The sequence below is a fragment of the Ptychodera flava genome, chromosome 4 (genome assembly GCF_041260155.1).
Source record: "Ptychodera flava strain L36383 chromosome 4, AS_Pfla_20210202, whole genome shotgun sequence".
Lineage (NCBI taxonomy): Eukaryota > Metazoa > Hemichordata > Enteropneusta > Ptychoderidae > Ptychodera > Ptychodera flava.
In genome coordinates, this window is record NC_091931.1 from 27,280,916 (window position 1) to 27,397,765 (window position 116,850).

A 116,850-nucleotide genomic window follows, 5' to 3' on the forward strand; every position below is an offset into this window, starting at 1 on the left:
TTGATATATCCTGAGGCTGTATTACATCCCCAGCATCTACAGGTGGAACATGGTTTTGCAAAACATCTTTGCCATTGGACAAATCTGCAGAAACTTTGAGAAAGAGCACTCTGCAACGCTTTTGGGTATTGGTTATAGTAAGAACGGCAAAACTTTCTGGCACATATACAGAAATTAGTCCTGGAACCTTTGACCATTGCTTCCGCTCATCACTAGTAGTATGTGGTATTTATACTTAGTACTTACTCTACATCATGTACACTATACAAATACAGTTTAATGTGCAAAGTGTTATTCACAAGAACACATGCATGATGCAGCTGATGACGGTCATTAAAAAGTCTCGTGACACTTTCCTTTCACAGAAGACTTTACTCTCTGAAGATAACTGTCCTCCAAACAATACTTGGTAGGTGCTTTGATGAATTATTTGCCTTGGCTACCTTCTTTGTGACCAAAGTCCTTGTAAAAATTGTATGGTTTATTCAAAATAATCTTCTGCAGACTGTTCCTTTTGTAAAAGCATCCATCCGGTGACACTGACAGGTAACTTCTACCTTCACGATTGAAGACACCCTAAAGGACCAACATTATACTTTGGACGACATCACCAGATGGGTGTCTCTCAGTCTCAAACTCTTGTCTCAAACCCCTGTTCTCCACAAATTCAACTTCAAAGTTCAAGCTCAAAACGACCCTGCTGTAGCATGCTTGAAGTCATTCACTGGAAAAACGTGTCCATGAAAGGCCATGATCGCATCACCATTATGACAGAAGTTCGTATTATGATATTTGCTCTGTCGTTTATTTTCAGGAAGGTCTTTCCTGCGTCGTAGCTGTGTGTGAACTCGTGAATAGCAATGTTCATTGTGAGTCAACTCTTTGGCTGTGCTTTTCTCAATTTGTCTGAGAAAATCTATTAATCAAGCGTAAAAAACACCATCGTTCACTTATTGGGCCATCCCTTTAGACTGCATACTTTCTAGTCGGTTAACAATAAAATTAGTCGTATCGATGAATCTTTCTACACAGTTCGACAGGCAACTCTCTGTCTTTGAGTCCAGTTTACTCCCGAGTCGGGAGTCGGCGACACACTTGTCCCAACATTGAGCGGTGAGTTGGTGAACCAGAGACTGGAACCGCTGTTTCTGCGACTCTACGTTCAAAAAGTGTGCGATTTCTGGATCTACGTCTTGATTGGGAAGTCCTGCCATCTTGATCAAATCCTGTCGAATGTAATGTTGTAAAGTTCAGGGTAAAAATCTCCAGACTTGATCGAACTTGATTCAGTGTACGCGGTGTAGTCCTCGTGGTGCAGAGCGTTCGCCGACTGACCTTAGACCGTGAACAGTGTAATGACCCTTTCACCTATCCCAGAATGCAATATCACACCGGAATTTGTGCATTACTTTTCATGGGGTATGCATTGTAGCTTCTTTATTTTTATACCATTCTAAAGTTAAAATGGCAATGATAAAAGCCTACACTTACTTTTTTGTTAAGTGTATCTATTTCTGACGTGGGTTTCCTGACAAATACAATTTTACAAATCTTTTATTTTAGTTCTCGACAAAGCTCATCACCGAAACACCCCTATTAAATAATATCACTTCAACCGGATCCGGACGTGAGCTCGGCCCGCGAAACCTTCCGAAACACAAATCTGAAAATGGCTGATGACGATGTAGATTTCTCCCATTCGTCCACACTGTTTACAGCCGACGATGGCCAACCGGTAACATTTTACATGCGACCTTGTGACGCAAGAGCAAGGATCCGCCCGATTGTCGAGGTAAGCTCGAATATTAGTGGTATGCTGCCACGCCATATGCAATGGTACATGTTATTGTTACGTCTAAAAAAAATGAAGTTGCGGTTTCTGCAGTTCCGTAGCCCATGGATGTAAAAAATATTTTTTACATCCATGCGTAGCCACCACAGCTCTCCTCACAAAATCGCCGTTGGAAGCTGTGGACTATGGAACTGCAGCAACAGGCGCCAACACTGTAATTTGTTGAGGGATCGTGATTCACTCTGTAAATAATGAAGGTAGAACCACATGGAACAGAGTAATTTTGATGTGCAATGGTGTTGTTTATGTTGTTGTTGGGTAATAAAAATTGAAGAACACAAAGTGTGGCCAGGGGGATATATATCCGATATAATATCGTCACTTCGCAAAGCCCCTTTGAGGCGCGCGTTGATACAACAATCAAGGGGGCTTCGCGAAACCACAATCGAAGCGCCAATGCTTTGACGTGCCAAGATGTATCCAGGGGTCTCGGCCAGTAGGGGAGGTCGGAAGGAATATGATTGCATTAGCTTTCCCATGAAATGTAAAATCTTAGCACCATTTTACATGTGGTATAGCTGAAAAATAATGAAAAAGTGAAAAATAACCAAACTGATGACATATGTACACCGTACCATAATTACTAGGAATCTGTGTTTTGTGTACGGCGATTTGACTCAATCAGTTTGTGGGTATACCACTTGTAAAATGGTGCCAAAATATTTCATCAACATCAACATATGAACGAAAGGCAATAGGCATGGCGGCGGTTACAGTGGTTACTCCGAGAGCTCTCCTGTTTGTTGTGATTTTCTACAATAGTTTTTGTCAACTTCCAACAAGTTGGACATGTCACCATAAGGTAACTCCTTATGAAACTCACTGCGACAGTTTCAACCATGTTCAATCATTACGGGACCGTTTATTCGAAATCTCGAGTGTATGCAAGCCATTCGGTTTTGCAACGTTGTCAGTATTACGTAACACAAAGCCCAGGACCTATGCAGTATCGTTTCGCACCAGTCGAAGTGTCCTCTGTCTTCTGTTACTGGTATCTGGTGATGTTCAATGCAACCCAGGGCCACGCACCAAATTTCCATGTGGTGCGTGTTCAAATGCAGTGAAAAATAACCAAATGGGCCTACTCTGTTCTGTTTGCAACACTTGGTTCCACATAAAATGCGAGCGAATTTCATTGAAACAATATGAGAGGCTTTATGTAAATTACAACGAAGACTGGTGCTGTACCAGGTGTGCCATGCCATCTATTGATAGCATCGATCTGTCAAATGACATACCGATCATCGACCAGGAGCTTCATGAAAGGAACATGGAGTCTGCTACTACTACTAATGGCGATGCGAGAGAACAAGACAGAAAATTTACGTCGATTGACAGTCGAACCTTAGGAGCGGATACTCAAGCTAAAGTGCATTTTCCCTCACAGGCTCATAACAGCCTTTTTAATGTTTCCAAATGAAGGGTTTACATATTTTACATCTCAACGCCCGGAGTTTATTACCTAAATTAACCGAGGTAAGACTTCTCGCTGAACGAACTCAAGCAACAGTTATAGGTATCACGGAAACATGGCTTGACGAAACCGTCCCTGATAGTGAGATCCAAATTTCAAATTATGTTTGTCAGAGAAATGATAGAAACCGACAGGGAGGAGGAGTGTGTATATATACACGTACTAACATCGCTTTCAAACCTCGACCTGATCTACAGGATGAAAATCTTGAATCAGTCTGGGTGGATATACTATTGCCGAAAGTGAAGCCAATTTTGTTGGGTACGTGCTATCGCCCTCCTAATTCTAGGAATTTTTTCAATTCTTTAGAGGAGATATGTTTAAGATCTGATCGGATACCTGGTAATGAAATAATCATTATCGGCGATTTCAATTGTAATATTTCTTGTTCTTCAAACGCAAACAGTCTGTTGAACAATCTGCATTCATTTTGTGATGCGATCGACCTCTCTCAACTAATTAAAGATCCCACTAGAGTCACTGATACCAGTAGTTCTATAATTGATCTCATCTTTGTGTCTGATGAGGATAAGATATATCAATCTGGAGTATTGCCAGTGGGAATCAGTGACCACTTAATAACATATTGTACCAGGAAAGTTGGTCGTAGAAAAATAGGTCAGCATAGAACTGTAAAAATTCGGTCAATGAAAAATTATGATATTAATACATTTCAAAATGCCCTTAGAAATATCAACTGGTTTGATGTTATTATTTGCGATAACGTCGACAGGGCTTGGGAATATTTAAAACGTCATTTATGACAGTAGTTGATAAATTTGCTCCTATAAAGGAGGTTAGAATAAAGCAAAGGTCGGAAGAATGGATTGATTCAGAAATTTTAGAGGCTATGAAGCTTAGAGACAAAACACTTTCACAATTTCGCAAAACGGGTGGGGAAACTTTGTATAAAGAATTTAAACGGCAAAGAAACCGTGTGTGTGAAATGATAACTAGAGCTAAATCTGACTTTTATAAATCTAGGATAAAAAAATACATTAAACTCCCCTAAACAACTCTGGAAAACTCTACGAAGCTTAGGTACTCCATCAAAAAAGACAGGTACATCAAGTTCCGATATTGGTTTGGCCTTTGGGGATGACATCAGTTTTGATAGCTCAAAGGTGGCACAAAAGTTTAATGACTTCTTTACATCAGTTGCATCTTCATTACTTACTTCATAAATTACCTGTAAGCAAAGGCCGTTTTGGTCGCAAACATGTTCAAGATTTTTACTCTAAACAAATGCTTCTCAGAATTCTTTTGGGTTATCTGTAGTCGATGAGACTGTTATAACTGATATTATCGGTAAAATTGGTAAGAACAAAGCAGCTGGTTTAGACGGCCTTCCCGCTAGATTTGTAATCGATGGAGCTCAACAAATCAGTGCTCCACTTACACACATTATAAACCTGTCTATTCATCATGGAGAAGTGCCATCTGAACTTAAACGTGCTAGAGTGATACCTCTTTACAAAAAAGGAGATAAGACCTTTGAAGGAAATTATCGTCCAGTCTCAATTTTGAGTGTGGTCTCCAAAGTTTTAGAAAGAGTAGTTTACAATCAATTTGAACAATATCTTCAGAAGTTTGACATTTTGTATGAATTTCAATCTGGTTTTCGACCTGGTTTTCTCTACGGACACCTGTCTGATCCACCTTACTGACTATATTAGGTCAAATATGGATAAAGGGGAGCTAACAGGCATGGTTTTGATAGATCTTCAGAAAGCCTTTGATACGGTTGACCATGCAATACTGTTGGAAAAGCTTGATGCATGTGGCATGAATAAAGAGTCAGTACGGTGGTTCAAGTCATATCTGTCTGGTAGAACTCAGGCCGTGAACGTGAACGGTACTCTTTCTAATAATAACTCAGTTGATTGTGGAGTACCGCAAGGCTCTATACTGGGGCCTTTACTTTTTTCAATGTATGTAAATGATATGCAATCAGCAGTGTCATGCAAACTGCTCTTATATGCTGATGATTCAGCTCTTCTTGTGTCTGGCAGAGATGTTGAACATATTCAAACAAAACTTAGTAAGGAATTGGGATATCTCAATGAATGGCTAATTGATAATAAATTGTCTCTTCTTATGTCGGTAAAACAGAATCTATCCTGTTTGGTTCTAGTCGAAAATTAAAACAGTGTTCGGAAATGCAGGTTCTGTGTCGGGATGTCAACATCGCTGCAAAACAGTGTGTGCAATATCTTGGTACTGACTTGGATCAATCCTTGTCTGGTGAAACAGTAGCATCTAAGGTTATTAAAAAGACATGTTCTCGTCTCAAGTTTTTATATCGTAATAAGAAGTTTTTAGATTTTCATACGAGAAAACTGCTGGCTAACTGTTTGATACAATGCCATTTGATATATGCAAGCTCTTACTGGTATAGTGCCTTGACTTCTAAAAAGCAAACAAAAACTTCAAACTTCCCAAAATAAAGTTATACGTTTGCCCTTGGTATGTCAGCAAGAGCACACCTTGAATCGGTTCACTTCAAACAAATGGGATGGCTACCTGTTAGCCACAGAGTCGCATATATAAAACTCAATCATGTTCATAGAGTTACATTAGGATTAGCACCGAAATATTTGTCTGATAATTTTGTTTTTAACAGTCATGTCATAGAACGAGATCCGGACCCTATTCTATTTTTATTCAAGGTGGGGCTCGGTTTTATCAGAATAGTTTTGTATATACAGCTAGTGTTGAATGGAACAAAGTTCCAAGAAATATACAGAGTATTACTTCAAATTCTCTGTTTAAAAGAAAGTTAAAGAAGTATTTTTATGAAGCAATGATTCAACGTGAGCAAAATGATTTTGTTTTTTAGCTACTATAGACTATAGTCTATAGAAGCTATTGGGATGGGTATCCGTCCGGCGTCCGTCGTCAGTCTGTATGTATGTATGTATGTATGTATGTATGTATGTATGTATGTATGTATGTATGTCCGTTTGTGAGGCGTCTGTCCACTCAAATATCTTGAGAACCGCAGTACTTACTGATTTGATATTTGTTGTGTAGATGAAAAATACGATTTTGAGAAAACTATTTTTTTTTAATTTTTGATATTGTTGAAAAATAGGCAAATTAATGCCAAAAAAGGTGTTTTTGGTAAAAAAATCTTCTTCTTCATAACCGCTGGTCAGACAGCTTTGTTATTTGGTATACAGGTCCCTAGGGGTAACCCAACTTAGATTTGTTCAAATTGTGATGAAATATGCAAATCTGTATTTTTAAGGAATTTTTTTGTCATTTTTGGTCAAAATTTGACTTACATTGTATGTTATTCTTGTACTGTATAAACCCTATCAATTCACCCAGAAAAAAATAATTAATATGATTTTAAATAATTGAATTAATTAGGAAATCATCAAAGCCAAAATAATTTTAGTGTAGAATTATCAGAAAGTTCAACTTTTTTTGACAGTTCATAGTGAAATGCTTACCATCTTGGAGGATTAAACATGTAAAGGCAACTTTCCTGAATCCCAACTTTGACATATTCTGAACCGTCATTTATTGTGCCCTGTATGTTATCTAAAAGAAATTGCTCAAAATAGTCAATAGAGATAGAGATAGAGATAGAGATAGAGAAAGTTCTAATTTCCATTTATGGTTGACTTGGTAAGGATAAAATAAAATTACTTTTTGAGGAAAAAAATAGAGTGGTCAATTAAAAGAGTGGTCAAAGTGATAGGGTTTTTATGGTAAAGCTGGGCTGTATAAAGATTCCTCATGTGCTATTTATAGCAATTATGCAATCTGTGTAAACAGTGCAATGAAAGTGTAACATGATTCCTTATAATGCTTTTGATGACCTTGAACTTCTTAAGTTTCAAACCTTTGTCTCTTCAGTGTGCTTTCTCTGAGTATGTACAGTCTCAACTTATTAAACAGAACTCACAATGTTAATCAAAGATATCCACCTTCTTCATCAATACATGTGTCACAAAAGGTTATTCTCTACATAACTCAACAGAGCTCTGTCAACTGTTGAGTTGCTTGTTTTTTCAAAACCGCTGGTCAGACAGCTTTAATATTTGGTTTACAAGTCCCTAGGATGACATTAGTGAGATAATTTCATACAGTCAGGAAATACTTAATTTTATTTCCATGTCTATTGTAGCTTCAGGGATTTTGGCCCTATGTTTATTAATTGTTGTCGTGCCGATTTGCTTGTGATTTTATTTTTCGTGGGACAACAGTGGAACTAAGTTTTTAACTTTTCTGTGTTATCCCAAAACTTCTTTCTTTGTCCTTTTCCTTGTTTGTACTGTATGGTTTTTTTTAAGTGCTAAATAAATCAATCAATCAATCAATCAATATGCTTTCTACACGTACTAGTTAGAATTTGGTTGGTATTTGGTGGTCAAATAACATTTCGGGAACAGCGCAGGCGTGATGTTTACTGGGTAGTTTCTATAAGTGTAGTTTATGCTACGTTCCGACGTTCTCTTCTGTAGCCTAATCAAGAAACAGAATTATCCGGCCTGCAAAGAAAACTGCCCGTTCCGGTCGAAAAATAAACACGAATCCTACAGTCAGTTACCTCGTTCGACGCGGAAGGCTCTCGACTGTCCAAAAAGCACTCTCATGTCACAGTCAAATGAAAACTTTCGGAAAATCTGCCGTGTTTCACCAAATAGGCATTTCTTGCGTCCACCGTTGTAATAACGCAACTCATTATCATTGTTGAGGGATCGTGATTCACTCTAACATTATATCATCATATCACAGTCGAGAGCCTTCCGCGTCGAACGAGGTAACTGACTGTAGGATTCGTGTTTATTTTTCGACCGAACAGGCAGTTTTCTTTGCAGGCCGGATAATTCTGTTTCTTACCCTGTTGATTAGGCTACAGAAGAGAGCGTCGGAAAGTAGCATAAACTACACTTATACAAACTATCCAGTAAACATCACGCCTGTGCCTGAACGCATCTAGATCAGCCGTTGTCAATGTCATCATGAAGTTACGTTTACGTGTATGTGTTTAAACTTTGAGGAAGGTGACAAACATTAAATGACAATGCATGACATTGAAATTGCTTCAGCATGAAACCTTTGTGGGAACCAAATTGAAACACACCCAGCGACAGTATACCACGAGATTTTGACCAGTTCACGACATATATGCACGAGCGATAGCGAATGCCCATATGAAGTGAACTGGTCAAAACCGAGTGGTATACCATTGCTGGGTGTGATTTGTTGCTATTATATCATAACAGTATATCGAAATTCTGAGTGGAACATCAAAAAAGGATGTTTTATCTAGTCGCAAATTGGTTTCTCTCTCTGCAGTGTTTGTATTATAATGCAAAACTTTAGCCCTTCACCTGCCAGATAGTATGACTTCGCCATTTGCCACGTCAGTAAAAAGTGGTATATGAGTCAAAACTGTATGTATTTTCACCCACTTGGCTTAGTATGTTATAGCAGCTTTAGTCCATAAAAAACATGTTTAAAGTATCACTATCTTCAGGGACCTTCAAATCTTCATGTCTTTATTAAAATGCACCATATGGGACATGTTTTGCTTCACCACTGGTGTCCAATTTTAACCAACTTGACCTGATGGTGAAATATGAACTTGCCAGGAAAAGGGTTAATTTAGTTTGGAGGTATACCAAAACATGTGGAGAGGTTCTGGACAAAAGTTTAGTATATGTTGACTTTGTATGTACAATTTTTACTTCCTACAGTGTCTACTCAGTAACAGTCGCATGTCAATTGATACAAATTACTGGTACAAATGTCATAACTCTTGCCTCGAGCATTCAGTCTGCATGCATAGAGAGAGTAACACCAGAAATTCCATTCTTTCCTAGCATGGCGGTGGGACTATTAGCAGCAAGTATGACAGAAAGTGCATAAAGTGAGTATTGTCTTCCCTATGTAAAAATCTTTTTCTATTTCATCATCATAGAATGTACCTTTACAAATTTATCTGTAACTATTTCCAATTCATTGTGTCATACTGATGGCAGTTAGTACTCACATTTGATCGATTACTTGACGATGTAATGTGGTCAGGGGAAACATATTCTTCAGTAGCTGTAGCAAATACTACATTGTACTCTCAGGCAGGCATCAATATTTCACACTTTTGAACTTTTGTTAAGGGGGGGGGGGAAGGAATTTCAGTGTAAACAAAGAATTTCGATTCATGAACTTATTCGACAATCTGAGACTGAAATAAAATCGGCTTCAACACAACAGTGACAATATTGAAATACCGGTATAATACTGTTGATTTATGTTATTGTCATTATGCATAAAAAATAAGATGGAAATTGACTTTTCATGTGCCCTTCTGAATGGGAAAGATTAAACTTATAAAAATTCAATAAATACATGTTCAAAACAATTTCAGAGTAAACAAACTGATATATACATACATGTATTACATTTCCATAAAGGAATGTTTATCATATACATGTAATCGGAAAGTGCACACCTAATCTAGGTTTAGCATGAGTTCAGGTGAAAGATTACAAAATATTTAAACTTTCACCAGTTGATAAACTGGCAAAGAATCTCAGTCAACCTGTGATATGTGCAACCTATTTATGTTAGATGTGATAGCTTCAACTCAAGAAATTACTTCATGTTAGACTCTCTCACAGCCCCTCATCCACTACAAAGCTCTATCCTCAACCATATGGTGATGCGCCCTCATCGGTCTTCCTAGCAAGCGAGGCTCACTGAACCAGCGCGGTTTCACCGGCTTCGCCGACTTGCTGAGCGGAGCTTTGCTTAGCTCAACTGCTGAGGGCGGTATTGTGGTCTGAGGTGAAGCCGGTGAGGGGCAGTGAGAGAGTCTACTTCCATGTATGTTTTGCATTGACTTTAGCGCCACGAAATACTGTGTGGCAGCTTTGCCACAACCTCTGTGACACTACTTCAACAAATTCATTTAATTAGATTATCCGTTGAAGATGAGATAAGGCATTCAGATGACTATATCTCAATTAAGTACATCGAAGATTGTGCCAAGGAAAACAGACTGCTGCCGCTGGACTCATACAGGTACAATTTTCATTCATCGTGTAGCAAAAATCTGTAAGTAAAGTAAACACAAGATAGCCTGGCACACTGTGTCATTCTCTTCAATGATGAAAATCCCGTGTACATATCAGCACAGAGTTTGCACCATCTTCTGTCAAAACAGTAAACAGTGAATGAATTTTTGATGTAATTACTGGTACCATCAGAATAGTACTGATGAAGTTTTTTCCTTTCTCACCAAGGCCAGGACCATCTTGAGTAATAATGGCAGTATTGACTGTACTTGACAGTGCATCGGTATTGAGATTTGCCTGCTGAAAAGTAGAACAATCCCTAGATAAATTTAAGCATTTTATGAAATACAGGAGTTACACCACGCATCAGCCTTTTCAAATGAAAAATTCTAACTATATTTGTATTCTTTCAATACACAAATTCTGAGTAATCAGCATTGTAGAGTCATTTGTATTTTTTCAGTTTTTTTAAATTAACCCTTTGAGCGCCAAAGTCAATTTTTGTCCACTTCAGAAAATAAACAGCAGTCAATTTTTCTCAGAGTTTTGCCAAAATTTTGTTAACAAACTGTAGCAAATGAAATGTGATGTCCATTTGGTCCAAAATTATCAAAAAACTACAGAAAAATTCAAAAAAAACTGGTAAAATTTTGCACTAAATTTTGGGGAGAGAAAATTGCAGCGCTCAAAGGGTTAATACCCCTGCATGTATCTACCCTTGCAACATAATATATACTGCAGCTTCATTCCAATGATTCATAATCTCCAAATCTGATTTCAAATTCCAGACTGAAAAAGCAAGTACGGTCACCATCACCGGTACCATCACTGTCCAGTTCCGTAATCAGCTTATCAGGGTAGGTCAGCCTGAAAATGATATTATTTTCATAAGCAAAATTATTAGCTGTAGAACGTACATATACCAACAAAGAATGAGATGTAAATTGAGGTGTATGAAGAACGGCATGGTGTAAATTATCGTAAATTATATCATACCAGTATATTGATGGCGCAAATACAGTGATCTGATTGGTTGAGACGCGAAAAGAACCGTGGTATATTGGCAATATACCACGGCTGGCATACGCATGAGCTCTCAGTTTGAGTAAAGATCTGTTTTTTTCGTTTCTCGCCAGAATTTCAATATACTATTATGATATATATAGCAATAAATCACACCCAGCAACGATATACCTCTCAATTTTGACCAGTTCACTCCGTATATGTACTCGCTATCGCTCCTGCATATATGTCCTGAACTGGTCAAAATCTCGTGGTATATCGTCGCTGTGTGTGCTTTATTGCTTAATTTCATTACACCGGCAGCGAGATGAGATCATCAGCAAAATGTTTGATTGTGCCTATTGTACCTTTAAGTTTGTGATGATTTCGGGATGAAATAATATAATAAATAAAATAATACAATAATATAACAGGGTTCGCACTATCAATCGCCACAGTCGCAAACCCTAACCCTAACCGCCCATTTGTTTATTTGTACAGATTTGACTTTAATTTGTCAATATATTATAGCAGAGATGTTGATCTTTACCAAACAGGGTGCACGTATAAAATAGAACCACCTTAAGTACGTAATTAATGGTCGCAAACTTACCTAAAAATCCGGCAGGTAAACATGGCATAAAAACGAAAGAATCACTTTTACATTGCTTTGCTTGTGCCACTCCTTTTCGCCTATTTGTACAGCGTTGACTTTGGTTCTTTAATATGTTATAGCAGAGATGTTGTTCTTTCTAAAAACAGCTTGCACTTTTAAGAATGTAGCACAGCAACTATATTTAAGTCTGCACGTAATCATGTGATAAAAACCAACACTTTACCATGTAAGTCTATGGGTAACGTAGAGAACAAGTTGAGGTAGCATAGAGGACCTCCAGTGGTCCTGGACATTACCTCAAGACGTCCTCTACGTTAGTTACCTCAGGAGGTCCTCTATGTTACCTTAGACTTTGCCTGCTAAAAACCTTAAGCAAAACAATGCCTTGATCATGCCTCTCTTGTTTGTCTTATTTATACAGTTTTTGACTTGATTCTCCAATTCTCCAATATGTTATAATAGAGATGTTGCTTTATTTAAAACAGGAATCACTTTTAAAATTACACAATGTTAAGTGTGTCAAATAGTCAAGACTTTCTTTGTCAATTCGTATACACTCAGCATAGTTTGTGTTGTTTATGGCAGTGTTGTTTGTTTATTTGTAGAGTTTTGTTATTGATGTTTTAGTATGTTATGAACTTGATACTTGTCTTTCTAAAATTGGTTACAATTTTTAAATCAATGCACTGGAAGTGGGTGCATTTAGCTCCTAAATATAGCATACCCAAACCCAACTTTTTTATTCACTGCGTCTAAGTCACAATTGGTTTAATTACATATTTTGTGACACCACTGTTTCCTTTGTTGCACAGTTTTAAATTATATTTTCTGCAGGTTATAGCACGACTATTGGCCTATTCAAACCAGGAAGAACTTTTGAAATCGGACCATTGTAAATACGTACAAGAACGTTGCAAAAAAATGCAAGATTTTTGCAAGAAAAGTCGAAATACCACGTTTTCTGGGCTAAGTTTGTGACACCGCTGTTTGTTTATTTGTGTATTTCTGAGTTTGAATCTTCTGTATGTTATTGTATTGTAAACAATCTTTAGAAAACAGTGAAAATTTTAAAGATTAAGTCATGTTAAGTCTTTCAAACAGTGTGACAAACTTTACATGAAAAACATCATATTATGGAATGTGATGACACTTATACCATGTTGACTGTACTTTGTTTGGGCCACACCAATTTGTTCTGCTGCTATGTGACATGTGCGAGGCAAGAGACCTGGCTAAATCAGACCTGGCTAAATCAGACCTGTTGGTCAGCACCTGAGTAACTGTTGACCTGTGCATGATAGTGGTTGTCAACTTCTTGGGACTCACACCAGCACAATGCCAGGCAGCCGCCAACACTTTTGCAAATGAGCTTGAGTTATGTTGCGTACCATAGTATAAACGAAAGAGAGGGGTGTTTTGGTCATTACCCCCTGGCGTCCGGGGCAGCACCTTCTCAACAAAGATCTTCATCTGTTTATGAAGAGTCACAGTAAACACAACTCTGGCAGGGCCAGATGTACTTGCAGTTTTATGTTTGGAGATGGTTACGACAAAATTCTCTTCGATTCTGCAGGCCCTACAAAGTCCTGGACGTGCATGTTAACATATACTCCGGACCTCTGAGCATTGTCCAGCACCATTTGAACCATAAAATGGCCCGACATGATGCCAAATGGTACTCTTGGTATGATTGCATCGCCTTCTTTGGTACTGTACTGTACCAAGAGCTTGTTTGCATGAATTGCCACCTTACATGTTTCATAGCGTAGAAACTCGTCAGGAGTCAGCAGCATGTATTGTCATTTCTCCTGGAATATGGCTATTCTTTGCCCGATGGCCTTTTCTCAGGCTTTTGGCCCATGTCTTGCACTGGTCCATCATCAATGAGCAGTTCTTGAGAAGGTTCTTGTGCTCAGTTTCGAGAAACTGATAAAACATCCTTAACGAATAAAGATAAGACCGTAGGGTTCATGCTTCTGGTGGAGGTGGTCCAGATCGCGTTGAACGGCCAGCTAAGAAATGGACCTGAGCCAGTCATCACCCTGCTCTGGGTGAAAGTTCACAAGCATGTTCTACACCAAGTGCTGCAGCTTCTCACCCCAGCAGCACTTGGGAGAGCAGTGACTCAGTTTCCACTCAGCCTGGCCGTAACAGACGCTATGTAGAGGGTGATGACCTCTTACTAGGTGAGAGGTCACACCCAGGGCAAACAACAACTGCAGCCCTTTCTGGCTCTGGAGCCACTTCTGGTGGAGGTGGTCCAGATCGCGTTGAACGGCAAGCTAAGAAATGGACCTCAGCCAGTCAATACCCTGCTCTGGGTGAAAGTTCACAAGCATGCTCTACACCAAGTGCTACAGCTTCTCACCCCAGCAGCACTTGGGAGAGCAAGTGACTCAGTTTCCACTCAGCCGGCCGTAACAGACGCTATGTAGAGGGTGATGACCGCTCCACTAAGGTGAGAGGTCACACCCAGGGCAAACAACAACTGCAGCCCTTTCTGGCTCTGGAGCCACTTCTGGTGGAGGTGGTCCAGATCGCGTTGAACGGCAAGCTAAGAAATGGACCTCAGCCAGTCAATACCCTGCTCTGGGTGAAAGTTCACAAGCATGCTCTACACCAAGTGCTACAGCTTCTCACCCCAGCAGCACTTGGGAGAGCAAGTGACTCAGTTTCCACTCAGCCTGGCTGTAATAGATGCCATGTAGTGGGTGATGACCAATCCCCAGGGCAAACAATAACGGCCTCCCTTTCTGGCTCTGGTGCCACTTCCGGTGGAAATGGTCCAGAGTGTGATGAACGGCCAGCTGAGAGACAGAAAGTTAAAGCAACCAAATACTATAAAAAGAAGACTGTCGCCCATGATAGGTCTCTTGACCTGGCATCTCGTTCTTGCGGCTTGTACAAGGAGTGTCCCGTGGACTTTTGCATGGCCAAAGTCAAGCAGCTAGACCACCACATGAAAAATGTCCATGGGCTCAACTCATCAAGCCCAAGATACAGTTTAATTCTTGCTAAGGCTCACCGCAAGGCCAGATGGCAGTCCGTGCTCATACGCCAGGCCAGAGAGAGGGGTGATAATTTAGAGATGGACAGGGGAGAGGAAGTGAGTGGTGGAGGAGAAAGAGAGAATAGAGAGAGACATGAAGAGCAGACGTATAGGGAAGAGGAAGTCAGTGGTGGACAGAGAGATAGATGAAGGGAATAGAGGGGTGACAGACGGAGTAGGGGGCAGTCAGCCGTCTGAGTTATCTGCAAGAGAGAGAAAAACAAGAGGCTCCTTCCTAAAGTGGCTGATGGGCATGGACGGGGGCAGAAAATCGCAAAAGAATGCAAGACAACACATGCGGCAAGCTGCTGCTATTGTTAAACATGTACGAGGAATAAAGAATTTAGATGACAGGACAAAAATAAGGCAGTATTGCGAAGAGGGTGCAAAAGACCTTGAGGCAAGTGGCTCCAGAGCCAGAAAGGGCTGCAGTTGTTGTTTGCCCTGGGTGTGACCTCTCACCTAGTGAGAGGTCATCACCCTCTTCATAGCGTCTATTACGGCCAGGCTGAGTGGAAACTGAGTCACTGCTCTCCCAAGTGCTGCCGAGGCAAGAAGCGGCGGCACTTGGTGTAGAGCATGCTTGTGAACTTTCACCCAGTTGAATGTTTTTATCCTTTTTATAAAAGAAACTGAATCCAGGCTCCCACTCACTGTCTGAATAATCAGAGGAACTCTCTATCTCTGAAGGTAGGAAGTCCGAATTGTCCACAGAATCATTACAGTTGTCACTAAAAGACTCACTTTCCTGCGTTTGAAACAGGTCAACCCAGCTCTCTTCACTAGAAGACATTGTAACTGTATTTTTTTTTAAACAGAAGTGAAGAGATTTTAATGTCAGAAAATACAAAATATGCAGTCAATCAAAAACAATGTCAAGCAAACTGTCATAGATTTCAATGAATGACCACCATTTTGCTAGCAAGATAATGGTGTTACGAATAGCCTATATAATATTATATAGGGCTCAGCCTTGGTGTCGCGCCAGGGGTTAAGATTGGCAATGTTATTTGTATTGATTCATGATAAACTGTAATTGTTACTTCATAAACGTTTATATGAAAACTATGCCCAGTTTCCCTCTGATGAAAGCAGTTCACGTACTTACACGACATCAAACCCTGCAGCAGGGCAGGTAAGCTTATAGATTTTCTGTAGCGTGTAAAAATTTTGGACAAAAATTGGCAATTTTTACAATGATAACAGCCTATGGCGTTAAACAAGGGACGTATTATGCAATAATTATCATTGCAATGGTAACCGCACTGCCCACCTTCCACTTGCAAGCTGAAAACTATAGCGTTCCGTCTAAAAACTTGCAATTTTTGAATCTAATTATTGACACAGGGGGCGCTCTTCTATAATTCATCCCAGCATTCTTTGCGTATGCCCCCCGTTCATATGCACGACAGTTTTCCTCCGTTTATCTATATAACGATACTTTGTATCAGCGACAAGGTGTATAATAACATTTACTGGCTAATAAAAGAGGTATATTTTATAAAAGGCATGTTATATCATAGTAATTTGTTTCGTATTTGTTTATTTACGAGTACTCAAAAAAAAAAACATGGCGGCGCCCATCATGAGAAAGAAGGGTACACTTCCGGTTAGTCGCATAGTATATTATGAATAAGCGCATGCGTAGTCAGTAAGCCGCTGGCGCGACTATAAAAGGGCATATTAGAACTCTTCCTACAGTTTTGTCTCTTACCCAGGATGCATTTTGATTTGAATGAGCCGGTTTTGATATTATATGATATGATATATGATATTTTGCAGGTCACTGTAAAAATCAAGAATGATAACTATTTCATTTACATCTTTGCAAACTCTCTAGAAGGTTCTAACTCTAAAATTGCACTTAGAATTCAGAATTACTTTATCTATGGCTTTAGGCGTTTTTGCATATCATCTAGAAAAAAGAGCATCAAAACATACTAAGGACTGTTTGACCGAATTACGTCAGGGTGCAAGAGTAATTGAGTTCACGTCAGCACAACGTATTCCAAACAGCGTGCACCATCGTTAATAATGCTGGTTAAGATGGTTACACTGGTTAAATGTATTTTGGCTTATTTGGCTTGTAGTCTGTTGTATTACGGGTATTGTTATAGACAATGGATACCCATCATACAAAGTAAGGGGTATTCTCGTGTATGCCCTCTTTCGACTTAACAAAGCAAGAATAAGTAGAAATCGCAATGTTATAAGCCAAATAAGCCAAAATACATTTAACAAGTGTAACCATCTTACTATGGCAACACTTCCTCAACGCTTTTATAGGATCCACCAAGATTCTGAAATCACACAAATTAACCAATAGGAACACAGACATTTGAGCCAATCACAGTGCTCCAGCTCTAACAACCAATAAGGCGAAATTAACCAATCAACAACAACTTACAACAAAAGAGAGATTACACAATCCGACACAACCATGCCATAAAAAGACAAACCACTCTAAACAACACATCAATCGACGTACACCATGAGTGACTTTGAACTAATCAGTGAGACTTCCTCAGATGAAGACAACATAACACCAGGGCAACCCGATCCAGTCCAGACATTTACAGAGTTCGACCTGACCTTCTCCACGTCAGCCACAACAGAGCCACAACAAGACACAACATCGTCCGACAACAACATCTTCAACAAAATAAGAAAGTCCAGAAGCCACATCCAGTCACTGTACAACACGGAACAAGCTATCCGACGTCAACCAAGAAACGATCAACGATTTAAACACGCGGCAAAGGTCCCTAGAAGCCTTGAGTTATCGTGTAAACAAACAGACAGACAGACACAGACAGACAGACATCGCTATGACATTAGCCCACGTGTGTGAACATGTGAGCTAATAATATAATATTGTGCCTTTAAGTTTGTGATGATTTCGGGATGAAATAACAGAGTACTTGAAGATGGATGATAGTTTAGCTTATCTATCCCATGATCACACTTAATCTGATTTATATTCAGTTCATTTTCAAATCTTTCAAAATACAGACATCATTGATAGCATACTTAGTTAACACTGGGTATGAATAGAAAACCCTGAGAAATATCACATGATTTCGCAAACTTCACTGTCAGCTCGTACAATCACAACGAGGAGACTTTCGAATCTCACATTGGCTTTGTTTATAAATGGAACGTTTGCTGATAGCAACGTGTGTAGTAACCAGAATGAAGTTGGTTCTGAAATGCAGTGCTTGCCTATATTTGGACAAAGTGTGCTTGGGCATGATACTTAGATATTATTCCCTAATATTTTTCTTCATTCAGTGAAAGAAAATATGAGTGACATAATGACTGTGTCACCATGAGTCGAAGATGTGTGGTGACACCGGTCATTACGTAACGAGTATTTTCCAAGCTGAATGAAGAAAAATAATAGGGGATAATATACTTATCACATGCACAAGCCAAGAATTTGTTATTTGTTATTAAAACACAAGGACTAGTGGATGTATTTTGTCAAACTCTAATAATCATGATTAATTGTTACAATATTTTCACGTCAGACACATTGTGATCGCTAATGTTTGTTTATATTGACAAGCATACCAAAGATCGACGCAAAAAAAGGTCCAACGTACCAAAATTGATGACATAGACGCGGGTTGTCGTGACGTAGAACGACCAGAGAATAAATCTAGTATTTTGTGTTCGGAGATGACAAACTTGGCTTTTGAATGTGATAAAGTAAATTATTAAACAAAAGTGAGTGTGTTTTTCCCATAGCTTTACACAGGAACGTGGCTTGAGGTATATGATAATGTGTGTAGTGCTGTTGTACACTGACCCTTTTCTGATTCCAGCAGGCGAACTGCTTACACAGAGTCAGAGGACCATGCCATTCTTTCATACTTAGCCAAACATCATTATGAACAGTTGGGTGGAAACAAAATTTGGAAAAAGATGGAGCTGTTGAAAGCAAGTATATTTCTCTCTTGTTTCCTTGCACTTTTTTGTGGCTTTCTTGCAATACATTGAATGTGCAAAAGTTACTGTAACCTAATTCATACGTCAGATAGACATGAGCATTACAGCACGGGCATTTAAAGCTCCACAAGCTGCAGCTTTTGATGACTTTCGCATAACTAGTATTTCAGCTTTATTCATGAAATACCTTTTTCTTGATCTACTCCCAAAATTAGTTGACTTTCAACTGGTCAATATGACCCATATTAGTACATGGTTCCAGAATAGGCGATCCCCCCTGCTATTTATACAATGCAGGATTCGGGCAGATGAATATTCCACATTGATAAAGAATCATTAGCATAAAATTTCAATACCGAAACAATGCTCATTAATATAATTTGCATAAATGAATACTAATATGCCCCGTATCTTGCGCTAATAGCTGCTATTAGGAAAATGACACTGCAGATTTGCAGATATACGTTGTACCATATGCCCATCATATATCAACAGGTGGCTATTGGCAAAGTTTATGCAAATTGTAATGTATTTGATCTCATTAATGCAAGAAAGTTAATTGAACATTAGAAATGGTAAACACTAAAAGATAAAACTCCACCAATCGCCTATGAAATCATTTTGTTTAAAAATATTATCCATCATGCCATCTGCAAACTAGATTATTTATTAGTTATAAATCAGATCAGTAGTTGTAAACAGACCCCATGTACTGTTTATACAAATAAGGAGAGAAACACCATTACCATTACCCAACACCATTAGATGGCACTGCACAGGTGTAAAAAATTCTGGTTCTAAAAAGTGAAATCTTTTCATCAAAAGTGAGTGACATGCAATAAAACTTTGGCTGTGGTAATACTTGCACCTTGCATTCATTTTCCAGTAAACTTATTTCTCTTGTAGCTGCCATGAACTTCACTAGGTATGAGTCTCAGAACTTTCGACAACAGAGGAATCTAATTTTAACAGGAACACGATCCAGTGACTTTTATGGCAAGTTCTTACCCGTTTGGTTAGGATATAAGAGAAGTGAGAAGCCAGTGTCAAATAAATACAGGGTTCTGCACAGATTTTCAGGGGTTAGCCATTCCTGTTTTTTTTGGAACAGTCAATTCACAACGTCAATATCCACACAAAACGATACATGTCTATTTACAACATATGAATATGCAAATTATGCAGTGTTATGCTGAAAATACCAACCTCTTTGATTTTCTAAGCTGTAGGGAACACTCCGGTTAACTAATGTTGCATTATTTGCCTTTGATTTTGCTTTTCTGCAGATGACGGATCATTCATGGCAGTCAATGCGGGATCGTTTTCGAAAAAAACTCAAACCACAGCTTGATGTTTACATTAAACGGCAGCAAAAGGACAAGAAAGAAGTTCCAAAATCACCAGACGAGAAACCCAAACGGAATGATAAAGATGGTAAGAACAGAGTCAGTTTCTCTATGTTGGTTCTCTAAATTTTATTGGTGCAAGTCAAGTGATTGTTTGTGTGTGTACATCTGAACAAATATAAAATTTTTTTGTGATTTTGTGAGATTTTTTCATCAGTAGACCAATACAAAAATGAACAAATTAGTACTATTTAAGCAACCTTGTTTCAGTGGCCTTCTTCAAAATACTGCAGCATTAAATACAAATGATGAAACATCAAAAATGTTGTGAATAGAGGAGTTGTCCTTATTGCAGTGGTAAAGCTTTACTAGCTATTTGTTGATCCAGTGCACAAAGGTTGCATACTTTAGCAAACTTCTGTGTTTAAGGTAGCATGGGCTTCGAAATTGAAAGACGGTTTTCTCTTTTCTGCTCAAACTTTCCTGAAGGAAACTTTCAGCCATTCTCTTTTAAAAGGAAGAAAAAATATCAGGGTCACCCAGTGAATTTTGGGACTATGGAAACAAATGTCCTAAATTTACCGATATTTGAAATTCGAAGTGGCCACCATCCTTGTGTTAAGGGTCAGCCTCGAAAAGTGAAAGACCTAAACTTTTCTTCAAACTTTCCAATCTTCTTACAAATCAACAATAAAAATACGAAACAAATTACCAACGTTTTGCGATATTTGAAATTCAAACTTGCCGCCATTCCTGTCTTAACTCTATGAAGGAAAATCAAATTTGGACTTTCGAAAACTAAGCTGTCGAAAGTTTTTCTTTTTCAAGAGCTTTAAAATGAGCCCCCACAAGTGTTAGATTAACAAAAAAGATTGGAAAAGTTTGAGAGTCCGACTATCTGTCCTGAGGCGCGTTCTACCTAACTCTATGATAAAAACTTAAAGTTTCTAGGTTGGCACTAATAAGATGGTCAAACTTTACTTACTCCAAGAGCTTCAAAATGACCCTCACATGCAGTAGATCAGAAAAGCATTGTTAAAATTTGAGAGTTTGACTATCTGTCTATAAGGTGCATTCTGCCTTAAGGTAGAACGCACCTCGGAGACAGATATTCGACCTTTCAAATTCTATCAATTCTGTTCTGATTCACCACTTGTGGGTGCTCATTTTAATGTTCTTAATGTAAGAAAACTTTTCACCATCTTAGTTTTTCGAAAATTGAAAATTTATTTTTCCCAGGGATGGTGGCCATTTTGAATTTCAAATATCTCTCTAGTAACAAATTTTGTATGGAGACCCCTGATTTTTATTTTTGATTTGGTAAGAGAATGGTCGAAAGCTTCATTGAGGAAAGTTTGAGCAAAAGTTTAAGTGTTTCACTTTCAAGGCACATACTACCTTAACAGATGTGCCAGGAAAAAAATTAATTTTGTTGAAGTTGCAGTCAAAATATAAATGTCACATGATTATGTTTCCTACAGACAACAACATCTTGGACACCTCTGTTGAGATTGAAGAATTTGACAGCTCCTGTGAAAACAGCAATGACACCGAGGAGGATGTCATGAGCAATTCATCCTCCTTTGACGAGCAGCTATACAAAGCAGCTGAATCCAGTGAGGCACAGCAAACGGAGGACGATGGGAAAGCCAAGATGAGCGATAAAGATGTGTTCAAGAGTCCCATGGATGTGATGCCACAACGCCTGAAGGCCAGGAAAGGCCAGGCCACCAAAAAGCCTCTGAAGACAAGTACTCCAGTAAAAGCACAAAAGGGATCCACCAGAGAAAGTGAAGAATGTGATTCTTCTGAAGAGGACAATCAGGGGGTTACTCTCCGACCGTCAGACTCACCTCACAAGGTTACTGAGGACAGTCATTCTGCAGGTGAGAAGATCGGAATTTCTTTGCAAGACAAGTCTGGCAAAGAATTCTGCAGAGTTACCAGACAAACGGCCGGTAAAAGTTCATGCGGTGAACTTCCCAGCAAAAGTGACAAGGAGAGGTGGACTGACAGTTCAGATGGGTCAATAGGAGGGAGCAAAAGTTCAAAGATCAGAAAAATCCGCGAGAGTACCCAGGACAAACGAAAAGGGCAAGTTAGAACAAGAAACGAGATGAACACTGAAGGCGATGAGGTGAAGAGTAAGAGGAAAAAGCTGATGCTTCGCCTGCGACCTTTGACTCCAAGGAAATCAAATGCAGTTGATCGGGAATCATGGGAAATAGTAGGAAGGGAGAGTGCTGATGAGGTGGATGGAAGCAAGCAAAGTGAAGGCAGTCAGACCGGACAAAATAACGAGGATGCTGCTGAAAGTGAGGGAGTTACAGTTGCCAGTAGACAATCAAGGAGTCAAAAGAATGAGCAGAATGTGAGAGGCACAGTTTCTAGGAAACAGACAAGTGAAAGAGATGAAGATGCTGGAATGGTTGCTAGGAGACAAACGAGAAGTCAGAAATGCCAAGATGATGAGACAGAAGTAGTTTCTAGGAGACAGACAAGAAGTCAGAAAGATGGAGGCGATGTAAGAGAAACAGTTTCTAGGAGACAGACAGGGAAAAAAGACAAGGATGATGAAAAAGTCGCTAGGATACAGACAAGAAGTCAAAGAGGGGAGCCACAAGAGGAGAATAATACGATTCCTCCAGGAGAGGAACAATTGAATGAAAGACGGTCTAAGAGAAGGAAAATAACTTATCAAGATGAAGAACAAAGTATTGATAAAGACAGTGAAGATGACCAAGAACCAGATGCAAAGAAATTAAAAGGTATGACATAATTTTAAAGTGCGACTGTCATTGTGCTGCGCATGCGTGACTTTTTTGTTGACAAACATAAATTTTTACAACCATAAGTCTTCTCAACTTCAATCCAAGTGAGATGGAAGCAGTCCCTCACTTTGTAAATGCCTCTGTAAGACTCAAGATCATGAAACTGTAAAATATTAAGAATCGGAAACGAGCTTCAGTGGCGTGTTTCTTTTTATAAACTTCGTGTAAGGCTACGAACATTGAGACAATACATTCAGCACGTTATGTCTCTTAGTGTACTGCATGCAGTCACAGTGAACAAATGAGTTTTGATCACACGCGGTCATGTGTTGTACACAATGCCATGTACAATACAGTAATAAAACATCACTAAAATGATCAACATTGTATATATATTTAGACCAGCAACAAGCACAATGCCTCACACAAAAATTACACACAAGACCATGATTGGCAAGCCAGAGAAGGACACAGGAGATGCTGTTGCATCAATAAAGGAAAACGGTCACTGCGTTGATGTACACAGATGTGAGAGGCCCCAGGACGCAGTCGGCCCCCATGTTGATCACAATTGCCTTTTAGTGCGTGTCTATGACCTTTTATTGCAGTCTAGTAATACGTAGCAAAAAAATGAGTTCAAATGACGGAAAATTGACAAAAGAGCAGGTTTTTGCAGCATTGATGCGAAAATCACACGGCTGTGCATAGGGCTGTGTTGATAGATCCTTTGACTACAACAGTCATGCCAGTGATCGAAAGGCCTAGTGTAGGTTTACCGGTGCTACGCAAACTTTGTTGTTGTACCTCCTGATCGCCGGGCAGGTCTGAATTCTGGTTCAAATGAGATAACCCCACAAAAAAATCTATGAAGGAAAGGTCTTTCGCTTGACTTGAGTATTGTGCAATAAAATGTGCACATACAGTGTCACATGTATTACAATAAAAATACAAATACATGTGCAAGTCAAGGTATGTACATATATGTATCAACAAAATGTTTTCAGTGGGACTGTACTAATAAATGTAGGCTTACAATTCACAGGGGACGAAGACACGGCAATTAAAACCACAAACGGTTCTGCTTCACTGAAATCCAGCCATAGACTCCGAGATTTTGTCATGGAAGATGTCGATAAAGAATTTATGGGTGAGAAAGTAATTTCCGTTCATCTTAATAAAAGTGTCATGAAAGTTTGTCTTTTTTTGAACGTATCTGACTGAGACAATGCACGAATTGATTATCCAGTGTAGCTGCTATACATCGTGCAGTGAAGTTCTCTGTGTTTGCAAGACATGTTGACAAGGCAATAGGGTTTTGGTGAGAATCAAGTATATAGTGCATGAGCCACGGTACATGAATATGCTCCATTGATGATAAGTCATTGTCATCAGAGTCACATACTTCAACAATGCTCATCAATGTACATGACTGAATAGCAGTATGCTGCGCTTCAAGAATAAATTGAATGAAGTAGGAAGATAAAGAGAAAACCTAGATACTCTTGTTGTGACTCAACAAAAAGAAATAGTCCCATTGAGAGTACTGAAGACTGAAGTAACATATGAGTTAGTTCTATCACTTTTTACTTAGCATATAGAAGCCTTTGTCTAGTAGAATTTTGCATGACAAGCTAACAACATGTGTCATCTTGGTTTGTCACGCCAGGGTTTAACCTTTTGAACTCTGACCCCCCTGGTAACCTATGACATTCAGAGATTTACATTGTCTCAGGGTTCAAAGCTTATTAAGGAGTATGGGCAGAACACGATATAAGTGTGTTCCCCTTGCTTGTTACATTGACATGTAAAAGTTAGCAACAGCAACTGTGGTAAAAGAGTTGTGTCGGCTGTGTTTACCTTAGAGGAAAGGCACGTGAAGATTTATTCTCACATCACGTTGACATGCATTCAATGTCTGCTTGTGTTGCAGAAAGCCAGCCACAGTCTAGTCATAATGGTGATCTGCTTGCGTCAATTGACAAAGATGACAAATTGAACTCTGACTTGCATGAGAAGTGTGACGCCATACAGGTAGAGTTTTCAAATTTTATTCAAGAATGAGAGTAATTTTAGTGTCATAATTACGGTTAAGACTTGCACCATTTTGATGTTGTTTCTCATTTTGTGCCATTCTCAGAGTGCAGATGACAGAAAGACCTAATTGTTGGACTCTCTGTTTTCTATAATTTCAGGAATACAGTGGTGCACAAATTATGTGATGAGAATTCACATTTTTATTAAAAATGCAATACCAGGCCTTTTCCTCTAGTCATAATAGCCATATTGCTACCCAAAGTATTCTTGTGTTCCCTATAATACGGTGATAAAAGCGATCTGCTTTCCATTCTAACCGTCATTAATCTATTCCAGTCTTCAATATTTTAATCTTTTAGCTGTCACTTGTAACTTGTCACAAGTCACCCTCAAGTTCAAATGAAGACATTGGGATGACAAGGCATATGACTAACTCATTGTACATATTTGGGTATTCCATACATTTATGCTGGTTACATACCATTACTCAACATAATTGTGCCCAGTTTAAATAAAGATGTCGGCTGTGTGTGGACAGTGCCTGCAGGTACATGAGCAGCATTGTGAAATATGACATTTTAAAATATTGGCAGCACTGTGGTTGATCTTCTAGCCAAAGTCCATTTTAGTTGCATATTGGGATAGCAAGTAGGGGTATACAATCATTGTATACATGAAAAAGACATTTCTTATATCTCCAACGAGAGATCAGATAAATTAGAGAGCAGACTGACATGTTGTGTAAAACATACAGAATCCAATAGCCACCCCTCCATGAATTCCACTACCTTACTTAGTTGATTTCTCTATTTCTCATTTCTGCAACCCAGGCGATAATGACAGACTTTGGTCTGTCCCTGAAAGCCGCGGTTATGGCCATTTTCATGTGCAGTGGTAGTGTGCGTGCCGCCAGGTACTACTTGGTTCATGGAAAAATGCCATCAGGTGAGTTTTGCAGTGTTGTGTTGACAAGAGATTTGTCCAATATTTGCTGAAATTACTTTGTCCAAATCATTTAATTCATGGCAAATGAAAAGTTGCAATTATTTCGACAACAACATTGGTGAACAGAGCAGGAGCATTGCTAGTCTAGGACCGTTCCTCGGTTAATGTATACGCTACGCTACGCTTCCACTGAAATCTTGGTGAGAGAGTAGCGTATGCCGTGACCAAGGAGAGGTCATAGGCTAGAGCATTGCTGAATTTAATGAGAGAGATTCAGATAAAATTACTCCTGCCACAAGTGTCTCAACCTATGAAGTCTTCTTAAATTTCTTAAAATTTCACTATATGAAGTTGTCTTTTAAAGGCAACAGGTAGTTGTACGAACTGAGACATGAGATCTGCACGATTTGCAAATTCTTGTGACCAGCTGATCTACCCCTGTCATGGACATAATATGTGACAGTATGTGGCACTCGCACAGAGGCAAGGCCATAATTAGGCATCAGATGTTGCACTTTGAGTTCTGTGAAACACTAAACTCATCAATGCAGAACTATTTTTGAATTTTTCTGAACACAAAAATCCTGTGACACTTTTCGTTCCATTGGCCACCATCAACAATATTTAAAAGATTCAGATATTTCATCCAACTTCAATATCCTTCTATTTCGCCGCATTTGAAGGATGTCCAGCGTGGTGCGCAAAAGATGAACGAAAACTGCAGAGCTCCGATCCGGCTGACATCAGGGAACTGCAGTTGAAATACGGAGTCACGGAAGTGTTACGGCACATGACCTTCCTTGATGACGTCACTTCAGAAGAGGAACACTCTGAGAGTGATAATTAACGCTGTATAAAGAAGAGCTTCTTGTGAACTGATTCCAGAATCAAGAAGATAAACAAAATTTTGTAAATTTAGGCTACATGTTCTGTATCTTGTTCATAATCCACTTGTTGTTTATTTCACATTGCTGTCACATGAAGTGATTAGAGGCTGCGAAAAATTAAAACAGACTTGACGAACATAACTCTTTGCACTTAGTGGCTAGGGGGTTGGCCGTTCTGACACTAAGTTACTAACTCTATTTCATTACTATGGGCAAATGTGCACTAGCTATATGCCACATCTGTGCCATACATGTATGTGAGACTTAATCAACATTGAAATCTGTTTGTTCAATGTTTTTTGTTCAAAACCCAGTCAACACTTTGAACTTCCAAAATTTAAGTTCAACAATCATATTGTTGTTGTTGGATTTTCGCACTTCAAAAAATTTTTGTTTGGGGCTTCCATGTCAAATTCAATGAGTGTTGTTTGCCCAGCATTGATTTCAAATTTTCAGCGGTCCTCTATGTTTTACTGTATACAGCAGTTTACGTGCCATGTTACTTGTACATGTTGGAGGTGTGTGTAAAATACTTTACTGTGGTAGATTTTTGTTTATAGAAGTTCAAAGTTCATTGACTTTTCCAATGAGATAGGATATCAGGATATACAATTGGCCGTTGAGTCCGGTATGCCGTCATTTAAACGGATAAGGTTGCTCATTTTGTGGAAAAACAATTAACTGAAAATGAACCCTGAAAGCAGTTATTTGTAAATATTACCATTGATTATGAATATTGTCCCTGTGAGACGTCGGTTTCTCTAACTTGCTGGATGTTTTCATAAGTGATATAGGAAGAGAATTTTGACTTATTGTCTCAGACTGTAATTGCTAGCACTCAAAAATTACAAATCATGCAAGAGCGCGGCCAGTTTCAGTGTTTCATGATATGATACCTTATGAATAAGCTTGTTGATATTTTTGTAAAGTATCAAGTGATATATTTTTACATGAATTTGTCACTGCCATTGAGTCATTAGTTTGAACTACAGTGTGAAATGTTGGAATCGGTCAGGCTGGTTTAAAGTCCTGAAAGGGACCAAATGTACGTTCAATTTTTTTTAGGGAAAAGGTACCAAATCATCGTTGATATTGTTGGCCAGGGGACTGGTTATGTCAATGGTGTATCATCCTTCATGGGTAAGAACATTTGTGAGGATAAAATGCGTAATAGCAGGTCTGCTAAAACTTCCACACAAGGTGAACCTTTCGTTGACTTGGAAGCACCATCAAACCTATCCATTAGGGACACTGCAGGTTAAAAAGTATAGAATTTCCAGTACTCTAGACTTTTACTGCCGTGGTTTGGCCCAACCCACTCATAATTTATGGTGACCACAAACCTCTTTATTAGGGAATGGGGATGAACTGGGTATAGGAATTTAGTAATCCCATGATTGCTTTTCACCGGAGATGGCTGAATACAAAGAAAGCACCATCAATGCTATTTACTGCCAGCACAGGTATGCTGCTTGCAAAGCTATCTCAGTAGAGAATAGTCTGTACAGAGTTGTTTCACTGTATTTATTACTGTAGTCTGAAATATTGCAATGCATTACTACTTGATGATTGTCAGTTTTTGAAATGGAAAAATAATTTTTTCAGTGATGAATTGAATGAATAAAGAATAGTTGTTGTTACTGTTCATTTGCAACAATCAAGTTTGTCAGTCTGTATATTCGGGATAGTGATTTCTGACGTTTACTTAACTTACCCCAATGCCTTCCATGTCATCTCTAAACCCCATTGAAATTCATGTAAAAACCCTGATCTTTGAAATAATGAGAAAGTGTGCATCAACCATGTTTGTAGATTTCTGCTGTTCCAGGGTGCGGCTTTTCTTTCTTCTGACAGGGTCTCCAGGATATGACTGTCAAACCCTTGCGATGTTTACTGGCATATCCGCTGCTGTGTTGCATTACTTACACAGAAAATAACCAGATACTGTCTGTATGTATCACAATAGCCTACTGATTGTGACAATTCTCATTTGCACCAAAACAAGCTGTTCAAAATTTGATTACGATCCCTGTTACTGAAACTGGAAGTTGAATCGGCATTTCTCAAGACCAATACATCTGTTCTATGCGCAGTGCATGAGACTTTCCAATGAGAGCGTTACCAATGCTTTTCTTCAAAATATTTTGTGTGTGCATCTGTTGCTGTGTATTTGTATGTTGTTGTTCTTATCCAAAAGTAGTGGTCAGAGGCAATTTCCTACCAAATCCTCATTACTGAAAATATTTTATCCTTTGCAGTCAGTCTCTACAAACCTCTGTCAATAAGCCCCTTTACAGTTCCGCACACCAGTGTTCTATATCCATGATGCCTTTCGAAACTAGCGGCTTTGAGGGTATCACTTTGCGCGTGTCGACTGTTCTTTAACACAGGTCTGCTAAAACAAGAATCATTTTTGCTTGTTATCTGACTTATTCTGTCGAAAAAAGTAAGCTAATTATTCATTTTGTATATGTCAATCTATTTGAAAGCTGTTGAATATAACAGTTCGCCAATTATTTACTGTTTTATGGAAATCTGGAGGAAATTTGTGTCGTTCTAATTTATTTACACATACGAATGTTGATCACAATAATCGGCGTTGCTTTTGACAAGAGATTTCATGGAAAAGTATACAATTACTGCCGTCAAATTGAATGTAGAGACTGCACTGAACATGTAAAGATTACGTACAAAAAGTAATGGTGATTTTAATATCTACAGACGAAATCTACTGAACAAAATTTTTAACTAGGAGACAAATGGGAACCCCTCTCATGTAAACAAACACGTAAAACTTGATATGGACACAGCGGCAATCATTGGACCAGAGAATAGAACACCACCAGTCTGACGTTAGTTGAAGGAGACATGTCCTGAAGGTGGTCGTGTAAGGTTTTCGTTGCAACCTCACAAAATAAAGAGCATTGCTACATGCATGCTGCTACATCGCACTGAAACACATGAAAACAAACGCAAATCCCACAACATTTTCCAGATTTCCGTAAAATTGATGCGCAATTGGCAAAGTGTTGCAACAGACAGCTATAAAATACATCGACATACAAAATATTACTGCGTAGCTAATGTTTTCCTCACAGAATAGTCTAAAACACGCGAAAATGAATCTGGATACAGTAGACCTGTATTAAAGAATAGGCGATACGCGCAAGTGGTACCCTCGAAGCCGCTAATTTTGCAAAGCATCATGGGTATAGAACGGTAGTCCGCGGAACTGTAAAGGGGCTTATTGACTGCTGTCGATGTGAACATGGGAAAGCTGACAAACTGGAGATAAATACCTCTGATATATGTTTCTGTTTATAAATCCACATTTATTTGGATTGCTATTGTTGAAATGCAAAACAAAATTCTTGATGCTGAATAACTTCAAAATATAGGGCAAATATTTTTCAAGAGCGGTTACTGCCTGGACCAGATCTGCCCCTTCAAATGTCTCACCACAGCTACATGTACTTGACTGAAAGGAGTTCTGAACCAAACTTAATATTCAGTATCCATGGATACTTGTTCATTTATTGCGGTTTTCTCGAATAAGGGTCATATTTTGTTGACTTGCCTGAATAAACTACTATGTGGAGTGGGGATGGAAATTACCTGATCCAGACACATCAGTAAACGTAAAATGGTTGTCAAAAGTACCCTAGACAACCCTTTACACAATGGAGTTGCACTTTCAGTTAATTTGAATGACAAACTTGTAGAGTGGTTTGTGTAAACGGTAAGACAGTAGAGTTCCTGTGTTGGTTATGCAAATAATTTGACTGTCACTGACAGCTGCAAGCTGGAGCGAACAACTCTGTGCACGATTTGATTAGACATACAGGAATATACACTGTAGATAGGTACCATCATAGACAGTAGCTACTGTCTATGGTACCTATGTACAGGTATTACAGTATTTGTACCAATGATTTTGACGATGAATACAGCTAGATATTGATACACTACCTAATTAGGTTTGTCAGTTTGCTCTCCAATTTACCCTTTTAGTAGTCAACTTTTACAACTTTGCGCCAACATCATACAGACTAAAACAGCAGGTGACGCAGCAAGATGTCTGTAAACTAATTTACTATGTAGTATGTTTATATCTTTACAGCAGCTATCAGTTTCAATGGTGACACAGACAGACACTGGTTGCCAAGTTTTACAAGCAGTTCAAATTCACGGAGAGGTGGTAAAAGAACGACGTTACTGCAATTTAGACTCGGAGGACAGTGTTCTTTGTAGTTGAATATCAATAAAGTTCATGACTTCAAAATAATAGAGTGATGTGTAAAATGACAAATTGGTACTTTGGTTATCGACAAATGAATTACACTTGTCTGAGTTTTTTAGCTCCGCTGTCAGCGACGCGGAGCTTATCAAATAGGTTGATTTTCCGTCGTCGTCCGTCGTCGTCCATCAACAATTGCCTTCTCCTCTGAAACCGCAAGTCCAATTGCTTTGAAATTTTATATGCAGCTCACTTGGGGTGACCTCACTTAAGTTTCGTTCAAATCTGGTGAAATTTGCATATTTATATTTTTGGGGCATTTTTTGGTGTTTTTGGTAAAAAAATCTTCTTCTCTGGAACAGCTTGTCCGATTGCTTTGAAATTTGATATGCAGTTTACTTAGGGTGACTTCAGTCAGATTTGTTCAAATCGTGGTGAAATTTGCATATTTGTATTTTTAAGGCAATTTTTGTCATTTTGGTAAAAAAATCTTTAAAATCTCTTCTTCAAAACTACCAGTCAGATAGCTTTGATATTTGGTACATATGTCCCTAGGGATGATCTATTTCAGATTTGTTCAAATTGTGCAGAAATATGCAAATTTGCATTTTTAAGGCAATTTTGCCATTTTTGGTCAAAAAATGTATTTCTCTAAAAGTGCTGGTCTGATAATTTGAAATTTGGTATACAGGTTTCTATAGAGGAACTAAGTAATATATATGGAATTTCTGATGAAATCTGTATTTTTGGGGCAATATTTGCCATTTTTGGTCAAAAATGTGTATTTCCAAAACTACTCATCTGATAGCTTTGAAACTTGGTATACAGGTTCCTACAGATAAACTAAATGATATTTTTGAAATTATGATGAAATCTGCAATTTTGTATTTTTGGGGCAATTTTTGCCACTTTTGGTCAAAAAATGTGTATTTCCAAAACTACTCATCTGATAGCTTTGCAATTTGGTATACAGGTTCCTACAGATCACCTTAATGATATTTGTGGAAATTATGATGAAATCTGCAATTTTGTAATTTTGGGGCAATTTTTGCCATTTTTGGTCAAAAAAATGTGTTTCTCATAAAGTTCTGGTCTGATAGCTTTGCAATTTGGTATACAGGTTTCTACAGATGAGCTAAGTAATATATATGGAATTTCTGATGAAATCTGTAATTTTGTATTTTTGGGGCAATTTTTGCCATATTTGGTCAAAAAATGTGTATTTCCAAAACTACTCATCTGATAGCTTTGAAATTTGGTATGCAGGTTTCTATAGATGAACTAAATAATATTTTTTGAAATTATGATGAAATCTGCAATTTTGAATTTTGGTCAATTTTTTCCATTTTTGGTTAAAAAATGTGTTTCTCAAATATTCTGTTTTCGTGTATTGTAAGCCCTTGGGGCTGGGTGAGGCAACCAAGCTGTTTAAGACCACAAATGACACTTTAATAAATTGATATAACATAGCATAACATAACTGCTCTAACAGCTTTGAAATTTGGTATACAGGTTTCTATAGATGAACTAAATTTGATCTTTTGAAATTATGATGAAATCTTCAAATTTTATTTTTGGGGGCAATTGTTGCCATTTTTGGTCAGAGAAATTTTATTCTCCAAAAAATTACTCATGAGATAGCTTTGGTTGACATGTTCTTAGGGATGATCCCATGTGATATATTCAAAGTGTGATGAAATCTTCGATTGTGTATTTTTGCAGCTATTTTAGCTACTTTTTTCTGGCCACTGCATTGAGCTATCAAAGATTTCCACCTTCTTCATCAACATGTGTCAAAAATAGTTATTCTCTACATAAACACAGCGGAGCTATATCGGCCGCTAGGTCGCTTGTTTAGACTAGAAAGTTGCTGACCCAAGCCCTTAGGTTGTTTTATATATTTTTTTCTGTTAAATGAAAACGTCGGATCAACTAGAAATGAGAAACACTCTTACAATGTTGCAAGGTTTTTATTGCTACAATCTTGTCAATATAGAAAACAGTTGTCTTGAGTTTTTTTAGGCCAGAAAGTTGCTGACACAAAGACCTTGGGTTGTTAGTTTTAGATTTTTTTGTGTTTAATAAAAACGTCGGATCAACTAGAAATGATAAACACTCTTACAATGTTGCAATGTTTTTATCGCTTGTCGCTACAATCTGTCAATATACAAAACAAATGACGTTCACGAAATAGCTGAAACCCCTAAGTTCACTTCGTACTGAAGTAGGCCCCGATGTCAGCTCATTGAGAAATGTGGTGTCATTCATTTGTTGATAACCAAAGTACAGTTTGTTCATTTTACACATCACTCTATTATTTTTGAGTCATGAACTTTATTGATATTCAACTACAAAGAACACTGTCCTCCGAGTCTAAATTTGCAGTAACGTCGTTCTTTTACCACCTCTCCGTGAATTTGAACTGCTTGTAAAACTTGGCAAACCAGTCTCTGTGTGAGTCACCATTGAAACTGATAGCTGCTGTAAAGATATAAACATACTACATAGTAAATTAGTTTACAGACTCTTGCTGCGTCACCTGCTGTTTTAGTCTGTCTGATGTTGGCGCAAAGTTGTAAAAGTTGACTACTAAAAGGGTAAATTGGAGAGCAAACTGACAAACCTAATTAGGTAGTGTATCAATATCCAGCTGTATCTCATCGTCAAAATCATTGGTACAAATACTGTAAGCTAGTCCATGATGTCACTCATTTGGGACCGCTGGTGCTTTAGGTACCAAACCACAGATAAATCTTAAACTATGAAATGAAAATAAATGACAAAATTTCAAGTTCTATAGTGTTTATTGGAATCTGTTAATGCAAAATATCAAACACATATATATGTCTGAACCATGCTACAGATTTCTTCTCTAGGCCAAAAACACAGCAATGGTAGTCTATTTAACCTGGCTTCTGTGGAGACAGTACTGTTTACAAACATCCAACAACTTCCAAGTTTCAGTTGGGGCAGAACACTGACCACGGTGATGGACAGATTATACAACAGTACATTGCAAGTGATCACATCTGCCACAAGGTTTTCAGTCAACATCAAATTAACTGGTTTAAATCATGCACATCACTGAGATTCATGAGTCATATGAAACTTGTCTTCTGCAGGTTCTGTTATAAAGCAGCCAGACTGGATTAAATTGCTGGATTATTTCTATGCTAATGCCATGGTAGTCTCTGTCACAAGTACATGGGATGAACTTTCTGGCCATTTTCAAAGTCTCCATGAAATTAAGATTTTTACAATCACAGACGTCAACATAATTTATGAGTCACACAAAACTATCATCTTTAGCTTGAAAGGCAACAGTTGCTATAACGACAGTCTCTGTTGCAAGTACCGTAGCACAGGTTCATTTCTGGTCATTTTCCAGCTTATCCAAATGTTTAAGAAAGAACTTGATGTCCTGACTGGTCTGAGAGTGTTTGAGCCCCCACTGGGCCGCTTCCATGCCACACTGGTTGATTTGCTTGTGTTGGTTGCTGTCCTTGGTGCCGTGTTTGTAGGTGCAGTAATGTACTAGGACCATTGCAGATTCCACAGGATTTGGAAAATTTAATTCCTGGAAAACATTGGATGGATAATAGCAAATAGACATTCAGTAAGAGATGAATGTAACAAAGTCCAACTAGTGGCAGATCATTCTTAAAATTCATTGTTCAAAATTGGACTTGCACGGGGTAACAACCCACTTTGAACTTTTTCACAAACCCAACTGTCAATCATTTGGCTTTGTTCATTCCATAAAAATTGACACAACACACGTACGTAAACAAATTTAAGAGAAAGATTGTGGATACAACATACTGGGCAGCAAAAAGATTCCTCTGCGCTACAATGCTATCACCTGTCAGTGTGGAGCTTGTTCTGAATGCACTGGTAATAGTGTTGTGAACTAGAACTACACAAATAGGTTTGTTTATAGGGTTAGAGACACTAGCTAGCATGTTTGCTTTTGATACAAATGCCTAAGGGAGAAGGAAGATTGATGAACAAGACCATGATCCAAATTTACTAGAAAGCAAGGGTTGCATGTGAAATTTGTTGAAAGTGTTTATCTTTAAGCTCAAGATTCTGAAAAGTGCAAACTTGTTTTGATGACTTTGTGCAATTATATCTGAAGGTCAATGTGTTGAAACAGAGGCCCTAATTATGTCTAAAGGTCAATGTGTTGAAACAGGCTCTGAGGAAAAAGTTATCAAAGCCTGTATCAATGTCAAGGGTGTAAATTGACATGGATACATAAATCACTCTTGGTTTTGATTACTAGTGAACAAAAAACATGTATTGAAATTTGAAAACATGATATACTGAGGTGTGCATCTCAATGCAAAAGCAATATCCAGAGATAAAAAAAAAATATTTAAATTTTACCTTCATTGCTTTTGGCAGTTGTTGCAGTTGACTGATGACATGAGTTTGTTCCTCTGACAACAATGTCATAGACACTGCTGGATGTGAGTACCTTACATCCAGTGGTAGCTCATTCCAGTCAGCTGGCAAGACTAGTTCCTCATCATCTCTGCTGTCATCGTGGCCACCTTCAAATTCTTGCTCTGCTTCGGGGTCTGCCTCAGCTAATGAGACTGTGGCTTTTCCATCCGCTGGGTCATTCTCTACCTTTGCAGCGTCTGAATCTTTATCCTTCCGCTGAGTTTCTGGAGTCTGACGATCACATTTGTCCTTGCTGCACATTTCAGATGAGTTGAGATTATCACCAACAGTATTCAATGCGCCAGTTTCATCAGATTGGGTATTAGAATTGTCCACTGTGGTTTCAGACTGCTCATCATCTCCTGTCACCTGTGGGTCTTTCTCACTTAAATCCGACTCAAGCCTGTCCGCTTGGCTGAGGACAGATTCAGACACTTTCACATCATGCAAAGTTTCATCTCTACTACCAGTACTGTCTGTTTGAGAACTCTTTGGCTCCTTCTCATGCTCTTTCTCCAGTTTCTGGGATTGCTCTTTTTTTCTCAGCGCCCGTTTCTGTCTCTGTTCCTTCCTGGACTGTTTTTTCTGCTGGGCTATGAGGCCCTTCACCGCCTTCTGGATGTACTGCAACTTCGTCTGTGATGCAAACTTTGCAGCATGCAGATCTGACAGAAGGGCTTTGGAGATTGCCTCAAGTTTTGAAATAATATGCCCTAAATTTGTTGGTGACATCTCTTTGCTGTCAGTGTCTTCGTATGGACCATGGCCTGCCTGGGTACCTGGTACATCGGAGGGAGTTGCGACATCGATAGCATCTCTGTGGCCAAAATCTTGCACTTCATCAATTTTATTGGTATTTGTATGATATCCATCCACTAAACCATCAGTACCTAATGTATCTGATGGTGATTTTAGTTCCACACTTTCAGATTTTCCATTTTGATCTGATGTTCTGATGGTACCATCAGTTGATATGCTTGCCTGCTCAAGCATACACGCTGCATCACCAGCAGCTTGCACAATAGACGTCAGATCTTCTGCACTGTTGGTACTGTGTTCAGATTCAGCGGATCGAACATGAATTTCATGGTCTCCTTCTCCCTTGGCATCCCCTGAGCTCCGATCAAAGTCTAAATCTGTTGCAGTCTTTGCCTCGGACCACCACATTTCATAGAGTGAGAGCAAGCAGTATTGCGCCCTCAGACAGTCTAACATGTACATTCCATCACAACTGTCATCACTGGTTACGTGTTCTTCCGAGGTTTCAACTGACTGTTGTAAGAATTTGAAAGTTGCAAAATCTGGAGAAAATGAAAACTTTTTACCATTATAATAGGTAACATTGATTTGTTGTGAGTCTTATGTGATGTCATTGTCTATTACATGATGGTGTATACATGTACATGTAATTGGCCAGTTCAAAGAGGAGTTACGGCAAAATTGTGTATGGTTGAACTGGCTTTTCAGGCTTTCAGGATACAAAATCAGCCACGGAAGGTTTTACCCTCATAAGCACCCTTCTCTAATTTTAGATTTTACACAAGGAAAGTATTTCAAGCTGTGGCAACCGGAAAACTCCCACAAGTCCCACAAGATTTTCTATTTTTCCGCAATTCAAAGTTGTTGATTTATACACAGATATACAGCTAGCTTATTGCAAATAACATGCAATAGTACTTTGATAAATAAAGTCTACTCTGGATTAAAAATCTGTTGTCAACTGTAATGTTGGAAATGACACACAAAAAACATGGTGTTGACAAGTTGAGCACCGGCCATTCCTGAATTATTTTAGTGGTAGAAAAAAACCACTCTCCTGTGATAATACATGACAAAAATACTTGAAAGTTACAACTCTAGGAGCTTCAAAGAGATTTATTTTCAAAATTGTCTGTATCTTCATACAGAGAAATAGGGTGACATGGCTTACATTGAACCAACAAAGTCATAAGTTAGTTCTGCTCAGATCCAGTGTTTCACTCCTATGGCATTCTTGAATTTTACCTGCTTATTATTTGTATTGGACTCTTGCAGTTTTACATTTCTGGTATACAGCTTATGTGCACCATCTTTGAAAACTGAATTTCATCCAATGGATATTTATTTATCTGAGAGAGTGCCAGTCATTTAGAATTTCAAATGCAGGAAACTTTGAGTTGTTTTAGTTCATCGATCACGAATTTGCAGGGTTGCCTCTGATTAATTCTTGCGTGTCAAAAAAAAAATGGATAGCTAAAAGAAAGATTAACACTTTCATATTCAAGATCTCTGCTATCTTATTCTGACATACACATTTAGCATGAAAAAGCAAACCTAAAGAATACTGACTGTACTTCAAAAATTATGGAGATGTAATAAGAATGCGCCAAATCTTACCGTGAGTGGCTACAATCCTAAACAAGACCTGTTCAATATCATAGAACCCTCTCTCATGACACACAGTTGTTGCTTGAAGCCAGTGACCCAGTGCTGTAGAAATCTGTGATGTCATGATTGACAGCAAAGCTAGTGTCATGTCATAGGATACATGTGACAGTATCTAGAAAAAAGTTGGAGATGAGATGATGTGCTGAGTAAGTAATATTAGCATGCATGCAAAATACAGGGTTCATACACGCTACATTGATTAAAATTCCTGGATTTTCACAAGGTTTTTGAGGTTAAAATTACCAAGTATCATTTCTACTATGTATCATTTCTATATATTGTTTCACATATTGCTTTTTACAATATCATGACAAATCGTTGCCATATTTCCAAAAAATTGTGGGTGGCTTATCAATTTTCCTGGACTTTCTGGGCCAAATCTCATTTTCAAGGAATTTTAACCCTTTCACCCCCAGTTCCCTGTATACAGGTCCAACTTTACCATAGAAAACTATGGATTTGGGAAAAACCATGGTGGTGAAAGGGTTAAAGGACTTTCCAGGGAACTTTATTATTAAAGGACTTTCCATGTGCATACGAACCCTGACAATAGTTCATTGCTTGCACACACTGCAGTGTTTCAGCCTGGACGCGTCCTTGCGACAATGTCCCCAAATTGAACCCATTGTCCTGCACTCTTGCATACTGCGGGTCATCTCAGGCGCACTCATGACTAGACTGTGTCGGGCGTAGTCTGCAAGTAATATCTGATACTGACAATGACCTTTGTTTTGTGAGATTATTTTTAGACTTATTTTTGTACTTCAGGGTTGTGATTAGCAGTGGCAGATCAGTAAAGAATTGTAAAAGTTTGAGAGTCCGAATATCTATCCCCGAGGCACATTCTACCCTAATACAGATTGTTTTGGAGTATCTGTGTTGTAATCCTGATATCCGAGATTCTTACCTCTCTCTGATTGAGCTGGCCTCCTTTCATCTGTTTAGTAGCTGATAGTGTTCGGTAAAAATCACTGAAGTCTTCCTTTGTGAGCTGATGATGATATACATGGCTCCAGATTTTCATTACATGGCTATAGAATGGTTCCTTGTTGACTGTGTGTGCGGCCCACCAACAGTGACCTTCTTCAGCCACCATCGATCGAAGATACTCTTATCAGCAAACGACAAATACAGAAATACTTTGTATTTCAGTCACAGAAACAGCACAAGGTAATGAACAGTGAATTGGGCTTCTAACTACTGATAACTTTTGTATGTCTACATGAGTGAAGATTAGGCGGCACAAATCTTTGGATACGAAATACAAGAGTCTTCCTGAGGGATCTTTAGCTGTGTACTTCATCCCTAACCCAAATAACTCCCTAGAATAATATTGATGAATACAAAACTCTGTCTGTTTCTTTTTATCATTACCCCTTATCCTGCCAAGTTCATATGTCACCATCAGGTCAAGTTTGTTAAAATTAGCGAAACACAGTATGTACAATTTGGTGCATTATAGCAAAAAATTGAACACTTGAAGGCCAGTGAAATCATAGATACATGTACTGTAAACATGATTTTTACAGATAAAGCAGCTAGAACATATATCAAGCCAATTGAGAGAAAATCAATAAGATTTTGGCTCAATACCGCTTTCTTTTGACTTAGCAGATAGAGAAGTGATACTGTCTAGCAGGAAAAGGGGTTACATATGACCTACATACTCTATATGTATAGCTGCAGCACTCTCTTATTCTTTTGAAAGTGCTACTGAACTAACTATTTTTTGTTTCAAATTTTCGAAAAAATTCAATCTTATAGTTCCTGTAGTAAATTATCAAATATGTGTGAATGATGTATATTGGAAGAAATTAAAATTTGCCTCAAATGTACACCACACGTTTTTCTATGCAAAACATGTATACAACATGTTACAAGCAAACAACAGGTAGCAACCCTTGTCACTGTTACCTCTGACAGACTGGCTTAGTGAAGCCATCCATTCTGGAATAGCGGCATCATCAATCTGCCACTCTGCAAAGTGTGCATCCTGATAGTGATTGGGAGATACAGACTTTGTCTTCAGCAGTGTCTTCACCAACTCTTGGTGTATGATCAGCTGCAGCTGGTAAACCTGCGAAATCGGAACCATACATCTTGAAGATTTTCTCCGCGTAAATGAGGCAAAAACAAGTACATGGGCATGCGTAGTCATGGATATAGACATACAGTGAGACACATACACAGACACATGCAAACACAAATGCATACAACTAAGGTAGTGTGCGCCTTGAAAGTGAGAGGCTTCAACTTTTGCTCAAACTTTCCTAAATGAAACTTTCAACTATTGGCATTGGCCAAGTCAGTGAATCTAGGAGACATTTTTAAATTAACTCATCTGTTCTAAAACTGTCATAAATTGAGGTAGGGGAAGGGGCACTACATCCAAAGATTATTTCAAAGTTTATTGCATTACCAGTAGTAGTGGATTTCATTGACTGGCAATAGAAAGTCTACCGGGTACAGCTTGACGCAAATACACTTACAACTTATTTTATGTCAATTATCGATAATACTATGATAGCTACAATAGCCATAGTAAATTTATGGCAAATGTAATAATTTTTAAAGGCAATATTTTGACAGACAATTGTAACATAAAGGATTGTAAAAGAAGCAACTTGCTCCTCTGAGTGGTTTACCTGGACATTCTTTTGACCTGACAGGACGTTGTGTGCTGTCAGCCAATCAGCATTCTCCTGGCACTGATTGGCACACTGGAGGGCCAATGAGCTAGCCTGCTCCTGTTCATTTGTGTACAAGGCCACCTGGCAAGCAGCCCTGAGACCCGGGATGTCTCCCCTCCTAGACAGTAATCTGACAGCATCGCAGGCTTGGTGAGCAGCCAAATAACTGACAAAACAATAAACAAATTGATAAATCAATAAATGCAGCAAAAATGACGACTTTTCGGTGACAGTATTGATATACTAACTTTCATCTGAACGGAGACAAATTGAAAAGACTTAAAGCCCCAGTGCTGCTAATTATATATAATTGCACCATTTTTATTTTGAATGTGAACCATAATTCCTTGTTCTTCTCCCCAAAGAATGTTGATATACACAGTATCCAGCTTGTCAACTCAGCCCCTATGGTTGTAAAGTGCATTGTTATTGTTGAAAACTGACTTCTGGTCCGGGCTAGAATTTAAATGTAAACAATGACCATGCATTTTACACATATAGACGCTAAGTTGTCAAGCTAAATAGTGGGTGTTTCAACATTCTTTGGGGAGTAGAATAAGAAGTTGCAATTGATTTATAAAATAAAAAAAATGAAAAAACCATCGAAAGTTAGCAACACTGGGGCTTTAATCAGTTATTCAAGGGAAAGAAACTATATCTTATGAAACTTTCAGATGTTAATTCACGAGTGAAGCAGATGGATTGTCTAAACTTGCATTTCGACAAAATCATTTTTCAATGATGTAGGGGATGGCACAGAAAATCATCATACACACTAACCATTTGGCTGCGAATTCAAAATTTCCGTCATTTTCCAACTGGCTGGCCCATGTCTGGTACAGTTCTATCAGCACTGGATCACTGGGAGACAGTCTGACCTTGGCAAGGGCCACAGCTTCCCTGTTAAATCATGAAAATAATTCTTGTAGCAGTCATGCAAAAATGTCATGACGGAGCTGTGATAGACACATATAATTACCAATGTGATGGCACTGAGAAAACAGACTAGAAAGAACACCAATGCTCTCAACAACAAACAAGAGAAGTGACATGTTTTGTTGGAATCTTACAAAAATCTTATATTTAAGTTTAGAAAAGTGATAACTATTATCACATCACACAGTATTCCCCAACTACACGATAGAAATTTCAACTTCATGACACGACACAGTGACACAACCAGACTTGACATGATCTCCTAACCAGAAACAAACATTTTAAATAACCCATTCCACTCTGAACAGCAAAAGTTACTCCATTTCCACGGTAATTTTGACCAGCACTCACTTTATAAATTTGTGTTCCTTGAGTACTTCTACAGCGTCATAGACTTTGTGACAAGCCACCAAGTAAGACGAGGCTTTCAAATAGAGTTCCTGTGAACAGAGTTGTCTAGCATAGGCCTCTGCTGTCTGCAACCAAAGATCATGGCCACCTAAGATGATGGAAATGATGAAGAGTTTTTACCAATGAAGAGATTTCCAAGTGTACAACTTTTTGAAGACACCTTGAACACCAGCACAGAATTCCTTTTTTGAGTATTTTTGAATAATGATAATAATGACAATTAGATACACAGTTCTCTTTTAGCTGGCAAATATGTTTAATTGGAGTTTCAGGTATCGAGACATAACAATTTCATGAATAAACACTATCATTGATTGTGGCTATACCTTAACCATATCACCAATTCACGCTTACCTAGAGGGGCCATTGACACAAGCCATTCATTGAGCTGTCCCCGTTCCTTGGCAACCTGTATGGCCTTGCCAATGTTTCCTTTCCAAATTTCAAGCTGTAAGTAGTTTTCAAGGTTGCCTTGCTCCATGTGGTATGATCCTGTGTTCATGATATAGAAAATGACATCAGCAAATTAACTCTTGTCAGTAAAGATGAAAAGTGTGCAGTCACTCTTTAATAATACATGTCATCTTAGGAATAATTTGCTGTGGTCTTCCAATTCTTCAAATCTATACAAGTTCAAAGCAATAATGTCTGAAAGTTTTCGGTAAAGTGAACAAAACATTTCTTTGGTGAACTTCTGCCCCAATTTTTTTTTTCACAGAAATATTAGATTTCCACGAGTCCAAGACATCTGAGAAAGAATTTGTGGATAATTTTTGCCTGAAACTCACCTTCTTCATTGAACAAACGGAATGCTGCTTTCCTGTCAGCAAACAGGCCCATATTACACTGATCAGCGACGCCAGGCGTAAAACCAGCCACAGTGTCTTCAGCTAAAAAAAAAAAAATCAAATCCTCATTTGTAAAATAAAATTCTAGTGCACATACTTTACATATAGATGTAAGTAAAAAAGCATATGGATTGTTGAATTCTTCCAGCCTTGGAAGGATATAATGACATCACTGCTGACTGAGAATGGCTGCGCTTGTCTCTCTTTAACACCTGGGGCTTTTTATCACCAGTGTGCATAATTTTGCAAATATGCAGATCATGATTACAATCCACACTAACTTCTCAGACACTTTAGGTGTAGTCTTTTCTGACTAGTATGCTATCCTGGTTATTACAAATTTGCTGTGTCCAGGGAAACACAATAGTTATCTATTCCTGCACTTTTCTTGCACATTTTTTCCTTGCACAATCATACATACTGTGCAATCAAACTGAAAATATAGATATGACCATGTAGATAGTGTTCCTCACCTCTGTTGATGATATCCTAAACTCAAATTCCAATTTGTGAGGATAAGGTGAGTACTACATGTATTTCAGTCAATTCATAAGATCAATGCCATTTTAAGTAGAATCCCTTGCCTTTAACCAGCACAAAACTATATACGTGCAAAATGTAAGTCGGAAGTAAACAGCGTAACCACAGAACACATTCCTGTTCAGAGAACTGGACATCTGTGATCTTGACCTTAATCTGTGTGATTTGAAACAAAGTATACTCACTGTAAAGAGACTGTGCTAACATCTTACAGTCTTCCTGCATGAAGTTTCTGCCTCTGTTATCCAAGAAACTCGACTTTGGCAGAAGCGACTTCTGTCTCCTTTTTCTCTTCTCAAAGGCTGCTGTAATTCAACAGTGTATATCTCATGACATTAGTTTCCTAGTTGATGTACTGTACTTTGACAGATGCATAAATCAACATAACCCGCCTGATGTAATCACTGTTGTTTACATCTGCAACCATGACTACCAGATACTATACTTGGTAACATGCTGTAAGTAATTGAATTGTTTTCCTTGAATATTTACATTTATTGTAAATTTCTCAGCCCCGGAAAATGCAGAAGCATCAAACTCATTATGCTAATACTTTGCTGCAAAGTTTCAAAACTTCCTATCAACATCAGATGCATTTCTTTTCACCAGAGATACATTTAACATTTTTAAAGTAGGCTATAACGATACAAGTGTCAATTATCATTTCAAGGTATCAGTGTAGTATGCAGCTCAAAATCCAAAGACTGAAACTTTTGTTCAAACTTTTCTCCATGTCCATGAAACTTTAAACCATTCTCTTTCAAAATCATGGATAAAAATCGAGCATCACTGTGCTAATTCTGGTATCATAGAAAAACATAAGGCCAAAGTCCCTGAAGCTACTATAGACATGGATACAAAATTAAGTATTTCCTGACTGTATGAAATTATCTCACTTAGGTCATCCTAGGGACTTGTAAACCAAATATTAAAGCTGTCTGATCAGCAGTTTTGAAAGAACAAGCAACTCAACAGTTGACAGAGCTCTGCCGTGTTATGTAGAGAATAACCTTTTGTGGCACATGTACTGATGAAGAAGGTGGATATCTTTGATTAACATTGTAAGTGAGTTCTGTTGAATAAGTTGAGACTGTACATACTCAGAGAAAGCACACTGAAGAGACAAATGTTTGAAACTTAAGAAGTTCAAGGTCATCAAAAGCATTATAAGGAATCATGTAACTTTCATTGCACTGTTTACACAGATTGCATAATTGCTATAAATAGCACATGAGGAATCTTACAGCCCAGCTTTACCATAAAAACCCTATCACTTTGACCACTCTTTTAATTGACCACTCTATTTTTTTCCTCAAAAAGTAATTTTATTTTATCCTTACCAAGTCAACCATATATGGAAATTAGAACTTTCTCTATCTCTATCTCTATTGACTATTTTGAGCAATTTCTTTTAGATAACATACAGGGCACAATAAATGACGGTTCAGAATATGTCAAAGTTGGGATTCAGGAAAGTTGCCTTTACATGTTTTAATCCTCCAAGATGGTAAGCATTTCACTATGAACTGTCAAAAAAAGTTGAACTTTCTGATAATTCTACACTAAAATTATTTTGGCTTTGATGATTCCAAATTATTCAATTATTTAAAATCATATTAATTATTTTTTCTGGGTGAATTGACAGGGTTTACACAGTACAAGAATTACATACAATGTAAGTCAATTTTGACCAAAAATGACAAAAAAATTCCTTAAAAATACACATTTGCATATTTCATCACAATTTGAACAAATCTAAGTTGGGTTACCCTAGGGACCTGTATACCAAATAACAAAGCTGTCTGACCAGCGGTTATGAAGAAGATTTTTTACCAAAAACACCTTTTTTGGCATTAATTTGCCTATTTTCAACAATATCAAAAAATAAAAAAAAACAGTTTCTCAAAATCATATTTTTCATCTACACAACAAATATCAAATCAGTAAGTACTGCGGTTCTCAAGATATTTGAGTGGACGGACGCCTCACAAACGGACATACATACATACATACATACATACATACATACAGACTGACGCCGGACACCGGACGGATACCCATCCCAATAGCTTCTATAGACTATAGTCTATAGTAGCTAAAAAAGGCCTTAAATTTATCAACACCTAAAATTCAAAATGGCTGCAATCCCTGTGCAAACTACAAAACAAAACTTGAATTTTCAATTCTCACAAAAATAAGCTGAGGAAAAATTTAGTAACTCCATGAGTTTTGAAATGTGCCCAATAGGTGGCAGCTAAGACAAGTATTGTTTAAGTTTGAGAGTCCAAATATCTATCCCCGATGTGCATTCTACAAACTGAACTAGAATCTTTATAAAGTATGTGATCAGGAAGCAACCATGACCTTGTACTTCAAGACATCAGGACATACCTCTTTTTGCCCCTGACCCGGTGGAGCCTGTTTCCATAGCAACATCCACTGTCTTTCTCTCCTTCTCATCTTGCACTTCTTTCAGATCTATCTGTACATCATCCAGTAACTGACTAGTGATCATGTGACTTTTATCTTGTGCCATGTTCTCTGTGACTGGGACATTAATTGTTTCGTTGTCTTGAACTTTGACCTCATGGACATTTGTTTGTGTGCTTTTCAACTCCTCAATTTTTTGTTCCACCAACTCTTCCAGAGTTTGCAGTCCATCATTTGATGGCGTCACTGATTGAGGGACGGCAGGGCTTACGCTTTTCTTCACTTCATGTAAATCTTTTGTTTCATTTTTCTGCTTGCTCTTGTTTTTACTTCTCGATTTGCCGCCTTTCTGTAAGAACAGCTGCGTTGTCCTCCTGCCTGGCATTACATGAAAAATGAGAGAAAAATTAGACTTTGCTTCACCATTTAAAACAACATGTCTAAAAGATTTACAGTAGCGGGACAGGGTGCTAAATTGGGTTTTGATTTTAGCAGAAAAGATGTAATAAGGTTTCAAGTGAAGGAACATAACACTAAGTGGGGCTTGATTCATTATGCACAATAAGTACTGGCTCCGGATGAAGGCCTTCAGCATACATGAAGAGGTTTATCCAGCTGATGTCTTCTCCACAAAGACTCAAAGTGAGTCAATATGTTAAATCCAGAATTTGCATGGACCATGGTACAAACAAAATCATGTGCACAAAGGCGCACAGAAATACCTGTATTTCCAGACGTGTTTGTACACATGCATTTGTTTGTACCACCATCACGTGATCTCTTGGGTGTACTAAGTGTGTAGAACACATTGTGTTCATTCCAGAGTAGAACAATTGAGGTTGAAACCCAGTACAAATATCATGATCAGAACAAAGCTACATCACATTTTTTTCACATTTACAGGCAGGCCATAATTAACTATGGATCTCGGTGGTGATAGGTATCAGAGGTTATGCGACTCACTTTTTGGTGGTTTTGTGTGCTCCTGCTGTGACACCCTCCACCTCTGCACTGTGAAGTCCTCCCCTCCCGTGTAGATTGTCTCATGGCTGGTACCGCTCCACACCACGCTGAACAATCTGCCATGGTGTCCACGGTAGTTTGAAATTGGCTCTCCCTTGCTGACGTCCCACACCTATGAACAAATAATAATTGCGTAAGCATCGTACTAAACAGAATCTACAAATCGGTGTCTCACTACAGTTTAGGGACCTGTTTCCTGAATATGGGTTTTGGGAAATAAGATGATGATACCCATGTGTATTACCAAACACTCATCAATCAATGAATCAATGGAAAGAGGTTACATTTTACTCTGATAGGATAATGATGCAATGTAAATGTTAATTATAATCGAATAGCAAATGATAGGTTCTGTAAAGGAGTAAACTGTTAAAATTTAATAGCCGAAGTTTAACAAACGGTAACTTAAGACAAAATTCTTGACAGAAATAAAGCCATTCTGGTCGACTCTTCAGAAGAAGTTTGTTATCAAAATGAATCAAGATCTACAATCATGATGTAACGTGAATTACAGAAGATGCTATAGCAAAATGAATATTCAATAGTTCTATCCATTAATTTGCAAAGAATATCAACGAAACACATGGAGTGTGTTTACAGTAATACAGATAATCTTTGATATTATTACTTCAATAACTTAAGATGGATAAAAGAAGAGGCAAAGGCATTCCATGAATCCTATAACATTCTTATGAGAAACATTTCAAAGTGCATATAAATATGCAAATTTTCATAGCCTGAAAGTGATGTTTCAAATGTCAAACAGAGAAAATTAACTTTAAAGCAGAGGCTATAGACTTTAATTCTTTAGGTTAATCCAGGACTATGATGCTTTAAAATTTGTCACTAACCTGTGCTGTACCATCATATGAAACTGACACCAGTTTCTGGTCACCATGGGGACTCCATGACAACCCAGTCACTCTCTGGGTATGCCCATTCAGGGTGCAATAGCTGCTTGTGATTGGTGTCCTTACTGGTGACCTGGAAACTGAATAATGTTTTCTCTGTTACATTTATGCAGAATGAAAATGCCAAGAACCCATATACACATAATATTTCCTGTGCAAAACATCTTTCTCATGGCACTTCATCATTAACAGTTATTGTAGAATGTGCTTTGTGAACTGACTTTCAAAATCTCAAACTTTTACAATACTGTTCTGGTCTACCACTTGTGGCGATTCATTTTAAAGCGCTTGGTGTAGGAAAATTTTTTTTGAAAATCGAAAATTTAATTTTCCCCATAGAGCTAACACAGGGATGGCGGCCATTTTGAATTTCATTGGTAAATATTAGGTAATTTGTTTCTCTAGTACCAAACTGCCCTGTGATCCCTGATTTTATTCTTGATTTCATTGGTAAGAGAATGATTGAAAGTTTCATTTAGGAAAAATTTGAGCAAACATTTAAGTCTTACACTTACAAAGCGCATACTACCTTAATGACTAGCACTGTTTGCAGCGTAATGCCTTTGCGGATCCCAAGGCTAATTCACCAACACTAAATCAAGCAACTACTAACTCTACAGCACACAAGGGGCTGTGAGGAAATCTCTGAGATCAAATACTTACCTAAAATATCAGTGAGATCATAAATATGAATGGGTGGATCATTTGAGCCGACTGCCAGCCAGTTCCTGCGATTGGATAGGTCATGATCGCTGGAGACACCTGGTTGGTGTTTCTGTGATTGGTTGGAGGCTTTGACATTTGTCCAGTCAGGGTACCACCTCACACAGTTGATAATCTTGTAATGAACGTGGATGGAACACAGCAGCAGCAGATTTGGTGCCAGAAAAATCTCCACTGAACTGTAAATTGAAAGTAAATCAAGAAGTTTACACACAATCCAATATCTTTATGTAAGAGCATCAAAAAGATTGACCACTTCATTACAATAGTGTCCACGATTGCAAAACTCATCATGCAGTTTGGTATACAGTCACCTGTAATCTAAATATGCCCATATATGGTCAAAGGAGCATTCCTTGGTATTCAAAATGCCCATGTGAGGTCACTGTTTTTAAAAAGCTGCCATCCGCTTAAAATCTGTGATTGGTCAGATTTTCTCTTCCCAAGGAAACTGAGGCAAAATTGGAACAGGTGACAGTATACCTTTAACTGCACGATGAAATTAGACTAGAGACAGACTGGTGAGATATGTTACATTTAGAAACAGTCTTTTGCATTGTTGAATATTCACTGGTAAGGACTTGAGTTCAAACAATCAAAATGCAAAATAAATGTACAAGAATGTAATCTGGAATAACACAGTACCCATCATCATTGCCAATGGCCAAAACTGACTCATCTGGTTTCCATGCCAACTCTGTCCTCTGAGGTATTTTGTGCTGTTAAAAAAGGAGGAGAGAAGAAAGTTTTGTTTTGTTTTTCCTGAAAGTATGAATATAACTTAATTGAGAAAATATGCTCCAGGTTTCCACAACTCCATATTGTTGTATAACTGCATTCAATTTCTCTAGTCAGACAAATGCATATACTCAGTACAAATCTTTGTTGGGAAGGACAATTACCTATGTCACTCAAGGAGCTGAACATTTTTTCCTCGTCCAATATCCAGTTTATTTTTGTCCAAAACGTTCATTAACGCGTATTTCATTTAAAAAGTGATCCAGGGTTGTATGTGTACCACAGCCATATTTGACTTTGGAAATCAAAATCCTCTCCTGTCTTTAATGGGTAGATCATAAGATTTCTGTTATGGAGAGCAACTTCCATATGATTGTCAAATGCTGAGAATATCCTTGGAGGCAATTTTATATTCATATATTTTTTGAAGTAGTTTTACCCCATTTTCAAACTCAATGGGTACAATGGAGAGGGTTTGAAATTCCCTGCGGGTAGAATAGAAAGGGTTTGCGATTGTTTTCTGACGGAAAGTTACGATAGATACTGATTCCCGGATGGAAAGTCCCTGTCAGGAATCCAAACAGTTTGAAGACATTGGTTGTCCTGGACAGCAAACTCTAGTAAAAAAAAAATTTTTTGCAACCTTTTCATCGATGAAAAATACCTTAAAATCAACTTTGGCGAACATTTTTTTAATTACAGCGTATCATTAAAGCCAGGCTGAGGTTACACTTTATGTGAGTTTGGGTCTGATAACAACTAAACAATGTTAACTCCATAACAGAGGGGAGTGTTTTGATGAAAATTCACACTGCAATCACTTGATGTATCCACTATTTGCACTAAAAAGCTCAAAATTTTGCGTAACCGGTAATTGTTATCAGCCCTGATAATGAACTTCATGCAGGCTCTTCTGACATAGCATTGTCAAAATATCTCGACCGATATCAGTGTCATTGTTTTCATTCTTTTTGGTTGAAAAGGGTTTTAAAGCTGAGAAATCTCTACTCACTCTGATGTCATTGGTTTTCTTTATCAAGTTGTTGATGTCTTCAGCATCATCATAAATTCTGTACGGATTGTGTTGTAGAACGATACCATCACCACCACAACTGTACACGTTCTGATTCACACCTCCACTTTTGCCTCCTGCGATAGACAATCATGCACAAACCAAATTATAGCAGTTATTGTAGAGTCCCAATTTCACCAAGTGTTGGGTGATTTGGAAAGTTTAATAAACAACATCATAGCAAACTTTGCATATGTTTGCAATCAAATTTTTTTCATGTAACCTAACTCACATCTATAGTACATGACACATAAATACATCAATGACTACGGTAATGGGTGCATGAGCTGTATTTGGTGTGAATGGACATCAACACAGATAAGTACACAGACAGACATAGGTATAGTATGAGGCTAGACACTGTATGTTCCTGTTGCCATGTACTGTAGCTTGTACTTACCGGTATATAGGAAATGCACAAATCATTTTTCACATGATAATGCTCCCGTGAAAAAAGAGGTAATCAGCCGTGTTTACTCATGAAACTGACAGATTACATTCACTGTGCTATGTATGTTAAGATACACAGTATCTGTGACGTACCAGTGCCAGGACAAGGTGGACCCCATCCAACGCTGTATACAGTCTTCTTGTGGTACGAACTTGATATGTTTGGAGGCCTATGCATCAAAGAAGAATTACATTTTTTCTCTTATAATATCCAGAAAAGCAGATGACGCAATGAAGGACTGGTGGCTTCATTGGTGACATGAAACTTACCAGTACCATACGGTAAATGCAAATACTACCAAATACATAAATATTTATTCTGTATGGTGAGTTTACCAATGAAGTATACAGTGAAACCTGTCCTTACAGCCACCTCTCTAATCTGGCCACCTCTTTATTAAGGACAGATTAACCAAACCAAAAGTTACACTTTGGATAGAATTACACCTCTATATTAAGGACACTTTTTCCAGTCCCGAAAGTGTCCTTCATAGACAGGTTTCACTGTAATTTAAGAAGACATTCAATGCAACATCGTCTTCAGAATCTGTTTGATACATGTATGTCTCTACCAAATTACCTAGTTTTATCTCTATGAATGCATCATTAGTATCATAGAAGATACAACAAATGTACTTAGGCACTAGCTTAGATCATACATTCACTATAGACACTGCATTTGTACCACTTCCCTCCTTCCCTGATATCTGTGATATGCGTGGATTGCAATTCAACAATCACTGATCATAAAATTTCAGCAATATTATATCACAGGTACAGAAATTTTCTTTCATCATTTATTTCAGAAGAAATTCTTCAAGTTGTGAAATAGTGATACGGACAATGCTTGTAATGTTTAATGAACTCAAAAGCACAGTGACAAAAACAGAAAGTCTTACTTCTGGGCAAACACGTCGTATATGCCAACTCTTCCATCATCAGTACCATACGCTAGGTGTCCCTCTTTGAGTGGGTGCCAGCAAAGCTGTTATACCGGTATAGGATATAAATAAAAAACCAGAAAAAACTCACAAAACATTACACAAATTGTTAATCCTACTTGTCATTACTTCCTTTTGTTTGTTTTTGTGGTCTGTGAAAAATTTAGACAACTGTAGATAGTTTCCTTGTTTGCAACTGTTAGACACACACTTCTGATATGGTTTGGAGATTCACCCCTACCTCCCGATGTAGAAGGTGCAACTTGGCCATAGAAAGCAATGTGACTCGGTTAAACCATTGCGGTAAAAGGGGTTTAAATGCACTGACCATATTTCTTCCTGACAGAAACATGCACACCTGTTGATTAGTATTGTACGGAACTTTATACTGCACACTGTGTTACAGTCAGGGAGATACTGAACTGTGTCAGCAGTGAAGGTGTACACAAAATACTGCACTGCAATGCAATGGTTTTCATGAAAATGAACTCCCTCTTTACACTTTGTGTCATGGAAAAGAGCAATACTGTAATAATAACAAGTGGTTTTTTTTCTCAGGGTAATTAATTTCAAGACAAAAAATATTCATATTTTCAAAACAAAAATTTCTCAAGATTTTGTTTTCTAATTAGGTTCTTAGCCAATGCAATTTAACTACTAACACTTTCTCCCTTCCAATTCTTGAAACTCTTAGCATAGTGGCACAGTAATAGGAGTTGCTTATGTATGCAAATCAAATTATGATGACTCAAAGTCAGGGGAAAATATTTGTACATTACACATTGTGGTTTCTGTACACTTGCTCAATGTACTCACAGCAGTGACTTTAGACCTGGTACCCTGCCACAGCACGGTGACATGGTACGCGTTGACGGGAGATGACGTGTTCCAGATACGGATCATGTTGTCGCCGACGCCGACAGCCAGCCTGCCGGCATCAATGGGTGATGACACCATACTGTACACATAGCCACCAAGTGTCGGAACACAGTACACCGCTTTGGATGATGTAAGGTTCCACAGAATAATCTGTCAATGTAATGATACATGTCACTAAGAAACGCTTCAGAACCATTAACATTGATGGTGTTTGTACCTTAGAAATGTTTATAATTCTACACTGAACTAAATTTTGACATTAATAAATGTGAACTGATACTCAGCTGTACAAAATCGCTTGCAAACATGTTTCATCCCTCTCAACCTAAGATTTTGGTTCAATCCCACTGTTTCAAATGGTATGGCTGAACCAATAGACAGGGAATGGGGGTGGAAGAGTTAATCATTCAGACTGGGTAAGTCCACAATAAACCAACGTGTAGGTATTTCATCAATTCTGGAAACACATTTGGCAGGTTGGAAACTTGTTCATTTTCAACCTGAAGAAATGTGTATAATAAGCAAACTTCCCAATTTTGCAAGAATTTTTATACAGAATATTTTTACTACTAGCTGATTTGAAATAACGCAGGTATCTTTGATCTATAGAACATCGTGCAGCTTTTCTCAGCAAATAGAAGAATGGCACCCCATCTATTGTACCCTGCTATATTGTCATGGGAAGAACCAGAAACATAGGCAATGATATTTCGAAGTACCTAGGTGATGTGTCTCTAATTATATGTAATGTGTCTCTTTGCACACTCAATGACTATTATTCTTACAACTGCTGAATCAGAAAAAACGATTCAGTGTTTCTTCACCGTGATGGTGGCATTTTATTAAAACGTATGCATGCTTTCTTTATATTTTAGCAACAAAATCACAACACCTGTCTTCTTACTGCACATTTTTTGGTTTTAAATGTCTAAGCACTTATATTTTCAAGGCCTACACTGAAAATTCAGCACTTGCTGATACTGTGTTCTGTAAAATCATGGCTGTAACAGTCAAGTGTCAGTACCTGTCTATCCATGGACATTGTGATCACTGAGTTAGAGTTGGTATCTCCGCCGTGCAAAACAGTGAAGATGATTCTATTGTGTCCCCTGCCATCTCCTTGTCCAATCAACCTCCATTTCTGCTTGCCAGGTTTACATATGTCCCAGAACAGTAAGTCACCTCTGAAGGGTATCAAAAGATTTTGAATGAATGTAAACAAATCAAATATTTGTTTCTTATCAGACTATGATATCTCTTATATATCTCTAATGTGGATCATCTTGCAGTGAATGTAAAAGTATATTTACAGTGATATGCAAATTGACATTTGATGAAAAAGAATGATGAGAAAAATGGGATTTATAAATACAAACAATGATGGTAAGTGTAACCGTGGTTCTAAAATTTCTACCATAGACAAGGTAATGATGAGAAACACGACAAGGGATTTCCAAAAGGCATTTGAACGGCACAACCTCCCAGCAGACTTTACAATCAATAATTTAAAACTCGTCTACATTCTAATAATGGTAAAAACCAAGACCTAAGGTGCAATTACCAGATAAAATAATGCTTATAATTGTAAACTTTGATGGAAGATGTTTTTGTCCAATTGATACAGTGAAACAGAGAAATAATTGCCAATATTTATGCTAACACTTGACAGGCCTTGACAATTCTTTTTGAGATGCAATAGACAGAGCAGGAAGTCGCAATCTTACCCATGAGAGCTGGATACAATCTCTCTCGGTTTGTTCTTTGGCCAGTAGAGGGCCACCCACACCCTTGCCTTGCTTGTGTCATCCATCTTTCCTTTGAAACCACTGGCCTTGCCGGGCAGCTTCAGGGTCAACACAGCCTTGCCCTTGGACACACTCCAGAAACGTATGGTTCTGTCTCTGCTGCCAGAGGCTAGGAGACACCCGCTGGTGGATGCAGAATCACTGGTGTCATCTTCAATCTCTGTCAATTGTGTTTGATGCGGGGAAAAAAGACATCCATCATGAAATGTGGAAAATATCAACTGTCATATGAATGATGATTGTGCCAGCAGTACGGTAATTGTAAAGTAAAACACTGACACCTGACAGAGGAGTATTCATTAATATGGTTGTTGCACCTCTTCCACCGCATTTTCGAACAAAGTATTGCTCTCTTCAGGAAAGATAGACCTTTGTGAAAGCAAAATTCGGGTAAGAGGGTTAATGACTTATTTAGCAGCCAGACACTTGTCATCTTGGTATTTAATGGGAAGATATGTGACAGATGTTGCTCAAAATGTGACTTCTACCATAGTCTAAAGAATTGAAATATGCTTTTCAGCGGGAGCAGTGAAACTATTCATGCCACGATGGCATTCAGCTTTCCCTTACTCACAAAAGAAAAGCAGCATTTTTTTACACAAACAATATAAAGAAGGGTAGGAAAATTGCTAAGTACACAAAATGCATCATGAAAGATACAAGTACTGCCTTTCTATATGTAAGTTATACATGCAATGTACGGTATGCTGGCATTGATTCTGACTGCATGTTTGTTTCAATACAGTGCACCATGTGTGCAATACAGGCTATTGCGTGATAAAATGCCAGACACAAGTTCTGTTTTATTCCCGTGTTTATAGCTGTCGTTCGTGGTCAGATCTCCTGGCATGCGATTTTTGCGGTTTCCATCACAACATTGGTGTTACAATACTACTGTTTTCTTTCTTCTTGTGCACGCAATTTCCAAAAGTCCTACACAGGAAATACAAGAAAATCATCATTTTTGCTTTTGCATCTCAATGACAAAAGTGTAATAGCATTTAGAATCAGCCTTTTCAACAAATGATAAAAACATGTTTACCATCTGACTCATCCGGTTCCAGTTCAGCACCGTCTGTCAGCTTCTCTTTCCGTTTGATGATGTCTTCACCAGTGGTTGGTGACCAGGCCAGTGAGTGGATCTCATCATCGTGTCCTCGTAGTTTGTGAATGATGCTGCCACCATTTGAAATGTCAATCAACAGGATATTTCCTTGCTTGTATCTGAAACGAAACAAATATGTGCAACATGTCCTTTATTGTTTTTTGTCTCGACAAAGAAAAGAATGGTGTAGATGCTCAGGGTGAACAAATCCAGCAGTGTGCAGCCTTAGACAATCATCATTTGTACAATTATGGCCATTCTACTGGGCAAAAGGAGCAAAACAATATGATGTGAGTTTATTTCAGCCCACCTGACTTCTCATTCAAAATGCCTTTGCTAACCAACATTCACAGAAATAGCAATCTTTATGCTCACTTTGACATATCAGTGTGCTGTAATGTACATGATGAGGACGGTTTCAGAGTATTAGAGGTTCACTGATATTCCATTAACAGCAAGCAATCCAAAAAAATATCCAATAAATGAATAAACAAACAAAAACAAATGATAAATCTGGTATTTTTGCTGAACACAAAAGAAGATTCACTGAGCATTATGTACAGTACCTAATCATAATAATAATTGATATAGATCAGTCATGGCAAGATTGACCAGAAAAAACTCACCCAACAGCACAGTGCTTGACATCATGGGGACTGCATGCGATGCAATATATGTAGCCATAATCTGGAACAATTTGTGTGGATTCATTAGTTGTGTAGTTCCAACAAATGATGGCTCCCTTCTCATCTCCTGATATGACGAGCTCTTTGTCCAAAACCGACCAATCAAGACTAGTGATCTTGTTCTGCATACAAAAACAACATAGAAAAAAAATACTGAGTTACATCTGTTGTTGATGTGTGATCTATATTTGCAGATTTTGAATGGCAGCTGTCAATACAATGTGATAAATCAATAAAGTGACTGTGTGTTTTTGTAAACAAACTCTGACTGTCTATTTAGCACCAACAGCGCACAAAAAGAACATGTTTTGGATGTAACTTTGTCAAGAGAATAGTAGGTTTCAAACTGTGAAGTTATTTTGTAAATAATGCTGCATTACTTGTCTACGCACTATTGTATATTCATGGGTAAAGCCACATTAGCGTAGCCTTCATTGCTATTACCTGGAGTGCCTGTAGGCAACTTTGTACATCATTTCTGAACAGTGTGCCCATACAGTGTGCAAACATACTGGACATATAAATGTGTCAGCAGATGGTGTTGCAACTGGGCACTTTTACCACCTGTAGAGTTGTGATTGTACATGGTTCCACCGACACATTTGCATTGTTTTTTTTTTTTAACCATTACGGTTTCTAGGTAAATAAAAGGTTTGTGGTTGCCCAAAGGTCTTGATACCGTATCACATTCAAGTAAAGTATAAAAACATTACACTGCCAACCAATGGTGGTTTCAGATTAACCGGTATGTTGGGCAAAGAGGTTTTGATGTGAGGTGGTACTTTGGGTGACTTGTTGAAGGAACAGGCAATGCTTTGGAGGTGGTTTTGGTACAAAACATTGTTTTGAACATTGTAAACATTGTTGTAAAGTGTCTTGACCTCACATGGTTGTGGCAACTCTCAATACAGTTATATTCTGAGAGTCTGTGGAAAGGTTACTACTTGTTAGCCCTACGTCACAAGTGCTTGGCTATTGGCTACCTATGGCGTAGCTAATTGCCGAACACTCGCAGGTTACATGTAGGGCTACTACTGGGTACTGGATACAGCTGCAGTACTGTGCTACGGCTTTTGCCCAGGGTTGTGTCTTGGATGGGGGTTTTGTCGTCCAACCCACAACAATTTGGGCAACTTTGGGCTACTACTGCTAATTCGTGTGGTACCAAAATTCTCAGTCTTGACCCTCTCTACCGTTTCTGTATACGGTTACGTTTTGGGCAACCCATGGAGGTAGAAAAACGTCCCTTGTCCTTGTACATTACCATTTGGTTACCGTACACTAAAACTACAGTAGGGTGACCGGACGAGAGGCCCTCCTATTCCCTACAATGGGGCTGACACGAGTTTTCTGAGAGTGAATGCTCGAAATCGAAGGCTTAAAGGGGGACCCAGGTAGTGATAAATTGTACAAATTCACCTTAAGTATGCAGCAGTTGTGCACATTTATGTCTGTGAACAAGGTAATGACGTGAAAATCTTGAAGTTTATGAACACATTTTGTCAACAAACATCAGAAGTCGCTATGAGAGATCGCGTGAACGGAAACAGTTGTATTTCACAGTGAATGTTGTGAAGACTAGGAAGTCAAGATGAGTGCAAAAATTTCCTAAAAAGGTCTTTTTTCTTCCGAGAAACTGCTGACGAAATTTTTACTTTGAAACGGCTTTGACTTTTGGCATCATTTTCCAAGAAGGGAAGGAATGGCCATGCGGGCAAATTGTACCTTAGATATTTTTCTACTTGTTTCGTGCTCTAAAAGGCTCTGCTATGCAGCGCAAATTAGCGCTCACGTTTTCCCAAAGCAGGAAGTAAGGTTCGCAATAGTGCCGTACTTGAACAACGTGCTTTTTCACCCGTGCGCACCTGTCTCTGACCAGAAACAATGGCTTGTATCCATGATACTTGAAACACAAAGGTCAGCGTGAGGACAATCTTCCATTTTCTTTCACTGGACTTATCAACCTATACAATATTCTCACAGAAATGATTTGGAAACTATCAATGCACCTTTCACCTGACTCATTATTGTACAGTTAGTCATCTTTGAGCCATTTTAACAATATTTGATCCGATTTTTGGTCACACTGTCTCATTATTCCTCATTACAATATTCTCAGGGAAAGAATTTGGAAACTTTGATTTTCCAGAGGCTGCCAAATTGTGATCATGCTAATAAGCCAAATTATTTTTTCAGATTTGGACTTTGTACTAACACTTTCAACAGGTGCCATCAAGATTTTGGCAAAAAATCCCAAGTTTTAAAAATCGTCCGGTCACCCTAACTACAGACACTAGACAGGTTCCTGAGTACAATATTTATGCTCTGAGATTCCGGATCTTGGTTAAACGACGTATATTGATCTTTGTACCTGATGCAGTCGATGCTCATTCAGTACAACTGCTGCTCTAGAGTCCCAGAGTTTCACGAAGCAGTCGTCTGCTGCAGTGCAGCACAACGTGCCATGGCCGCTGTGCTTGCAGAACACCACACTTGTCACTTTGTCAGTGTGACTCGTCAACGTGCCGACGTAGGTCGGTGGGTTCGCCCGAGTGTTCAGCAGATATACTGCACTCTTGGCTCCAAAGGCTAAGTCACCATGCTCATTTGTATCTCCGACTTTGCTGCAGTACCAATTTGGCGAAGCTGGTAGAATGTTGTCCGTCATTGTCGAGTGTCAATGTGGTAAACGTAGTTTATTCGCACATCTCATGGAGGCAGCCATGTTGTTGCAATATGTCAAATTGATTTGTACCACATAACCTGTAACATATAGCGCCCTCACAGTCTTGGTAGAAGTTGCGGTAGGTTGAATTTTTGCCAAAAGTGGAGATTTCACTCAATCAAGTGAAAACATTTCAATGCAATATAGAAAAAATATTGTGACCACTGTTTCGCTAGGATTAAGCATATACTGATAATTTAAAACTAATTTCAACCGAACAGTGACATAACTAAATTCATTGTATTATTCCTTGGATTAGCACAAACAGTTCTGATGGAATCGTGTGCATTTATTCTTAATCAACATTTTACTAATACTTTTATTTATTTATTTATTTATTTATTTATTTATTTATTTATTTATTTATTTATTTATTTATTTATTATTTATTTATTTATTTATTTATTTATTTATTATTCATTTATTTATTTATTTATTTATTTATTTATTTATTTATTTATTTATTTATTTATTTATTGTGTACGAAGCTGCATTCTAGCATGTAGTAGTAATGATCAGAAGACTACACGTACAAAGGGAAAAAGTAAAATGGGGTGAAATTTAAATGTTTTCTTCACCATCAATTTTTAGATGGAAATTTTGTACTCTCGGCTTCATTTTTAAACTACATCGCACGAAATTACATCTTATTATGTTGACTCTTTGCACTACACCTGTGTTATACATGACAAGTTTCAACCTTCAAAGAAATAGAACTGGCTGGGGTAAAGGCCTTTTGCCATTTATTTTCTCTATTTCTAGGGTATTTCAAATTCTTCAAATCCAAAGGTCACACAGTACTTTCCAGCTATTTTTTCTGCACAGTTTCTCTTTATATCGAGGTTTTTTAAACAACGATATTGTGACGGCATTTTCCACGCATATCGACGTGCAAATGAACTGACCTGTACTTTTCAGGCCAAAGGCAGACAGAGCGAGTGTCGATTGCGGGTTACTGAAAGAGCACAGACGCAACCACGCGTACGCTCTGGCGTACGCTTCGCTCAATATGTTACAAGTTAAATGAAAGCTGTCCCTCCGATTGGCCTGGAACACTTCACGTTTTACGGTAGGTCGCTAAACTGATAGGAAGGCGTAACTTTTTGTATAACGTCGATAATTCGAAAAAATCTTCATCATATTTGATTAAAATAATTTTTCTATCAGATTTTAGCGCTTTCGTGTTACAAATAGCCAACATGAACAGTTATGAGGCTCCAATGTTTTGCAACTTTATGCCGTAAAAATGTAGGCATACACGCTTGCGCGCATTACACTGAACAGAAAATGGCTGCACCGGCGTTGCGAACAGGCATGTGTTTTCCTACAAAGTTTACATTAGTTGTTCGGTTTTTAGTTTTCAAAGCCTTGCAAGCTGTTGACTGACTTTGCTTTTCTCTTTCACAGTGTGCCGTGGAATATCCCTCGGCGGGAGTATTTTGTGCAGGTAATTGAAGCTCTCGATCATTCAGCCCCTTCCCACCTTGCCACCCTGGCCATGCCTTGGCGGCGGCCGCAAAGTCCCCGAAATGACAGGACGTGAGAGTCTCTGTCGTACGGTACATACATGTTTTGAACATGAAGAGCTGCATAACAAACCAAAGGAATGGACAACCTTGACATATGTGGCTGAAATAGCTTTAGCGCACCGATCTGCCCTTCCTCAGGTTCAAAATGTCTATGGACAGTTCAATGATACTGATAGCAAAAGTGAAAAAGTAAAAGGCAGAGTTCCTCAACTTTCTTTCCTCATTTCTTGTGCAAGTAGCATTAGGGAATCTTATATTCGTGTTTATCTCAAGTATTTTGCTATTTGCTACGCACTGACTCTCTTCTCTGTACAGATGGAGTATAACCATTAGCCAGCCAATCCAAATTTACATTAAAGATTGAGAATTAAAGACGTTTCATATCCATCATCAACTTTGTATGTTAAGGTTTTTCCGTTTACTTTCAGTAGTTAATATAGTATGATATTGCACAGTGACACACACTCTATTAGAGGTTTCATAAAGGGCTGACATCACTCCTGAACCTATCATGTACAATAATGTTACTTGATGTAGTAATGTTATATGATGTAAATTGGGCCCATGGTATTCTTCAAGTAAACATGTGTGAAATAGTGTTTGTTCTATTTAACAAAGTAATGAACTTGCATAACACAGATCAAAGGTCTTACTACATTCTCAGTGAAATAACAAGGGATGCTGATGATGACTTGTCAACATAAACATGATAAAATGTGGACAAATAGTAGAGCAAATGGTTGTTGTCGAATATATTAGCTGTAATGCCAAAACAAACCCTGTTTACTCTCATATCATGTCTCATTCACAGGCATTCACTTCCCAAGAAGCCTCAAACGTTTGTACCATGCAGTGCCATACACACTTCAGCAGCTGTTCTCAAAGGACCCAAGATATGGGAAGCAAAGAACAAGCAGGTGTTTCCACCACAGAAAGAAGGAGAAGAACCAAGGCTAGCGGTGAGTGTAATTAATCAATCAGGCTGTTTTCATGGGTACAGTAAGTACACATATACATAGCATTACTGGATGTACAAACCTTCTGCAGCCAGCCAGTTGGTGGGACCACAACAAGATGAGGTCCAAGTGAAGATTAAGATGTCAATGTTTATTTAGCGTCATTGAGTTTAATCACAGGACAACAGTTTACGAGAGAAAGCGCAACATTGCATAAATAACAAGGCAGGAAGGCCAGCATTCAAGATTGAGGGCAGTCTAACGCAGTTAGAGCCACATATAGGGGTGTGGGCAGAAGTTGGGACAATTTTTCCTACCTTGCAACTTGCTTGCCGTTACAGTTTGTTTTCACAAATATTCACATAACCATATCTGTCTGTCCATAGTGTTTATCTTACTGTTTGTATTCCTTTTGTATTTTTTATCATAACAGACATTGTCTTTCTAACATTTGATTTTCATGAAAATCAATATTCCTAACTCACTTCTCAAGGTTTTAACAGCCATGAAAGAAAGCCTGATATATGTAATAGGTTCCTGTGTGATAACATGAAAGCTGGTGAAGAAATATTCAATGACATGTGACGCTTGTATCTCCTTTTAGGAAATTTATCACTGCAGGAGACAGATAAAATACAGCCCCAGGAAAATGTGGTATATAGCAACATTTGTAAGTAATTGTAAAAAACACTGTGCTTAGATTGGAGATAGGAAACTCTCTGAGCTTAGATAGGTTCACAAAATGTGATTAAATTGACAATTACAGGCAGTAGTTTTAGTACTAGCCACCAGTTTGAGTGAAAGAAATGTAGAGCAGTGCTATAGTGAGAGACTTCCAGAACGCTCTTAGAAGGTAGGAAGCTCCCAGAGTATGGTTCTGTCACGAAATACTTCTGAATGAAAATCCAAGCTGTGTGTACAATTGTTATGCTCATTAAATCAATTATGTATGCATGTATGTATGTGTGGACGTGTGTATGTACATGACATATGTATGTACATAACATATGTATGTACATATTTGTATTACACCATCAAATTGACTGTGAGTTATCCTATGTTCTGTTTAAGATTAAAGATATGTGGATTGATGACGCTTTGGCCCAGCTGCAGTTTGTCAACAAGAAGGGTGCAGGAATAGTAAGGGAGGTAGGTAAATGTTGACTCTTTCACCAGGGAATTGCTATGCACTTTTGAAGCTTTAACAGCGTAATTGCGCCCATATTTGGATAAGAGCATGCTCAGGTAATTGTTGAATTCCAACAAATCGATGCAAGAATAGAGGTCAAGAAAACTCTGTTTCCTTTCATGTGTAGAGCATAATCATATGTGTAGCCTGTTATGCTGTGTATACAGCCTATCATTAAATGGAATGTTGTACATTTGAAGAGTTGCATGTCTGATACTTGGGCCAGTGGGGAGTTGAAAATATTCCCAAGACAAGCCGATGCTTCATTTCGGAATGATGCAGTATCAATTGTAATATTTGCTTTTGAAGTCCTGTGCTTATACTGTTCATCATTTATGAGAAGGTCTGACCAGACAAGTTAGTGTTGGTGGAACCTTAAAGGGAAAACTATAGGTGCATAGCTTCAACTGAGATGCAACAATGTAATTTATATTTTTGACCTGGCAAATACTAGTGATGGGTTTTATTGTGGTGGAAAGATGGCATTTGTGTTGCTGCAGGGAAATAAATCAATAAAATGATTTTCTCTTTTTTTTCCCCAGGTGCTTCTTGAGGCTCAAGAAAAGGCGGTGCAAACTCACAATGTTGAATTCAAGTCAAATCTTCACATAGGTTTGTGTCTTTTAGAACATGTTATCAATGGCTGCAGTCCCGACATGAAATTCTATATTCATAATTCAAGCTCTCCATCTTGAAGTAGTGAAGACATTTTTTGTGACATTATAATATATACAGTACATGTCTGTATCCTTGTATGTGTGAGCATTTCACTCCCAACGTATAGGGCCTGTATCTGAATAAAATTGCCACGGTGGGCTTCTATGCAGACAGTGCAAGAAGGAAATCATGTGATGGCAGATTAAGCAGTACAACTAAGAAACACAAGGCAAATATTCTCCTTCCAGTAGTAATCAGTGCTTGCCTGAGGGTACCTGAAATGGCTAATAAATACACACCTACCCCCTAGGTAATGTTGAATTGTGCCACAGTTTGACAAAGACCCAGTATGTTTGCACTACTGTCAAATGCTTGATTTTATCAATTCGCCAGTTTCATCAAATACACATACAGTTCATCAATTCAACCACACCATGGTAAATGAAGAAACGCTTCATCAAAAATGTTGTCAACAAATATCTTTTGAGAAGTACAAAGTTGAAGTGAAATTCATTGCCTTGTTTTAACCCCTGATCTTATTCACGATGCTTTCTTGCAGCTCGTTCATTTGTCGGAAAAGGTCTGTATGAACACGCAGTCACATATCATGGAAGAGGGGGCACCGGTATGGCCAGTATTGTTTACTGTCACTACTTTGTTAAACTCAAAGAAGGACCGCCGCCGCCAAAGAAGATTGTGACAGGACACGACAAGGCAAAGGAATATATAGAAGAACTGAAACAGAGGACAATTATACACGGACTATGATCATGAACTTTACCTGACAGAGACATTTTTTACCAAGTGACTCAGTATTTAGATTGAGTTGCGTGTTCCCTATTTTCCAACTTGCATACTATTTGAGTTGTGTCTCGTCAAGTAGATGTCACATGATGAAATGCCAGTTGAAATACCTCTGCTGGATGGAAAGTGTTGTTTGTGACTCCTGTGGGTCATTTTGTGCAGTTTCTGGAGACCAACGCATCCCATGATGTGCGGAGGATGGTTGAATAAGAATTGATCGCAGGGATGGAAGTGTTATTGCTGTTTGCCCCGGGTGATGCTGCAAGAAGTTTCACTGTACAGTAATGTGTAACTGTAAAACGTCATGCAGCCAGTTGGTAGACTCCATTCGTGTCTTTCCCCAAACCATAAGATATGCCTTGTTAATGAGCTCCACCCATAACAGAGCAGTAAGACAGAAAACCAACCACGCAACTTATGCACAACGAAAAAAAACCCCATGACTTGGCTAGAAGATCAGTCTAACTCACCAGGGCCAATAAATGGTCACTCTCAGCAGGTTTCTGTTTATATTTATTTCAAAGAATTGGCCCACACCTTGCAAGTTTTAGATCCCCCTCCTTTACATGTAGCTGCCACAGAGGGCGGCAGATATGTAACACAGATTCAATGATAACAATAAATTAAATATAGTAATTTTGAATGTGTGCGTGTGTGTTGGGTATGTCTGTGTGCATGTGTGTTGGATGGTCTGACTCTACCAGTGTCTCTACAGGTGTCAGTGTATCTGCAGATGAAAGCGTTCAATCAAGATCAACAATTGTTGACGTGTGAAGAGAAATGTGCAGGGATTACATCGGGATAATGACAAAACAATTTCTGTATATGAAGATTAGTGTCTCCTGACAAACTGCAAGACACTGCAGTCACATGTAAATAGTCTGCATTCTTTTAGCTGGTTTCAACTGATGCCATGACAATGTTGTGTTGAGGTTCAAACTTTTTTTAATGTAACTTTCAACCATTCTTTCACCAATCAAAAATTTTAATCGGGGGTTACTGTCCTAAGTTTGGTACTAGAGAAACAAATTACAATACCGATATTTGAAATTCAAAATGGCCGCCATCCCTGTGTTAACTTTTGGAGAAAAATAAAATTTTCGATTTTCGAAAAACCAAGACAGTGAAAATGTTTTTCACATAAAGAGCTTTAAACTGATCCCCCACAATAGAAGAGGTAGACGACAAAGAAGTGTAAAAGTTTGGAAGTAACGAAGTTTGCACTGCAACTTGTGATTTGTTATTCTTGATTTTCAAAAGGTAATGGTTGAAAATATCACTGAGAACAGTTTGGGTGGAAGTTGAAGCCTTTCACCTTCGAGGCACATACTACTTTACAGTGAAGAAAAAAGGCATCTTCAGAACTCGTTCATCTGCATACCGTTGTTCTGGGTTGGAAATTTGAGACCTTGTTGCCATCGTAGAAAAAGAAAGGAATCAAAATTAATATCCAAAAGCCTCGCATGAATGCAAGCTACATCAGGAACTATGCCTGACCTACACCGCTAGCGCTAGCTGTGGGTCCATATCTGTGGTGTTTGTGGTGGAGGGGTTAAAAGTCGTAAAAGTCAAAATCAGTCCCAAAAAAGGCAGGAATGCCGTCTGAAAATACCACACCTGTGGACCCACAAGCTAGGTTTATAATGCTAATTTATCATATTGACATCAAATACTGTCATAATTTAGTTTGCTCGCAATGATATTGGATTACTCTGGCCTTGACCAGCACACGACCCTTTTGAGTCACTCTGGAGCAACAGTGCCAAAATCCATTCTTTTAGAGCAAAATTTATCATAGGCACGATGTCATTTGCGTTCTCTGCCGACAACAAGCATCTCGGAAGAATTAGGGTCCATAACTTCATGGAAAAGGGTAAGGATACTCTAGGAGTATAAAACGTGATGAAAAACTTTCGACAGTGCAGAACACTTCGAAATAGGGCTGAAAAAATCCACATCTCGGCTGTTCAAGTCATGTTTTATTTTTTCCAAAGGGGCTCTAACACATTTGCAGTCCACTGTCAAATTTGACAAAGATCTGTATATTAGTTGGGTGACAACGTCTGGACCAGACATTTCCTTTCAGTGCACATTCATCATTGTGACTCAGGAAAATGCAGTTTTTGTTTGCATTACGCAAAGGACTTTGAAGTCGGCAAAAACCTTGTGTCTGCCCAATAAGGCAAGTTTGGTAAGATTTACGGATAAATGTATCAGAGTTCTGTGGGTATATGATGAATATAGGTCAGGTATCATTTTGTACGAAAGGTGAACATTTAACAGATAATACACTTAAAACACGTGATTGTTGGCCTGTCAATCTACATCAATTCCATGTTTAATATCTCTGGTATACGGTGAACGCTTTACAGCTTTTTTTTTCAATTTCTGACTATTCGAAACAATCTCTCCCATTGCCCCTCGCAGTCTATGCTGAGTGATCATCTCCTGCCCTGAGTTAGAGCGTAACCGTCGTGTGCAGCCTGACTCAGCGAGCAATGTACAAACACAGGAGATGGGGTAATCTGGGTGTTTGATGTTGTTTATGTTGTTATTTGGTAATACAATTGAACTGGTGTTTTCTTTTTGTTGTTGCATTTCTACCGTTAAGTGTAAAATAAATCAATAATTATAGAGCTTCTGGGGCTTAGAGTTGCCAAGAAGATACAGTACAGCGCCGGAGTCTATTCTTTCCTATACACACACATGGGAAAATCAACAAAGTTTACAACATAGCGCCAAAATTTAAAGGAAAAGCAAAGGTTTTACTATTTGAGCATATGATGTACGTCAGCCCTCGTCAGCATATATAGCGCTAAATGACTCAGTCTTAAGTTAGTATGTACTTACGTATGTATGTATGTATGTATGTATGTATGTATGTGCATGTATGTATGTGCATGTATGTATGTGTTTGTGCAATCTGATTAAAATCTGATGTAGAGTACGGCGACGTCTATACTTACGCGGTATTTTCTTGCTGTCGCCTCTCTCGACAGCAAGAGAATACCGCGTACGCGTAAGTTAGACGTCGCCGCACTCTACATCTGATTTTAATCAGATTGGTGTTTGTGAGACAATTTTATATAAGCAACCACAGTCGTTTGGAGAGCTATTCAGCGCTGGGACTATTCGCCCCATAGACGAGTGTGCAGAAGCGAGAATTTCTCGCTTCTGCACACTCGTCTATGGGGCGAATAGTCCCAGCGCTGAATAGCTCTCCAACGACTGTGTACGCAACACATGAGACACTAAAACCCACGGTACAGGTGTGATACTCGATAATGTAATCCCAAGTGTTTCGGAAGAAAATACCCGCCACTGCACTTGAGACAGCTCTACATCAAATCACCTTACGAAAGACTTGAAACCCGCTGCATTTAATATTCACCTCAGAGCACGGCCAGCACCCTAGCCGTATCCACCCCTCATAGATCTTGCCCAGTGGATTCAAGTAGAGACAAGCTGTCCAAATGAATATCTTTGATCCGTAGTGCTGCATAAGAAACACTTTCTTTCTCCGAGCGTCTGTGGCTAAACACAAAATATACTTTCTGCGCAAACATATAATGACCGACGTCGAAAAAAAATCACGTTTTGAATACCATGGTAACATTATTTATCAGATCACTTAAAGTGTGTGAACTAATTTTCATGGCGGATGTACACGAATATTTTAGGTGTTTTTGGAAAGCGCGCTAAAAAAATTACTTTGTCAGCAATCATGTCTATCCGTAAGTTTTTTTGTACGACGTCCATCACTTCGCAAAGAAAATTTAGTGTAAATACTGTTTAAAACACATGCAACTGTCCTTGAAGAAAAATGTGATTAATTGTTCAAGTTGATGCCAACTTTATATGCAATAAATCATCCACTTGTTTACAGTCAATCCTTCAAGTTGTTGATTTCAAGTATCCAAGCTACCCCTGCAACCAAACACAACATTTGAAAAGTCTGATTTTACTTCATTTGGAATCAGCCGAGTTACCTAACCAAGAGTCTTTTCATCATGAGGGTGTATTTCAAGCTTTGTGTCCTAGCTGTGGTGGTTTCTATGCCGTCTGTGCTTGCCCGACAGTCGGGAGCACCGACATCGGCTTGTACGTCAATGAGGCCGGGTCATCGCTTCAATGGCACGCTGATTGAACCTCAAGAGCCAGACCAGAGTCCATATTCGATAGTTTTAAGTTCGAGCGAATACTCTCCCGGAGAAACGATCACAGGTATGGCTATGACATGGGGAAATTATATTTCAAGCGTTATGTTCAAAAAATCCGGTCATATTCGAATTCAGCCTAGACTCTAAACGGAGTGTTTTGGCCCTGGAGTTCTGTTTGCCGGAGTGTGGCAAAGGCAAACAGAACTCTGAGGCCAAAACACTCCGTTTAGAGTCTAGGCTAATTCGAATTATATCTCCATTCCATAACTGACTCGATCATTCCCATTGCATACAGTGTAGTTCATACAGTCAGGCGTAGCCCTATACGACTATGGCGAGAGTGTCCGGCTTTGGGTACCGCCTTAGCCAAAGCCGGACACTCGCCATACTCGTAGGGCTAAGTCAGTACTTTTTCTTATCAAGATATTGCATAGTATGGGTTTCGAGTTTGCATTGCTGTTTTATTTGTTTCGGTGGGAGCTTTGGCGTAGCTGAAAAAGTATCCCGTCAACATCACGACAGAACATCCAAACAATAATTCAATCGGGCCGGAGACGCCAATATACAGATAAATTACGAAGCTTATTCAGCACAGGAAAAAACACCCAATTTATAAAAAGGAAGATGTTATTCGCACCGCAGCGGTGCGGATAAGGAATGTAAATTTCTTATTCGCCCCGAAGCGGTGCCAATAAGGATTCTAAATTTCTTATTCACCAAGCAGTGGTGCGAATAGGGAATCTAAATTTCTTACTCGCCTCGCAGCGATGCGAATATAAAGATGCGAATATAAAGAAAAGTAAATTTCTTGTTCGCACCGCCCCGCCGCGGGTCGGATAAGGACTGAACGTTTCATTCGCCACGCAGCGGGGCGGATAAGAAAAAAGAATAGTTATTCGTCCCGCTGCGAAAATCTTCATCCCGCGACAAGGATCAGGGACGTGTTAAACAAACAAAACGAATTTGTGTCGTAAAGCTCCAGGGAGAACTACATCGGAATTTTTACTTGCCCAGAAAGCTTGGAAACGGAAAGTCCGAAAAAGAAGTTCGGACGGCCTTCGTGGCACTCAAGTGTCGTCTGAGTATCAGAGTTCACACTTAAAGATGTTATGTTTGAAAGCTACAATTTTATTAGGTGCATATAAACTTCTTTCTGATTGGGTTTTAGCCTGCGCTGTGAATATATGGAATCGCACCGCTGCTGTGCGAATAGCCACTTCCTTGCAAAATGTGTTGGAACTTGCATGTTCTATGTAACCCAAGTACCAACATACTAGTATACAGATGCACATCATGGCAACTGTCAACCATCGAGAACAGTAAAGAACCACAACAACACAGGCGCCTGTGTACCAAAGTACGACCAAAGGCCGAAACGTCGGCAATTCTGTATCTGATTTCATGAAGTGTGGTCGCCGCCTTCCTCCTGCACAATTATTTTGTATTATAAATAATTTATCGCAATGTCACGGGGCATTCTATTCTGTTAGTTACTATTCAGGGCGGAGACTACAGAGGGGTTCTCCTTCAAGTACGAAAAGTAGGAGAAGACACTCCCACTGGCACTTGGAGTAATCCGCCAAACGACACCAAACTTCTGACATGCACAAATAGCAACGACGCTGTCACCCATGCCAACACAAACTTGAAAGGCGAGGATTCAGTATACACGTGGACTTCGTCAGAAAACGTCGGTGCGGTTCAAATTGTGTAAGTTAACAGTCTGTGTATTAAGCTTTTGCAGGAAAGTTCCCTTCCTTTTTACTTTGACGATTCTAACAAATTAAGGGAGTCACTGCTTTCTTTACAGGTCAGGTAATTTCAATGAGTGACTGTTGTCCAACTGATATTGTAAATTCTTACAATAGTGCTTTAATCGGAATTATGGACGATCTTGCACCAGTTGTTCACAAACAGTTTTGGACAAAGCCCGTGCTCCCTGGTTTATCGACAAGTCTGCAAATAAAAACTCATCGTCAATGACATAGTCCCCACTTGATCAAATATTTTGGAGCCCTGCATTGATTTCATTAGTTCTTGCATTTGGTGCAGTCATCGCAGCGAAACAAATTGATGTGCATATTCAAATTTTATTACAATGTCACTGCACAATTTAAGTTTGAATGGAATCGGTTGAGACACGTCTAAATAATGGCCATGGACATAATAAAATTGCCGTAACAAAAAAATGGCCTCCTGGGATCCACATTTGATCGGATCGCGACATACATTGACATGCATGTGTATGTTATAGCAGATTCCCCTTGTGCCAAGTTTGAATGAGGTTGGTTCCGGGTATGTCTACGTCGCGGCTGTAGAAGTTGAAAATCATAACAAAAGGGCCGCCATATTAGATTCTATTATGAAACAAATCCATGTTCATTTTTACGACGCATTATTATGTTATTGTACAAATGTTAAAGCACATCTGTTCATGCATGTCTTAGTGACGGCTTTAGATGTAAAACTTGAAACAAAATAGCCGCATACAAATGTAAACATATATACACACATACACTATATATATATATATATATATATATATATATATATATATATATATATATATATATATATATATATGTATATAATTGTTATTATTGTTTCTATCATTTTTCCCTGGAACTCTCAACAGGGCTACTATTGCCGAGAGTTACAATGTGTTCTGGGTTCAACTTGTGTCGGATCAAGTGAGTGGAGCTGTACAAGGTAATTAATTTAATTGTTAAATTAGATCATATTCAATTTAATTAAATCAATCTAAAACAGAAGAGACCTTTAAAATAAGCAATATGTAATGACTATACAATCTAGGCCCTGGAAATCACTTTTCGTACAGTTTAACGTACAATTTAGTACACAAAGGTGAACAACACTGAAATTTTAATATCTCAACGAAACGTCCGGGCTAGTCGTTTAAAATCTCAACAAATGAATAGCTGGCGTCTGCGATGTGCAGCAAAACAAAGACAGCAAAACCACCCTATGGCTAACCTAAATCCATACTGAGTATGTGGTGCCCAGTGAGATAGGGAAGATCCGTCGCTCGAGGGCGCTCTCTACGCCCCCTTATTCGAGCGACGGATCTTCTTGTCTTGTGGTGAGAGAGACACGTCATTAGAGTACAAGAATCATCTCATCTGTATGATTTCCTCGAAAAATGCACTTTATTTACCGTCAATAGTTGTTGAAATCAAAAGTTTACATCAGTTGTCATAAGAAGCTTTGACATTCAAATTAAACATGGTGGTGATGGGATATTGATAAACCCTTACCGTGATTAAATTTACTCAATTTGGTTTAATTTCCCGGTTGAACAGAATGAAAACATCTTTGAACGAGGCTTGACGTGAATGCCACGAGTTCTGATATGGTCATCAATGTACTTGTTTTTGTCTTCTTTCTTCCAGGTGCATCGCCCAATATACTGTTACTTCTTCTGGTGGCACTATTTGTATTCCTTGGGGAGTAGACGATCTTTGTCTGGAATTTCCTACGACTGTCCAAAGTCGAGTTATAAATGTAGTTCGGACAACATAATACAGGACGACTTTGCGTTAACTGTATATTTCATTTAGTGTACTGGGACTCTTCATTGCTGCTTTATTTCCGCACAATCTGTCGATTAAATTAAGTTTAAAGTAAACTGTAGATGAATAACATTCATATGCGAACATGCAATGATCTCTAGGGTTGGTTGTTAACGTTTAATTACATTTTTTATTCGGGTGCAATTATTACTTTACAATAGGGCAGTTATGGAGTCGTGAAAAATTACGTATGAACAAATGCCAATCTTAGAGGGATCACACTTTGAATGGAAGTTTTCGGGACAGACTTTGAAATGTAAAAGATTCAAGTTAAATGGGCTTCTTTAAAATTAACTGCCAATATTTTTTGTACTCAAGAAATGTATAGTTAAATATTCAAAACATTGCATGAATCTGAGATAGCTGATACAAGCGGCCATTCTAGCAACCACTCATGCGCACACTTTCTACTTAACCAAAATTTACTTTCATAGCAAAAACAATATATGATATTACCTCTGGGAACACTTTGAATGTTTTAAAACCTTTGCATCTTTCAATCAAGATTTTATTTTACACAGCAAAATCCTTGGTAAGGCTGTGTACGTGTGCCTTACCCAGTAACTCTGGACAGGAACAAAGCTTAAGTGCGGTTCAGGGGCATCTGACGACAGGACCGTTTTGAGCTGTGAAATTCATGCTTATTTCTCTCGAGTTTACCTAATTGCTGATTCTGCCCCTGATTTTGAATTCGGTTTCACACTCATTGCCCCTTGTAGTTTGAAAGATAGATCGTCATATAGTGTATCGGATATACATAAACATGGAACTAAAATGTGCAAAATTCACAACATGAGCCATACAAGTTGACCTATAATTGCGTTACGGCAGCTTTGTAAACGATAGTCGGCCGGCAGGTGCCATATGCTGCTCAGCCAAGTTTTAAATAGAAGTCATCGCTAAAGCATACCGTAAGCTGTCAATGTTCTTCTGTGGAACGTACTTGTACCTTATGGATGGTTATAAATCCGACTTTGGAAGTCAACAGCTATAAACAGGACAACAAAGAGCGTTATATGATGAACATGTGTTGACACGTGTTCACGGATTTTTAAAATATGCCTATAAATTAAATAAAACATGAACGTCGAGATCTTATTTATGAAGTTCTCTTGCCAACTTACAATGTTGAGCTCTTTTCATGTGTGTGTGTGTGTGTGTGTGTATACATATATATATATATATATATATATATATATATATATATATATATATATATATATATATATATATATATATATACAGCTTGTGACAATTTATCAAATATACTACGAAATTCAACCTTCCCTTCCTACCTCAATTTATGTGCTGTAATGTGTCTGCCATAGTTTGACATGATAGTCTGCGTCTATCAATATAAACGCACAAGAACAACCAACGATGGTGGCGCCCTGTCAACCCCCAGAAGCAATGCTGACTCATTGTTTGTTGTTCGCACCCGAAATCATATCTATCTTAAGATATTTTGGCCTTAAATATTTGGGAATTTACATCACCAGAAAAATGAAGTAAAAAAATCTCCTAAAACTGGACATAACAAAACAAAGCACTACTTCATTTCGATCTTACCAAAGACCTGCAACATTTCAATATATTTTATCAAAGTTTTCAATTTAAAATCAAAAGGAGGAACCGAAATAAAAAAGGTACCTAACGGTGTGCTCATCAAATTATCTTTTTCTCTCTCTTTTTCGTTGACCTTTTCTCTCTCTTTTTCGTTGACCTGGTCTCTCTCTCTCGCTCTCTCTCTCTCGCTCTCTCTCTCTCTCTCTCTCTCTCTCTCTCTCTGTAATAGATTACGAATTGTTCATCCTGGTATATTTTGTCGCTGGTTGCGCACACAGTAGTTACTTAACTTAATTTTCATGTTTGTGTACATTTTGCATGATTTGTTCTCACAAAGATCCCTAGTGTTCTCACTTATGTTTTGACCATTCCGCTATAATTTTGATTAGTCTAAAGAAAAACGAGAATACACTTTTCTTAAACATGGTGACTATCACAGCCTATATATACCGAAGCGGCGAACAATTCATTAATTTGATGTAAAACTTTGATATTTTGATAAGCCAATGTGTTGTAAAGTTTACCTTTTCGATACACCAATGTCTTGATAACTTCGTGATCGACGTACACCAACGTTACGATATTTGTTTCAGTTCGTCATGTTTTAAATATATATTACACACTGGTGGAGAAATAAAATATCTTACAAATATTAAAGATATTGTCAAGAAAAATTAGAATTTATATTCAAAAGTAATAGAGTTCCGTGGCGTGTAGGGGCCACCGTACTTTTGGCTTTTTTTTCAGAACTTTTGTTTTGTGGTTTCCCTACACTTTCTGCATTGAATGCCTAAACTGTAATTTAAAGCCAAATATTTAGCATATAAACACAAACTACATGAGTATAATCTCTATTGTTACTGTTGAAAATTGTATTGAAGTCCTGACTAGAATTAATTTGTGAACAATAAACAATGATCAATACACACATACAAGCTGCGTTGACAAAAAAAAAATGTTCGAAATTTCAGCATGACAAATGGTCAGACACGGTAGTTGATATACAGAAGCAGAATACTGGAAAACTTGCCACAAGTTACAGCTTATGTCCCTTTAAAGGTTAACACAGTACAAATCTAGCATCAACGGTACCAGGTTAATATACTGCCGGACCACATTCTCCGCGTCCTGAAATAAAAAAAAATCGTTCTTGTTTTCAAAAAGAGTTTTAGCTTTGGAGAGTAGACAAAAAAGGGGGTTAAGTATGTGATCCATGTCAGCTGCTCTTTTTTTGTTTGACTTCATTTAAAAAGCAGGACTTGCAAAAGAAACTCTACACGTCATCTATACTTGCCGTAGGTGCTTGACAACCAGAAGTTTGCCTGGCAACCCAAAGCTGGGTGGTTAGGTATTTCTGATCGCGTCATCGTACACGTAACTTGCAAGGTCCTGTCTGACTTCAAGATCTTAGGAGAATCGGAGAAGATGTATTTGTCGGCGTCTTTAATCTTGGCTGTTGCCTTTTCACCGCTATGCGTGCTCGCTTACGGATCAGGGGCGCCAACATCGGTATGCACATCGTTGACGCCCGGTCACCTATCGGGCGGCACGGCACTGTCACCCCAAGACCCAGAGCCTGCCAAGTATTCAATAATTCCAAGTTGAGATGTATATGAACCAGGCGAGACCATGACAGGTGGGGAAAATAAACCATCTACCGATTTCTCAGAGCTACTTTAACTGTGTCATCGTCAAAGATAAAGGCAAATGTCAACAGTATCAATGACTGATCACGCATTCTCATTGAAGATTTTTTTGGGTGTCCAATCATAGACCGGGGTCTATGGTCGAATATAGTAGGAGTACATAAAAAAGTATTTGACGCCCAAAGACTGCCATGTATAATTCATACACATTCAGTGATTTGACGCAGGGCAGAAAGGAATCTTAACCCTGATGAAATACTAAAACGATTTTATTGATATTAATATCATATCATGATTTTATTTTTAAATAATTACGGAAATAATATCATATTTGTTAGACTACTTATACGGTGTTCGCCTATATAGGAAGCAGTCATCGAAGGGCTGATTTACCGGAATTTGCATTTTCTTCGTTGACTCTGAACAGTTTCTAATTCGCACCTTTGCGTGATAATTGTTTCTATAGTCACTGTAGAGGGTGGCGATTATCAAGGAATTTTCCTTCAAGCCAGGATCGTCGGGAAAGATGCTCCGGTGGGTACATGGAGCAGTCCGCCGGACAATACTCAGTTGCGTACGTGTATGAACGCCAACGACGCTGTCACTCATGCCAATACCGACGTGAAAGGCAACAGCTCGGTTTACTCGTGGACTACTGAAAAGGGATCGGAGGCGATTGAGTTTGTGTAAGTCACAGTGGATATTTTGACTTGAAAGAGACGACTGATGGGTAGTGAAGAAGTGGTAGAATCCTGTGAAAAAAGAACGTTGCCGTCAGTGAGAGAGAATATTGAAATAAGAAAAGGGAGGGTTGACAGTGTTTATCTGTTTTTTTACAACATTGGCAGAGGAGGTACTAATGTCTATGGAATAGGCGAAAACTGTAGCCCGATAGAATGACGGACACATTTTACGATACGTGTAGGGGACACCCGACACCCGACATCAACTGGTTTGCAGTCGCTTGCAGTGATTTGCATAGGTATAGGTTATAATCTGAGTCGCTCTGGCTCGTTGACTTAAAAACTTCCAATACAAAAGATGTTTTAATGTATCCGTGCCCTAAGAAATCTGAGTGCAATGGCTGCAGCGCGGGGGAGGGGGTCGGAGCAGACGCCTCGACCTTTCTCATCAATGGGTCAGCTAAGGCCATTTAAAGAAAATTCTTTGTTTGCCATCCTTGCAGTGGATTTTTGAAAAACTTACCAGCCAGCCAGCCAGGGGAAAAACAAACACAGACAAAAACAGAAGTGAATTAACATTAGCTCAACTTTTATTTTGTTTTGGAAAATAATATTTTTATTTGTAATAGCTTTAACATTGTGTTTGTTTTATTAATTTTCTCTGAAAATCTACCAGCACGCGGATGGCAAACAAAGAATTTTATGAAAAGCGCCTAATACTGTAACACAAATACCTCTAACGCTTTCACTGCCGGGAGAGGGCTTGTCAAGCATACCTGGAACAGCGTACTGACACGAAAAGAGTCTAAGGGACTAATAAGTTTCTTCAGCTTTTGGTGGGATTTGTTGGCTCCATGGGGATACCTGTTTTTTACTTTGATGGTGGATGGGGATCACCGTGTTTTTTAAATACTTAGTAAGAGGATCAGTGTATTTTTCAAATTAAGCCACGGAGTCACAATTGCATAATATGCATCATGGTAGCCATTAGTTACATCATTCAGTATCTTTAATATATCAGAGATCTTTGATGTTTGCATAAGGAAAGTCTGTTTTATAAAACATCATACCAGCCACAAATTGCATCTTTAAGTTACAGTTTTCGGCGCTCCTCGGCGCTCGACGGCGTAACTTTAGCATATAAGAGATATATATCAAAATTATCTGAATGTTTGCAAATTGAAAGTTTGCTTTGCAAAGCATCATAACAGCCAGTAAATGCTTAACTTACAGTTCTGGACATCTGATTATGCACAGAAAGTGTGAAGTACATTTACTGTTCATTCAAAATATTTTGTTCACAATTTAACCTATGTTGAAATTCCTATACTATGACTGACATGTCAAGAGTTTCACTAAAATCGACTTTTTAAAATAAAACTTAAAATTTTGTATGTATGTATGTATGTATGTATGTATGTATGTATGTATGTATGTATGTATGTATGTATGTATGTATGTATGTATATGTATATGTATATGTATATGTATATATATATATATATATATATATATATATATATATATATATATATATATATATATATATATATATATATATATATATATATATATTGCCGTAATCACGACAAGTTCCACGTCTAGCAATACCTATGCCCTGCGGAAACGCATCGAGCACTTTACATTGCCTGAATTGACACCATATATGTATATATATATATATATATAATATATATATATATATATATATATATAATTATTACTTCAAGTACGAAGTAATAATATCTGTTACTTAAGTTCCATGCATCCTGCAATCATCAGACAGAAGAAGTGAAAGGATTCTTAGCTTGACAGTCTTGTATATGTATCATCGGGAAGTACCATTCTATTTGTAGGTGGTGTTAAACTTTGATAAATAATATTTGTTTTGATGGCGACATTCTGAAACCAACTCCGAGCGTTTGTTTACCAGCGTAGATTTGTCAGCATTTTGTAGTTTTTCTGATATACAAAGATTACATCGACTTGCTTATGTTAGAGTAACTTGATGCTTTGTCAAAAATTGACCACTAAATGTCAAAGACCTGGTTAAGTAATTTTGTGTAATTATATATATATATATATATATATATATATATATATATATATATATATATGTATGACTCGGTGGGGTCACCCTGTTTTTGAAAGTTGGATTAGCCAGATTTTGGTTTGTCTTCGACACTTTGACAATATTATTATGATTAAGGGTAATAAAGATTATTATTATTATTATTATTATAATAAAAAAAAAAGAAAAAAAAAAAGAATTTTTCTTTTTTCTTCTTCGTTTCCTTGCTTTAACATCAAATGGCTTTGGGAACGGACTAGACTAGCATTTGCTATTTTCCGTTTCCATTTACCCTTTATCACAGCACAACTCAGATGTACATTCATCATTGAATTGTAATATTATTATGATTAAGGGTAATAAAGATTATTATTATTATTCCTGTACAATCACAACATAAGCCAATAACATAGTCGTCACGATCGGGTTTTCAAGTCTGCAGAAAATGAAAATTGCCATCTCATTACTTTAAGCTGCCTTGAATATTAAATTATCTACATTTTTTTCTTGTCGTCAGAGCAACCATCGCCGAAAATCATGACATTTACTGGGTTAAAGTGAAATCGGCTCAGATCGATATCAGCGGATGTCCAACGGGTAAGCTATCGTTGACTGAATCATGTAACTATATGTTGCAGAATGATAAGCTTATACATTTTCCTTTCGATGTGAAAGTAAACATTTGTAAGTATGATTCATCTTGACGTTATTGTTGCCCTAATATTGACAGATTTTTTTGTTGGAGAGACGCAATCAGAATGGCTTTGTGTAACTGTAGTTATCTGTAAATCCTTGTCAACGCATAAACAGTAGCAGCTTCTACTGTCTACGGCCAAAAACAGTTCATATATCGCCCTATTTGTTGAAAGAAATACAACTTTGTCCCAAATAAACCAATAACATTCAAAGCATTTATTCAAAAACTCCGTTTTTCCCTCTCGCAGGTACATCTCCAGATACTATTCTGGTAATCATGGCAGCCGTCTCTCTATACCTGGGGCAGTAGTGGAATTGTGTTTCTATTTGAATTCGTGTTCAAGGTTAAATGATAAGAAGAATTACCAATACGACGTCTACTTCCAGGAATATTTAACATAGCCAGTTTCCTAGCGTTGTTTTGCCATATTTGTAATTTCTCTCGAAGCTAAAGCAGAAGCAAGGCAAAGCAAAGTAAACCAAAAAGAAAACAAAAATGATGGACAAAATGCTTTGGGATATACTATCGTGATTTAGTATTGTGACCAGGTGTTATCACTTAAAAAGTATCATATCGACATAGTGATATGCAAGGGGCCGTCGAGTATGAAAGCTGGCGCATTATAAAAACGTAATTCCTTATTTTAGGGGAAGGGTAAGCCTACAATTTATTTTGCGTGCGTAAAATCGCAATAAGGTATCTGCTGTACCAAAAAATAAACTTATCAGACCGTTGAACCATAATAGAAGAGAAACAATGACAATACATCGCGGGACACGTATTGGTGTTCGTATTCGTTTTCGGTTCTAAACGTGCAGACTCAACTACAATGATGATACGGCTCTGACGCAGTACTGTCTCGGCGCCCATCGAGAAAAATGGGACAATAATTATGACAACCTAAAAAACAATAACCAAAAAACAAAACAAAAATAAAACACAATTTGAACTCTGACAGAAGAGTATAGACTACTATGAGCGTTGAAAAAGTGTAAACGTAAAGTTTGTTTATCCACATTTATTTGTATATTTTGCACAACGTATATGTTAAAGAGAGGTTGGTATTTTCCATAGATAATAAAAAAAATAGTTTTCCTGAAACAAATGTCGCATGAAGAAGTTTGGTGTTGAGGGGGAGGTGTCGACATCAAAACTTGGGAATTACGTTTCTATTGAGTCAGTTGTTATTATCGACGACCGCTACATGAGCACAAGGTTCATGACGGGAACGTAGGTCACGGAATCTAACACAGTAGACTACACTATGAAAAATGTTGATTGAAGTTCAGCGTGTAGGTGTTTACATCGTAACGTTCCATATTTTTAGTTCCCCTATCAAGAAATATTTAGTTAATTTTGATCAGCCCAGTCACTTGTTTTGCTACAATACTTTCTGATACCTTTATAGCTTGTATCCCCAAATATTGTAAAACTCGGAGTTGTCTTTTCAAATATTGTAAACGCAGACTGTACTTTCATCGTTCATTTGGTATGAATTTTATTTTTATGGGTATAGGCCTGTAGGTAAATGATCAGCAAGGATATTAAATGTTTATCATCATTATTTTTTCTTGATTGCTGACACGATGCTATTACTCCAAAGTGACACACTCACTATGTTGAGTGCTGTGTTTCTTCTGCAAACCAGTTTTTCAACCCTTTATCGCCCGGTGTTCGTTTGGTGCACCGCGCTCTGTGTCCTGTGGAAGGGTTCCCGCCATTGAGGGCGATCAAATCGTCGTCATCATTTTGTGAGACTTAGCTTCAACGTGCAGATATGGAAACAAACGCTGCTCCGTGATCAACGAAACAACCTCTAGTAAGAGCAGACACAAGCACAGTTTGAAATATTCAATCACTGTTTGCTATATTTTTAACTAATGGACTCGGTCACTTCATATGCGACTCTCTCTAGGGGGCGCTATTATGACCTTTTGATCAGCAGACCACAATATCACTGTTAACTAAAAGCGCATTCCATGAAAACCCTGTTTGTGCATATTGTTTGCAGATAACTCTTGTTACGACAGAAAAAGACAGTGAAGTCAGCGATTTTCTTTCAAATAAATTTATCAAAGCTAATAACTAAGTCTAGGGGGAATTCACTAGAAGTTACAAAACAGTGCGAATATTTAAGTACTTAGCTTAATAGCTAGGACGGTACAAAATCCAAAATAACAGTCTCCAGGGAGTTGACTCCGGACAAACCGGACACTGATGAGTGGGAAGTTCATTCTCTGGCAACAGGCTTTTGTAAGTCTGAACCGTGCAGAGCTAAAATTCCAGTGTGAAAGTCTTGAACTGAACACTGACGTGAAAAAAAATTCTGTACCCGGAGCTCCGTATTTATAGTGAAAAGAAGGCTTAGCTACCTATGGAAACCACCAGAAAATTCTTGAGTTTCAATTGATATGCTAATTACAGTTTTAAAAATATCTTCACTTGAAGTAAACATTTTTTACAAATTTTTCCAGTTTTTTTCCAGTTAAAAAAATTGGAAACGTTTCTGTGACACTATTTGCGTTTTGCAAACACAGGGGATTAATAGTTTGAGTCTGCTTGTATCCACACACACAAAATTAAGTCTCTTGTGCCGTTCACACACAGGCCATTAAAACGCCTCTACAACGGCTCTGGGCCAATACTGGCACAAAAAGTTATGTGTGGACGCCCCGAAGTGCTCCTGAAACGTTTCAAATTTGAGACGGGTTAGCCGGCTAGACCTGAACCAGTGTAGGGATTAACTCTATCCGCAACTCGCTGTGTGGACGGACTGAGCCACTTCAGAGCTGTCTTAAACTACATCACGCGACAGGTATTTGTAACATGTAACAAACAACAACCAACATTAAATTTCTTTTGTCATGGCTGCCGAACCACAGACAAATATAGAACAGACTAGCAACGCGGTATGCCTTTTGTTCCATGGTCGTCTCGGAAGACTATGGCCTTTTCATATTAAAATGAGCCTCAAAGGTGTAAAACTTTTTGGAGACTTTGTTTGTGGTTGATAATTGCATGATATTATGCGAAAACTACGACGAGATGGCATTGTACTGCCAGTCGCGTAGCAACCAGAATTACTTTGTGAGCTCTCAGGGCAGAAACACTGCTTCACGCCAATCAAAACATAACACGCCAGCAGTTTCATAAACATGTCCTTCCTTGACGAACGTGTAAAAGACGGTGTGACTGACCGTAAACCATTGAGTAAAATCTGATAGTATCGATAAAAGACTTTTCAAATTTGGTTCAAACGCGCTCATTATATATTCATAAAAAGGTGAGAGGAATTTTTACAATGGTAAAACTCACTTCCCCGACGCTCAAAACTTTCCAGTTTTCGCCAGAACGCCAATTCTGCTCAGCACAACAAGACAACAACTACACGAACTTTGCCGAACATACTTTCGCTTAAAAATTAGCAAAAATCCGGAAACTACCATGGGGTGCATGGTCGGCACTCTTCGGAAAAGAGAATCGAGAGCTTCCTGAGGCGAGGCAAACATGGGTTGCTTACGTAACCGCTTCACACCTTGGACAATGCCCGTTGCTAGTCTGTTCTATATTTGTCTGTGGCCGAACAGAACACTACATTCCGTGGCAATAATTGGTTTGGCGTTAAGATCAGTCTGCTTATCTCAGTCTGAGCGGACGAAAGTATACAGAGAATACTGAAAGGAACATGTAGAGAGAGCGTAGTTTACAAAAAAAAATACTGAAAGGGCTCCACAAAAGGCCTAAAACAGGATAGCTGATCAGTTCCAGAGCACGATAAAAGCACTGAAACTGAAGTACAAAGTTGTTGACAGCAACAGGCAGTATGAAAGTACATCAGCACTCATGTTAGCCATTTCGTTACAGTGCTGTATGCTTGGTCATATACACTTTTGAACTCGAGGAGGACCAAAACAAAGACTTAATTTTGTGTATGTGGACACAAGCGGACTCAAATATTAATCTCCTGTGTTTACAAAACGCAAATAGTGTCACAGAAACGTTTCCAATTTTTTCTCGTCTGAACGTAGCATTTGTTGGCCTTTAAGTCGGCTTAATGCGCTCCCTCGAATTCAAAAGCGTATATCACCAAGCATACAGCATTGTAACGAAATGGCTAACATGAGTGCTGACGTACTTTCATACTGCCTTGTGCTGTCAACAACTTTTCAGTCAACAACAGTTTCAGTGCCTTTATCGTGCGCTGGAACTGATCAGCTATCCTGTTTCAGGCCTTTTGTAGAGCCCTTTCAGTGTTTTCCATTCAGCATTCTCTATATACTTTCGTCCGCTCAGACTGAGATAAGCAGACTGATTTCAACGTTTTAGTAACCTTTCCTGTCTTTCGCGATGTTGACCAACCCATAAAATCCCTGTAAGTCCACGGATTAGCATAATTAGTTGTGTTGACTAATTAATTACAAGATGTGTGTATATGAGAGATAAACGTCCTTGTAATGGGGTGTAAAATAAAAAAGATTCAAGAGGCTAGGTTAGGCTACAGGGTCATTTATTTTATTTACTACGATCAGTCAGAGCCTGAAGAAAAGGAGAGGAACTGATAGAGAAAACTGAGAACAACTCAATAATAAGCCTATTAATAGTGTCTGGGCCGCCTATGATCACACCTGTACGCCTACATTAGTTCAAACTCTGTTAAAGATTGATTTAATTTTTGTCCAGAAATTTGTTTCCTTTATCTTTGCGATCATGCCTCTCAATAGATTTTTGGCCCGGCTGTATTATGGAAATTTATGAATCCACGGATGTAAAAAACATCTATAATGAATTCAAGTTCCGGAAGTCCAAATACAGCTTGGGTCGACACAGTGACAGACATTTGGTGTTTGGAGTTCGGTCGCCATATTTTGCTTGCTTTTTAATTTCTGTTAACCGGCGTAATGCAAATGCTTTATCAATTTTTTCTCCAGGTTAGAGTATTATTCTGATGAATGGCGGGGGTTAGGGGGGGCTTATTCTTCTTTGTCCAAGTCTCCTCAGTTCTCTCATTTCACCACTAATCATTGTCTTTATTTTGTGGATCCTCAAACCTTAGCCCACACCAACACCTTGGAAGGCATGTGGATGCATGCCAAGCGAACTTGGGCGGGCTTCACATCTTCAGATTTATTTCCAACTTATCTTTATGAGTTCATGTGGCAGAGGTGTTGCGGCGATAAAGCTAAGGTGTGGATGCCACTTGTTCAACATATTTCAATTCTTTATCCTTTGAGTTCACAGCCCCCTTCATCGATTCAACACTGCACATAACACCATATTGTGCCAAATGTTTTGGGACGATCTAAAAACTAATGTCACGCCTAAGTTTACTGCTCAGGAGGCCAATGCCGCTGATGTGTGACACTGGGGATGTTCAAACCCTAAAATAATTTATAGCCCCTTTTAGACCGTAACCTTGACCTCATTTCCATAAGTACACACATCTTAGACGTCATCAGTTTGTGGCTATACCGCTTGTAAAATGGTGCCTATTTTTGTATTGGAAAAAAATATTCATAGTTTCATCATAGACTAATATGTAATATGTATAGTGAACCAACATTTTAGATAAAATTCCAAAATAAATTTCTTGTACAAAAATGCACATTTTACTTTCCTATTCAAGCAAAGTACATTTAAAATACATTATCAAACATATATTATATACAGATGCACATGCTTTGTGGGGGAAAATTATCAATAATTTGCCTGATAGACTCCATGTATCATGATTTGATATTTTTGATGAAGCACTATGTCAGCCACATCTTGCCTTCTTATAATTGCATAAAATATGGTTCTTGCGTGGCATATTGCGACTGTCCCTCATAAAACACCACCCCTCCCCTCCGTAAAACTTACATAACAATTGAAACAATTGTTATGTAAATTAGCTGATACTGTTTTAGTTATTCCCGGGGGAGAATACTGCAGGGGGAGGATCAAGTTTTAGAATGTCGGACAAGGGGGGGGTGACATTTTAGACAGGAGGATAGGGGAGGATCACTTTTTACGGTACAGGTATGCGCGGAATCCCCCCTCCGCAATTACTGATGGCTCCCTAACTGTGGCAATACTGAACAAAATCAATCGCGTATTTTTTGACAAGTTTCTCGCGGATTCAGTCATTGAATAGTCGTCGTTCTCCATCACAGTGTTGTTTCGAGGTTTTGTAATTTTCCATTACGAATTGGGGTGGACCGGCGGGGGCAATCCAAGGATGTTCTATTAGGTAAAATGTGACCCTTCCTCTATAGCCCCATAAAAATGTGACCCTCCCATCTTTTCCACTTCGTAAAACATGACTCTTCCCGTTCCAAATTTGACACGGGTATGACCATACCAGAACTGCTCCCCCCCCCCCCCGACAGACCGGAGAGAAAACGAAGAAGGTTCAAGGTCATGTAGGACAGCGTGACTGCCATAAAATGAGCTATGGTTCACGAGCACAGTTTTGGATGAAGGGCATGGTGGAGGTAGCACACAAAAGGAGCCTTAACACAGTACATAGAGGCCTTTTGTGGGTTCCAACTTCAATGATGAAACAGGGGAAGACATTCAACAAGAATATTTCGAGAAATTTCAACAAAGGAGTTTTCAGTGTTATTCAGTGTAAACATAGCATTAAAAAAAATCAGGAATAAAATGAGGGGGTAGTAAAAGCTGTTTGTCAACTGCCCTCCCGCAACGAGTTTAAAAAGTTTCCCCTCCCACTAAATACTTCCCCTCTCCCCTCCCCACGACCGAAACTCTCCAGTGACCCTCTCCCTACCCATAGAACTCCCGACTCCCCTTTCGCCCCATAACAAAAGTTCCCCTGCCCTGTAATCGACACATGATTTTGTCCCTTCCACGTAAGTGTGCAAACTTTTAGGTTCGTAAAGACTTCTTTTTATACCCTACAATTCACGTGTAATCTATCAGGGTTTGCCCACTAGATGTCGGAGGGGTTGTTATCGCATGATGGACATATCTTTTTTTCAGAATTCGAGGATCTGAAGAAAGTGATGAAGACCTTTTACAGTATGTCTGTTAAGGGACTGGACACAAATTACAGGGGGGTGGGCCGGTGTTTTTTGGGGGTGGGTCGCCATTTTTCGCGCAAGCATTTTTGAAGGGTCATAAAATTTTGTGTATGCCTATGGGGGAGGGTCACCTTTTTTATGCATCAAAGCTGAACTTGCATGTGCACGTATTGAAGAATATGGAATACTGAAAAAAGAAAAAATACCTCCTGGCACTTTCATTTTCTGCCATTTCCATTTTCGGCGCGCCCTTCGGGCGCAATTTTAAGGGTATAATAAACAATGTATTGATGATCCAAGCAGCCACATTGATTTAAGTTGTCATGATTTCTACTTATCCAACTCCTCTATTATCCAACTCCTCTATTGTGCATACTGTCCCCTATTATGACTCTTTCAATAACAATTTGGGAGATCACTTATTTGATATCATTCTCCATTGGCAATACATTGGGTATAGGTCGGTGTCAAATGTTCATGTCGCTGTATGTACATTTTTTTATTTTTGAGGACATTGACAGAATACAAACTATTCAGAATAGTTCAAAATGTCATCAATAACAACTGGAAGCTTCAGGTCGAACAACTTTTGAATAACAATTTAGGATCAGATAACCTATGAGTTATTTGTAGTTTCCTCATAGCCTACAATGTATAGTGAATCAACATTTCGATGAAATTCCAAAATCAAATTTCTTGCACAACCATGGACTTGAAACCACACTAGTCTAATCATTAACATTAATACTAATAATAAAGTGTACATAAATGCACAGATTTACTTAGTTTTGTATTGGAAAAAAAATATTCATAGTTTTGTCATAGACTGCTATGCATAGTGAATCGACATTTCAGTGAAATTCCAAAATCAAATTTCTTGCACAACCATGGACTTGAAACCACTCTGGTCTAATCATGAACATTAATACTAATAATTAGGTGTACATAAATGCACAGATTTACTTAGTTTTGTATTGGAAAAAAATTATTCATAGTTTTGTCATAGACTGCCATGTATAGTGAATCAACATTTCAGTGATATGCCAAAATGAAATTTCTTGCACAACCATGGACTTGAAACCACTCTAGTCTAATCATGAACATTTATACCAATAATCGAGTGTACATAAATAGACAGATTTGCCAAGTTTTGTATTTTAAAACAATTATTCTTACTTTTGTCATAGACTACAATGTATGATGGATGAACTTTTTATGCGAAATTCCAAAAACAAAGTTCTTGTACACAGATGCACGTGTTACCACCCTCTTCTAATCAAGTACAATTATGTCAATTATTCAGGGTCAATATATGCACAAAAAGTGTATATTGTTAATTGTGAAATAATTTTTTTACAGTTTTGTCATAGACTCCCATGTATAGTGAATCAACATTATCGATGAAATCTAAAAATTACATTGTTTGTACACGCATGCACTTTTTACCTGCCACTTCAAGCAAAGTACATTTACATGAATTATCACACACATATGATTTGAAATTTTTTGGACAAAGTGTTATATCAGCCACATTTTGCCTTCCTTTTGGGAGGGGGATTTCAAAAGTATAGCAAGTCAGAAAGGGGGTCTTGAAGACTTTGCGGGTTTGTTGGGGGGTATTGAGTAACAGGGGAGGGTCATTTATTTTCATGCACGGATAAGGGGGAGGGTCACTAATTTTTGTGCATGAACTTTTGAAGGGTCACTATTTTTGACGCAGCGGTGTTTCGAAAAACACCGGCCCACCCCCCTGTAATTTGTGTCCAGTCCCTAACACCACTCAAGGGTTTTGTGTCGCTACCAGGCTAATTGAGAAAAGGACCGCTCAAGTTTTCTCATGAGAAAATTCGTAATTATGATATCAAAATAATATTACAAAAGAAGGCGCAAATATGTGTGTCACCCGTACACTACAGCCACATCCAGTTATGTGAAAGCTACAGGGTAACCAGGCGTGCGACTAAAATGCTTTGCTCATAGCAATTTTTAGGATAGTACGTAGGACAGTACGTATACGACCGACACCCTGCTTGGCCGGGAAGACATTTGATTCCCGCCAAAGTATGCATGTCGTCTCATACTGTTGTCGTTGGGTCACAGTGTCGATCGACTTCATCCGATGCAATCGTCCGAATGTGATGTCTCTCCCCCGTTGTCTCGTACCTTGTAAATGGAAACAATCATATTGATTTATGAAACTTTTAAATTTTTTTGTCCGGGGAAACAAGTAACATTTTCTTCCCTCTCCATAGGAATATAGAAAAATCTCGGTCTTGAAACCTTCTGGGGTTGTGTACAATGTGCAATTTTATATTCTCACAAATGAACTGCAGCTCCGACTAGAATAACACTGCATACATACAGTCAATGTTGACTATAATTAAATCATTACCCCTTCACTTGGTGGAGAGAGACCAACTGAGCACATAGGGCGTATGTGAATACCTCAAAGTGGTCCCCGACTTCAAAGTGGTCCCCATAGTTCTAATTGAACTAAATTTTTACGCAGTCCAGGGATTTTTTCATTCATATATTTGCATAAAGTTGTTGAACTTTGTAACATTGCAAATACTAATCTGTTGTTTTGGTCGTTTTTGATATATGCGCTCACTTTTAATACTTTTTCAAAATTCCGATGCATTTTACCATGCTAAACCAGCCCAAACTGCACGTCAAATTTAGGGTGGGGACCACTTTGAAGTCAGGGACCACTTTGAGGTCTTCACATGCGTATCTTCATGATTTGTCGGTGAAACAAAACCGTTGTGTTTCGTAAAACGGAACAAAAAGGACTTGAACTCTTATCAAAATTTACAGCTGTTCGGTTCGGCGCAGGATGCGTTATTTTGGGGGAAATAACGTCCCATTCACAGTTTTTGCAAATGACGTCGCAAGGATTTTCAGATTGTCTTTACTTCATTAAAAGGGTATTTTTAGAATATTCTAACCATGCTTAACAGTCGTAAACACATTTCCTGGTAGTGTAAAAGAATATTTTGTTGAAGTGAAAGTTTGACAGGCTGCTCAATAGCGGTGAAATACTTCTATGTGTGCATATACAGAAAGCGCGTATATTACTTTCAACTGTTAACCTGTGTAGGTGAACAGTTGTTTACGGCAGTATAGAATATATTTGGAACGTTAACGCCCGGCACCTTTTTAAGGCCATTTGGTCGACTTCTTGGCACAAAATGCATCCACGCCGGTATATTTCGGCCCTTTTGGGAATTCTAATTTTTAGTTTACTGCAGGTCTCGGTCAATGGTTACGGCTCCGGCGCCCCGGATGCTGCTTGTACGACAATGACACCAGGCCACGTTGACAAAAATACGCGCGAAGCCTTATCACCGGAAGACGAAAGCTCAAACATTTATACTCTGTCCGCATCGTCAGATTCCTATACTCCCGGGGGAACTGTATCAGGTGAGTTAGGCTCTCTGCCTGCCTGTCTGTCTGACTGTCTGTCTTTAACACGCACACATACACCATCCGTGTTGCTCTTTAAAGGGCAGTTCTCAATCCCTGGTTCTCGCATTAGTTCTTGTTGACATTGAGTTAATGGTGTCAGTCCTTTGTATTCCATTGACATTGTTATCAAGTTAGTTCCTTGGCTTTTAAATAAAGCTGATAAAAACCTGATCCTTTGAGAACACCCATTGTCTTCTGTTAATCATGATTTGGACGATGTTTGCTGTCGATGTTTGGATGGGCAAAGTCTACGAGGCCGAACACGCCTGAACAGAAACACTTTCGGACACAAGTAACAATACTCGTTAGTGCTTTTCTAATCTATGCCAGTTGTATCAAAGCCTCTTGATCTGCGTACAAAGTCGATTATCATGATGACGTCACGCAAAAGAAGTGCCGAAAGTTCAACGCGCTTTAGAAACAAAGTTTATGTCGTGTTTAGTTGATCTAAGAGTACTTTGTCTCTGGAAATTCGGTTTTCAATGAGAAATTGCTTTCTTGCCAGGTATAAAATCTGGACTCACGATGTTACCTTTTAAACAGCCGGCAATGGAATAGTCTGGTAAAATGCGCCTTTGCGCAATAAAGGCAAGCTGTGACTTTCGTCTAAAACCTGTAATTCAGTTGCAAATAATGGCATAGCCATGTCAAACAGTCAACACGTAAAGGCTGTCTTATAGACTGAAAACTTTGCTTTCAGACATTATTTCAAAGACAGATCAAAAGTAAAAAAGAAAGTTACTGCTCTGGACATTCAAATTTTTCAAATGTTCACAGATCGTCAGAATAGATGAGATTAATATATTTATCATTTATGGCGAAATGACTGAGCTGGCGAAAATGGGACAACATCAATCAACAACGATGACGACATCAAGAACAACAACAATAACAAAAAAAAAAACAACAACAATCATGATGGTTGTGACTGTTATGATTACCATTATCATCATTTTAAAGCAAAAAGCATACCCGATTGGCAATTCTAGCAGTTTTCAGTACGATAACTGTGTCATACATACATTTTTTCGACATATAAATTGAAATTATATTTTCCATCCCCCACAGTGACAATATCTGGAAGTCCCTTCTCCGGACTTTTACTTCAAGCGCGCCGACCAGGTCAAACAACACCTATCGGATCTTTCTCCAGTGTCCCTGGAAATACAAAGCTGAAGACGTGTAGCTCTACTGACGACAGTGTAACACACTCGAATACTAACACCAAGCCTGCAGGAACCGCGTTTATTTGGAACGCCCCGAGTAACGGCGTAGGCGACATCGAATTCGTGTGAGTAACACATTGTGAACAGAATTACCGGTTTTTACACCGCCCACATGACCTTATATCCTGTTTTCGTTGTTAAATGCATTTATTATTTTTTCTTCTCATATGCAACGTGTATATTTTTTTCAACAACAAATTTGTTCTTTTCCTGCAATGCTTACTGCTTTTCTATGTTGTACTGTCTACGGCGCGCCAAATGTTTCAAAATATTTATCGATTCAGTACAAAATAAACTGTCGATTCGGTCTCATTAGGAAGGAAATAAGTAAGAAAAGTACAATAAAAAACAAAAGACAGAAATGTCATTTAATACTTCATTTTCACTTGAAAAAAATCTTTTAAGCGTAATTAGGAAATAAACAATTTTCAACGATTTGAAAAAGTCAAACATCCAAACTTATTGACATACATACACGTATAATAGTTCGCGTAAAAGGTGCAATGAGTGCTGATTTTACAAAAAAAAAGAAAAATATGTTTACAGTGGTACGTCCACAAAATTCACAAGAAAATCAATAAAAATCACTACTACCACTCGGAAAAAATAGTACAAAAAATAAAATGTGAACCACATACAGAAAATCATTATAAAAGAATCAGACAAAAAAAGTTATGCATACATAAAATTATTTATGTACTTAAGAAAATTAAAAAGCACTACGTCTCATAATAAACGTATTATAAATAATCAAAATATTAAATGAATCACCAGCCGCTTTGACAGTAAAGAGAGAAAATCGGAGAAAAATTCGGCAGTGATGGTCTCTAGACAAAAGTGGATCTCATCTACAAAAAATAAAATAAAATAAAATAAAAACGAAAAAATAAAAAAACGCCATGAACAGAGATACAAAAAAAAAAACGCGTGGGCCTGTGGAAAGAAAAAACAAATGGGGACTTGCCACAGCAAAAAAAAAAAGAAAAGAAAAAAAAAACCCAAAAAAACTTGTAAAAAAAGCACTCGCCACAGAAAAAAAAAACCAAACAACAAGCCAGAAATTACAATTATTTTATTCAAAAAACTCATGGTTCACGTTTCCTTCGATCGATGAATCCCCAACAGCTGGGAATCCAATCACCACATACTCAAATGTTTGACGAAATATTACATGTAATTGAGCATTTCAGTGATAACGTGACATCTTGAAACCTAGCTCTGTTTGGCTGGGCCCTGCTCTACTTGAAACCATACTTGATGAAATGAAGTGGGCAATATCACCTAAAGAACGTCCAAGTTAACAGTGAATAGTTCAAGAGAGTCAAGTTAACTGAGCCAATTTCAGGCAGTCCACAGGTCAGATCACGAGCGAGACGTACAACCCATGACCCTTCATAGCAACACTGCGAACATATCGATGCCTTAGGCGCGGTATGGCATGGGAGCCCACTGCAGGCCTTCCACCGAGCCGCACTGTCATCGCCGTTTGGCCTACATTTCTACACAGTTTTATACGTGTGGTTCGATACATCGCGTTCAAATACCATGATAATAAACCACCTCGTTGTTTGGTAATTCCTCGTCTATCCTCAAAGATCACCCAAATCATGATAAATTGAACAGTTTTGAAGAAATCTGCCGCGTGTTGAGAGAACGTCCATCGTTTTCCGTGTTCGACAAGACGAGCAACGCAACTGTACAAGCCTTACGACTACGAGTATGGCGAGAGTGTCCGGCCTTGTTACAACCGATAACGTAGTAACTAACCGATAACGTATCAAACCCGATAACGTAGTAAAAATTAACCGATAACGTAGTAAATCAACCGATAACGTAGTAACAAACCGATAACGTAGTAAATTTTTCTAACCGATAACGTAGTAAAAATTTACCGATAACGTAGTAATTTTTCCTAACCGATAACGTATCAACAAATTTACCGATAACGTATCAATGAACCAATAACGAATTAAATCAACTGATAACGTAAAAAAGTCAACCAATACCGCATCATAACATATCAATTAACTGATAATATCTGATTAAGCGATTTATTGGAAGCAATAGATTGATCGATTTATAGATAGATAGATATTAAATAGATAGATAGATAGATAGATAGATAGATAGATAGATAGATAGATAGATAAATGGGTCGATCAATGTATCGATAGATAAATCGAGCACTCAATGGATAGATCGATCGATCTATCTATCGATGTTTGATAGATGGTCGGTCGGTCAATCGATCGATCGATAGATAGATAAATTGATAGGCAGATCGATCGATAGAATGAAGGATCTATTAATTCGATAGACAGATAGATCAAAAATCGATGGATCTATTCGATAAATCGGTCAATAGATAGATAGATCTATAGATCGATTTGTTATCACATTGTCTCGCACTCAATTTCCTTTTCTTCTATTTATTTTTTCCGCTTAGCGTAAATTGTTACAAATTTCTGTAGCAAATCAATCGTGTTTCGCCTGTTTTCATGGTATTACGAACGACTAAATTGATCTAAATATTGTTAAACTACTGGAATAGGTTTTTGAAGTTGTTTCTTGTTTAAGTATAGTAGCTATACAGTTTAGTTCTAGTTGGGTAAAATTCAAAGAGACAGTATAAGAACTGATGAAACAAAGACAAGAGAATGAGCGACTGTTGGTTTACACAGGGAACCCTACCGAGATAGAAAATATTACAGAAAGTGTGGTTGTAATAGCAAGATTAGAAACAACTTTCCAAACCCATTCCGGTAGTTTAACAACATTTAGATCAAGTTAGTCGTTCGTGCTGCAACAAAAGTTATACGGGCAAGTCGTGGGAATAATTTGCTTCGCATATAAATGTGATTATCACAAAACATTTTTTAACAAAGTAATCGGACCAGCTACAAAACGGAAGACCTTTTACCCTTGGGACCGTTTTTTGGCTCTAGCAGACCAATACCGCAATCACCGACAGGCAACATCGCAAATTTCGCACACATATTGGTTACGTCGACCGATAGAAGTAGCTGCGTATTAGTGAGTAACCAAAGAATATTAATAATTTATTCGTCAAATTGACGATTTTTCATGTAATTGAAAATCTCCATCGGGTGTATATGAAAAAGGTAAGCATATCAGTGATTAATATGACGGAACCTAATATAAATGTATGAGTGAACTCTGGTAAGGCCGAGAAAAATAAAAGGTTTGTTTCTTATCCTAGACATATTGCAAAAATGATGCAGTGACGCAGGGTTTTTTTTCTTCTCAATTTTTTTTTAATTCTTCAACCAACAAGAACGCGCAAGAAAACATGAAAACGACATAGAAATGCACGCAAAGATAAATGCACAGCAGTGTTGCTTTAGTATTGTTGTATAGCAACAGTTCTGCAGTTTGACTTTTAGTGCAGCAATACACAGTTTTGTCAGCTTAATATAACAGTGACATACGTTTACAGTTCTGAATGGAATCTTAGTGTTAGTTATTTTGTTTACAGTTCCGTTTTATACAGCACTGTGTTATGCACTATCGTCGCGTATTTTTTCGGGGTTTTAAAACTTTATTTCCTTATGAGCAGGAAAAAAAATGTTGACGTGGCGGGTTTGAATTGTGACACGCGCGAGGATGAGAAACAAACTTTTTATTTTTGTTGGCCTAAGCGTTTTTTCTATTCTATCAGCACTATACTATGTACGACTACACATTAATTTTGCGATTTCTTCGTAATCCTACTTCAAATAAGATGTGACTTGACGTGAATTATGACATAAAGGTTAAAAGGAAAGAAAAAGCAATATGTTGTCTACAAAATCTGTTGACTTGGCTTGCTTACAGGAGTAACTTGCAAAATTAATGAACTTTGATTATGAGGAATTCAATTGAACAATGAGTCTAGATTAGCCTGTAATTCAGTCCCAGAATGAGAGTTACATTGTATAGACATATTGTCATTTGATAAACTGAAGTTGTAAGTAACGAAATTTTATAATCGGTCATGTTGAAAACTTTTTTTCCAAGTCCTCCTAACTTAGAAAGTGTGCCGATAAAGACACTCACGTATGTGTTGTTCAGTTAGTTTCCATTTATGAAAACTTTATCGGTCGATTGATAATTTATTTGTTGACTTGATGAATTTTCAGTTGATTGGAATCTTTTCTCTTTGACTTGACTAGGTCAGTGATTGATTTGATACATAATTGGTTCATTTGATCGTTTGATTTGATACGTTATTATTCACTTGGCTACATTATGGGTTGATTTGATACATGATCTCTCTATTTATCTATCCGTCGATCGATCGATTTATATATATATATATATATATATATATATATATATATATATATATATATATATATATATATATATATATATATATATAAAGCGATGAAATTCGTTTCTTCGCTTCGATAAAGTTTGTATGTGCGATGTATGATTGTGAGCATGCGTGCGTGAGTGCTTCAAACTCTACAGCGTGTTGAGCGGTCTCAGTCAGAAAAATGTAACAACTTAGCCGGCTATTGAACCACTCTTTTTTGGGAGTGGAGATTTAGCCGAGCGGTTCTCTCTGTGGCCTCTCCACTAGGCGACTGATGCCGTATGTTGTTGGTTCGAACCCGATTGAAAACTAGCCGTATATATATATATATATATATATATATATATATTATATATATATATATATATATATATATATATATATATATATATATATAGTTTTATTAATCGAGCAATCGATCAATTTATTCAATCATTCAATCGATAGAAAGATCGATCTATTGATAGATCAGTGCATCGATCGATCAATCGGTCGATCTATCGATTGATCAATGGATTGATCGATGGATCGAGGATAGATCTATCCCTATGAATCTATTCTCATGAATCACTTAATCCAATACATTGATACGTTGATTTGATACGTTATCGGTAAATTTGTTGATACGTTATCGGTTAGGAAAAATTACTACGTTATCGGTAAATTTTTACTACGTTATCGGTTAGAAAAATTTACTACGTTATCGGTTTGTTACTACGTTATCGGTTGATTTACTACGTTATCGGTTAATTTTTACTACGTTATCGGGTTTGATACGTTATCGGTTAGTTACTACGTTATCGGTTGTAACAGGCCTTCGCAACGCCAGACACTCTCATTATACTCGCAGGGCTAGACCGGCACATACACGACATGTCGATCCCCACTGCAGAAAGCTTTATTTCCAAACAGTCCAATATATGGAGCTACGATATTTGTGCAGTAGCTTATACATAGCTCTGGGTGCCAGGTCTGTGAGTTACGGCGTTATACGGCCTGGCCGTATAACAGGCCGTATAACGCCCGGTAACTCACAGCCTAGCCCTGCCACCCAGAGCTACAGTATACAGAGAAATAGCGGCTGCTTGATCAGTGTTTGTCAAGTCGGCGCGTTCGCGTTCTACATGTACCACAGGCGCACGACGTCTTTTGAATCACTTGTCTGTAATCACTTGTCTGTAATTTTAATGTTGAAACATGCATTTTATTAAAATCTGTGCAAACGGAAATCGTGCGGGCAGCTATACAGTGAACAGTGTCCCGTGCACGGCTGTGGCCGCTCAGCTCTACTGTTAACGTTACTAACTTTATAGAAACGGCGAATTTTAAAATCACTTGCCTACAATTTTAATGTTGAAACATGCATTTTATTGATAACTGTACGAACGGAAATCATGCAAGCAGCTTTTGAGACATACAGTGAGCAGCGCCCAGAACACGGCTGTGGCCGCTCGGCTGTCTTGTACACATTACTCTAAAGGTACGAAACTATTGGAAAATAATTTTTAAATTAGACAAAATTAACGGTTATTGGCCATCCTCGAGATTCAAACTTCAATTTAATCAAGGGAATACTTACACAAATCGATCGATCGGCTTCCTAACTTGTAAAGTCAACATCGGCCCTATCTACGGCTGATAATTAGCGCAATGTTTTTTTACGGACAAGTCCCATGCCAGCGCCATTTTCAAAGTGTGCAGCTTGAAGTTGACGCATGCGCATACTTTCCTTTTAAACCAATACGTCATTGTTATTCGTACTAATATGAGAGCCTTCAAAATGGCGGTGTCACGGGAGTTGTCCGGAGGTAAAATTTAGCGACTTACCAGCAATTACATGGCCCGGTGCAGTTTTTGTGTTTCAAGAACCCAGTCGATCGATTTAGTACCACGCATGCGACAACACAGAGAAGTTTGAATCCCCAGGGTTGCCAACAACGTTTTATTTTACGGATTTTATTTAAATTATTTTCCCAATAGTTTCGTACCTTTAGAGTAATGTGTACAAGATAGCCGAGCGGCCACAGCCGTGTTCTGGGCGCTGCTCACAGTATGTCTCAAAAGCTGTCCGCATGATTTCTGTTTGCACAGTTGTTAATAAAATGCAAGTTTCACACATTCAATTACAGACAAGTGATTTTAAAATTCGTCGTGCGCCTATGCATGTACTAGTGAAAATGTTGCCTCGAATTTAAACGGAGTGTTTCAGCCCGAGTATTTTTGCCTTTGCCACACTCCGTTTAGAGGCTTAAACCCACGGGATACGTGCGTGGTTCGATATATAGCGGCCGCTGCTAGCTCTGCATGGCAGGGCTGTGTGTTACCGGCGTTATACGGGAGCCGTGTCACGCCAAAGGGTCCTCAGGCTCCGATGATGATGATGTTGTTGTTTTTATTATTGTTGTTGTTGTTGTTGATAGTATTTGCAGAAAAGAACAAAGTATGCGCTGCGAAATTCAATACAGCCTAACTATACTATGCGTTGCAAATTCAATACAGCCTAACTATACATGTGCGTTGCAAATTCAATACAGCCTAACTATACATGTGCGTTGTTGCCTAACTATACATGTGCGTTGCAAATTCAATACAGCCTAACATTACCCAAGGGTTGTCACTTCATTGCCACACACTTTTTTTCAATCGCCAAAAATGCACCTAGCAAGCATCGAAATCGGTAAAATTCGACGTAGGGTCAAAGCACATTAGTCCTTCTCAATATACTCAGACATTTTTACCTCTTACCGATGAAAAGTCGACAAATCGGCAGGTTTTCAATGCATCTAGTCGTCTCTTGATTCCAGATTTAAAGGCCCCGCGAAAGATCTAGTCACGTGGGCGCATTTCAAATCGAACCAATAGCAGAGCTGGATGGGCCCAGCGTGAAAACCCGGCAGTAACGTAAGTTTCTCACGTCTTTTGAAGACTATGGGTGACACTGTCTGCGTGCGTCTGCGTATGAAATTCTGGTAACTTTAACAGTTCCAGTTCACCCATAGCAAGAGAACGTTCTTTCCAAAGACGTGAGAAACTTACGTTACTGCCGGGTTTTCACGCTGGGCCCATCCAGCTCTGCTATTGGTTCGATTTGAAATGCGCCCACGTGACTAGATCTTTCGCGGGGCCTTTTAAATCTGGAATCAAGAGACGACTAGATGCATTGAAAAACCTGCCGATTTGTCGACTTTTCATCGGCAAGAGGTAAAAATGTCTGAGTATGATTGAGAAGGACTAATGTGCTTTGACCCTACGTCGAATTTTACCGATTTCGATGCTTGCTAGGTGCATTTTTGGCGATTGAAAAAAAGTGTGTGGCAATGAAGTGACAACCCTTGGGTAATGTTAGGCTGTATTGAATTTGCAACGCACATGTATAGTTAGGCAACAACGCACATGTATAGTTAGGCTGTATTGAATTTGCAACGCACATGTATAGTTAGGCTGTATTGAATTTGCAACGCATAGTATAGTTAGGCTGTAATGAATTTCGCAGCGCATACTTTGTTCTTTTCTGCAAATACTATCAACAACAACAACAACAACAACAACAATAATAAAAACAACAACATCATCATCATAGGAGCCTGAGGACCCTTTGGTCATGCCGGTAACACAAAGCCCTACCATGCAGAACTAGGCCGCCGCGCGCTGCGTGGTATGCAATTTTACTATGCATACCCACACGGCGGCCGCTGTGTATCGAACCACACGTAACCGTGGGCTAGCGGCTAGCCATCGTTTTGTTGGGGTTTGGGCACAGACTGTCTATGGTTTGGGAGAGGCGGCCCTACACTTTACAGCGAGGGGATCGCTTGTTGCCGCGTGTAGGCCTACTGTACTAGCGACGGGACCGCCGGCCGCTGGCTTACCATTTCGAGTGTACATTGGAGCAAGGGGACCGCTGGCAGCCGACAAACCACCACGAGTGTTTTGTCCACTTTTAACCAAAACTGGTAACTGTTTAATGTAGAATGGGACGTGTCGGTAACTTGGACGTCCATGAGATAATATTGAAGACTAGAAGATGAGAGTTATCGCTGAAATACCCCAAATATCTTGTCCAACATCCGAGTGTGATAATCCAAAACCCTCTGGTATTAAACTGTAACAATCATGACGTTGACAATTATTCAATTTTCATTTTGGGCTTTTTCTGCGGGGTGTCCCACTCTGTTTTCTTTTCTCGAACGGGCCTCTTTTTTTTCTACTGAATTTTTTTTTTTTTGGTAACCTCTTTTTTTTTGTAACCTCGCTTTGGTTTTTTTCCAAGCTGACCTCGTTTTGGTTTCTTTACAGCCTCAACGCCGGCGCGATCTCGGTCGACTTTTCAATTGTGATTCTCTTTCTTTTTTTAGTCAGACCTGATGGTGGTTCGTTTTGTTTTTTGGTAGTAGTGTGAGTACTATTTGTGGTTTTGTTTTTAATCATTTCAATATTTTTTGTGTGTGTGCTTGATTTTTTTTTCTTTTTTTCCCTTATAATCAGCATTCATTGCACCTTTATATCAAATACACGTGTATGTGTACGGCGCGCCAAATGTTTCAAAAATATTTATCGATTCAGTGCAAAAATAAACTGTCTTTCTCTATTGAAATAAAAATTCGGTGTCATTAGGAAGGAAATAAGTAAGAAAAGTATAATTAAAAATCAAAAGACAGAAATGTCATTTAATACTTCATTTTAACTTGAGAATATTCTTTAAAGCGTAATTAGGAAATAAACAATTTTCAACGATTTGAAAAAGTCTTACATCCATACTTATCGACATACATACACATATAATAGTTCGCGTAAAAGGTGCAATGAGTGCTGATTTTACAAAACAAAAAAGTAAAATATGTTATACAGTGGTACGTATACAAAACTCACAGGAAAATCACTAAAATCCACTACTACCACTCGGAAAAAAATTACAAAAAATTAAAATGTGAACCACATACAGAAAATCATTATAAAAGAATCAGACAAAAAAAAGCCATGCATACATAAAATTATTTATGTACTTAAGAAAATTAAAAAGCAGTACGTCTCATAAAAAACGTATTATAGATAATCAAAAATATAATATGAACCACCAGCCGCTTTGACAGTAAAGAGAGCAAATCAGAGAAAAAATTCGGCAGTGATGGCTCTAGACAAAAGTGGACATCATCTACCAAAAAATAAAATAAAATAAAATAAAATAAAATAAAAAAAATAAAAAATGCCATGAACACAGCAAATACAAAAAAAAAAAGCGTGGGCCTGTGGAAAGATAAAACAAATGAGCACTCGCCACAGCAAAAAAAAAGAAAGAAAAAAAACCAAAAAAAACCCCAAAAAGTGAGCCACAGAAAAAAAAACAAAACGTGCGAATTACAATTAATATATTCAAAAAACTCATGGTTCACGTTTCCTTCGATTGACGAATCCCCAACAGCTGGGAATCCGATCACCACATACTACAATGTTTGACGAAATATTAATTGAGCATTTCAGTGATAACTTTGACATCTTGAAACCTAGCTCTGTTTGGCTGGGCCCTGCCAAGCAGAGCTACTTGAAACCGTACTTGATGAAGTGAAGTGGTCAATATCACCTGAAGAACGTCCAGGTTAACAGTGAATAGTTCAAGAGAGTCAAGTTAACTGAACCAATTTCAGGCAGTCCACAGGTCAGGTCACGAGCGAGACGTACAACCCATGACCCTTCATAGCAACACTGCGAACCTATGGATGCCTTAGGCGCGGTATGACAAGGGGGGCACTGCAGGCCTTCCACCGAGCCGCTCTGTCATCGCCGTTACATGATTTCTACACAGTTACGTGTGATTCGATACATCGCGTTCAAATACCATGATAATAAACCACCTCGTTGTTTGGTATAATTCCTCATCTATCCTCAAAGATCACTCAAATCATGATAAATATTTATGAAGAAATCTGCCGAGTGTAGAGAGAATGTCCATCGTTTTCCATGGTCGCGACATGACGAGCGACGCAATGCAACCGCGATCCCTCAGGATCGGCACAAGCCTTACGAGTATGGCGAGAGTGTCCGGCCTTCGCAACGCCAGACACTCTCACTATACTCGCAGGGCTCGACCGGCAAATACAAGACATGTCGATCCCCATTGCTGAAAACTTTATATTCACACAGTCCAATATACGGAGCTACGATATTTCTGCAGTAGCCTATATACATAGCTCTGGGTGGCAGGGCTGTGCGTGAGTAGCCCTGCGTACAGGTTTGTGTGTTCCCGGCGTTATACGGCCTCCACCACAGTAGTGGAGGCCGTATAACACAGGGAGCACACCGACATGTACGCAGGACTAGGCTGTGCGCTAACGGCGTTATACTGCCTGGCCGTATAGGCCTAACGCCGTGCCGGTAACTCACAGCCCTGCCACCCAGAGTTCCAGTATACAGAGAAGTAGCGGCTGCTTGATCAGTGTTTGTCAAGTCGGGCGCGTTCGCGTTCTACATGTACTAGTTAAAACGTTGCCTCGAATCTAAACGGAGTGTTTTAGCCTGAGTATTTTTGCCTTTGTCACACTCCGTTCAGAGGCTAAACCCACGGTTACGTGTGGTTCGATGCATAGCGGCCGCTGCGTGGTATGCAATTTTACTATGCATACCACAGGGTCCGGCAAGCAATATTCGTCTAGAAATTATGAATATGATCAATAAATATATTGTATTAAACTTTTTTTCATTATACAAGCCTTACCTGTGTCTAGTGTGTGCCTATTACTTTACTCTAGCTATCTGTGGATAGTATTTCAAAGAAAACATTCTATCTGTTAATTGCCCTCCCTAATCCCCTTCATTAATTTGTTCTGCCGATCGCCAACGCGGGGGGGGGGGGGGGGGGGCTTATCGCCCTGACCAAATACCTCGTTAGCAGCTCATAAGGTCCGTCTACTACCTTATGAGCAGCTAACGAGGTATTGTTCAGGGCGATAAGCCCCCGCGTCGGTGATCGGCAGAACAAATTAATGAAGGGGATTAGGGAGGGCAATTAACAGATAGACTGTTTTCTTGAAATACTATACACAGATAGCTAGGGTAAAGTAATAGGCACACACTAGACACAGGTAAGGCTTGTATAATGAAAAAAAGTTTAATACAAGACATTTATTGATCATATTCATTAATTTCTAGACGAATATTGCTCGCCTGACCCTGTGGGATACCAACACGGCGGCCACTATGTATCGGAACCACACGTAACCGTGGGCTAGTGGCTAGCCATCGTTTTGTTGGGGTAGGACTCCATGGTTTGGGCCTAGAATGTCTATGGTTTGGAAGAGGCGGTCCTACACTGTACAGCGAGGGGATCGCTGGCTGCCGGCGTGTAGGCCTACTGTACTAGCGACGGGACCGCCGGCCGCTGGCTTACCACCTCGAGTGTATATTGAGACACGCCATGAGCGAGGGGACCGCTGGCAGCCGACTAACCACCACGAGTGTTTTGTCCACCTGGAACTGTTTAATATAGAATGGAACGTGTCCGTAACTTGGACGTCCATGAGATGATATTGAAGACTAGAAGATGAGAGTTATCGCTGAAATACCCAAAATATCTTGTCCAACATCCGAGTGTGATGATCCAAAACCCTCTGGCATTAAACTGTAACAATCATGACGTTTAAAATTTCATGTTGGGCTTTTTCTGCGGGGTGTCCCACTCTGTTTTCTTTTCTCAAACGGGCCTCTTTTTTTTCTACTGAGTTCTTTTTTTTTTTTTTTTTTGGTAACCTCGTTTTGGTTTTTTTTTTTTTTTTTGGTAACCTCGTTTTGGTTTCTTTTCAGCCTCAACGCCGGCGCGATCTCGGTCGACTTTTCAATTGTGATTCTCTTTCTTTTTTTAGTCAGACCTGATGGTGATCATTTTGTTTTTTTGGTAGTAGTGCAAGTACTATTTGTGGTTTTGTTTTTAATCATTTCAATATTTTTTGTGTGTGTGCTTGATTTTTTTTTCTTTTTTCCCTTATAATCAGCATTCATTGCACCTTTATATCAAATACACGTGTATGTGTACGTCAATAAGTATGGGAGTGTGGTATTTCTAAATTTTTGCAAACAGTTTATCTTCTCATTGCGGTTTAAAGAATATTTTACAATTAAGCATTACACAACATTCTGCCCCTTTTTGCAATAATACTTTTCTCGTTTATTTTCTTCCGTAATTCCATCGAATTTTTATTTCAATCGAGAAAGACGGTTGCACGTCATCTTTATCTGTACAGACACATTCAAATATTTAATGACACGTATTTTCAAATGAATGATATTTTTATGAAAAGGTACATTAATAAAATGCAATGATATGGACGAAAGAACTTTTTTCTTTATTATTCATACACGTTTAAGACTTTTTTTAGAAAGAAAATTTGACAGTTTATTTTTACTCTATGACGATAAATATTTTTGAAACATTTGGCGCGCCGTAGTATGTGTACGTCAATAAGTATGGGAGTGTGGTATTTCCAAATTTTTGAAAAGTTTATCTTCTCATTACGGTTTAAAGAATATTTTACAATTATGCATTACACAACATTCTGCCCTTTTTTTGCAATAATACTTTTCTCGTTTATTTTCTTCCGTAATTCCATCGAATTTTTATTTCAATCAAGAAAGACGGTTGCACGTCATCTTTATCTGCACAGACACATTCAAATAAATGACATGTATTTTCAAATGAATCTATTTTTATGAAAAGGTCATTAATAAAATGCAATGATATGGACGAAAGAACTTTTTCTTTTACTATTCATACACGTTTAAGACTTTTTTTTAGAAAGAAAATTTGACAGTTTATTTTTACTCTATGACGATAAATTTTTTGAAACATTTGGCGCGCCGTAACTGTCTGCTGCCGTAAAAAAGCAAAACAAAAACAAAACAAACACAAACAACAACAAAAAAAGTTCTGGGGGTTTAGAGTCATGTAGGACCGGCTGATTGTCAAAAAAGTAGCCCACTGCGATATTTTTAGGATATTGTCTGCATCTGGAAGAGATAGTTTATTGTGTACACACTACTGGCGATAGTAAACAAAATATACATAGGAATAAGCTATAGTCTCTTGTATGATATGGCAACATTAATAGCTCTAGGAACATTAACTAGATATCCACTTGTCATCTGTCTATAACTAAGCTAGGGCGCTAGCAGTAGTTACTTCGGGTTTGCGATCAACTCACCATCAACACAATAGTCTACTGAAATTTAGTAAGCCTACAGACTTTGGGCAAGCGTATTAAAAAATGAAAGTTTAACTTTCCCATTTATTTTCAAGTAGCCTATTTCTTATAAAATTCATTACTTTACCCACGAAAGTATACAGAAAAATACGATATTCGTTCATTTTTCCCTCACATTTTTCAGTTGGTGAGCAGTCAGTGAAACCATGAACTTAAAATTTAACAAGTCACAGGTGGGTTATATTGAGGTGAAGTGAATTCCCTGCATCGATTTTGAATTTCTATGAACTATATTTTCCGCTATATCAATGGTTGTCCTATTCAGCACGGGATATTGTTGACGAGACATACATATACAGGCGAATGTGTCTTATGGTAAAAAATCCACAGATATATTATGTTGCATAAAGAAGGGATTGCTGGTTGAATATCCATGCCATGCAGGATAAGTTGACAAAATATCAAGGCATCCCCACCTCCTAATTGCCATTTCGGAAACGGTCACGGTTGGCGAGTTGGCTGAATTTATCGGTACTCTTTAAAGCTGTAGCCTTTTTATGCTGATTATGGTACGTCTAGGAAACAAATATATAACAGCAACATTTTACGCAATTTTACGCAAGTTATTATTTACTTTGCGTATGATTGAACAGATGCAGTGCTTGGGTTCACAAGAATTGAGTTTTGGATGAAAGCAGTGAAAGAGCACACTGAAGGAGTCACAACATGGCACACGAGAACAATCAGTGTGCTCTTTCCATGATGAAAGTAGCAAGGACCGTTCTAATGGTGCAGACTTGCCCTTTGTGAATATCTCACCGAACAGTCGATGGCCGTGTCTGCAGAAACGGCAAACCATTCGCTACTGAAACATCAAAGTCACCTCGGTGTACAAGCATTGGTTAAATGATTTTGTCATAATAATGTTCGTAGGTTGATCACTTTATATTTCAGAGCCACGGTAGCAAAGAACCATGACGTGTATTGGGTGAACATAACATCCAGTGTTTTGACGGAGGCTACTGAGCTAGAGATGACCACTCCTGCGCAATCTGGCGCCGTGCAAAGTGACATCAAGCCAGGTAGGTGGGGAAGTACAACTACAATATATATTTTAGCAATGCAGGGTACCATATGTACCCGAGGGTAGGTGACCATTTTTCCAACGTCAGGAGGGCACATGGTCTCCTGCCTCGAGGGTGCGCAGTCCCGTGTTTGGGCTTTAGTGTTTTACTACACATGCATCTCTTCATTTTCTTACATATTTTTCACTCCAAACTTTTGGGTTTACATGCAAATGACAGTCCAAATGCTCAATTTCAATTCAATGAAAAACGAAATCCTTAATAAAATAGAACGATTTTCATCATCGAACGGCGCATTGATTTATTTTCATAACTGTCATTCGATTTAACAGTATTTCCTATCTAAACATATAAACTGGTAATTTTCAAATCAAGTTGAAATAGTTCCGGGTCGCTTTCAGTCACATGATGACTATGCGGCCCGCTACGTCATCAACATGTTACAATATAATCCTGTAGTGCGACCTTCGGTAAATAGGGCATGCAATAAAAAGTAATATTGCCTTCCCCAAACCATTACGATACTGCAAAATTCTATCCAGGATTTCATGTTAGCGGCAAGTTACAGATCCACTTTAAGAAACCAATAACCCAGAATTTGAAATTCGGGTTCTTTACGGTAGATTTCCTTTGTAACGGAAATGTGACTTTGAAAAAAAAACCCCAATAAGCAAAAGGTAATTGTGTCAAATTCACTGAGAACTGACATACATAGTTCGCTATATTAGTCATTATATTATTATATTAGTGGGATAACATGCAAAGCCGTCGAATCTTTTACCAATGCATTTGACCCCAGGGCAAGTTTAGGTCAAGTCCCTTCTAGTGGTGGAGGGACTGTAATTGAATGACATATTATTACGTAAGATTTGTTTCGGGGGTGGTCTTTGCGGTAAACATAGAAATACGAGTTCCTCTTTTAATTTTATATTTGGAAACGGTAAAAAATTTTTGCTGAGTTTTTTAGTGGATTTACTTAGCTTATTCGGGACGATATGAAGAATCTCTAACATCAGTTTGCAACCGCCTGAGACTTGACAGCTGTCTACCAGCACGATGCAACTAATTGCTCTGGTATATACGTGCAGTTACGCGTATCAATCTGACAGTCACTGAAACTTCAAAGCATTCAAAATGTGATCATGGACCATGTCAATCACGGAAGGTATACTATAGGAAAATGAAAGATAAACCTTCTGAATTGTGTACTATTTGTAGTCGTTGTTGGTTTATATATTTTGACCGGCAAAACTGTATCCCAATTCATCAACCTGTACAACGCTGCTCTTGCGGATTGTTCCATTGTATTGGAAAGCCATGCAATTCAATAATAAAACTTTTAAGCAGTTACTTATATATGTGATGAATTGATTGAAGTGTGTCTATCCATCCAGACAGCATTGGCTTGGTCTCTGTCACGTTGTGATTTGGGTCATGGACATTGAGAAAAAACTCCTTGTCTGTGTCTGGTTACAGGTTGAGTGTCTTGTCAAGTTATCTTGGCACAGAACTGGGAGGAGTTTGACCTACTTTGATATGAGGCTCCAAAGCTGTGACGTTTTGCGTTGTATACACGTATGCCCACTATATGATGTGTATTTTTAAGTGTCTACTAACAACAGATTGGAACTCCATGTGCAAATTTGAATCTCGAAAGTGAAAGAGTTAAACTTTTACTCAAACTCTCCTTAATGAAACTGTAAGCCATTCTTTTACCAAATCAAGAATAAAAATCATGGGGTCACCGTGCAAAGTTAGGTACCAGATAAGCAAATTATGTGATATTTCCCGTTTGAAATTCAAAATGGCCGCCATCACTATTGTTAACTCTGTAGGGAAAAGTACAGTTTTCAATTTTCGAAAAACTAAGACTGTGAAAACTTTTCTCACTACAAGAGCTTTCAAATGAGCCCGCCCAAGCGGAAGACGGGGAAAAGTATTGAAACAGTTTGAGATTTTGAATATCTGTCCTCGAGCCGCATTCTATGGGTAGAATTAAAATACTAGACAGTCACTTAGTACAAGAGTATTTGAGAACATTACAATATATTATGACGTCAACAAAGAGGTGCAACTCATCGACCTATAAAGCGTTTGACAATTTATCAAATATACAACGAACTTCATCCTTTTCTTCTTACCTCATTTATTAAGCCAAGAATAATAAAAAGTTTGTTTCTCATCCTAGACATATTTCAAAAATGATGCGGTGACGCGGTTTTTTTACTCTCATTTTTTTTATTCTTCGATCAACAAGAACGCGTGAAAAAACATGAAAACAACATAGGAATGCACGCAGAGATAAATGCACAGTAGTGTTGCTTTATTATTTTTGTATAGCAACAGTTCTGCGGTTTGACTTTTAGTGCAGCAATGCACAGTTTTGACAGCGTAATATAACAATGACATATGTGTAAGTTCTGAAAGTTAGTGTCAATTATTTTGTTTACAGTTCTGTTTTATACAGCACTGTGTTATGCACTATCGTCGCGTATTTTTGCGTTCATGTTATTTTTTTTATTTTATTTCCTCATGAGCAGAAAAAAATGTTTGACGCGGTGGGTCAAAATGACGCGCGCGAGGATGAGAAACTTTTTTATTAGGGGCCAAAGCCCTATGGGCTTGGATTTGGATCACTTCTTCTTCAACTTCCTCTTCTTCTTCCGTAAATTCTTTGCAAAGCCAGATCTCCAAAACCGTTGCGCGCAGCCTTTTCAAACTTGCAGGGCATATTAAGCATACTGAGTACTGGTGCACCTGACCCTTCATATTTTGATTGGTCAAATGACCTGACTGTTATTATTTATTAATTTTTTAATTCCATCTAATTTGCATAAAAATTGAAAAATCTAAAATCTATTGAGACATTTTTAGACCATACTATCTAGATGCTACATACCAAATTTCAAGGTTATTGACTATGCCGTTTTTGAGAAGATTTTTAAAGTATTATTTTTCTGATATTTAAATGACCTTTGACCTGCCTATACCTATGCAGCCAGACTATGGCGATCTCTTATTCTGGCCTACTTATTAATAAAAGTACGAGAGGGTTACTTTCTGGTGAACAATGACGGGTACGGGACCAAAATGCACACAAACATTTTGAGGATGAACTTGACCTTTGACCCTGGCATGTTCCTGCACCTTATTAATTATGCACATATCTAATTCCGGCCTTCCAAATAGACTTAGAGTTCTGAATTTTATACAAAGACAAATATTGGAGTAAAATTGTTTTAACATACCTGTCAATTTACATCACCAGAAAAATGAGGCAACAAAAACCCTCCAAAACCGGACGTAACAATACAAAACAAAGCACTTCCTCATTTCCATCTTGCCAAAGACCTGCAACATTTCAATATATTTTATCAAACTTTTCAATTTAAAATCAACAGGACAAAACGAAAATAAAAAATGGTACCTAACGTTGTGCTCATTAAATTCTCTTTTTCTCTCTCATTTTCGTTGTCCTGCTCTCTCTCTCTCTGTCTCTCTCTCTCTGTCTCGCTCTCTGTCTCTCTCTGTCTCTGTCTCTGTCTGTCTGTCTGTCTGTCTGTCTGTCTGTCTGTCTCTCTCTCTCTCTCTCTCTCTCTCTCTCTCTCTCTCTCTCTCTCTCTCTCTCTCTCTCTCTCTCTCTCTCTCTCTCTCTCTCAGGTTCTTCTCCGAAGGTAATATTGTTGTTCATGGCAGTCGTCGTAGTGCTGTTCGTTTGAAACCGGATGACCCAGTAAAAGGATTGTGTGTTATTTATACTGGTATATTTTGTTGCTATTTGCGCACACAGCAGTTAGTTTACTTACTTGTCATATTTGTGTAAATTTTTCATGATTTATTCTCACGTACGTTTTGACCATTCCACTGTAATTCCGATCAGTCAAAAGAAAAACGAGATACCATACACTTTTCTTAAACATTGTGACTATCACAGCCTACAGATCCTTAAGCGGCGAACGATTAATTAATGTGATGTCAAACCTCCGTGATCGACGTACACCAACACAACGATCTTTGTTTCAGTTCCTCATGTTTTAAATATACACAGTGTATGTATTCTTTCCTCCCCTCTAACAACATGCATGGCACGACGGATGGTAGCTTTGACATTTGATAATATTTTTCTCATTTTTGTTCTACAAAACAAGCACGTCTCTTTTTTCTTTGTCGAGTATGTTCAAGTTGACTTACAAAGTGTACGGCTTGCCAACATAACGCTCCGAGTACAACATTTGATGTCATTATCAACAAATGAATTCTACTCCGGATTATACATTGTCATTTGACAATAATTACATTGGTGTATCGACAAGTTGACACTGTACATTTCTACATGATTTTAGTAGCAGAACTAGAATTGGTTTCAAGTCGGTGAATTTCTATAAAAAATCTTTTGTAATAGTTTCTCTTCTGTCTTGGACTTTGACAGCCTAGGCCAGATTTCCTTGCGATTAATTGAACGCGTTACCTTTGAGTCTGCGCAGTAGTGATTTAGTTTCTGCCGGATTCACGGGAGAAACTCCCCTGTACAGCGTTCACCCCACTGATTGCGTTCACCCAACTCACGCGTTTCACATGAAAACAGAACACAAATAACCGCGTTCATCCCACTCAAACATTCACAAATCACAGACTTGAACCAAGCCCATAGCAGAACGAGAAACTAATGTGATACACAGTACAAAATATATGGGAAATACATCGACATTAAAATGTAAGGCTCTAACGTGACAGACGATCCTTTTCTTGTAGTAGATCACTCGTTAGAACAATGCACACAGGAGTAAATACTTACACTGTTCGCAGTTTTATATATAAAGCATCAATACCTGCGAGGAAAAAAACGGAAATGTGTTAAATTAATATTTTATACTTGCTTATATTGCTTAAATTTCAAACAGAAAATTTCACAACTGCACTCTTTTTGTTTAACTCACATGGAGTGTAGATCAACCCCCTTGTGCTTAAAATCATCCCAGACTTATAAGTTATGGCCTTTTCTGCTACGAAATACATTATCTCGTGATAATAGTACCATGCCACAAATAACCGACAGGTAAGCTTATAAGGGTGGCCAACGAACCACCCTTTTGGGTTTTCGGTCAGTTTACACTGTGTATTACGGCCAGAAATATCTTGGCCGCCTACCCAAATGCCATGTCGCACCGAAATTCTGAGTCGTTGCAGGGAAATTGCATTTTATAGCCCATTATATACATGTGTGTCATGCCGGGGGATCTGAAAAAATTGACATTGCAAAGGGGCGTAGGGGGGGGGGGGGCTTGAAAATTTATTGAATATCAAATTCCTTATGTAATACATATACCTTCTGGCAGTTTCATTTCCTGCCATTTCCATTTTCGGCGCCCCTTTGGGGCGCAAGTTTTAGGGTATATTAAACAATTTATCAATCCAAGAAGCCACCTTGAGTCAAAAGATTTAGGTTGTCATGATTTCTACTTACTTAATCCCTCTGTTGTACAAAACTGGCCTCTATAATGTCTAAAAGTTTCAACTTAATCTTTAAATATCAATTTGGTTGATATCTTATTTGACAACATTTTCCCATTGACAATACATGGGGTCCAGGTCAAACATTCATGTATGTACATTTTTATTTGTTGAGGAGTTTGACTGAATACAAAGTATTTAGAATAGTGCATACATACTATTTAGAATGGTGCACAGTGTCTCCAATAACAGCTAGAAGTTTCAGGTCAAACAACCTTTGAATAACAATTTGGGAGCAGATAACCTATGTGTTATTCGTAGTTTCCTCAGTCATAGCTCACAATGTATAGTGAATCAACATTTTCAGTAAAATTCCAAAATCAATTTTTTTGCACATACAAGGACTTGTAACCGCACTAGTCTGATCAAGTATAGTCACATCAATAATCAAGCATACATAAACATACAGATTTACCGAGTTTTTTATTGTAAAAAAATATTCATAGTTTCCTCATAGAATCCAATGTATAATGGATCAACATTTTCGGCGAAATTCCAAAATCAAATTTCTTGTACACATATGCACATGTAACCACCCTCTACCAAGTACAATTATGTCAATTATTCAAAGTCAATATATGCGCAACTTTTAAATTGGGAAAAATTATTCACAGTTTTGTCATAGACTCCCATGTTGGTCTATAGTGGATCAACATTTTCGGTGAAATTCTAAAATCAAATTTCTTGAACACACACGTACTAGTGTAAACACCCCATGCTAATCAATTACATTTATGTCAGTTATCAAACGTCTATAGATGAATAGATATTGTTACTTTATTTTGGAAAATACGCGTTCATAGTTTTCTTGTTGTAGTTTTTTGAATATATAATTAGATGTATTCTGCTTTGAGTTCTTGCACGAGACTGTGAGCATACGCAGTACAGTTCAATAAAACAGTGACTCCAGGGAGCGTTCTGTTTACCAGAGTATCGTGTCTATCTCGTAGTTCTTGGATGAACCGATCCTTAGTAATATATCCCAATGTATTTCACTTGTAAACTACATTATTGATGAAATCAAATTTCTTGTACACACATGCACTTTTTTAAGTGGCAGGTAAACAGTTGTTTACGGCAGTAGAATATAAGAATATAGCTAGAACGTTAACGCCCGGCACCTTTTTGATCGACTTCTTGGCACAAAATGCATCCACGCCGGATATCTTTACGATGTTGTCCGCAAGGAAGGTGCTCCTGAAAAAGATAGTTGAAACATGTGGCAAGAAGGGAGAGAACAAGGAAAAAGGCACGTACACAAAACAAGGTTTAACAGCAGTATTCTTTATTCTTTCTCATATTTCCATTGGCGATTATCGTGTCCCTGTGATCAATCAAACATCCAGCAAGACAATCTGCTGAAATTTCTTCCTCCGATTTACATGGTAAATATCTCGATATAGTAAGCCTATAGACCTTGGGCAAATGCATCGAAAAATGAAAGCTTAGCTTTCCCTCCTCATTTTTTCAAGTAGACTATATCTTAGGATGCGTTCACAAAAAATGGTAGGGGTGGGCTGGAGGAATTCACTGAGGGGAGGTTTGAAAATTTTTGGGGTAGTCGAGGAGGTACTTGGAAGTTTTGCTCTGCCTATAGGGGGACCTGAAAATATTTTGGTTCTCAACATTTTGATGTTATCTAATGTTAATAATAGTTTAGCAAAATGTAGAACCATTTTGTCGCATTTCATGACTTTAATCTCGAAAAAATCTTAAAATGTATGAATCCCATTAAAGCCCAATAGCTGTATCTGTTAGCTCCATTTTTGTGAATTTACTTCCAAATTAAAACAAGTTCGTGGGAATGTACTCGTTGAGGAGTATTTATACAAGTATAATAAACTGTCCACTGGGACTGCATGTGCAATTTTGAGCAAGATAAAATTAATAATAAAAGTTTGCCTAAGATTAAAATGGCGCCCTCATGCAAATAAAGCAAAAACACTGTACGTCGTGCATACATGCATTGGAATCTTCACAGAAACAACAGAGTAGTTCAATATAATGCATATAGTGCTGAATGTTTCCCACTGGGACATCATATGCTTTGTTTTCTTTGTAATATTACCACTTTTTAAAAATGGCGAGAAATCAAAATAACGTTAAAATTTATATTGTCCAATTTTTCAGTAGTAAAAGACTATACCCTTTATATTTGTAGTATCTAAAGAAAGCAGAGGAAATAGAAAGCCTTTTTAGGTCAACAAATATCAAGAGTTACAGTTATAGGGGCTTTAAATTTTCGTAAAAAGAACAAGTTGGCCTTGTCTGCAACTGCTGATAGTTTTTAAAAATACTTCTACGCAATGTATCAAATACAGATTTTTTGGTGTCCCTCTACAGCTGCTGAAACACACAATATTCGGATTTTTCAACAAAGCCTGTATATCTAAATATTGGTGATAATTGAATTAGAGTTCAGACTGAAAGTTATTTGTCAATGATACAAATGCACGGTACGCGTAGGCTGTGTTGGCAAGCTGAATACTGGGCAGGTCAACATGCTTTACGGAGTAGAACAAGAACTCAGTTGTGTAAACTGAAAAAAAATATTGTCAAAATACAAAGTTAGTACAGCCACTGCCCTGCTACTGCAGTGTCACCGTCACTGCATACCGGCAGCGACAGTGATAGCTCCAACTCTGGTAGTTGAAGAAGAGTTTGGGTCATATGAACACTCAATTGACAGTGAAACGTACATGTACTTGCACACAAGATCAGGCTAGAGAGCAAAACATGGAAGACCAGGAGACCTAACAATTATCAGGGATTGTTGTTTTCTGGATCAATCAAATACTAGAGAAAACAATCAAATACTAGAGAAAAAAGATCGGGTCACCATGCTTGAATTTTTTACAAATGTACGATGAAAAGTCACAGTTTTGCTCGAAAAACACTTGAATTCAATATATAAAACCATTCATTTCAAGTTCATGCATGCAGTGAATTAAATTTTCACATCTCATCGTACAATAATACAAAAGTAAAACATTGAACAGTAAAGACTCTAATTTAAATGGAATCATTTATTTTTTACCAAATTTGCCAATTTACACCCCAAATTTCTAAGATTGACACGTTTATTTGATGGAACATTTTAACCTTCCAGTATTGTCAGTTTTGTTAAAACATTTGTAAGTATCATATAGGTTGTATATGTCTTTTACTTTTGAAAAAAAAATTCGGTAGGCCACTGAGCTCAGTTTTTCACAATTTGTCAAAACTTAGTCAGGAATTCACAATTTGCACACTCTCTCATGATTGTCATTTGTGTGCTTTTCAGCTGGTGCCATTGACCTGGCCAGAGTTTGATTAACTCAAGTCGGCTTAGACTGATAAATCCAAAACGTCCACCGATGCATTTAAAATGAATCAATTTAAGAACTGCTGATAAGAGGTAGTGTTGAACATCTACGAGCAGAACTACGCAATACATGATTATTTTCAATTTTACCTTGCGTACATTCCTAATAAATATGCGGCTATATGATAATTTCGGGGGGGGGGGGACTTGAAAAATTTTGATCATATAGACGGGGGAAGGGGACTTGAAAATGTTTTAGGGTATTGAGGGGGGGTCTGAAAAAAATAAAATTTCAATCACGATTCCTCCACCCCCTCACCATATTTTGTGAACACAGCCTTACAAAATTCATTCATTTACCCGCGTATTAGTATACAGAAAATCATGACATTCATACGGTCAACACACGGCTAATATGGGTGAGAAGTGTATTGCTTGCATTGATTTTGAATCTCTGTGCAACTATATTTTCCGCCATATCAATGTCGTCCTATTCAGCATTAGATATTATTGACGAGACATTCAGGCGAATGTGTCTTATGGTAAAAATCCACAGCCATATTGAGTTGCATGAGGAAGAGACTGGTGGTCGAATATCCCACGCAAGATAAGTTGACGAAATATCAAGCCATCCCAATCTCCTTGCCACTTCGGAAACGGTTGGCAAGTTGGCTGAATGTATCGGTACTTTTTAAAGGGACAAAGTCGGCCATTTTCATGAATTTTGTTTGATGCAAGATAATACTTATATTGTTTGACATGTTGAAAGATACTGAATAAACGGGTGACCAGTTTTGCTCTGCCTATAGGGGGACCTATAGGCATCGACCAGAACACATTTTACTAGCCAAATATTGTACACGCTCTAAACATTGACATTAGAATACCCCAACTCTTCAGAGTTGGTATTCGTGACACCAAAGCGCCAAATACTAAGCAAACAAAATATTAAATGTTGTGGTAGAGGTTTGTGGCAACTGACCACTTGACTGCATGCACTACATTGTACGATAAAACATCGAAACTTTCTCCATCAAAAAGCCATTCTTCCATTTCTTGGACTTTTAAGATAGCAACCGCCTTTAAATTCAATGACTTTTGTCCTATTTAGGTTTAGCCTGTTACAACATATGACCTCGAGAACGTTTCTTGATGGTCTGTACTTACAGAGGGCGCTGTAAGCCAACGCAATGACAGTATCAGCAAAGAGTACTGAATTATCTGGATTCAATTAACATATAATTTCAACTGGATCAGGGGAAGTTGTATAACCATCGTGAATAGAAACTGATGGATAACTACACGTAGATACAATTTGCAGAATTTATTTTGTGGAAGAAATGGATTGAATTGACCTTTTAATGATACTGTAGGAAGTGGGTAGTTACCATCTTTTTATTTCTCTCCTCCCGAAAGAAAATTTGTACTCTTGATGTCTTCAAATGACATTGAAGAACTTACTACATGTACAGGTAAGCTTATCTTTTACTTCTTGTGCTATGGCTTTGAGGAAGGATACCGAAATAAAATAATTTTTACAAAAAGTATGTTTCCTGTCTTCATACATGAGTATTGTTAGTATCTTCGGTCGATGACCTTGAATACTGAATAAAGGCCATTGAACGTAAAGGAAGCGCGCCAGCAGTGTTTACCTACAGAATGTAAGCGGCATCCCATAAAATTTCGGTAGACCTTTTTTGTTTCCCCTAATGAACATCGTTCATCAATTACTATAGACACAAATGACCGAATTAATGTCAGTCATTGACATATCGAGTTTATGTCGTTGAAATCTTCCCCTGTGGGCTCTATGACCTTGTAGCATGTAGTTGACGTGACATGTTGCTGAGCAACACATTCAGCGTAGCAGATTTCTCTGAACCATTACAATACTTAACGCCACCCTTCTCACGTGAAGTGGTTTGTTACATATCCTACTGCAGTGTAATTTGTCAGAAGGAACCCATTAAACCTTGGAGGGTGGCTAGGATGAGAAAATATTGAATAGTCATTGAATAGTCGCCGTTCTTCATCACAGTGTTGTTTCGAGGTTTTGGAATTTTCCTTTATTACTGAGGGTGGACCGGTGGGGCAAGTCAAGGATGTTCTATTAGGTAAAATGTGACCCTCCATCTATAGCCCCATAAAAATGTGATCCTCCCATCTTTTCCAATTCGTAAAACATGACTCTCCCCGACACACTTCCATGTTTACCGACCGGAAAGAAAACGCTGAGGGTTTAAGGTCACGTGAGACAGCGTGACTGCCATAAAATGAGTTATGGTTCACGAGAACAGTTTTGGACGAAGGGCGTGGTGGAGGTAGCACAGAGAAGGAGTCTGAACACGGTACATAGAGGCCTTCTGTGGGCTCCCAACTCAATGATGATACAGGGCAAGACAACCAACATGTTTCGAGAAATTTCAGCAAAGGAGTTTTAGTGTGTTTTCAGAGTAAACATAGCATTTAAAAGAATTTAGGACAAGAAAAGTTGGAGGGGAAAGTAAAAGCTGTTCGTCAACTGCCCTCCCGCAACGAGTTTAAAAAGTTTCCCCTCCCACTAAATACTTCCCCTCTCCCCTCCTCACAACCAAACCTCTCCAGTGACCCTCTCCTACCTATAAAAGTCCTTACTTCCCTCTCGCCCAACAACAAAAGTTCCCGGCTCTCTCATCAACATATGATTTTGTCCCTTCCATCTAAGTGTGCAAACTTTTAGGTTCGTGAAGACTTCTTTTTATACCCTACAATACAAGTTTAATTTATCAGGGTTTGCCCACTAGATGTCGGAGGGGGTTGTTATCGCATGATGGACATATCTTTTTTTCAGAATTCGAGGATCTGAGGAAAGTGATGAAGACCTTTTACAGTATGTCTGTTAACACCACTCACGGGTTGTGTGTCGCTACCAGGCTAATTGAGAAAAGGACGGCTCAAGTTTTCTCATGAGAAAACTCGTTATAATGATCTTAAAATAATGTTACAAAAGAAGGCGCAAATATTTGTGTCACCCGTACACTACAGCCACATCCAGTTATGTGAAAGCTATAGGGCGATAAAGCGTGCGACTAAAATGCTTTGCTCATTGCGATTTAGGACAGGGTCCAATATCATGCAGGTTGTGACCCACAGTTGGGTTGTTGAAAATTACAGTACGTACTACCGACACCCGACTGGGTCGGGAAGACATTTG

General features: G+C 38.3%; 5 protein-coding genes and 1 long non-coding RNA gene across 8 annotated transcripts; 5 read left to right on the plus strand and 1 right to left on the minus strand.

Moving 5' to 3' along the window:
* Window positions 1-1,592: 1,592 nt before the first annotated feature.
* Window positions 1,593-28,606, plus strand: LOC139131333 (telomeric repeat-binding factor 2-interacting protein 1-like). Of its 3 annotated transcripts, none has more exons than XM_070697348.1 (11): window positions 1,593-1,792; window positions 9,167-9,213; window positions 10,263-10,367; window positions 11,149-11,217; window positions 18,855-18,969; window positions 20,265-20,412; window positions 21,806-23,092; window positions 24,123-24,242; window positions 25,026-25,126; window positions 25,960-26,074; window positions 26,758-28,606. In XM_070697348.1, exons 1-11 carry the CDS (start codon window positions 1,670-1,672, stop codon window positions 26,919-26,921), a joined length of 2,394 nt encoding a protein of 797 aa, XP_070553449.1. In that variant the 5' UTR covers window positions 1,593-1,669; the 3' UTR covers window positions 26,922-28,606. The 3 variants fall into 3 exon arrangements, with proteins under 3 accessions (XP_070553449.1, XP_070553450.1, XP_070553451.1); XM_070697349.1 differs by having other exon boundaries at window positions 1,595-1,792; window positions 18,858-18,969; XM_070697350.1 differs by having other exon boundaries at window positions 1,599-1,792; window positions 24,138-24,242.
* Window positions 28,607-33,983: 5,377 nt separating this feature from the next.
* On the minus strand, window positions 33,984-58,994 carry LOC139131335 (gem-associated protein 5-like). The gene is made up of 25 exons (XM_070697351.1): window positions 58,634-58,994; window positions 56,203-56,384; window positions 55,514-55,695; window positions 54,391-54,631; window positions 53,691-53,850; window positions 52,604-52,816; window positions 51,746-51,831; window positions 50,940-51,016; window positions 50,337-50,473; window positions 49,232-49,305; window positions 48,527-48,765; window positions 47,804-47,943; window positions 46,893-47,064; window positions 45,891-46,307; window positions 43,685-43,804; window positions 42,900-43,001; window positions 42,466-42,603; window positions 42,052-42,199; window positions 41,545-41,664; window positions 40,720-40,930; window positions 39,989-40,151; window positions 38,982-39,184; window positions 38,024-38,186; window positions 35,588-36,948; window positions 33,984-34,775 (listed from the first exon to the last, which is right to left on the minus strand). The coding sequence occupies exons 1-25, from the start codon at window positions 58,928-58,930 to the stop codon at window positions 34,566-34,568; spliced, it is 5,556 nt and encodes a 1,851-aa protein (XP_070553452.1). The 5' UTR covers window positions 58,931-58,994; the 3' UTR covers window positions 33,984-34,565.
* A 1,261-nt stretch (window positions 58,995-60,255) lies between these two features.
* LOC139131336 (large ribosomal subunit protein uL22m-like) lies at window positions 60,256-64,769 on the plus strand. Its single transcript, XM_070697352.1, has 7 exons — window positions 60,256-60,299; window positions 60,395-60,434; window positions 61,328-61,475; window positions 62,077-62,142; window positions 62,544-62,621; window positions 63,204-63,273; window positions 63,878-64,769. The coding sequence occupies exons 1-7, from the start codon at window positions 60,275-60,277 to the stop codon at window positions 64,084-64,086; spliced, it is 636 nt and encodes a 211-aa protein (XP_070553453.1). The 5' UTR covers window positions 60,256-60,274; the 3' UTR covers window positions 64,087-64,769.
* Window positions 64,770-67,991: 3,222 nt separating this feature from the next.
* On the plus strand, window positions 67,992-72,998 carry LOC139131337 (putative defense protein 3). Its single transcript, XM_070697354.1, has 4 exons — window positions 67,992-68,346; window positions 69,773-69,992; window positions 70,918-70,991; window positions 71,693-72,998. The coding sequence occupies exons 1-4, from the start codon at window positions 68,133-68,135 to the stop codon at window positions 71,752-71,754; spliced, it is 570 nt and encodes a 189-aa protein (XP_070553455.1). The 5' UTR covers window positions 67,992-68,132; the 3' UTR covers window positions 71,755-72,998.
* Window positions 72,999-74,910: 1,912 nt separating this feature from the next.
* On the plus strand, window positions 74,911-79,275 carry LOC139132193 (putative defense protein 1). Its single transcript, XM_070698583.1, has 4 exons — window positions 74,911-74,947; window positions 75,551-75,770; window positions 78,356-78,435; window positions 78,783-79,275. The coding sequence occupies exons 1-4, from the start codon at window positions 74,911-74,913 to the stop codon at window positions 78,842-78,844; spliced, it is 399 nt and encodes a 132-aa protein (XP_070554684.1). The 3' UTR covers window positions 78,845-79,275.
* Window positions 79,276-88,584: 9,309 nt separating this feature from the next.
* On the plus strand, window positions 88,585-111,340 carry LOC139131339 (uncharacterized). The gene is made up of 5 exons (XR_011552103.1): window positions 88,585-88,980; window positions 90,094-90,316; window positions 104,712-104,839; window positions 108,503-109,142; window positions 110,724-111,340. It is a non-coding gene; the product is annotated as an uncharacterized lncRNA (long non-coding RNA).
* The last annotated feature ends 5,510 nt before the right edge of the window (window positions 111,341-116,850 follow it).

Excerpts from the sequence above, each read along its gene's own strand:
- LOC139131333 (XM_070697348.1), top strand. The coding sequence starts at position 1,670 with ATGGCTGATGACGATGTAGATTTCTCCCATTCGTCCACACTGTTTACA. Across the intron at positions 11,218-18,854 it reads TCCGTAATCAGCTTATCAGG|CAGGCGAACTGCTTACACAG; the intron begins GTAGGTCAGCCT and ends TTCTGATTCCAG. Across the intron at positions 26,075-26,757 it reads TCATGGAAAAATGCCATCAG|GATGTCCAGCGTGGTGCGCA; the intron begins GTGAGTTTTGCA and ends CCGCATTTGAAG.
- LOC139131335 (XM_070697351.1), bottom strand. The coding sequence starts at position 58,930 with ATGACGGACAACATTCTACCAGCTTCGCCAAATTGGTACTGCAGCAAA. Across the intron at positions 48,766-49,231 it reads GCCATTGGCAATGATGATGG|TTCAGTGGAGATTTTTCTGG; the intron begins GTACTGTGTTAT and ends TTCAATTTACAG. Across the intron at positions 36,949-38,023 it reads TAGGATTGTAGCCACTCACG|ATTTTGCAACTTTCAAATTC; the intron begins GTAAGATTTGGC and ends CATTTTCTCCAG.
- LOC139131336 (XM_070697352.1), top strand. The coding sequence starts at position 60,275 with ATGGCTGCACCGGCGTTGCGAACAG. Across the intron at positions 60,435-61,327 it reads GGCGGGAGTATTTTGTGCAG|GCATTCACTTCCCAAGAAGC; the intron begins GTAATTGAAGCT and ends TCTCATTCACAG. Across the intron at positions 62,622-63,203 it reads GTGCAGGAATAGTAAGGGAG|GTGCTTCTTGAGGCTCAAGA; the intron begins GTAGGTAAATGT and ends TTTTTTCCCCAG.
- LOC139131337 (XM_070697354.1), top strand. The coding sequence starts at position 68,133 with ATGAGGGTGTATTTCAAGCTTTGTGTCCTAGCTGTGGTGGTTTCTATG. Across the intron at positions 68,347-69,772 it reads TCCCGGAGAAACGATCACAG|TTACTATTCAGGGCGGAGAC; the intron begins GTATGGCTATGA and ends CTATTCTGTTAG. Across the intron at positions 70,992-71,692 it reads AGTGAGTGGAGCTGTACAAG|GTGCATCGCCCAATATACTG; the intron begins GTAATTAATTTA and ends TCTTTCTTCCAG.
- LOC139132193 (XM_070698583.1), top strand. The coding sequence starts at position 74,911 with ATGCGTGCTCGCTTACGGATCAGGGGCGCCAACATCG. Across the intron at positions 74,948-75,550 it reads GATCAGGGGCGCCAACATCG|TCACTGTAGAGGGTGGCGAT; the intron begins GTATGCACATCG and ends TTGTTTCTATAG. Across the intron at positions 78,436-78,782 it reads TATCAGCGGATGTCCAACGG|GTACATCTCCAGATACTATT; the intron begins GTAAGCTATCGT and ends TCCCTCTCGCAG.